Genomic DNA, 144179 nt, shown 5'->3' on the forward strand with positions numbered 1-144179 from the left:
GGTAGCGAGAGGACTGATGATCATGACTGCATGGAAGACTAGCCCGCTTCTCCTTCAGAATTAAAGTTGTCTTAATCTGGACTTTTCTTTACTTGTCTTGAATCGAATGTTGTTGGAAATCTTTTCTTTTAACTTTCCTTTATTTTTTTTTTTTTATCAGCTGGTTTGGGAAGTTTGGTAATGGTGGTTGTGGATATTCTGAGTTAGGAAGGATACAATTACCTCCAAGGGAGGAATCTAAACAATTTGACAGTTGGATTTGGTTATATATATATATGTTTATATATTTACCTATTTCCCTTAAGTTTTGGGTTTTTTACTTAGATCATTATTGATTATTGTGCGTTGTTATTGCAATTGCCCATATATTACTCTCTTAGGGCCTAACAAAGCAGTATCATAGTTATCACTCAACATGTGCTCCAAGTCCTAGATTCCATATATGCCTATTATCTTCTAGGTTCCCAATTGCACCACAATCAGTCTTCTCCTATGTCTGCATACACTTATTTATGCTCTTGAGACTTTTAAATTAGAGTCCTAATTGTTGAGAGTAAATCAAGAGGTTACGCCAAACTGTGGTCGGTGCAGAGCATCACGCTCTGATACCACTCTGTCACGCCCCCATCCCAATAAAGGATATTTTACAAGAAAAGGGGTGACTGGGATGACAGGTGTCATTCCAATACTACCAAGATCACAGATACAGTGTCCCGAGCCACAGTCTATCCAATTATTAATGCATGATAATGTCAGAGGATATATCCAAATGGAATAAATCGTTCCAATTACAGAGTTAGCGGAAGCGTAAATCATTTTAAATCATACAAATACCGAGCATCGGTTCTCTAATGATAACATATGTTATAGTTACAATATCCCGTGTCAATCTGGTACATTTCGTATATTATACATAAAGTTTATACACGAATGAAGCTGAATACAGAAATAAATAATTAAATCATGCCACAAGGGCACCATTCTTGGGTGTACATCGTCATCTAAGTCCAAGTCACTGGCTCCACTTGATTCGCATCCATAGGTGCTCATCAAGAGATTACATGCATATCAACTAAAAAGAGGTTGCGCAACGGAGTTAGCTCCACAAGCTAATCAGAGAGCAAAGGAGAATGCATATACACGCAAACATGCAATTTCAAACAGTTCATGATGCATGCTAATGTTAGATTCATTTTTCACGTAGCACACAAATTCTAAGTCAAGTGTATGCTACTGTGATAACTTAGGAGACACTCTGGGCCACTTAACTTATCGCCACAATGAAACCTCAGTTTTCACGAGGGAGCCTACACTGGTAGAAGCCATTAGACCACCCAGTGGTAGACCTCGATAGCCATCACTACCCCTGACTTGGCCTCTCTCCCCCACAGGCAACAGGTGCTTAGACTATCCAACACATAAATCGCCGTTGGTAAGAGTCGTAGCATAAGGGAGCAAGAATCTTAGTCACAGATATACTACATGCAAATCCTCTCATCCCGAGAGGTATTCCTGGTGCATCAATGTCCTATTCCATCTAGTAGCCAGGTACCAACATGACACGACGCATGCAGATCAGGATGATAGTTAACAGTTTTATAATTAATTTTGGGGTTTCGGTACCGGTACACCCAACACCGTGACCCGATACCATAAAGAGAACATTATCACATCACATTAATAACCGTTCACAATCAAGATCGATAATGCAATGCACAAGATGCTTAATAGATATTCAAGCCCAAATAAATCACCCAAAACCCACTCACCAAACTCGGGTATCACCCGGCGTGGTTGATATGAATCTCACCGGTGCACTTTCTATCTATTGAGATGGGTAGCCTAAGAATACAAGATAAAATATTAAAAGACGTATAGAGGGGTCCCATGTCATGCCCCCAAAGTTAAAGTTGAGTTGCAACCAAGACAGCACGGGCGAACTCACGGACGGAAGCAACAGGGTGAGTCCGTCCCTGACTCTGTTCAAGCCAATAGGTCAAAACACGAGGGACGGATCCACGGATGGAACTTTCACCTGGATCCGTTCAAACCCTGAGCCATACCCAAGAGTGAATGGAACCACGGATGGAGGCAACAGAGTAAATCCGTCCCTGCATCCGCTCGATCCCAGTTACTAGGATATACTAGACGGACTTAAGGACGGAACCACGATGGTGACTCCATTCGTGCGTCTGTCAGAGTTCTTTCAGAGATTTCTTAAGGTTTTCTCCTCAATCTTGGAACCTGGAGTTCACATGGCACTCACGGTCATGGAGGGGTGTCTTAGGCCCTTCTAGGGTCTCTTGAACCTAGGCCTACCTCATGGATCCGAGATCACACAAGGATCCAACTCCATTTGGTCCAATGTAGGGTTTGGTGGTTTCAAACCAGGTAATTTGCAACAAGGCTATAAGGTGGCTGATAGAAGCCTACATTAGAGCTTGGTCTTCATCAATAGGGCCTCATTTAAGGGTTAAACCTCACCTTGAGTCCCAAATGGAACCCTAGGTTAGCTTAAAATCAATAAACCTATTCAAATCAAGAATGTAAATGGAGAAGAGGGAGGTACCAAGAGTTAGAGCATACCTTGGTGAGTGGAGCTCCAATCCCAGCCCTAGCCAGCCTTGAAGATCCACCTCCTCCATTCTCCTTCTCCCCTTTTTCTTCTTTTCTTCAATCCTTGTCCGGACAACAAGAGGAGGGGAGGTAGAGCAGCCAAACCCCTTTGGCATGCCTTCCATCTTCTTCCTCTCCCCTCCCATTCCCCTTCCTTACTTCTTCTTCTTCTTTCTTTCCTCTCCTCCTCCACGGTTTTGGTTTGGAGGGGGAGAGATGAGAGAATATGGGGCTAAGCCCTATCTTTTAAGGACCAAAAGAGGCCTTAGGTCTTGTTTGCCCAAGTGTCCCTAAGACTAAGGATAATCTTTTAGGTTTAAATGGGCCTTAGGGCCTGTTTGGCTAGGGTCACAAACCCTAATTAGTCTATTTAGTTAGGACATGTTTGGGTCAGCCTAAGGTCCTATAAAGGGCACATTAGTTCTAGGGCTTGTTTGGCAAGGAACTCATTATTTATTTAAGTTAAGTCTTGTGGGTCCACCTTCATGGCCCAACTAACCAATTAAAGGTAAGGGTGGGAGTCCATCTTGTCCGAAGGTCTAGTTATGGTGTCCGAAACACGGGGACGTGGGTCCCACAAGATAATACATTAAAAGGGCAAGAAACAATACGGACGGATCCATGAACGAAACCAGTATAGTGAGTCCGTTCGTGACTTCGTTGTTGCTGTCAGGGCCCAAACCTCAAGGAAAGTTGCGGGGCTTTGACCCGTACTTTCAGGTCTTCGAGGGGATACGTATAATGGAAATTTAAAGTTCAAGGTAACAGGTGTTGGCCATTACCATCGTGGCAATACCAATTGGTAAAAGCCTAATTTGACCCAGGGTATTAGGATGTATTTCGGGTGCGGGTGTAACATCAACAATATGACTGGTAATGTTGCCAACAATGACAATTCAACTCCAGAATGCTCCAATTTCCCAACACAGTAGTCGTCGGGGTGAAGCCTTTCTTCTTCAGTTGTTGCCGGAGTGTATCATAGCAGCGGAGGTAAATTTGCAGGTTAGTGGTTCTTCGTCTGAGAAGGGTTTTTTGATTGGGGAGGGAGAAGAGAACGATAATTAGGGTTAAAGTGTACAAGGATAGAATAGGTACTTAACTACATAAAAAAGGTAGTTTCAAGTTTCAATAAAATTTACTCCTTCCACGTCACCACTTCACAGTAATTCACTAATGGTGTTAATTAATTTTTGAAAGTAGGGGAGGTAGGGTTAATTTTTGAAACAGTAAGGGAGGTTCTTAATATTACGTTAAACCTTAGTGGAGGTTAGCATAATTTTCCCTAAAATTTTTTTAATATTTTTTTTATAAAAATATATATATATATTAGAACACTTTCTGTGGGATAACCTAGAGGGAGGTGAATAGGTTATCACTAGTGAAATAATGTACTTTTTAAAATTTTCTTGAATTAAGACAAGATAGAGAAAGATAAATTGCGCAAATAGAGGACACACAGGATTTATAGTGGTTCAGCTAAACCAGCCTACGTCTACTCCTCTCAATCTTGAGAGAATTTCACTAGTTTCTTTCTTTCAGTATTGTAGGTGAGAAGAACACCTTTACAATCTTTTTATCAGGATAAGAGGATCCCAATCTTTAAAGGATGAGAGAATCCTTGCAATACTTAAGTACAGTCTAGGCTAATGCAACAATGCTTTGTAAACTCAAAAGCATAAACAAATACAAAAGAGAAAATGTAAGGATTGCCTAGGCAAGGAGTGTGATGTGTACTCTTTGCAAGTGTCAAATAATGCAAAATGAATGCTTATAATGATGACCTTCTTTAAGACTTCTCTTTAGAGTGCAAGCAAGTGAAGGTCTTTGAGCATTGGAGTCAACCTTTGAATGATCTTGATGTGGACAAGAAGACTTCAATGATTAGAGCATGAATTAACTTTTCACCTTTCACAAAAGTTGTATTTTGGACTATAGTGGATAGGTGAAAAGGTCTGACATATTCTCTATTTATAGACTCATTAATGGCCTTTAGAACATGAGCAAAATGTGCTCTAACGGATCTATTTTTATCCCATCCGGTCGACCTGAACATTGATCTGGTTGACTGGATCATAGTCGTTGGAGAAACTAGCCGTTGGAGGGTAAAATTGGCATTCGGTCGATCGGATAATTTTTGGGAACGTACCAGTGAAGCCACTGTTTCACCCGGTCAATGCATACGATCGGATCACAGTCTGGATCCCTGTCTTGGTTGTTTCACACAGTTTTGACTGTGGGGACTTTTCCGGGGTTTTCTCCAATATATTCTAAGGTCAAACGGGGTTCAATTATAACCTCCTAAGGTCTTTAAATGATGCATATGCTTCATTTATTTTATGCAAATACAATTACAAGTATGCGGTGTGTGTATCTATGTATTTGCACATGAACATCTTGATGAGTGTCTTGATTTCTCTCTTCATATGATGTTCTTCAATCTTCAAAAGATCTTTTAAGACCTTCTTTTCTTGAAAAGCTTTGCATACCTTCGAGATCTTGATCTTCAAGGCTTTGTCCTGAACATCTTTACTTTATGCTTTATGTCTTCTAATTCTTTGACTTATTAGCCCTGTTGACATATTGGCACATATAAAATCTTGTCCAATATGTTTGTTATCATCAAAACACTTATAGTGATAGGGTAGAATTCCCCAACAATCTCCCCCTTGTTGATGATGACAAACATATGATTTGGTAACAACATATAGCAACCAAATATAATGCAGCAAGATATAATTCAATGTATATTGCTTAAAACAGTCATGTGCATTCATAAGAAATTCACAAGTCATGCATGATCCAAATCATCTAAATAATATTTTCTCCCCCTTTGTCAACAATAAAAAGGAGTAGAGAAGTCTTCCCCTGCAATGTAGAATCATATGCAGAAAATATCTAATAAAGAAAGTAATACACCCAATAGTCAAAACAAATCAACCACATAGTTTTAAAACTTTAAATTCATATAGTCAAAAGAACTCTCCCCCTAGAGAAGTGCATCACTTAAAAGTCACACTAAAAGTAAAGCAACTATTTTAAAGATTACAACCCAAATTGTCTTTAAAAAAAAGAGCATAAACAACATAAACTAATCATCTGCAGGAGGTGTAGAGATATGAAAATGCTGAGTAAGCATCCGAAGCTGAGCCATGATCTCCTTGTTGTCTCCACAAAGTGCAGCAAACTGATCATCAAACTCCTGGAGGCGAGAGTCAAGCTTCTCCTTATAAGCAGCAAATTCAGTCCTTATCACATATTCTTCATCTTCACTAGCATCATCATCATCACTAGCATCATCATCATCACTCTCAACTATGGATGAAGAGGCTTGCTTGCCCCTAGCTTGACGGGGAGGAGGAGGAGGAGGATCGGATGTACCAGTAGGAATTTCCATCTTCTTCAAAGTGGAGGTATCAATGGCACTAGGATTGGTGAAGTGAACTTCATCAATGAGATCAACTTCAAAATGCTTGAAGATTATAGTCAAGAGACGACTATAGGGGAGGCCAGCCTTGGAATCCTTTTCAGCAGCCAATTCCATGGTTTTCATGATAACATAGGGAAGGCAGATTGAGTTGGTTAACACTTACTAATCTTTTCCTTATGAGTTTCTTGAGTTGAAATTGCTTCCACCAATCGAAGCTTCCTTGGATATGAGCATGTTTCCATCAAAGGAATCCTTCTTTGAAGCAAGTGTCTTCCTCTTCTTTGAAGATTCTCCTTTGGAAGCCATAGAGAGCAAGGGTTTTAGAGAAGGAGGGTTTGGAAAGGGTTTTTGGAATAGAAGAGGGAAAAACTTGAGTATTTGATGATGAAATAGAGATTTGATCACCAATAGAGTGATAATCTTTAAGGGTTTTGGATGATTTTACCCTAGAAACTCAAGAGAGGGTTTTGGAGAGAGGAGGGGAAAGGTTTTGGGCAAAAATGAAAAGAGCCAAATGACCCACGGAATGGTTTAGTGGTTTAAAACCATTACATCTGCGATCCGTCGATCGGTTTTGACCATCCGGTTGACCGGATGACCTAAAACTGAGTTTTAAGCTCGGTCCGGCCCAAAATTGATCGAAAGACCTATTTGGGCTTGCTCAAGGAATTTGACTCTATCAAAGGATTACACATACTTAATTTAGAATCAACAGAGTTTCATTCTCCTTTTGAAAGACTTATTGAGGTACCCATGGGAGTGTTAGAGGCCTTTTGGAATTGATTTGTAAATTTCTTTAATGTTCTTTTGATATATTTTGATTGATTTATAAAAATTCCATTTTCTTGGCTTTGTTTTATTTGAAGGCTAAAAGAAGTTGAGTTCACCCCATAAACTTATTTCAAACTCATTTTTCTTACATTAAACAGCAATTCAATACATAAGATTCAACAATAGCACCAAAGATAATATCGTCTACATATATTTGTACAATGATCAATTTTGAACCTTTATGTTTAATAAATAATGCTAAGTGTCTATCTTATCAATGGTATATGCATTTTCAATCGAGAAATGTCTTTAACTCTGTCATATCAAGCTCTTGGTGCTTGTTTGAGTTCATACAAAGCTTCTTTAATCACAAAGACATGATCGTGGTGAGAAAGAGTTTTCAAAACCTGGAGGTTGGCCATACACTTCTTCTGAAACCATTTAAAAGTACTTTTCACATCCATTTGATAAAGTTTGAAAATTTTGATAACAAGCAAATGCCAGGAGCATTCTAATGGCTTCTAATATAGCAATAGGAGCATATGGTTCATCAAAATCGATTCCCTCTTGCTGATTGTATCCTTGTGCCACCAATCTTGCCTTATTTCTGACGACAATACCATTTTCATCAAGTTTATTTCTGAAAACTCATTTTGTTCCTATGATGGATTTATTTTTGGGTTTTGGCGCAAGCTCTCATACATCATTTCTTTCAAACTGATGGAGTTCTTCTTGCATGGCCAAAATCCAATCATTATCCAATAGAGCTTCTTTTATGTTTTTGGGTTCTATCATGGATAGGAAGGCAACAAAATTATAAGTGTTTTGAAGTTTAGACCTTATTTGAACACCTAATTCTAAGTCACCAATAACTTGTTCTAATGGATGGTTTCTTACAGGTCTAATTTCCTTAAGTAGCTCTAATGAGTTTTCTTTAGATGTTTCAAGAGGAGAATTATCTTCATTGAATGAAGAGGTCTCAACTCTTTCTGAGATTTCAGATATAACATCCTCATCATCATCAATTAATGGTTTGTACTTTTTTTTTGGAGGAGAAATATCAAATCTAATGTTCATGGACTCGTCTACTACTAAAGTGTTTTTGTTGAATACCCTATAAGCACGGCTATTGCTAGAGTATCCAAGAAAAATACCCTTATCTGATTTTTCATCAAATTTTCCTTTGGAGTCTTTAGTATTCAAAATGAAGCATTTACATCCAAAAATTTAAAAGTAGTCAACTTTAGGTTTCTTTTCAAAATATAACTCATAAGGTGTTTTAGATAGAATTTTTTGAATCAAAACACGATTTAAGACATAACATGTAGTATTTACAGCTTCAGCCCAAAAATATTTAGGTAGAGAATATTCATTAAGCAGAGTTTGGGCAGTCTCTTGAAGAGATCTATTTTTCCTTTCAACAACCCCATTGCATTGAGGAGTTCTAGGAGCAGAGAAATTGTGAGTGATGCCTTCATCATCACAGTATTTTCCAAATTGGTTTGACTTATCAAACTCACCACCATGATCACTTCTTATTGTAGTGACCAAATAGCCTTTTTGGTTTTGGATTTTCTTACAAAGTTTTGAAAATTCATTAAAGGCCTCATATTTATGTCTAAGGAAAGAGGTCCAAGTGTATCTAGAGTAATCGTCTACAATGACAAAAGTGTATACTTTACTATTCAGGGAGTAGGGATAGGACCAAAAAGATCTAAATGGAGAAGTTCAAGTGGTCTAGTAGTTGAAACTGTATTCTTTGATTTGTGAGAAACTTTAACTTGTTTACCTTTTTGGTATGCATCACAAAAATGATTCTTATCAAATTTTAGTATGGGTAAGTTTCGGACAAGTTCTTTGGAAGCTATTGATTGAATTAATTTAATATTTATATGTCCAAGTTTTTTATGCCAAACATTTGAATCTTCATAGGAAACTGGGCAAGTATTGCTAGAACAAGCTTCATCAATAATACAAGTGTATATATTGTTATTCCTAGTTCCTTTCAATACTACTTTGTTGTTAGCATCCATAACGAAGCAATGTGAAACATCAAAGTTTACTTTATATGTAATATTACATAGTTGACTTACGCTAAGTAGGTTGTAGGCAAGTTTGTTTACCAAATAGACATTTGATATAGTGGTATCTCCCATGTTGATGTTTCCAATGTCGATTATCTTTCCTTTGTCATTGTCTCCGAAAGTCACCCATCCTCCATCATACTTTCTCAACTTTGTAAATTGTTAGGAAAATACTCCCTCATACATGTTTTGATGATAACAAATAAAGCCTATCTTGGACTAACATTTGTGTAAGATGTTTTGGATGAGAGCGTAACACCAAGTGAGGGAGAGCGTATATAAGAGCGTATATAAATGCATACAAGAGTACGGCTTGAGATGTTTCTAAAGACATTGAAGTTAAAAGTCCAAACTTGAGGATTGGAGATTGAAGATTGAAGACAAAATTGAAGACTTTGTAAGCAAGTAGTTGTAATAATCAAATCACAAATTGATGTAACGCACACACGCATGTATACATCCATTTAGAATGACCTTAGGAGGTGATTTGACCCCTTAGACATGTAACTATTGAGTTTTGGAACCCCCCCCAAACCAACCCCTTAATGGAATTGGACTATTTCCACTGAAATTGCCCAATCCGGCATACCGGTTCCCAATCCGGCATACCAGATCAATGGGAATCTCAGGAAAATGCTCACAGTAGCCCTCTGGTGTACGCTAGATAATGATCCAGCATACCAGATTATATATGGCTTTTGGAATCCGATCCTAACTTGGATTCCTAATTAATTCAAGTCATCTAGCCTATAAATACCCACTTATTTAAGGCTCTAAACACCATTGCTAATCATATTCAAGAGCCTCCAAGAATAAGTCACTCTCAAGTGAGAATTCAAGCACTCATTCAATGTAGTCATTCTCACTTAGCTTCCTTCATTCACTTACATTAAGTGTCATAGTTTGAAAGGTAGCAAAGCATCATTAAGGTTGAGGTAACTTTAATCTTAGCATCCTTTTACATTTTATATGTTTGTTTGAGTCCTCTTGCTCAGAATCAAGAGTAGATTGAGTCCTCTTGCTCATTAAATCAAGATTAATTGGTGTTGAGTCCTATTGCTCATTTCTCAAGAGTTGTACGAGTCCTCTTGCTCTTACTCAAGATTTGACATAGTGAAATTCTCTCTAAGGTGAGAGGAGTGGACGTAGGCAAGCTTTGGCCGAATCACTATAAATTTTTGGTGTTGTTTATTGTTGCTTGTTTGCATTACTAAGATAATTTTTAATTCCGCATTATTTAGCATATTCCACTATCTTCACCTATTCACCCCCCTCTAGGTGAATTCACATAAATAACTTTGTATTTGCTGTCATATGCATAGAGCATCCATTGTCGATATACCACTCTACTTGGCCTTTGCTCTTCAAGCATACCTACAAAACAAAGTTTACACATGCATTGGTCCCTATAATCTCATGGATCCATCGTTGTTAGACTTGAGAGGTTCCTTAGGTACCCAAACTTTCTTATATTTATGGTTCTTGTTTGGACTATAGTTTGTGTTTGGAACATAGTTCTTGGGTTGTTGGTACCTAAGGTCACAACTATCAAATGAAGATGGTGCCCTTTTCTGTCTTTGTGATCTTTGCGAGTCAAAGGAGTTTTGAGTCCTTCTACCTCTTTAGAATTGTTTATGGTCATAAGGTCTATATGAGTTATACTTCATATATGGCCTATGATTTGGTTGAGGTCTATAGCTTCTTTCCATTGTATATAGAACTTATGGTCTATGAAATTGTCTTTGGGGTCTTTGAGGTCTTTGAGGAATACATTCCCTTTGAGGTCTATTCCTTCTTTGAGAGGTATATTGAAATGCATAATGACGTTGATTTCCATACCTTTGATTTTTGTACCCTTGATTTCTTGAAGAGGGTGGATGAGAGATTGATGCTTGACCTTAATTTGTTCTTCCCTCTTCTATGTATACCATTCTCTCTTTATCTTTGGCATGATATGAGATTCTCCCATTATAGCCTAGTCCTTTCTTATCTTGTGGTGCTTTTTGAGGTGTACCAAGAAGAGGGTCTAATGATTTTTGTCCCTTGATAAAGGTAAGTAAGGCCGACGTCAATTTCTCCTTTTCTCCTTCAAGTTGGGCAATGTAGGTATATAGCTCATCTACTTTATTATGCAATTCTATTACTTCATTTTCTAAAAAGGAGTTTGAGGCTTCAAGTTTGCGACTTGCTTCATAGAGAGCTTCAAATCCCTTTCCAATATCGTTTTCATCTATGTCATCTATATCTATATCTTCAATTGAGTCACTATATTTAGAGTTAGAAGTAAGATATGCTAAACTTACTTCTGTGTCATCTTCTATTGCCAAAAGAGCGAGATTTGTGACTTCTTCATCAGATTCTCCTACTTCTTCTTCTTCACTTGAGTCCCATAAAATTTTAGCGGCATACGCTTTCTTTTTATCTTGGCCTTTTGGACACTCAATTCTGAAGTGGCCAGGCTTTCTACACTCATAGCAAACAATATCTTTCTTAGAAGGAAGAGTTTTATCTTTGGATAGATTATTACATTTGTTTGCTTATCCCTTGTTGAAATATTTTCTACCTTTCTTTTTGAGAAATTTTTTAAATTTGTTGGTAATAAGAGACATTTCTTTTTCTGGGAAGGTGAGGTCCTCTTCTTCATTGCTCTCTTCATCAGATGAATTAGTAGTCTTGAGAGCTATGGTCTTCTTCTTCAGTTCTTTTGTTTCTGATCATCTTTCATTTTCATTTAATTCGACTTCATGAGTAAGTAGAGATCCAAGCAGTTTCTCCAGGCTCACTTTGTCAAGATCCTTTGCTTCCTTTATAGCTATTACTTTCGGTCTCCACTTGGGAGGAAGTGACCTGAGAATTTTTCTTACATTTGCGGACTTGGTATATGTTTTACCTAAGCCTTTCAATTTATTTTTGATGTTAGTAAATTGCTAAAACATATTAAAAATATTTTTATTTTCTAACATCTCAAACAATTCATACTCATGCACAAGTTTATCAATTTTAGATTCTTTCACTTGTGAGGTTCCTTTTGAAACCACAAGTGTATCCCAAATTTCTTTTACCGTTTCATATATGACTATTTTGTTAAATTCGAAATCACTTAAGGTGTATTGTAGGAAGGTGATAGTCTTAAAATTGTATTGAATTTTCTCCTTTTCAGCAGGAGTTAATTCAAAGGTTTCCTTAGGAATACTTTCACCTTCTACAACTTTAGTGAAGGAGTATGGTCCATGTTCAATTACATTCCATACTTTAAGATTATGAGCATAAGTAAAGTTTCTGAATCTAATCTTCTAATATGGAAAATTATCTCCATTGAACAGAGGAGGTCTAGAGACATTTAGTCCCTCAAGATGATTAGTGTAATGCAATCCCATAGATCTTTAAGTCTAAAACATGAGCTCCCGATACCAAATGTGGGATAACCTAGAGGGGGGGTGAATAGGTTATCACTAGTGCAATAATATCCTTTTTAAAATTTTCTTGAATTAAGACAAAATAGAAAAAGATAAATTCCGCAAATAGAGGACACACAAGATTTATAGTGGTTCGGCTAAACCAGCATACATCCACTCCTCTCAACCTTGAGAGAATTTCACTAGTTTCTTCCTTTCAGTACAATAGGTGGGAAGAACACCTTTACAATTTTTTTCTCGGGATAAGAGGATCCCAATCTTTTAAAGAAAAGAGAATCCTTGCAATATCTAAGTACAGCCTAGACTAATGCAACAATGCTTTGTAAACTCAAAAGCATAAACAAATACAAAAGAGAAAAGATAAGGATTACCTAGGCAAGGAGTGTGATGTGTACTCCTTGCAAGTGTCAAATGATACAAAATGAATGCTTATAATGATGACCTTCTTTAAGACTTCTCTTTAGAGTGCAAACAAGTGAAGGTCTTTGAGCTTTGAAGTCAACCTTTGAACGATCTTGATGTGGACAAGAAGACTTTAATTATTAGAGCATGAATTGACTTTTCACCTTTCACAAAAGTTGTATTTTGGACTGTAGTGGATAGGTGAAAAGGTCTGACATATTCTCTATTTATAGGCTCATTAATGGCCTTTAGAACATGTGTAAAATGTGCTCTAATGGATCTATTTTTATCCTATCCGGTCGACCTGAACATTGATCCAGTCGATCGGATCATTGTCGTTGGAGAAACTAGCCGTTGGAGGGCAAAATTGGCATTCGATCAGAGTCTGATCGACCGGATCATCGTCCCACTTAATCCGGTCGACCAGATCATTTTTGGGAACTTACCAGTGAAGCCACTATTTCACCCGATCGATGCATACCCTATGCTTCGGTCGACCGGATCACAGTCCGGATCACTGTCTTGGCTGTTTTAGACAGTTTTGACTGTGGGGACTTCTCCAAGGTTTTTTCCAACATATTCTAAGGTCAAAGGGGGTTCAATTATAACCTCCTAAGGTCTCTAAATGATGCATATGCTTTTTCATTTATTTTATGCAAATGCAATTACAAGTATGCAGTGTCTATATTTATGTATGTGCACATGAGCATCTTGATGAGGGTCTTGATTTCTCTCTTCAAATGATGTTCTTGAATCTTCAAAAGATCTTTTAAGACCTTCTTTTCTTGAAAAGTTTTGCATGCCTTCGAGATCTTGATCTTCAAGGCTTTGTCCTGAATATCTTTACTTTGTGTTTTATGTCTTCTAATTCTTTGACTTATTAGCCCTGTTGACATATTGACACATACAAGACCTTGTCTAATATGTTTGTTATCATCAAAATACTTATGGAGATAGGGTGGAATTCCCCAACATTTTCAACAAATAAATTTTATATGTTAAATTTTTTGAAGCTCTTGAAAATTTTCCAGGTAAAATTTATGTTGAAACTAATAGAGCCTTTTAGTAGAAAATATTTGTGGAAAAAAGACACACACACACACACACATTTTCCTTGCAACTTAACTAATCCATAAAAAGAGAGAAGGAAACTCCCTCTTTCGCTCTGTCCGGGTGTGTAGCTCTTGTGCCCAGACACATCATGGCACGAAATAATCCCCCCACCCTCATGAAAGGTAGAAATTTCACTCTTGTTAATACTTTCTCACACACTCCCATTGGCCCTCGTACTGGCCGGCGTAGAGCCACCCACTCAAAAAACTCTTCCCCCTAAAATATTAGGCAATAGAACGCTAACCGGTCGTATAATGCAAGGCCAATGAGAGTGCTAGTAGAAGCATTGTTTTGGATGGGATATCCAATTTCACTGGGGTTTGAACGGTCTTTTCGTGTGTTTTTGTGTCTGGGTGTGTAAATCACGCAATCGGTTAGCTTTTTTTTTCCCAAAAATATTAAATTGGACCAAGTGTTCCTTCACCCTTGGAATCCATTCACCATGGTGAAATCATATGCGCATGGGGCGTATCAGAGGGTATTTTGGAAAACATGCTAAAATTCTATATGGGTTAGTGAACCCTAGAATGGTGGTAAATATTCACCGCACGATGGTGAAAAACTTAGTCCTTAGAGAATCCATCTTCTCTCTTATTTCTTTCTCATCCAATCCCATCAATTCTTAGAGTGTTATTTTCTCCTCCCTATGAGTGTAGCTTTTTGTGTAAGGTGGTCTTTCATCTATGGATAAGTTACTGATTGGGGCGCCTTCAAAAACTCCACCCACTTTCTACCCCTCTTCAATAGAACCTCCTGCTCCACCCCCACCCCCTCCTTCTAGGGTTGATGATGCAATTTTCTCCTTCCTATGGATAGGTTTTCTAATTGGGGCACCTTTTGTTACACCCGCACCCCAGATATACCCCTATACCCCGGGGCAATTTAGACCTTACCCAATGGGTAATGCCTTATGGCCATGGTCAACACTAATGACTTTGAACTGGCAATACCGTAGAAAGAATCCCCTCGAAGACTTGGAAGTGTGGGTCAAAGCCTCACAATTTTCCTTAAAGTTAGGGCCATGACAGCAGCACCGGAGTTACGAACGGACTCACTTTTGCTGAATTCGGTCAAGGATCCGCTCGTGCTGTCATCAGCCTTTTTGGATTATTTTCCTGTGGGACCCACACCCCCGTGTTCAGGACCCCCTAATTTAACCTTTGGACCATATGGACCCCTGCCCTCACCATTGATTGGTTGAGTGGGCCATGAAGTGGGGCCCACAAGGCTTAACTAGGTAATTAATGGGTTTTATACACCCTAGCCCAGGCTAAACAGACCCTAGTGGACAATTGAGTCCTATGGACTTAGGGTGCACCCCAAACGTGACCTAATGGACCTAATGGGTATGGCTAAAGCCATACAAGCCCTAAGACCCAAACCAAAACCCATTTAAAGACCTAGGGCCACTAAGTGATTGGGGTACCTAAACCAAACACACCCTAAGGCCCATCTAACCCCTTAAAGGATACCTAAACCCCTCTCATTCACTTATCTCTCCCCTCCCCCATAAACTGTGGAGGAGAAGAGACAAGAGAAAAGAGAAGGAGGAAGAGGAAGGAAGAAGAAGGAGAAGTAGAAGAGGAATAGGAGGGGAAGGCAAGAGGATGGAAGCCATGGCAAGGTGGTTGGCATCCCCACACCTCCTCCCTAGCTGGCCGGATCCAAGGGAGAAGAGAAAGAGGAGGAGAAGAGATGGAGAGAGTGGCTGGAAGAAGGAAGCTCACCAAGGTAAGCTCCCTCAACCTAGCTCTCCCTCATTTCCCTTTTTATTTTGTTGGTTTCTTGAGCTAGGGCTAACCTAGGGTTCCATTTGGGACTCAAGGTGAAGCTCAGCCCTACTTGGGAGCTCTAATGGATACCTAAGCCTCTAAGTGCTGCAATTGCAGCCATGGCCAATGAATCCTTGGTTTGAACCTTTAAACCCCAATCCTTGGACCAATTGAGACCCAAACCTTGTAGGATCTTGGATCCTTAAGGTGAGCCTAGGACCTAGTGACCCTAGGAAGGCTTAGACACCCTCTCCATGACCCTGAGGTGCTAAGGAGCTCCAAGCTTCAAGCTGGAGCTGAAGCCCTCTGCAATCTCAGAAGAGACTGTCGACGGATGAACGACCGGATCCATCTGTCGTGGTACCGCCCATCAGGCCACCCAGTATAAACCTTGTGTGCTGGCCTGAGCGGACGAAGGCACAGATTCACTCTATTTACCTCCGCCCGGGACCTGTTGCTCTCGGGTCTGTCTCAGGAAATCGAATGGATGCGGGGGCGGACCCAAGAAGCACATCCGCCCGTGGATCCGTTCCCTTTTAAGTGTGTCTCAGGTGTTGAACAGATCAACGATCGGACTCAACCAAGAAGTTCCGCTCGTGGGTTCGCTCGCTCTATTTTTACCTTTTGGCCTGAACGGTGTCAGGGGTGGATTCACCTCTGCTGAGACCCCCCGTGAGTCCGCTCGTGCTGTCTTGGTAGAAACTTGGTTTTAACCTTATGGGCCTAGCATGGGACCCACCTATACATGCTTTAATGATTGTTTTTGTATTACTAGGCTACCCAACTCGATGGAGAGCGGGAAGCCCAGGTGAGATTCATGTCAACCACACGCGGTGGCGCCTGTGTTAGGTGAGTGGGTTCTGGTTGATTTGTTGGGCTTAAATATATATTAATATGAAATCTTAAGCATGCTAGTATATATTTATAAGCATGGTGCGCATTGCATTTTATTCATTTGTAAACGGTTGTGAATGTGATAACATGCTCACCATTGTATCGGGCTACGGTGCTGGGTGTGCCGGTACCGAAACCCCAACTTATTTAATTATGAAAACTGCTGTATGTCATCCTGATCTGTATGTGCCGTGCCGTGCTGGTACCCGGGTACTAGATGGAATGGGATGTTGATGCACCCGGAATACCTCTCGGGAAGATAGGACCCTGCATATAGTATATCTGCGGCTAGGATGCTTGTTCCCTTATGCTACGACCCTTGCCAACAGGGGTTTATGTGTTGGATAGTCTGAGCACCTGCGGTCTGTGGAGGTGGGAGAGGCCAGGGCAGGGGTAGTGATGGCTATCGGGGTTTGCCACTGGGTGGTCATGATGGCTTCTACCGGCGCAGGTCCCGTTGTGATAATTGAGGTCTCACTGGGGCGATAGGATAAGTGACCCTCAGTGTTTCCCGAGTTATCACAGTAGCATATATTTGACCGATAGAATTGTGTGTTAGGTGAAAAATGAATCTAACATTAGCATGCATCATTCTGATTGACATTGATTGTATGGTGTATGTGCATTACCCTTAGCTCCCTCACTAGCTAGTGTAGCTAACCCCGTTGTGCAACCCCTTTTTTGTTGTTATGCAGGAGGTACTACTTGGATGAGCACCGTTGGATGCGAATCAAATGGGACCAGCGACTGTGACTTGGATGTAGATGTACACCCAAGATTGGTGCCCTTGGGGCGATTATTTGTTATTTTATTATTTTCTATCTTCATTCCACATTTATGTATAAACTGTATGTTTATTTATAGGGAGAGTAATGAACGGTTACTTATGTTAGAATTGTAATATGTGTTATGATTAGAGAATCGATACTCTATAATTTCACATGATTTAATTTAATTACGCTTCCGCTAACTCTGTATCTAGAACGGTTTATTTCTTTTGTATGTTCCTTTCTGTTATCAAGACGTGATGACAGGGTGGACTATGACTCGGGACACTATATCTGCGATCTTGATAGGTGTTGGGATGATGTGTAATTGTCCCAGTCATACCCCTATGTGGCAAAATATCTTACATCGGGATAGGGGCGTGACATCTTTCTTCTATGGATATGCTTTGGTTTGTTTTGTAGCAGTCTATCAAGAGGGTGTTCATGATTCTGCACCACCTAGAAGGTATGGAGGGGAGACACGAGGGATGAACCTAAACATTCATATGGTTGCGAATGCACCATCTCTTTATTATGGATTTTCTAATTTCTATTGTTTTCTTTCCATGACATCTTAGAGAACATGTTGGATTCTGCTGCTACTTGTGAGTCCTTTGTTAAAGTTCAGATGTCCATCCCACCGCCAGCCATATCCAACCATTTCTCATCATCGAAGAGGAAGAAGAAACTTTATTGGAAAAGTTCAAAATCGGTAGGTGAGGCAGCAAGGACGATCAATGGAAATTATCGTGGCCGGAGAAGAAGAATCTCAACTAACCCAACCATTTGAAGAGACATGTAGTAGGTTAGGGGCAAAGCGCGTTTCATCTCAGCCCACCCAATCGATTGTTTCGAGTAATATTCTATCAATTCAACGACCATTAATTCCATTTACTTGCCAAGCTATTACACAATTCAACGCCCATCAATTTTTCTCCTCATTTCATGCAACTCAACTTGGGAATGAAGGAATTCAGTTTCATACAGCTACCTCTTCTCCTTATCTTTTGTTGGTTATGGCTTTTAAAGCTACTCAAATGTCTATTAATTATGGCTTTTAAAGCTACCTCTTCTCCCAACTCTACTATTTCTGTAACTTCGCATGACAATGAAGAGTCTATGTTGGAACTGCAACTAAATGTTGGATCTTCTACCCTCAATTCTCCCCATCTTCGTGGGTTGGAGGTTAGAACGAACACTAGCCAAGTTCCTAGAATTGAAAACAGAGTTGAAATGGAAGGCCAGAGAATCTCTAAGCCATACTCAATTACTAGTTTGGTAGAAATGACACGTATGTAGTTGGGAACTTTACGACCAGACAAGATGTCAGACATCAAGTGGGCACATATAGAACTTTGTTTGCTACACCTCCATTGGTGGTTTCTTGTCCACCCGAGGATATATTTAATTTATCCATTTGTCTTGTAAATTACACAACTTTATCTCTAGGGTTAGCAGTAGACACAGCTTTATCTCTAGGGAATCCATTGGTTTTGCCCATCCCCTAGTCCAGAAGACCCTGTCATTGGCATGTAAGACAGTATGGTCATATTCCACTCTTTGGTTTCTGGTAATTTGTATCCAAACTTTGTGTATCAGATGCCTTTTATCTGAATGAATTTCTGTTTATCAAAAAAAAAAATCAATTTCTACCTATTTGTGATTGCTGGAATAAAAATCAAATTAGAATCAATGGAGACAAATTGATGGCCATGATGCTATTCACATGTGTTACAAATGGGACTTCTAGGCAGTTGGGTCAGTCAATTTATCCAAACTTATTCGAACTAATGGTTGGTGAATCCAATCCAATCAAAGGGTCCCTTTGATCGAGGGTTGAAAACATCCATGGAAGGATTTGTTTATGGATAGATAAAATTCAATCAAGAATGCAAGGAAAAAAAACCACCATTCTACTTTATAAAAAGAAAAAAACACCATTCAATTTTTATTATTATTATTTTTTTTTGGTGAAAAAAGAAAACCACCATTCAAGGGCCATGTTCTCTGCCCGGGAGCGGCGCAAGCTGCACCTAGACACATGGGGCAGGAAGTGGTAGACATTTCAGTTATTCAAGGGGGTGGGGCGGTCATTTCGCCCACTTCCATGTATCTGGGCACATTTGCCCCAAGGGCAGATTGGAGAGAACATTTTCCCCTAAAAGTAAATAAGCGAACCTACCCACAGCCATTTTAGCCAACTCTTTTAAGGTCAAGGCACAAGCCTCAATGTATCAAGAGTGATTTATTAAAGATCCAAGGAGATTCTTACCAAAAAAGAAAGGGTAAAATACACGTACCCGTATAATGCACCCAATATTCCTCATGCCCTCCTAAGGTTCTGACAAGTCCACATGCACCCCCTCAAAATTCCACGTACCACCCCTACTTGACCTCACTAAGCCATTTAAGTCCACATTGTTAATTTTAGGCGTTAAATGCTAACGTGAAGAAGGTAATATATAATTATACATTTTTAAAGGCGTAATTATAAAAAAGCCCTTAAGTAGTTAAAACAAAAAACAAGAAAGGTGAAAAAGAGCCCGCTTGATAACCTTACGAGAAACAGTTTCTGGTGTTTTTCCGTTCTGAGAAACGAAAAAACATCTAAAAATCGCTTGATAACGAAGTGTTTTTTGTGACTATTTTTGGAAACATAAATCAAAATTTATGCTCCCTGGAAGACTTTTGACAGAACATGTTGGACATGTTCTGTCGTTTCTTGGCTGAAAATTGGAAAAGTGGCCCGATAAAAACTCCTATATTCGTTCACTATGCTTTTTTGTAAAATTGGAAAAGTGTGCCAGACATATCCTTTTGTTAATTTAAAAAAAAAAAAAAAAAAAGGGTTTTGCTTGTTTCCAAGAACAGGTTTACCAAGCAGGTCAAAAACGGTTTCTCAACACAGAAAATGAAAAAAACTGTTTTGTTGTTTCTCAGCACATAACCAGAACAGAAACACCCGTAAGGTTATCAGTGCCCGCTTGATAACCGTACCAGAAACAGTTTCTAGTGTTTTTCCATTCTGAGAAACGGAAAAACACCTAAAAAGTGCTTGATAAACAGTGTTCCGTAGATTATGCTCTTGGGTGGATAAATCAAAATTTATGAGCTGTGGAAGAGTTTTGACAGAACATGTTGTCATTTTTGGGCTCAAAATTGGAAAAGTGTGCCCGATAAAATTGAGTGAAAAACCCTATCGAAGACTTCTCGCCTCCACCTCTCAAAGCCCTCAACAATGGCACACAAGGTAAGCTTGTTCTCTATCTCTCTCTCTCTGTTGTCTCTCCGGTAGAATCGTCGGTACGTCAAGGCTGATGGCGTGAGGCAAACGACGGAAGGGGCCTTGGACTCCAGTAGAATCGTCGGAGCTCCAAAAGGGGCGATAATCTGCTATTGTTTTCGGATAAGTAATAGTATCAAAAAATGGAGTTCAAAATGCATTAGCGAAGAAAGGAAGTGGCAGAAAAAAAGATGAATTTGATGAGCGAGAAGAGGGAAAGAGAGAGAATTAGATAAGAACGGACGAACTTGCTATAGTGAGTGACAGAGGAGCAAGAGCCACCGCCGGTAGAGCGGAATCCAACTGCTAAGGCTGAATCCATCATCGTCATCATCTATCTGTTTAAACTCAGAGATGCGCGAGTACTTCTTTTCAGTGAAGCGGTGAATTGAACCGTGAGTCCTACTTCTTCCCTTCATTAGCTTTTGCCTGGAGGAAGATTGGCCCGTGGTCCAGATTCCGAGCCAACGCTTGAACCACTTCCCCAAGCGCCACCTGAGCCAGAACCCACTCCATAACAGGTTTATCAAGCGGGTGGTTTCTCAGCACAGAAAATGGAAAAACTGTTTTGCTGTTTCTCAGCACATAACCAGAATAGAAACACCCGTACGGTTATCAAGCGGGCACTAAAATACCCAAATTGCCCTCCCTTCTCCTTTGCCCTTTCTCCCTTTATCTTTCTCACTTTCCCTTTTGCGATCGATGAACAGGGTAGAACACTCCCTCAAAAGCATTGAACTTGAGTCGTGTTCTGTAACCTATTTTCATCTACCCATGGAAGATCAGAGGTTTGTTTCTAAACCAGCTGAAATCGATTCTTCATATTCCTTTTTAAACCAGCGATAATAAATTTTGAAATCGGATCTGCCAAGTTTAACGATTTTTTCCTAAACCAGCTGAAATAGAATCTTCATATTCCTTTTTAAATCGATTTCTAATGACTTGGTTGGATCCAGCAGCCCTAGGCGACTTTAAGTTTGAAGTTTCAGAGCTATTTGAGTCAGCACTGGGCTCAGATTTTTCTAATTTTCTCAAATAACTTCTGATGATACGAAGGCTTGACGGTTGAGAGCTCCACAGATTTCAGTATTTCATAGAAAAAACCTCACCGGATTGGCATGGGAAACCTAGCCATCATCAATTCGATTGATTATTCTCAGCTGCAACATTTGTTGCAACCTTGCCATGAACACCATGATATCCGATCCAAATTAAGAACAAGAAACCCTTATTTCTTCATCGTTAGGAAACTTCATATTCATACTCTGCAATTGTGGACCATGTAGACCATGATAGCAGATCCAAAGAATAAGGAGCGCTCCTATCCTTATCGTTTAGGAAACTATAGATTCTAATTAGTAATTAGTATATATATAGATACCTGAAGATTGGTCGAGGACCAATTGGATGGCTCTGCCAGCATTGATTTGCTTGATATGGGATCTAATGGTTGTCTCATGTTCCCTGATATATTTCAGGGAAAACTTCTAATGGTTTTTAGAGGGAACTAAGTTGCGCACAGATGGTGGTGGAATTGGAAAGGTTGGCGGGCGCTGGAGGTGGGTTTGGAAAGGGTGGTGGAGCTGGGGGTGGATTTGGTAAGGGCGGTGGTGTTGGTGTTGGAGTAGGCAAGGGAGGTGGACTCGATGGTGGAATTGGTAGAGGTGGAGGAGTTGGAGGTGGTGCTAGAGGTGGGGGTTCACGGTGGTGACGGTGGTGGTGGTATTGGATATCTACATTGTAAAAGAAGATGATGATTTTGGGAAGATGAGGGCATTTTGGTCTTTTCAAATTTTAGAAATTGTTAGAAGTAAGGGTAGTTTGGTCAATAAATTTCTTTTTATAGCATTTAACGCCTAAAATTAACGATATAGACTTAAATGATACGTGAAATTTTGAGGGGGTGTGTGTGGACTTGTCAAAACCTTAGGGGCCATGAGGAATATTGGGTGCATTATAGGGGTACATGTATTTAACCCAAAAAAAAAGATCCAAGGAGATTGTCGGTTCTAGAAACTGGTATTGTGGTGTGTGTCCAGGGTTTTAGTACACGGTATCGAAATGGATATCGGTCAACTTGAAAACCATACAGTACAAATCGATATGGATTGGCCGTTTCAAACAAATTTGCCCCTGGTTCTCCTTTAAATATGATTTTTTTGACCATTTTACCACTTGTCCATACCATCATCAATACAATATCGGGATCAATCACTTGCAAAACCAGTACATATCGCCCGATACACGCAATACAATACCAATACCTCAAACAATATTGTGTGTATCGTCGAAATTAAAGATTTGGAAAGGACAACTTCTCCAAACATGCCCTCTTTGTTTGGTGACCAATAGGCTTGTATTGGTAATCAATCTTTGTTGATACTATCATGTATCAGTTGGATTAGTTCGTATACCAATATTGGAAACCATGGACATGATAGAAGTGCCAGTGTGTGCCTAGTAGTATACGTTGTATCCAGACTAATGAATCAGATACTTACCAACCCGTATTAAATGGTTTTCCATGTTTAGACAAAATTTACCTTACAAGAACTTATTACCTTAAAAAGAGCTAACTGTATGCTAAATATATATCCTCTACTCTATGCTTATTGTTGGGTCATCTTTGGCTTTCTAATGGCTTCACCCAAATCCAAGCTTGCTTTCTATTCTCTTCTTGCACTACTTCTCTCCACCATTTTCATGGGTTTGTATCTCTATCTTGTCTTCCAATTAGTCTGATCTGAATTTTAGATTGGGTTTTCTTATGTTAAACTTTTTTTATTAAGGTCATCCATGGCTTTTAATTCTATGAATGGTTCTTCTTCTTCTTCTTCTTATAGGAATTCAAGGTGAAAATGATTCATGTGTGGGAGACTGTAAAAATCTCCATGAATGTGTGAAGAAATGTGATGCATGGGGTTATGATCCAAGTCTTGCTGAATGCTTTCCTAGGTGGGAAGCACCTATTGGTGACTGTTGTTGTAAGAGGACCTACTTTTGATCTTCTATGTAACAAATCTAATGAAGGTAAATTTGGGATTGAAATTTGTTATCTAATATGATAGAAAAATTAATTAAAAAATAATAATAGGGTTCTTTTATTTTTAATGAAAAAATAGGAGTTTCCCTCTAATTGGCTACAATTTTCTGTTTATTGTGTTTAAATCCCTAGAGCTATAGGATTAAGTCTTTGAAGGAAAATGGATTACTCTTATATCTCATACTGTATTTTTAAAGTTCATTTCCAACAAGAGGAAATTTTTAGTGATTGATAATTAAAATGGTTAAGATTCACAGGCAATGGATGCCAAGAAGGTTTTATGTTTCACTTCTAATTTTAATTTTGGGGAACATATCTGAAAATTCAGCACAAATTAATCCTATCTTCATTCAGATAATCTATCAAGTAATTTATGTATCCATCAAACTAAAAGAGTAAAATCGCTGCTTGGTCATGTAGTCCTTGAACCACCACGGGCCAATGAAAGCATACACAAGGGTATCAACATAGATGGGTTTTTTTTTTTTTTTCATTTCATAGGGTGGTGGAAGGTAAATTTGCATACTCCTATGTCTAATTGCAGGAACAATGAGACCAAGCAGCGTTCTTTTTCGGGATTTGACTCCTCTCCAGTGCACCACCGAGCTGAACATCATCTGGCGTAGCAGCAGATGTCAACATGTGGATTTAGGTGAACAATCCAACTGTACCCACGCACTGGAAATGAGGATTTCAAAATTAAGAAATCCTTCTCTCCATCGCATGTGCCCCACGCTCAAATGTGCTTCATCTGTCCTCGCCGTTTGAACAACACTTTGACCACGTGTTAACATCTGTTGCTGAGTCAAACGATGTCTAGCTCAGGGGTGCGTTGGAGAGGAGCCGAATCCCTTTTTCTCCCATAAAAAAATAGAGTTTAGTTTCCTAAACCTTCCAAAAGATAATTTATGGGTCAAGGGTACGAATGAAACTAAAATTCACAATTAAGTTTTACTGTTTTTGTGATCCTATGAGACACCACTATGATAAAAAGGTTTAAAAAAATAGGTTTATGCCTTCTAATATGTTGAACAATATGTGTTTTTCTATTGGAGCTTTTAAAGCCCCAGGTCCTAATGGTTTTCAAGCTTGCTTTTATCACCAATTCGGGATGTTCTTTGGAGGGACATCAGCTCCCTTGTTACCTCTTTCTTTGCTTCATCTTCTCTCCCCCCAAGGTGCAACCATACACTCCTGTGCATGATTCCCAAAAAAGATTATGCTTCTTTGGCCACTGACTTTAGACCCATTAGTCTATGTAATGTTTCTTATAAAATTGTGGCCAAGATTTTAACAAATAGGCTGAGACCCATTCTCAACTCTTTTATCTCCCCCTTTCAAACAGCGTTTACTCCTGACCGTCAAATTGTCGATAACATTGCAGTAGCCCAGGAAATTTTTTATTACCTCAATCGGACCAAAGGGAAAATGGGCTATGCAACAATTAAAATTGGCATGTCCAAAGCATATGATAGAGTGAAATGAAAACTTCTCTCTAACCTTCTTAGATTTTTGGGGTTCTCTGAGCACTGGATATCTTTGATTAATACCCTAATCTCCTCTAATTCCTTTTCTTTTAAAATTGATGGCAGTCCATTTGGTTTTATCAAACACTCTAGAGGACTCAGACAGGGATTCCCCATTAGCCCCTACCTCTTTCTTCTAGTTATGGAGGTCCTTTCCCGTATCTTCGACGCATATAGAGATATAGGCCTCTTTAAAGGTATAAGAATTGCTAGGACTGCCCCTGAAATCTACCATCTTTTGTTTGCTGATGATACATTCATTTTCTGCAGAGCTAGTGAAGAGGATTTTCTAATAGTCAAATCTATTCTTGATTTATTATTAGATATCACTGGTCAGGAAATCAATTTTTCAAAAAATGAGATTTTTTTTAGCAAAAAAGTGAATGGGATGAACAAGAAACATCTTTGTTCTGTCCTTCAAATGAGGTAGATGTCTCATGATTCGATTTATCTGGGAGCCAAACTATGGCATTCCCGATCTAAATGCAAAGATTTGAACTTCATTGTCAATAGGGTAAAATCTAAACTCTCTAACTGGAAAGCTAACTTCCTTTCTTTTGCAGGGCGTAAAATCTTAATCCAAGCTGTTTTAGCTTCCACCCCTTCTTATCTTATGTCTTGTTTTTTATTTCCAATAAAAGCCTGTAACTCTTCTATCTTAGATTTTGGAATAATGACAAAAAAAAATAAGAAGAGTTGCCATCTAATTGGGTGGGACAAGATATGTCAACCTACACAGGTGGGAGGCTTAGGTCTTAGAAAATCTCATATACATAACAAAGCCTTGATTCTAAAATTGGGATGGAGATTGATTAATGAAAATTTCTCTATCTGGGCCAAAGTTCTTAAAGCAAAATACTTTCCCAAAAACTATGTCAAAGAGAGGATCTTGGACTTGGAATAGCATTGCCGCTATCCTCCCAAACTTTAAAAAAAATGGTGAAAAGGCATGTGGGAAATGGAATATCCACTTTCTGTTGGTATGACCCTTGGATACCATCTTCAACAGGTAACTTCCCACCTTGTAGCTCTAATCGTAATTTGAGTTTCAATTTTGTTAGTGATTTTATTCTTAATGGCAATTGGAACTCTGCTACTCTTAGATCTTGCTTTGCTTCTCCAATCATCAAAGATATTCTTAGAACTAATATTTCAGATTTTGATGATCATTAGAGATGCTCATTATCCAGTAATGGGTTGCTCTCAACAAAGATTGCGGCCAAATTCATATCACCATCAAGTTTTCCCAACCCCATAATATCCAAATGGTGGAAATTTTTTTGAAAAAGTAATATTCATTTTAGGTTTAAAATATTCTTTTGGCGTGTTTTAAATGCAGGACTTCCTGTCAGAGCAACTTTATCGAAATGGATGCCCGTCGAGCCTACATGTCTTTTCTGTGGCTATAATGATGAGTCAGTTTGGCATCTTTTCTTATCATGTGATTGGACTAAGCATGTCTGGGCTTCTAGGCCCATCGGATTGAGAACTGAGCATCTCTCCGCCCCTTCATTCACTCATCTTTGTGCTTCAATTCTTGGCTCTACCAACCTTGATAAACAATCATCAATTTGGTTTTTCTTTGTTTTCATTACTACTTGCTATTTTATTTGGCCTGTAAGAAACAAATTTATGCATGGCACTTCCAAGGCTGATCCTATGTTAGTCATTCGGAATGTGCTTAAGTGGATTACTGATATGAATATTCATCCTCCATCTAGTAGTTTAACTGGTTTCTCTACTCCACAAAACACACATACTCACTTTTCAAACCTTTGTATTATCTACTAATCTTAAAATGCTCTTTCCTGGTTTAATTGGCGTAGGAATACATGAACCAGCAGCCCTTAGAATAACAAAGTGGACTTTTTACATTTTGCTAGATGGTCAGAATATGATAACTGATGCAGGTAGCCTATCTACCCAGGACACAATGGAGGTGGAGCTTTTTGGGCTAATCCAAGGATGGAAATATACTATGAAGTCAAACATTAGAATCAAACAAATATGGTTTTGTAACAAAAGCTTTTGTGACCTTTTTCACCCAAACTCTACTTCACTTCCATGGAACCTTGTAAAAAGCTATCTAGAACTAGCCGGGCTCACTGACAATTTTACTGCTATAGACTTTAAGGTGTAATCTTGAGGATAATAATCCTCATATATCATTGTATCCTTCCTTTGCTTAAGTTTATATATACTTTTTATTCCCATAAAAAAAAATATAAGTGTCTTTCGCAGGATTCATTTTATAAGGGGTTTTTGGGATATTTATCTTATTATGGTCAGGTGTCTATCCACGTAACAATAGAAGGTGATGTTTTTGATAATCACAAGATAAATCTGAGCCATCAATTTTTATTATTTATTTAATCTAATTCATTTATTCCCACTCAAAATTGGGAGAGTACACAGTATTGTCTAGAGTATTGGTAGACATGCATGGACATACACGAGGTGTGTGCCAATACATAAGGGGGAATTTGATTGAATTAGACTTTGAAATTTGACAAGTGGCTAATTTAGATGACCTCTCTATCCAATGGTTGGATTGGGCATATCCTCTACCCACATGGGAGAATAGATGCCTTGTGACATTTGGAAAAATAACAAACAATTGTTATAATAATGATAATGGGAAGCAGTTTTCTATTTGGGAGTGTGGCCTATGCCAGCACTCCCATGTGTCTATCTCTCTCCTCCTTAAAACAAGGGGGCAAAGGTGTTTTTTCACATGGCGAGGAGAGAGATAGACTCATGGGAGTGCTAGCATAGGGCCATAGGCCACACTCTCGGGCAGAGAACTCTGATGCATGTTTATAGTTTCGCACATAGTAGCCCATAAATTCAACCGTAATTTAATGACGTTCCGTGAGGGTCTGTACCATATCCTTAACTCGGATTTGGGGCATTACAGATACTTTGCTGTTAGAACACGCAAGGGTTTTGTCAAACCCGAATCCGTCCCCATACAGATTTCTAGAATATGATTGAATCAAATAACGCAAGGAAAGCAAAGTGTACCTGGCACCCACATGTGTTGATGAAGAACAGATAAGATCGCCTCCAATAGCTGCAATAATCCGTCAGATAATGAATGCAATCCGCGATGGGGATCTTCTGCCGCCTCCTAGATTCTCCCACAGCTCCCTTTCTTGTGGAGAAAAGGGAAAAGATAATAGTAACTGCAGGGACCCCTCATCAGTAGTATTTATAATACTCCCCAAACCCTAACCCACTTCCACAATGGGCCAGGCCGGTCCTGTCCATCTCAATAAAACAGTAGCTGGCCACGTCAGCCCTTGTATTTCTTAATCCCCATCAATGATTGACCCGATAATTAATTAAGCCCACACTTGTCGCATTTTGGAAACATCCTAACAATCTCCCACTTTGGCTTGATTAATTATAAGGTCATCATTATCAGATGTGGCCATGGGATTTCAATACAATAATAATGCTACTAAACCTTGATCCAGTTAGCAAATATACTAATGTCGAGCAACAGCAGAAAATACACCTCAACATACGGCATATCACTTTCTGTTAGCTACAAACAAAGATCTACTTACTAACATGAATCGCCTTGAGATGATTTTGTACAAGGAATGTCGTACACGTCTGTGATCACATAAATATCGTCATCATTCCTTGTGGGTCCTCGAATGTATCATGAGCATCGTACGACTCATGGATTACCTTTGAACATCGTCATGATTCGTTGGTAATCGAACGACTTGGTTTATCACCAATCGAACATCCGTGGCTAGAAATAGCCAAACGACTTGGCTCGTCGTCAATCGAATATTCTTAGACCAAAAGGCCTACAACACATCAATCATATGCATGCATGCAAATGTTATTCATCACATCGAGCAAAAGCATCATAATCAGAACGAAACATATATTAAGTCCTCCCACTCAACAAGCATATCAACGTAATAAGAAGGACTCTCAATCCACAAACAAATCAATCATGTAAAGAAGTACTCCCACTGATCAAGAGAATCGAGCAAGCTAAATCGATCAAGTTTGAAATAAAGATCCAAACCACACATCTCGGAACAAAGCAATCAAAAACCCCCAAACCCTAACCCACTTCCACAATGGGCCAGGCTGGTCCGGTCCATCTCAATAAAATAGTAGCATGCCACATCAGCCCTTGTATTTCTTGATCCCTATCAATGATCGACCCGATAATTAATTAAGCCCACACTCGTCGCATTTTGGAAAAATCCTAACATTTGAACATATTCAACAAGGAAAAACAATAGGAGAAAGAGAGAGAATTAGAATATCAATCTTGAAAATATAGACTTTCTGATTTGAACAATCACAATCTTCCATGTCCAAATCTGGTTCTTAGATTGTTTGGCCACATGATCTTACAGTCTAGATTAAGTGATTGTTATCAAACAGTTATCTACTTCTACAACTGATTTTAGTAATTGTTTATAACAGTTACATTCCAGAATTAATTGATTTTAGTAACAGTTAGTTTCCCAATTAAATTCAAACTAAACCATTTGTAATCTGATGATTTAAATCTCACTACACCGCGTTTGGTTGCATAAATCTGTGGGATGTAAATCTTTCAACACATGAATCTGATTTAAATAAATCGTTTGGTTGAAAAAATGAATTTACCTTCGACAGATTTACAAATCTAGAGATTCAGCATTTTAAGCTAAAAAGTGAAATCTAAATCGATACAAAAATTTTAGGCTTGGGTATAAAATGTCATAAATCTTAAGATTCATATAATCAGAAACCCTATCACGAGATCTTCGAGGCTTCTTCATCTTCGCGAGAATGGCAAAAAACTGGAGTTGCAACCAGGTACCTCCTTCTTCTCTCTCTCTTGCGTGCGCATGCTCTCACTCTCTCTTAGCTTTACGCACTGCTCTCTCTCTCTTTTTTGCCGTCTCTCTATCTCTTTGCTCGATGTCTCTCAATCTCTCTCACGCTCTCGCTCTCACTTTGTCTCGAGTTACACGATGCTCTCTCTCTCTCTCTCTCTCTCTCTCTCTCTCTCTCTCTCTTCCAAGCTCTCGCTTTGAAGATTTATTTGATTAAATAAAAAATGTAATTTTCAATTTCATTTTTGCAGGGAAATAGAAAGAAAAAAAAAAAAGTTGGATCTTCGTCTAGCAACTAGGGTTTTTAGGGGTTGCAATTCAGATATGAGGTATCGAGGGTAAGATTTCCCAAAGTCTAACTTTAATTTCATTTTTTTGAAACCTTCTTGGAGTGTATTGTGAAATCCTAGATGCATTTTAATAAAAGAGAAGGGTTTCACATAACGATCCCAACTGAAGTTCTGGAAAGAGATTCATGTTATTCTTTGGTTTGAGAGTCTCAATATGGGGAAATGTACAACATTTGTAGCTGTTTCTAATATACAAGCACCTAGTCCTTTCTCTAAAACCTCTATTTTTTTTTTTGGGTAGAATAAAACCTCTGTTTATTCTTAGTGTATTTGATTTTCATATTCCATGGAATCTTTTTTCTTGTTTTATTTTTTTAGTTGGAAAAATGACAGATATGGATGATTTTTTAGTCATTTTCTAACATTCTTTGGAAGGTTAGAAAGTAATAATCTGCCATACAGGAGTAGTGTATTTGCAAATGTTTGAAAACTGGCTTGAAAATTTTGATGTATAGCTAGATTAGGATCTCCTTGAAATTATGTTGATGAATTTCTTAGGTTGACTTCATTTCCTTTTTAGTACCTCAAATATTCCTAAATAGTTAGTTTGGAAAGATGATTGTGCCTTTTTCTTCTTTAATGTTCATAATTGGTAGCTAATTTGTCCATTACACGAACTTCTTGAAGATTCTAGTTGTAGGTAGCAATACTTAGGTGAATTCTCCTTGTATATTAGTTACAACATATACTTTTGTTGCCTGCTGGTTTTCTCTCTAAATCAAATATTTTTGCATTTTGGTTAAAGCATGACAGAGCTCGCCCAAACCAATCTAATTTTCCATTCAATTGGCCCATCAAATCCTACTTCATTTAGAAAACCTGGCATTGGTCCTGCTCAGCTTGTGAAATGTGAATTGAGATTTCCAATTTAACCCAGCTCAGTTCTACCTTTAACTGGTGCAAATTTTAAAATGGAAAGACTTAGCAGATTGTATGACCGAAATGGATCATAAAAGCTCCTTTTTTTCGATTTTAAATTGAAAAATCATAGTGAATGACATGCATTGATTTCCAAAATGTTTAGCCAATTTTTTTTACGTTTAAACTTTGTACAGCTACATTTTGAGGGCCTTGTATGATATACATATTCTATTTTTTGGGGGTATCTTGTCCCTGTGACAAACTTTGCTTATTAAAAAAATAAATATAATTGAAGTAGTAATAAGAAGATGTTGACTCATTTTGTCATTCTGAGGATGAAAAAGTGGCTGATGTCTTATCTGTAGAAAATTCATGGGAATGCTAAATAGTTAGAGTTCTCTATATCAATTGAAGAGTGAAAATACTAAAGTTTGTAGTTGTGCACCTTCAGAGTTTCATTAAGAAAATGAACTAAGAAGAGAAGGTTTTAGAAACATTTTTGGGAAGCTGCTTGTTGAACAGGTATTTATTGTTCAATGGGATGAATTCTTCTACCACCTATCTAACCCCAAATGGAGGACAAAGAATCAAGTGAATAGTTATTGGCGAATGATCTCTCCAAAAGTCATTTATTTCAATGTATTCCCAAAGCATTTGGGATATTTGTGAAAGGAGTTGTGTATTAGTCATTCAATTGTTTGATTCTACACACAGAATAGTATGAAATAGTAGAAACAATTAAGGTGATTATTTTAGTAGGAAAATCCTATTATGTTTACAAGAGATCATCATGGATAGGAAATCTGAATTGATGGGTTGAATGGAGGAAACAAGCTAGGTAGAGATTGAATGATGAGCTCTGGTAGAATGATCGTTGAGTGATTGGGTAGCCAAGATGAGACAAACCATTGGTAACAGAAGTCCTAATGCCAAACCTGATGGCGAAATAAGGATTGATACAAATTTGAATGGATACTCAAAAACTTTTTTATGGAGGATTTATATTTGTAAGAATGAAGTGGACAATAGAATGGGTGTTTCAGAAGTATAGCCACATAACAGTGCTTGAACTAGCAACCAGACCTGACAATTAACTTTTCTCATTGATTCTTCTATACAACTCATGTAAGAAAAATTATGGAAGAATCAGCAAACAAAATGTATCAGGCCAAGTTCATGCACAACTGAAACCATTCCTTCGCTATATATATTCGGATGCATTTTTAAAGGTGAATCCTTAGCTCAAAATGGAAGAGCACCTGAAATTTAGCCAGGGTATGATGGTTTGAGTCCATCAGGATTCATACATTGTTCCATGTTGTGACAGATGATGACATTTTTTTTTTATTTCTTTTTCCTTCTTAGAGTGGCTGCATTTCCCTTTTATTTTAAAGGATAAAAGTCCATTTGAAGAGAGGTATGCAAATTAACACATTGTTTGGATGCAAAGATGCAAATTAACACATTGTTTCTCTTCCAGGTCTTGCACCATATCTAAGAAAGATTGAGTACTTGTTTGAGAAGTAGTACTTGCTGAACTCCTACATTCTCTTCCAACAAAGTATATTTTGAAACTATGCACTTGAGCAGTCTAGTTAATTAGAGGAAAAAGTTAATAAATAACTAAATTTAAATCTTCTTGGATTTGTGTGTATAAGATTAAATATCAGGGACAACATGGTGTTTGGTTCAACGAAGGAAATAAGACAGAAATCAGTGTTTTTATGATGCGCCTTCCCAACCTTTTTCGCCATGGTTGAAACCCTTGTTTAGAAATTACAAAGATGATGCATTTTAGAAAACTCCTTAAAATTGTTGGGATTCAAGGGTTTGATGAGGAATATGAATGTTATTTAGAGACCATGAAATTGTTATTTCTTTATATTAAGCCCAAGGATAGACATCTGGGCTTATCAGAAATAATCAACACCGGGTGAGTTGCTAGCTTGCTGCAAATGCTGGCGAGGCCCTTAGTGCAGGCTCTCTAGATGAACGACCTAATTTTTGGGAGGGTTTGAATTGCCCAAATTCTTTTCCAAACCTAGTTTGGAATTTGAGACTATTGGTGAGTGTGGGAGGAAGATGGATGGAGAGCTTCTACTGCTTGGTTTTTTTATTGAAGATTTGATGGTAAGCTTATTTTACTGAAAATTCACCATTGATGACACTCCTCATATCCTACAATTAAGAGGAAAGATGCTTAGACTGATTTGAAGGATAGCCTCTTTATCAGCCGGGTGGAAGTAGAGATCAAGGATATAATTTTTCCATTTGCAATTTGGATGATCAATGATGTTTGAGACTTCGCTAATGAGACAGCTAACAAGTATTGGATATTGTGGTTTGAAGTTTTAGAGGGAGGGGATCCAACTGCTTGACCAAATATTAATATTTTCCCCCGTTTCCCACCTGCCATAAGAGGCCAAATATAAGAGGATATAAGAGATTTCCTCCCTTCTATGAGGCTACGCTAGGCCCAGGAAGGGTGGCTTCCCAACTTTGCATCTTAGAAATCAGTTGAAGGGAAGTAAATGGATTTGATGAAGCTTCTTGAGGAGGAATCAGGAGAGGAACATAATCTCCAGGCTCCCTTGGCAAGAAGAGCCTGGTTTTGCATTTGAGGGTCTCGAAGGCCAAGGGCTCCCTTTTGTTTTAATCGGCATAGTCTAGACCATGATATCAAGTGGACTTTGGAGTCACCCCAAAAAAAGTTTTCAGCTGCTTTCTTAATATCGTTATGATGAGAGAAATAGAGAGCTTATAGTGTGAACCCACAAAATTTGCCATAGGAAATGCAGTAGGCTTGAGCATAATCTCCTTACCAATGTGAGAGAGGAGATTTTGTTTCCAGTAGGGATGTAAGTTTGGTCCTGTTGGCTTGAACCCACCTTGAGCCCGAACAGGGCTTGGGCTAAGATAACTAGCCCTAAGGGCGGGTCAGGGTTGAAAATTTCTGGCCCTAAGTCAGGGTTGGGTCAGGCTAAGGTTGAGGCCTCGCCTGACCTTGTTTTCAGTTATACTATAAAATATATAGATATTGTCACACCCCAAAACCATCCATGGGAGGATCCGACAGTTGACCCGAATACCCGATGTATTCAAATACCTCTAGGATCGAAATGCAGTATTTACATAACACAAGCACAACACAACATCAAAGATAAAAATGATTCATTGATCAGAGTGACGAAAGGTTAAGAATTTACAAAAGTTATTTTCACTTTATTTACATTGTTGATCTCCCAATATTTTGGGTTTACTATATTCTAACCCATCTGCAGGCCACAAACTAACTATTTAGAAGTATTTACAATGGATCACATCCACCAAAAGAATAGTATAAAAACATCCAAAAGAAAAGAAGTTCCTCATCATCAAGCCCTGTCATCCAGAGATACCCTAATCGCATGTGTAAGAAGGGTCACACACCTCGGGGTCCAAACCAGAATGCTCAGAATAACCATCAACCTCTGCCGCGAAATAATCCTCCCCGACGCCATGATATCCACCTGCAAAATCATCTAAAATAAGAAATTCCACGGGGATGAGCTCCACTGAGCCCAATGAATGAAGATAAACCATACAAGCAGTCGTAAACAAATGATCCTAAATGCATAAGATTCAATTTTTAACTTTTAATTTCACCTAGCAACAATGCCTAAGTCCCTAAGCTTATGCTACGAAAACAACTGGAGAAACATTCACGACTTCTTCTGCACCTCACCGCACCGAGTCCTCAGCCATTACCTTGAGAGCCCACATAGGTCATGGCATTGCATACCACCCATTGGTAGACCCCGATAACCATAGCCTACCCTAACCTAGGCATAAGACAACTCCTCAAACATTAGGGAGCTATGATCACCCAACACTTGTACCATGTTGGTAAAGATTGTAGCATCAGGGTTTGATATTTCTAACCTTATGCATACTAAATGACACAATACGAGGTATACAGTGCTCCCGCATCTCATATTATGGCACACCATACCCCTCGTTTCTAAGCCGACTACGACATCTAGACTAGGTACCCTGTTGATAAAGATTGTAGCATCAGGGTTTGATATTCCTAACCTTATGCATACTAAATGACACAATACGAGGTATACAGTGCTCCCGCATCCCATATTACGGCACACCATACCCCTCGTTTCCAAGCCGACTACGACATCTAGACTAGCATGATAATGATTCACATTCCAATACATCCCAACATCTCAACAATATCCATTCATAGTTCCATCATCCATATGCAGTAAATAAGATGAAATAATAAATCAAATTCTAACAATTAAAAAAAAAAAAAAGATGAGTTGCATATGCATGCATGGCGCTCAACAATAAGTTATTTTAAATAAACATTCCCAAAAGAGTCAATGTCTATCCCCACTCACCTTGTTATGTGTGTGATCGTGTAATCAAATTGGTCCTTGAGCCGATTGCTGATAGGTCTTGTCGATCGATTGGTTCTATCCTATAATTGTCAAGCCATTCACGTGTCAAAACATGTTTGAGTGTAGGTGGGGCCTTAGAGTAGCCCTAGGGTTAGGTTAGATTAGGTTTAAAAGTCAAAACTGCCCGGACAACAACTCTGGTCGGTAGGAGTGGTTGGTTCCACATCGACCAGAGGCTAGTAGTAGCTAAGCCTAAAAGTTTCCCTGAGACTGCATTCTCTAGTCGATAGGAGTGGTCAACCGGAGATTTTGCAGCAAGATTTCTAAGAACGAAAATAGGGGTTTGGGGGGGGGGGGGTTGGATTACAACCAAATGTTCACCAGGATGGTATCCACGCATGGAATTGAGTCTTTATAACTTAAATTGGGCTAGGAAAATGGGTAATTTAATGTTTTGATATAGTGATTGGGGGCATGCATGGGGTTTGTGTCCCAAGTACAAGGATTCAACCATGCATGGCTGGAATTTGAATCCAATGCTACAATTCAAGCATTCCAGGTAAGGAAGGTTAGAAATTGGGTTATAGACAGGGTTAGGCTTAGGTTTATGGGTTAGGATTAGACATGCATAGGGGTAATTGAGTTCACATAACCATAATTAATCAAGCCAGATGGTAGATAGCCCAATTCAAGCCTTAAAATCATGAATTGTAGCATTGGATTCAAATTCCAGCCATGCATGGCTGAATCCATGTACTTGGGACACAAACCTCATGCAAGCCCCAATCCAGGTAAGGAAGGTTAGAAATTGGGTTATAGACAGGGTTAGGATTAGACATGCATAGGGGTAATTGAGTTCACATAACCTTAATTAATCAAGCAAGATGTTAGATAGCCCAATTCAAGTCTTAAAATCAGAATTGATACATGATCCTCAATCAAAGAAGAGAAATCATAATAAGAGTTTAGGGTTAGATTGGAGATTAGCTTGCCCAATAGAGTTTGGTAAAAAGGGCTATTGATTTTCACTACACAAGTTCTCTTTTTTTAACAGAATTTTGAAAGCAAGCATGGGTTCGATAGGGTTTTCTTATGGGAAACCAATCAGGTTGAAGAGAAGGTGAGGAGGTGAAGATCCTTACCTCAGGTTAGCAAACCAAGCAGTCCAATTCCCCTTCTCTTCTTCTTCCCAACGATTGTAATAGTGAAAAGGGTTTTGGAAATAGATTGGCTTATATAGTAATGGGCCATAGGGTTTGTTTGGTTAAAGACCAAATGCCCAAAATCAAGTTATTTATCTGAATTCGCGAACACGGGTCAATACATAGGTCCTGCTTACTTACATTGCCGAGGAAAACACTTCTACTAGATAATTGGGACACGACGAAGAGATCCCCGACTCGCGACACCGGGTCCCACACTCCCGGGACAGAGATTTGCCATGACAACAACTCTGATTGATGGGAGTGGTCGATCCAGCATCGACCTAAGCCATCGACCAGTATGTGGTTTCCTTGTTGTTTTTGTGCTGGGACTCCCCGAGTGTCAGTGTCGACGCGTACTAACATCCCAAACATAATTCCTGAGCTTATATTACTTTATATATAGATAGGGTTAGCCATTTAGGGTTACTTACCATGAATGGTACATTTGATTGTGAACCTTGCAGTTGCACGAGAGAGGTATCTGTCTGTTTGTCGGCAAGTGGAATGTTACAACTGGGGTTCCTTCTTCTCAATCAATCACCCTGTTAATATTCCATAATGTACCAATAGCTATGAATTCGGGTTCCGGACCTATAGTCAGGGTTCGGGTTAGGATTTGAGTTGGAATTTGAGCCAAACTGTAACAGATATACTATTTATATATTATAAGCTTTAAATGTCACACATATTTTGTTATATAATATATTATCTATGAAAATAATGAGTGATAATATATTTTATTAGAATGTTAATTTATGTAACAGTGAAAACCTTGAGAACTCTGTAGTGTTGTAACCATGGAAGAAAAACTCAACCGAAACTTGTTGAAACCACCGAGTTAACTCGGTTTCCCAATTTTCGAGACGAGTTGAAGGGGGATTTTATGAAATCCCTGGATTCGATTGGGTTTCGATGGTTTTGATTGGTTTCGTCCATATTTCGGTGGTTTCGACACATATACCCATTGAAATTAGGGAAAACTTGGCTCGAAACTAGGCGACAGTACTTATGCCGTAAACCGCGTAAACTAGGAAAAACACTTTTAGTTATGTCTAATATCATTTAAGTAAATGTTTTTGTATTTGTATTTCATTTACTTAAGATATTATTCATAAAAAAGAAAATAACCCATATTTGAATCCAATAAAAATAGTTAAAAAATCAAATTCCAAAAGGGAAAAAAAATCAATCCCCTAGTTCAAGAATAAAAACTAGATTTTCAATGGCAGGTGCAATTTGCAACTTTCTAATACTGGGGTTTTCTCAAATCTAAAAATTCCATAAATCTTAATTTGGTAAAACATTGCTAAAACCCAAAGTGCGGTAAAATATTCATTTGCTCTGATGTCCAAAAAAATATTTTCATTCGGAGCGATTTTGACAACATTTGGCAGCACCGAATTAAATTTGACGAGTACATACCTTCTTTCAATATAAATTAGATTTAAGCAATCTTGGACTTGTTGGAAAGCTATCAAAACAAAGCTTTCTAACAAATCCAATATTGTTTAAATCTCATTTATATTGAAAGAGTTATGTTCCGGTCAAACCTTATTCGATACGAATAATTATCACCTCCAATTCGCTGCTCGCTCCAATTTCCTCCAATTCCTCACATAGGAGCGGAAATGACCACCCTACCTTACCTTGGGTAGCGTGTTCAGGGGTAAGGTGGTCATTTTTGCTCATAAGTGCGAAATTGGAGGAATAGGAGCGGGCAACGAATTGGAGGGGATGATTCATTCGATACCATGTCCAAGAACAATATACAATATCAAACTTGGATCAAAACCACAAGTAATATTTTTACTATTTTCTATGTGAAACTAATGCATGGATTGAGTTTAAAATGTCAAAAATAGGCAAACACAATATGAATCAGGGCAAAATAACAACTTCTGGGCCTTGAAACCAAGATTCGAGTTAGCTTGGAGAGAAGTCCCAGGTTTTGATCGAGATATGATCGAAACCGAGATGAACTCGTTTTCTGGCTGATCGAAACCTAGTCGAAACCCGAGTTTTAGAACCTTGATTGTAACTTGAAACGGGTTGGTTACGAACATATTTACCCCTTTATTTAATAAAATAATTTAAAAAATGATTTAATAAACAATATTTTAAAGTACTAAAATATCCTTTGTGCATATTACGTGGAGTTGAACAATGTTTTCAAATTTTTATCAAAAAAAAAACAATGTTTTCAAATAGAAACTATTCTCATAAAAAAAAAAAAAAAAAAAAAAAAAACAAACTATAAAACCCTTCTCCTCACAGATGACCATACTTCGCCGACCGGTATCCAATTCTTCATTTTTTTTCGGTGCTTCTGGCTGAGTGGGACCATCTTCTTTCCGTAGCGGAAACTCGTCAGCCAAGAGATTATTTCCTCTGCATTCAGTCATCCGCGACTTACAATCATCCTTCCTTCGGGCTGCGGGGTTCTTCCTTTTGCTGAAAAGGAAACTCATCACTTGGGAGTTGCTGAAACGGTGCTTCGGTCGATACTCGATAGTATCAAAGGTTTTCTTTCTTCTCTAAATCGATTTTTTACGATGAATTGTAAAGGATTTCAATACATGATGATGCGTTTCAGTTACCAATTTCTTCTTTCCTTCTGAAAATAGTATTATTGCATAGTACCATACGTGTCTCACCTTCGCTTCTCGGCGTTATCTCTCTTTTATGAAATCAAACAAAAGGAAGCAATTTTCCTGTGTCTACGAAAATACATTTCTGAGTTAGTTGGTTCTTCAACAGCCAACGTATTGCAAGGATCTTTCCTCATCTCTGCCCCTCAAATCTTTAGGTTTATCAGTCCCCTCTTCCTTCCCATCTTTCTGGTTTGGATTCTTTTGGACGATTGTTTCGTTTCCACATAGTTTTCTTTGTTTTACGGGATGGGTTTTCTTCAGATTTCGGTTCTGTTGAATTAGGGCCCTTTTCTTTGATTGGAGCATTTGGATTATGAACTATGAGCTTATTGTTTACCTTTCTTGATTGTTTCTGGAGGAACGGATTTCGGGCGATTGTTTTTTCTTGCTGTTTTACTCAAGATGTTGTTCGTAATATGTAAACCACATGCTATTCCAGTAGGTCTGAATATCTGGTTGTGTTTCTTTCTTTCTTTCTGTTATGTGGAATCTGGAACGTGGTAGTAGGTGGCTACTGTTTAGGTCTTTAGAAAGCAACGCGTTATTATTTTTCTTTGATCTTGCTCTTTTAAGTGTAAAACATACTTACAAATAGGTTTTCTTTTCTTTGTGTTAAATTTTTTTTTTGTCTGTGATTTAGAATAACAAAATTCCCTCTAAGATTCTTGGATTTTAATAACTTTGTATTAGTTATTAGAAAATTAAATAGCTCATACAAATTATAAATAATTTATAGATCAGACATTTGAAATTTCTAATAAAATCAAACTTTGTATGAAGTTACAAGAAATTCTAATTATATGCGAAATCTTAATAAATTTTTTTTAAAAAAATTTTCCTCAGATTTTTCCATTTCTTTTACTGATTATGCAAATTCTGTCCTGTTACCATCAATAAATGTGACTTCTGATACTCATTGATGTCATTTTTCAGTTTCAGTATTTCTGTCTCATCTGTGGTAATGGCGGATTCTGGTGAACCTCAACCTCAACCCTCTGAACAAGTCTGCAGTTTCTTCAGAAAACCCTCGAAAAACAAAAACATCAGAAAGAGAACGATAAATGATGATGACGATGAAGAAGAAAATTTGAAAGGTGAGAGTTTGATCAACAACAAAAAGAAGATTCCAAAGGTTGACAATAAACTCCACTTCTCGACTGAGTCTTCAAAGCGATCGCTATCTGGTGAATCAAAAAAAGGGCATGATGCTCCTATCTTCCAGTTCGAATCTTCAAAGGAAATTCAAGTTCAAAACGATAGTCGGGCTACAGCAACCTTAGAAACTGAGACTGAGTTCTCAAAAGATGCTCGAGCACTCCGAGAGAAAGTTCTTAAGCAAGCAGAAGAAGCTCTTAAAGGGAAATCCAAATCTTCTGGGGATGAGAAGTTATATAAAGGTATTCATGGATATACTGATTACAAGGCTGGCTTCCGAAGAGAACACACTGTCTCTGGAGAGAAGGCTAGCGGAGCTCATGGCCCTCTTAGGGCGTCAGCTCATATTAGGTCTTCAGCAAGGTTTGATTATCAACCAGATATTTGTAAGGATTACAAGGAGACTGGCTACTGTGGCTTTGGGGATGCATGTAAGTTTATGCATGATAGAGGAGATTATAAGTCTGGATGGCAGATGGAGAAAGAATGGGAAGAAGCTGAGAAAGAAAGGAAAAGGAATTTAGCTATGAAAGGGGATGGCACAGATGATGAAGGAGGAGGGGATTTGAGTGAAGATGAGGACGATGCATTGCCATTTGCATGTTTCATTTGTAGGCAGCCATTCGTGGATGCTGTAGTCACCAAGTGCAAGCATTATTTCTGTGAGCATTGTGCTTTGAAGGCAAGTTTTATTCTTCTCATTTCCTAATTTTCTTTTACTTTCTATTTTTTTAATTCAATTAATGCTTTCAATTGGTAGATATGGTGACTGGATTCCTCGTACACAGACAAATTTGATCACCTGAACTGTTTCATTATTGTCAGGAAATTAGTTCATTGCAAGAATGTGAATCAAGCTGAACCAGTCTTCAACTACTTGTTAGAATTAGGGGTTCAGTATCTGCCTTTAACGGTTATGGGTTAATGATTTAAACAAGAAAATTTGTTGAAATTTTCTGTTCTAAACTTCAAGGTGGTTTCTTCATCCATCGATCTAGGTACAACAAACTAATTCTTCAATGATTGGGCCAGCAGCACATGTTCCAGTTTCCATAGAGAAGTGGCATATTTGCTCCGTTGCATGATCTGGAGGTTCCTTACTTTAATCTGTTACAAAATTGTGATCCTAACATTTCAATCAAGTGGGAGATGAATTCTAAATTGTAGTTGCCAGTTTAAATCAAATTCCAAATTGGAATTTGGGGTTCTACAGTAGTTGTATTTGTTTTTGAAAATGCTCACCCATTGAATAACAGAAAGCTAATGAATAAGGGCTGTTGACACTTATGTAACCAGTAACCACAGGTCTGATACAAGTTACACTCATTAAATACTCAGCCACAGGGAACAAACTGCAAGTTAAATCTCTGCTGTCTGCAGAACAGAAAGAGACTTCAAAAACCAGAAAATATGATGGTAAACAAAATAGCAATTAGCTAACTTAAATGGGGAAACCCTTCCAGTCGAGGGTAGGGACTTTGGAATTATTAATGTTTCAAAGTTTCAGTCAATTCTGATGGCTGGATCATGAGATATGAAAGAAGTTTAAAATTAGAAAGTAAGAGTTCAAACTTAGAAAGTTATTACCTCAGGATGTTGCAACCACTAGATCGGCAAGAAATTATAGTCGAAGGTTGCTTAAGACTAGGGAAATGACATACCAAAAGCTGCACTCAATCTACTGGTTGGATGTGATGAAAATCACCATGGAAGATTGCTGTCTAGAAAACCAGAACAGAGGAGCCGCAGGAAAATATCCTCTCCCCAATAGCAAGCTTTGTTGGTGGATTGATGGAATCTTCTCACATATACAACAACAGCAATAACTGGGGAAGGAGATAGCCACGATATCCTTATACTCAGCAGAAGTTATAGTAAGTGGAGACTTAGTCAGATGGTCCATCTTCTGTTTTGCGGTGGTATAAACTCTAACTGCTTGTGCCCAAAGAAGATAGTTAGATGCATCATTAAACTTGATAGAAGTAATCTGGACATTGAGGGAGTACATTGGAGGTTTTTGAATCACCCATTATGTATATACAAGAGTAAACAACTGCAATATCTCAATGAAGGCACAACACATCAACAGTCACAGGAGCCCAAAGGTCAATAAATATATAAGGATGAATGATCAGCAGCAGTTCCAACATTAATCACTTCAACTCGGATCAGAATATCAGATACAGAATCCCAATTGAACAAACAGTTAACTCCTTGGATGTGGCTACAATTCTGCTTGGAGATTGTAGGTCAATAGAATACCCAAACCCCACAATCTAATAATGGTCCAATGGCAAGATGAGAAATCAGGAACAAAAAACCAGAATCCGAAAACATAAACCCAGTTTTTGGGAGAATTTTAATCACAACAAATCAGAGGCTAAGATCAGCCTCAAACCTAGGTCAAAGGACCTGACCAGAGGGCCTTCAGATCCCCAAAATATCAGGAAAATCTAATGGACAGATCTTCAGTAATTGCAGATTCGATTCTGCCCAGAAAACCCAAAAACAGGGTACCTCCAGTTTGTGTGATCAGCAATAATCTTCAGAAAAAAATCAAACCTAGTCAAGAGGAAACACCAAGGACATACTGTTGCAAGTAATAGTCTTCATATGGTTGGTTAATTTGATTTAGATCCATCTTCCATGGTGATCCAGGCAAGGGGGAAACAAGTTGGTAACATATGTGGAGTAACCCTTGTTTATTTTCATGTTGTTACAAACTTGGGTTACATAGAACAGATATGGCAGCATATGTTGCTGCAAACCACAAAGGAAAACCTTAAAGGATTTTCAAAACCGAGAATAAAGGAGTAGGAACTGGGTAGGCAGGCTTTGATACCATGTCATAATATAAAAACATGTAAACCGGTATCTACAAGAGAAAGAGGTGGAAGAAGAAGAAGGGAGGATGAAGAAAAAGAGAGAAGAGAAGAGAAGATAAGAGAGGCAATACGATGGAGGGAAGAGGGAGAACCCTAGAGCCACGTTAGAATTCAGAATGAATCCTATCATGGCCTAGGCCCACACTTATAATTTATTAAGAATCCTGTTACAAGTCAAATTACAAATAAAGGCACGTTAAAGCTAATTACAACTACTGAACACAACTCTCAACTTAAGCAGAAACTCTCCTCCTCACGGTACACTGTTCAACAATTTGCATCTGCACACAATATAAATTTTAAACTCTGCACTTGTGTTATTTAAGTTTTTGTTGTTGTTTTTGGATATAAATAATGAATGCATCTAGGCTATCAACCTGCTTTGCTTACTTGGAAATTGAATATATTTAGTCTGTATGATATTTTCATGTACCCAAACCTAATTTTTAGTCCCATTTAGTTAAGTCCCCTTATTCTAATATTAAATGGTTGAGCTGATCGGATCTGTAGAACCGGACTTGCACCTGTAACCATGTAACTTAGCGTAGGAATTTTGTTGTTCCTATGAAACAATTTTATTTTCAAAGAAAAGCTGACTCAAATGTTTAACTCATGCTAAAATTTAACTCTAGTTTACAATTCTCTGGCCCACAGCATCATTCAAGGAACAAGAAGTGCTTTGTGTGCAACACACCTACTCTTGGGATCTTCAACACGGCTCATGAGATCCGGAAAAAGATGGCAGCTGAGGGGAAATGATGGGTCAGTATTTTTTTTTTGGGTTCCCTTCCATTGAATATTTAATCTTATTGATATAAATATCTTTGTTTTTATGTGTGAACTGGAGAGAAATTATTTGGATGTTCTCTGACCATGTGTTCTATGAGATTAAATAGCTTTGAGAGATAGAAAATTCTGACTTTCTTATCCAGAAAAGAAAAAAACTCTGATTTTTCTGATATCATATTATTATTATTATTATTATAAGCTTATGACGTTACTGCACTCTCAATATAGTGCACATGTTCATATATGATCATATTCGTTACTGTTCCTTGTTTCTTTTTCAAAAACAATGTGCTTAAGTTTTGTATTGGTAGAGACAAACGATGGAGTTACTTTTCCTTGTACTTTTTTGTGCATTCATTTATTTTCTAATCAGAGTTTCATTATAAATCAATAATAAAATATAATACAACCAGGGGGCCATATGAAAACAATTTTAATCAACAACGACAACAAAAGGCACCATCTCATCAACTGAACTGCATGACTAGGTGGGGTCCCCATATGTAATTGAATAACTGAACCGGAGGAGCCCTCTCTAGCAAGCTCGTCTGCTATGAATTGCTTGATCTTGTCCTCCCCTTGATATCTGTTCTGGTCTTGAATTGAAAGATTAGCTGCAGGTCTGGGTTGACGTATCTTTATCTAATCACTGGTCGGCCATGATCAGTTTCCGACAATTGATGGTAAGCAATAGTTGATCCCTGACAGTCAGTGATTGATGATTGATGGTAAGCTGCGGTTGGGCTCCCACAGTCATGGTAAGTCACGGTCAATCTTTGACGACTGTCAGTTCCGTACAATCAACTTGAAGTCATTCAAACATTTTGATCAATTGATCAGATCGGCCAAATTTTGGTGCCAACAAGAAGTCAAGTTAAAGGCCTGACTAGGGGACTTGCCGACTTGGGTAATATCCACTGCTTTGTTTTGGTATATCAAGATAAAATAACTAATTGACCATTGGAATTCTTTATGTTTTTTTACTTAGCATGATTATTCTTCGCTTCACCTGAACAATAAGGTAAGCTGGATTAATGGAGGTCGCATTATCCTTGCACAAGCTACATACTAATCAAAATTAAGCCAACATTATTTGGGAAAATATTTTGAGGATAAACCACTGATGACCAAGAAAGCAAGATTAGAAGCTAAAAAGCCGAGTTAAAAAAAAAAAAAAATTGGAAAACAAAGTCTCCTAGATAAGGAAGCTTGTCAAACACAAATCATGGAAGTTTGTGAAAGACAAGAAACTTCAAATAAAGGAAGGAAAATGTGTATGACATCTTCCCTCCACTATTGTGATAACCTAGGTAGTAATCCTAGAGGGTGTGAATTGGGTTCAAATATTAGTGATGGGTTTCTTTTCGAGGATGAAATAATCACAAGCAAAGATAGAGAGAAAGAGGAAATGGCAATGATTTTTAGAATGGTTCCACCCCATCAATGTTACGTCCATTACCAAAGAAGACTCTTTGTCTTTAGGCTTTCTACCATCTCTTGATTGCCTTTTGGTGGCAATTAGACCTCAGAATCACCACTTGTGATTACACTATGAAGACACCTAATCTCCCACAACTTACAAGATGGGAATGAATAAAAATAAGCACAAGGGAAGCCTCTTAAAAGGCAGATATACAAATTTAAAACTCTTAATAATACTTTAAATTCTAATGCCCCAAGTAGATGTTTTCCAAGTGTTTTCTGTCTAGGCTTGCGGGGATGCTCCCGTCCTTGGTGGCAGAGGAGCAAGGTGCTTTTGTGCAGGGCAGATGTATTCATGACAACATATCCATTGTCCAAGAGGTTGCTCAAGACTTGAACAGGAAGACCAGGGGGGCAATTAATTCTTAAGCTGGACATGGCGAAGGCTTATGACCGCTTGGAATGGAAGTTCCATTTGTTAGTCCTCTCCAGGTTTGGTTTTTGTGAGGATTGGATTTCTTTGATCAGGAAGACTGTGGAGAATTATTGGTTCTAGTGGTGTTGGGAGGCAACCAATTTGGCTTTTTCAAGTCTTCCAGGGGAGTGAGGTAGGGGGATCCCCTATCCCCTGCTCTTTTTATCCTGGCGGAGGAAGTGCTTAGCAGGGGCATCAAAAATCTTTTTGTAGAGGGGCATGCGCCTTTTTTCAAGCTCCCGAGAGGTTGCCCTGGGATCTCTCACTGCCTCTTTGCAGACGCCACCATTATCTTTGCCATGGGTTAGAAGAGCTCGGTTAGACAAATAATGGGGTTCATTGGCAGATATGAAGGCTTTTCAGGGCAGCTGGTTAACAGGCAGAAAAGCTGCTTTGTATTGGGAGACAAGATGTCGTTGGCTAGAGCCCGTATGGTGGGGGTGGTTACTGGTTTCACCAGGAAGTCTCTACCTATCACCTATCTGGGGGCCCCGTTCCACTCTGGAAGGCTCAGGATTTGTTTCTTTGATGATCTAGTTGACAAAATAAGGAATAAGGTTGCAGGTTGTAAGGGCCGGCTCTTATCCTCAGGGGGTCGGTTTACGCTTTTAAAACATGTTACTCTCTTTGATCCTCATTCATGTTCTCTCAGTAGGAGGTTATACAGGATTTTTGCTGATTTCCTTTGGGGAAGCTCGGAATGGGGAAAATGCAGGCACTGGGTGTGTTGGAGGAAGGTTTGCAGGCCGATTGATGAAGGGGGCTTGGGGGTTAGGCTTCTGGAGGATGTTGGCCTCTCTCTCAAGCTTAAGGGCCTTTGGAGAGTTTTTTCGGATCACTCCCTTTGGAGTGGTGGACTCGAATTCACCATTACCAGTACGTTGGGATGGCGACAAAGAGAACACTTCTTCCAGCCGTACCAAATCTGACACCTCCGACCGGCCTCCTGCTATACGTTCCAGGAACCTTCGGTCATCACTGATGAAGATGAAGCTGCTACCATCGCCAATCACTTCATCCTTTACCTTTGTCCGGAGGGCGTTGAGGATTCATCTCTGCTAAGATAGTCAACCAAGAAATTATTAGTTCCTTTAATATGAACAATTTCAAAATTATATTGATTAATGGTGTTGTACCAATTAATCCTTCTAGAATTTTCTTCTCGCTTATTGGAGTTTAAAAATCTCTTACGGCCTGGTTGTCAGTGCGTATAAGGAATTTTTCAGGAATAAGGTAAATCCTAAATCACTGCAGGGCATTAACGATGGCAAGAATTTCCTTTTCATAGATAAGGTAATTAATTTGAGGGGGAGTAAATTTTCCGGAATTGTATCCGCACACTTGTTCCTCAGTGGGATTTTTGAGAGGGCGTGCTTTAAGGACACATCCCCAGTGTTCATTACTTGCATTTGTTTCTAAGATGAGTAGATTACCGGCAACGAGAAAGTAAACAGTTGGACAAGATTGTTGTATCTCATCTTTAATGGATATTTTTTTTTGCTGATAAACCGTTTTTTGGTAAACGTTTTATCCTTCTTCTGTGATGAAAAGTCTTTTGGTGTAAAGGTTTTCCATTTGTATCTCCTGTTAGAAAACCATTTGGTCTTCACAGGTTTTTTCTTAAAATAATTTGGTTTTGTGCCAAATTCAAATTCATTTTTGAGCATATCTTTACACAGACCGGGTGAGATCTTGTGCTTGATAGCTTTAGCTGCCCTTGCTTTAAGGCAGTGGTCAAGAATATGTCGGAAAACAAAATTTATCCGATTTCCCAATGTATCACTACTTTTGGTAGTATTGATATATTCAGGATAGGTAGTGTAACAAAGTTCGTCCCAAGGTGGGGGTAACTTAGGGAAGAATTGATCGCGCCAGTACTCAGACTTGGCAGAATCAAGTAACTGATAGAGGCTCATTTATTTTTTGGAAAAAGCCTTGAACTCATCAAGATTGTTTAACTTAATTTTGGTTAAATTAAATGTGACATCTTCGATAAGTTTGAAAACCACAAAATTCTGTTTTAATGATTTTCGCAAATTCGACTAAAATTTTTTCAAAATTAGTCTGTAAAATAACAAGGTTGGTTTTGGCGAGTCTGCCTTCCTCAGTTTGGTCAAATTTTTTGATGAATTGCAAAACATCTCCCTGTAAGGAACCACTGAGGTATTCAATGAATTTCTCAGGCTTCCAAGTAGCCTTGTTATTGGCTATGAGAACGGCAAAGGTTTGTGCCCATTCGTTTATAGCCTTATCAAAATACTTGAAGGGTATATGGGTCAAGTCTAGGTAGGTGCCTCCAGTGGCTAACCCATACTTATGTAAGTCATCTTTTCTGGTGTAAAAACCCTCTGTTTCTGTTGTGTAAACAGATTCACCAAAAGATGTACGCACACCCTCTTGGGGACGGAAGTCTGATGAATTGCAAAACATCTCCCTGTAAGGAACCACTGAGGTATTCAATGAATTTCTCAGGCTTCCAAGTAGCCTTGTTATTGGCTATGAGAACGGCAAAGGTTTGTGCCCATTCGTTTATAGCCTTATCAAAATCCTTGAAGGGTATATGGGTCAAGTCTAGGTAGGTGCCTCTAGTGGCTAACCCATACTTATGTAGATATTGGTGATCTTGGTCGGCAGAACAGGGGGGTTTTGAAGCTGCCATATAACTGTTTTCAGCGTAAAACACTAAACGATTTCCTGGGGGCTAAACCCGTCCAATAGTATGGGCAGACAAGGGTCCAAAACACTGTCGCGGCACCTAGCCTTAGTGTACACAGGACATCCACCACTATAGGATATATGGCCTGGGAATCGTTAATGAAATAAACCGAAAATAAAGCAGAATAAGGTACTTCACACCTCGTTAGCGGTAGAACTGACCTTGAGGAAACAGTACAAATACTAAAATAAAGCTGCAGTAAAGAAAGATTTCATATACTTCTTACCATACAAGTAGTCGGAGATAAGTTCTCCTCTTTCACTTTGCTGCAGATCCAAAGAATAGGAGCGACGATTTGTTGTAGATCCTCGATTCTATTCCTAGAACATTAGTTTGACTATTTTCTGGGTAGAAATAGGGACTGAAAGGTTGATAAAGAGAAGGAGTGAATTCTGCTGGGGTGGCAGGAATTCGCATACATAATCGACCTTTGGGTAGGGCTGTATGCTCCAAATGCGACCTTGGGTAGGAACTGCCATCGCGACTGGGATCTCGGATGAGTATTCCGCCAGACGAGGGGGAAAGGGAAGTATTCTCGAGAGGAAGTTTTCTTCTTTTTCCCTTCGTTGGGCAATTTACCTTTACCTTTGTCCGGAGGGCGTCGAGGATTCATATCTGCTAAGATAGTCAGCCAAGAAATTATTAGTTCCTTTAATATGAACAATTTCAAAATTATATTGATTAATGGTGTTGTACCAATTAATCCTTCTAGAATTTTCTTCTCGCTTTTTGGATTTAAAAAAATCTCTTACGGCCTGGTTGTCAGTGCGTAAAAGGAATTTTTCAGGAATAAAGTAAATTCTAAATCGCTGCAGGGCAATAACGATGGCAAGAATTTCCTTTTCATAGATAAGATAATTAATTTGAGGGGGAGTAAATTTTCCGGAATTGTATCCGCACACTTGTTCCTCAGTGGGATTTTTGAGAGGGCGCGCTTTAAGGACACATCCCTAGTGTTCATTACTTGCATCTGTTTCTAAGATGAGTAGATCACCGGCAACGGGAAAGTAAACAGTTGGACAAGATTGTAATCAGCAACAGGATGAACAGGATGAAGAATATGGTGTTCTTACCATATTTAAACACTGCATCACTGACGGTTCTGATATGATTTTTTCGACTTCCCAAAGTCCAAAGAATTATACTTATGTTAAAGGACAATTTATCTTCCCAGGATATAAGTCCTATACCTCTTGATTTGGTCAGGGTTAAAAAGGTTGATTTCAAGGCTGGCATCGTCTGTTGACTGGGCCGTAGTGTTTCCGCTAGCTTGGTCAAAGAAACGATTGTTCCAGAGGTTCAGCTTAGATAGCTTGTAAACCTCATTATGGTTAATCTCCTTTATTTTGTTAAAGAGATTTAAATCAAAAGAGACGTCTTCTTGAACAAGGTCGTTAAGAGAGACTAAAGCTGTTTCAGCCTCGGATATTTTGGTAATCTCTATGGCTAGGGAAGAGGTAGACTCATTGGTCATGAAAACGAAGTCCTCGGTATCAGAATCGATATCCGACTCAGAGAGGAGTTCATAAAGAAGGTCTGTTGGGTCAGTAACCTCCGAGAAGTACAAAACCTCATAGTTAAATTCATCTAGAAATTTAATCATTTTTCTGGCATTTTTATACAGTCTTCCGGGAATAATCTCTACATCAAAAGGAGAAATTCCATTTCAGGCCCCCCTCCTTCTTCCTAATTGGTATCAAAGCCTTAGTACGCTCACAATACAGCTCACCACAGAGCCTTTTGTAATTTGCTAATGTTCTAGGAATAGAATCGAGGATCTACAACAGATCGTCGCTCCTATTCTTTGGATCTGCAGCAGAGTGAAAGAGGAGAACTTATCTCCGACTACTTGTATGGTAAGAAGTATATGAAATCTTTCTTTACTGCAGCTTTATTTTAGTATTTGTACTGTTTCCTCAAGGTCGGTTCTACCGCTAACGAGGTGTGAAGTACCTTATTCTGCTTTATTTTCGGTTTATTTCATTAACGATTCCCAGGCCATATATCCTGTAGTGGTGGATGTCCTGTGTACACTAAGGCTAGGTGCCGCGACGGTGTTTTGGACCCTTGTCTGCCCATACTATTGGACGGGTTTAGCCCCCAGGAAATCTTTTAGTGTTTTACGCTGAAAACAGAGTTATATGGTAGCTTCAAAACCCCCCTGTTTTGCCGACCAGGATCACCCATATCTACATAGTATACATGCAACTTCCAATACAACCCTTAGCAATACCTTAAATTTTCTTGTTGATCTAAATATTTTATAGCATGAAAAAATTAGATAACATAGAAAAATTACTTTCTGAATCAGTTGACACACCACCTGTCCCTAATATTCCTCCACGGGCCACATTCTTGTGATTACTTCAGGGCAAAGTTCTTTAAAAATTTACATGTGGCTCTAGCTAGGTCGAATGGGATTGGATCCAAATCTTGGCGTAACACTCTGGCTTACAAGGGGCTTTTGATGGAAAATTCTAGATGGTTGCTTGGCTCTGGCAATATTTCCTTCTGGCTTGATAATTGGACTGGGAGGGGACCTCTGCTTGACTATGTTGATAATGGTCTCCTGGTTGATACAGACCTACGTGTCAAAGACGCTTTGGAGGAAGATGGTACTTGGAGGTAAGACATTCTTAATCACATTGATTCAGCCGTGATTAGAGATAGCATTTCTCTGGGTAACTTTACCCTTGCTGACAGAGAAGATGTGTTAGTTTGGGCCCCTTCTAGTGATGGTTGCTTCACTACTAGATCAGCTTGGAATGCAGTGCGGGATGGCTCCGATGTGGTATCCTATGCTAAGTTGATTTGGAACCAGTCGGTGCCGCTGAAGGTAGCCTTTTTTTCGTGGCAGTTCCTCAATGGGAGAATCCCCCCCCACCAATGACTCTTTGATGGCGGCTGGCATCCCCCTGGCCTCCAAATGCAGCTACTGTGGGAATCCAAGGAGGGAGACTACTGACTACTGCCTGGTCTCTGGCGGTACAGCTTCCAAGGTCTGGGACTACTTCACTCGCATTTTTGATGTGTTTTATATTCCCTCACAGGATGTCAAAGGCTGAATAACTCTCTGGCAGGAATCGGCTAGCTGGAACAGCTTAAGTGCCTACATCACATGGATCCTACCCTCTTTGATCGTTTGGAAGCTGTGGAAGGAGAGAAACAATAGAAGGCATGGGGAAGCCAGGCGTACTGCCATGTCAATAGTTGAGCGCATTAAAGTCTGGGTGAAAGAGGCCCCCTTGCCAACCAAGGTGGGTCGGAAGGAGTCCTCTAGAGAAAGCCTAATACTACAGTGTTTTGGCATTGTGGCTCCAGCTTCCAAGCCAGCTCAGCCTGTTCCAGTGTATTGGTGTCCTCCTTTCGCCACTGTAAAGCTTAATGTGGATGGGGCGTGTAGGGGTAACCCGGGCTATGGAGGTGGTGGAGGGGTCATTAGGGACTCGAATGGTGTGGCCCTGGTGGCCTTTGCTAACTTTTATGGTGTTTGCACCACCTCGATTGCAGAGCTAAGGGCTTTGAGGGATGGTTTGCATCTTTACCAGGAATTAGGTTTCCTTGACTTAGTGGTTAACTCGGACTCCGTTGCCACTGTCGGAATGGTTAACCACAAGAGGTGTAACCTTTGGAAGGGTTGATATTGGTTTCGGGAGGTCCTGGACTTAGTCTCATCCACTCGGGCTTATGTGTCCTTTGCTTTTCGTGAAAGTAACAGGGCGGCTGATTGGTTGGCAAATCTTGCTTGCTACTCTGGATCCTCTAATACTTTCCAGCAGGACTGTCTGCCCAGGGGTGCGATTCAGGGTATCCTTCGGGAGGACAAGGCTGGTCTGCCTATGCTGAGGAGATAGTTTTTATGCATTCTCTCATGTTCTCTTGGGTCGGGAATGGTCTGTTCTTGTGAGGCCTAGAGTGGCTGAGCTCCGTGGGTTGGGGTAAGGTGGTATGTCCCCCCCTTGTATTCTTTGATTTTTCCTGGATATTAATAAAATTCTAGGGGCTGGCCCGGGTCCCAGGTAATGTTCGGGTTAAAAAAAAGTATTTTCTGTCTTTTTGAGAGCTTGCCAAAGTTCTCCTTAAATAGAGAAATTTCTAGAGAGTTAAAAATAGGATTAATTTCTATCACTCCACTATACTTGCTATTTATTTACTTAAACTCCCCTACCCCAAGCTTCTATTCTGATTACCCCAAGAAAAGGAAACTTCCTCAGTTCCTCCTCTCTTTCTCCCCTATAATTCAAAATCCTTGAATGCCCCTGGTTCCCTCCCCCTACACAACCCCCCTCCTCAGCCCACTCTGCCCCCACCTCCTCTACCTTCCCTGCCCGCATCTCCCCTCCCCTTGACCCCGTCCCCCTCTGCAACTCCCTATCCCCCATCCCTACAACTCCCCAACATTCCCAACTCCCACTTACCCACCCGCTTTTCCCCGCGGTCCTCACCCTGCACCCCCTGTTTCCCCTCTACTGTGAGCCACCCCTCTGCAAATCCCATCCCCACCCCCACCCCCACCCCCTCTCGCAACCCCAGCCCCTTTCCACAACCTCACCCCCTCTTGTAAAATCCAGTGTTTGCTCATCTCTTCTTCCCACTCACACTGCTAGGGCACCAAGAAATTCCTTCCACCCCAAATCTGATGCTTCTAAAAGCAGTCAAACCAGATGGCCAGATAAAAGAACATAAGCAGAGAAAATTCATTTGAAGAGACACATAAACTAAAGCTAATTAATTGATTAGTCTGTCACCTCATCTCAATGTCGTGACATTTTTTTAATTCGTGGAAGGATCGTATACAGAGACAACCAACAGGCCGTTGCTCCTCCTCTTAGACAGCTTCGCCGATGTCCATAGTAGACCCGTCTAGGGTTCTGATTTCAGGGGTGTAGAGCTGAAAACTAATGATCGACTGGGACTGGCCTCCAGTACTCCGAAAGAGAAATAGACAGGTAAATGGTTTCTAGGTTGTAGAAAATGAGGATAGTTCTGCAATTCCGGTAACTGGTTCTCCTCTGTCAATGGGGATTTGAAAGGTGGGGAGAGCATTAGAGAAGCACCATTTTTTATCACCCGCCCTTCATATTGGATCGCATCTGTCTGGACTGACTTCTGTTTTAGGGTTGGGGCAGGAGTTGCAGAGGGTGGTGGGATGGGGTTTGCAGGCCGGGGGAGGGTTTGGGCCAGAGGTTGCGGAAAGGGGATGGGGTGGGGTTGCAAGAGGTGTTGGGATTGCGGAGGGGAGCAGGAATAGGAATGGGAGTTGCAGAGGGGGGTGGCTCAGTTGGAATTTAGGAGATGAAAGTAACCAAGGAAGAGGAAGCCATATGAGTACAAAAACATTTAGCTTTACAAGCAGCAATGGGAAGATCAGAATCCACTGGTAAGGCAGGTGGAGCCGTATGAGTTGGAATGGGAGGAGAATCAGCATAGTTGTCAAGACGGCAAGGTGACCTAAGGCGGTGGAGGGGTGCCTAAGCGCTTAGGCGGCATTGCCTAGGCGCCCAAGTGTTGTTTTTTATTTACCCTCTTTTCTAACATTATTTAGTATGCTACAATATGTACCTTATATCATAAAAAATCGACATTAAGCCACATCAAGTCATAAAAAATCAATATTAAGCACATCAAGTCATAAAAAATCAACATTAAGTCACATCAAGTAATAAAAAATCAATATTAAGCCAAATAAAGTCATCAAAAATCAATATAGAACTAGAAGACAGCAGAACTGATGAAGCAAGCTATTTGAAGTTTGAAACAATCAAAACATACATTTGGTTTTGTAAACAGCCTTGAGAATGAATGATTGAATGATCAAAATCGATCATCCAGGCCCTTTATTTATAATAAACTGAATTACAACTAGTCAAAGTAGAAGTAGGAATGCCACCTCAGCCTAATCCTATTAGGAATTCCTATTCCCACTAGGAATGCCAAAACAGAGATCGGCTGAGGGGAAAAACCAGAAAAAAGAGAAATTAAAAAAGGATAAAACATAATATAACTAGGACTAATTACCCCTATCTGGTAAATTAGCCTATTTCAACACTCCCCCTCAAGTGGGAGCATAAATATCAACTATGCCCAACTTGACCAGAATAGGATGAAAAACCTTTCCACTTAAGCCTTTAGTGAACACATCAGCAAGCTGGTCAGCTGATTGCACAAAAGGAACACACACCAGCCCTCCTTCCAACTTTTCTTTAATAAAATGCCTGTCAACCTCCACATGCTTGGTACGATCATGCTGAACAGGGTTGTGGGCAATGCTAATAGCAGCCTTCTTGTCACAATATAACATCATGGGAAGATGAACCGGATTACCAATATCTTGTAATAAACCTTTGAGCCATAACATCTCATAAATACCTTGTGCCATAGCACGAAACTCAGCTTCAGCACTAGACCTTGCCACAATGTTCTGCTTTTTACTACGCCATGTAACAAGGTTGCCACCAACAAACGAGCAATAGCCAGAAATGGACTTTCTATCAGAGGAACCAGCCTAATCTGCATTAGTATATGCTTCAACACGAAGATAACCATTCAGAGACAAAAGAATTCCTTTTCTCGGTACTGACTTTAAATATCGAAGGATCTGGATAACAACATCCATGTGAGAGGAATGCGGATCATGCATGAACTGATTGACCATACTCACAGATACTGCTATGTCAGGTCTAGTATGAGACAGATAAATGAGCTTACCAACCAATCTTTGATAACGACCTTTGTCGACAGGAGTTCCCTCCTTTTCTTTAAGTCTGGTAGTAGCATCCATAGGTGTATAAGAAGGATGACACCCTAGCATCCCAGTCTCGGTCAATAAATCTAGGATGTACTTTCTTTGAGAAAGAAAGATGCCTTTAGAAGACCGAGCAACTTTTATCCCTAGAAAGTACTTTAGTTTTCCCAGATCCTTTATTTCAAATTCTCACCCAAGGTAAGTCTTCAACTGGGTGATTTCATGATTGTCATTCCCGGTCACCACAATATCATCCACATAAACTATGAGGAGGGTTACCTTTTCACCATTTTTCTTGATAAACAAGGTATGATCAGCATTGCTCTACTTATAACCCGTAAAGATCATTGTCTTGTGAAATCGTCCAAACCAAGCACGGGGGGACTGTTTCAGCTCATATAAAGCACGCTTCAATTTACGAACTTTCCCGCTGGTTTTATCACTAGAGAAACTTGGTGGAATGTCTATATACACTTCCTCGTCAAGTTCTCCATGGAGGAAGGCATTCTTCACATCTATTTGTTGCAACTCCCACCCCAGATTCACTACACAAGAAAGTAGCACTTTGACGGTGTTTAATTTCGCAATTGGTGCAAAAGTCTCCTGATAATCGATCCCATAAGTCTGAGTAAATCCCTTTGCAACCAAACGTGCATTGTATCGATCCATAGTGCCATCTATCTTCTGTTTCACCACAAACACCCACTTACATCCAACTGGTTTCTTTCCTGGAGGAAGAACCACAAGTTCCCATGTATCATTCTTTTTTAAGGCTTGCATTTCTTCCATCATTGCTGCTTTCCACTTTCCATCTGTAAAAGCTTCCTGCCAATTTTGGGGAATACAAACAGAAGAAAGAGAAGAGACAAATGTACGAAATGATGGAGAAAGGGAGTCATAAGAGACTACATGAGAAATGGGATGTTGGGTACAAGCTCGAATACCTTTATGATGAGCAATAGGTAAATCAGGAGAAGAAGGAGAAGATATGTTACCTGGAGATTGATCTGGTTCCAGGTCCGACAACTGTGGTGGTGCTGGTGCTGCAGTGGATGGGAGCTGCTTGTATTTGGAATGTCCCCTGTGATAGGTTTAGAGATTAGAGTCGTTAATTTTCTTCTAAAATTCCCTAATGGTTTATTGGACTGGAGTCATCTCCCCCTGAAGGGAATTGTCACCAATAGGATTTTCAGCATCTTCTAAGTTCTCCCCCTGGGGAAAATCCTGTTGGGGACCAGCAGAGGCATCGTCTAAGTGCTCCCCCTGGGGAAAATCCGGTTGGGCACCAGCAGAGGGAAGAGGGGCGGCCCGGGTCTGGGTCTGTACGGGAAGGTCAACCATCACATCTTCACTGAAAGTCTCCCCCTGAAGAGGTGTGGATTGATAATAGGACTATAGGAGAGAGTTTTATGAAAGACAACATCCATATTGGTGAAGGTACAACCTGTAGGAGGATGGTAACACTTATATCCCTTTTGGGATGGAGAGTATCCCAAAAAAACACAACGGACCCCACGGGGTTTGAGCTTGTCCGGAGATCGGGTATCACGAACATAACAAACACAGCCAAAAACTTTAGGTGGGATGACAAAGGAGGAAGAACCCTGCAGTAAAGAAGCAGGGGTGTCAGAGTCAAGGACTCGGGTAGGGAGCCTATTGATGAGATAGGCAGCAGTCAGGACAGCATCCCCCCAATATTGGGAAGGGACAGAATGGGCAAACATAAGAGCCCGAGTCACCTCAAGGAGGTGACGGTTTTTTCTTTCAGCCACACCATTTTGAGCTGGGGTATCGACACAACTGGTTTGATGGAGTATACCATGGGCAACAAGGTAGTGTTGGAACTGACCATCCATGTATTCTTTACCATTGTCACTACGCAATATCTTGAGAGTGGCAGTGTATTGGGTTTGAATCATCTTATGAAAATTTTAAAAACAAGAAAAAACTTCACTTTTATTGTGTATTAAATAGACCCATGTACTCCTAGAATAACAATTAATAAAAGAAACAAACCAACGATAGCCTTTGGGAGATGGTTTCCGGCTAGGACTCCAAACATCAGAATGAATAAGAGTAAAAGGAGGACTTCTTTTATTAGAAATGGAATAAGTAGAACGATGTTGTTTAGCCAAAACATAGGCTTCACAAAAAAATTCGTTTTTATGACATTCTTTAGCTAATGCTGGAAATAAAAGAGATAATGTTCCTAAAGGGGGGTGTCCTAGTCTGTTATGCCATTGTTGAAGTTCAGAAGAAACTAACGCGCTTTGATGTATGGGAGAATCCAAAGGTGGTGGTGAAGTAGGATTCCGGATTCCCATTATCAAGCAGGTACAATCCACCGTGCATCTTACCACATCCAATCGTCGCCTCCATTGCCAGATCCTGAAACACACAGTGAGAAGGAAAAAAAGTCACTTTACAATTTAAATCACGGGTAAGAGTGTAAGACTACTGATTGAAAAAAGATTAGTGGTAAATTTAGGAATATGTAAAACAGAGGATAAATGTAAGGAAGGAGTGCAGCTGATAGAGCCCTTCCCAGAGATAGAAGAGAGAGAGCCATCAGCCACCCCCGTACTTTATCTTTACCAAATGTAGGAGAGTAACGAGTAAAGTGGCTGGAGGCATAGTTCGAAAACTCGTTTTGTTCGGTGTTTCGGGCTCACCGAAATATTCGAAATTTCGGATATTTCGGTCGAAATTTTGTATTCTTTCTGGTATGTTTCGGTAGGTCAAGTTAAGGCTTGAAACTTCATGGAAACCCTATGTTAGGCTATATAAACACATTTAAATGTTCAAATTGCAAAAATAGTCACCCAAAATGGTGTTTTGGATTTGCACCATTGATTGGCAATGTACGGTCGAACCCTAATGTATAACTTAGTTAATTACATATACACATTGTACATTAAACAAGTAAATTGACTTGGAAGTTGGAAGCATAAAGGGAATGGCTCATAACAGTCATAACTCATAAGCCATAACTTAAGCCATAATATTAAGTACATAAGACATTAAGTCAATAACAATTAACAAGTTAACAACTTAAGAGTTAAGAAGATGATATAAAAAATGCAAAATAATAATATCCCCAATAGTCCAATACAAGTCAAGTGACTTAAATGTTCACAAATTTGCTAATAATAACTACTCCGCCGTCCAGGATCAACTCCACTCATAGTCCGATGGAGCCGACGTGTATTGCTCTCCGACTGTAGGATAAATGTATGCCACATCATAGTCTGGGAGAAGAAACGAGAGTAGTCATCCACAGTGGCCATGAAAACTGCATCATCAACATGCTGAAGGTAACCTATCTTAGGATATAGGTCACCAAACTGTGAAGAAGTACTACCCACTGATCCACTATGATATGAGTCATATGACGGCTCTGGGAGCATGTACGGGTACGGGTTGTACGGCTTATGGGTTGGGTAGGAAAAGATGTCATCCACAAAAGACGATCCACTATGTCCCTGTGAGTGGGAGTCATACTCAAAACTGGGAATGGATGGAGAAGATATAGGCTCCCGCCCCCAAGGGTACTGCCCAGCCTGCCCTGCGCCATATGGATGTGAATGAGATGAACTATACTTTGACTGTGCTGAAGATGAACTGCTCTCTATGTGAAAAAGATGGGGCACGGAAATGCCCACTCGATCTGCTGTCTCTATCGCCAATACTCAGTCCACCAATAGAGCCAGATAGGGTATCAATGTCTATAAGCTCAGCCTGCCTACTAGTACCACTACCACGGCCACCAGGACGGGATTGGCCACGATGCTTTCTCGAGTAGGTCGAGGTGGACGGTGTGGTCCGTGTGGCCGGTGTGGGGGCATAGATTGCCTCTTGCTGCTCTTCTACCACATACGGGACTCGAGTTCCCTCATATGCTTGACCACCATCACCATCATCATCACGTCCATCATTACCTCCATCATCACCTCCATCATCACCATCTCCACCATCACCATCTCCACCACCACCGCCACCACCGCCACCAGAGGACACTGACCAATCTTCTTCCTCATCAACATTGCCACCGGTAGGTTGGAACGGTATGGGTGACGTGTCCCGTGCGTGTACCTCACCCTCTGCAGCCATAAAGTCATTCACATCAGCTTCTATATGTTCGGCTATTATGGGGTCAGGTCTACCTTCAGGCTGATCTAACACTGGCTCACTCTATCCCTCACCCAATCCACAATAGGATCTTCATCATCTAACTCCACCTGGAATATGTCGGCGAGATCGATATTTTCCCCGATACCCTCTTGTCCCATGCGTATGTGTTGCATCTTCAAACTCAAATTGTAATGCACATACACCAAGTTAGATAGACGTTCAGAACCCAATCTATTTGTCATCTTGGAGTGGATGAGAGAAAATGTACTCCAATTCCGTTCATAGCCAGATGTTGAACATGTCTGGGAGAGAACCTTGATTGCTATTTTTCTTAAATTGTCTACCGAACCCCCATACAATACTCACCATTCAGCTGCATTACAACAAAAGAGATATGTCATCTTCATTTCAAAAGTTTCAATACATACATAATTTAAAGAATAAGATATTGAATTGAGTAATGACTAATGAGTACCGGCATCATCGCGTGTCCGGCCTTGCTTTGCAGCATCGGTTCCAAAACCTCCCAATGCATCCCAAAAAGTCTTCAACTATAATCATTTGGAAAATATTTACAATTAGTAATGACTCATTACTATTTAGTATTGAATTGAGTAATTCCAAATGAATTATAACTTATAAGACTCACCTCATTGTTGCATATAGCTTGTAATTTACTATTCGGCTCCAACTTGGCAACTACTTCTTTTACTACGTCAATAAGACTACTATTTAACCCACGCCTATGACTGTATTGGTACTTGGGATTTAAATAATATGCTGAAATTGACATTACATATTGACTAGTTAGTAATATATCTTTCAAATTAACTTTAAAAGATGTAATCGCATAAAAAACAAACTACACTCACCGGCCTTATGCAGTGGATGCATAAGTTGATTTTCGCAGCGCTCCTTGATAATTTTGAGAAAGTGTTTGCTACCTCGTGAATTTGCATTGTAAACTCCTTCATTCATCAAGTCTATGACAACATATAGATGTGGCATGGTTGGTCCCTTGAGAGCAGAATCAACTATATGCAAAACCTTGACCATTGGGTCCAGAAGTTGTACCACTTTATGCAACTTTGACCAAAAGTCATCTGATGAAATGGTAGCTTGTGCTTCCCTACTACCATGGGTATTGGACCCATTCCAGTTGAACCAGTCTTCAGAGGCAAATATAGATCTAAGTCCGGACTTCTTGGTCTCTATACTCTTGAGTGCAATGTAGTTGGTGGCGAATCTAGTTATGCATGGCCTCACTAAGTCAACCCCACACTTCTCCCTCAAAAGGTTCAATGCAAACCCATGGTTGTAGACAAAGTTGGTCATTTGCCTTGCCTTTTCTACAACATGTTGTACCAATTTGATCTTTCCCATGTCCTTCAACATGAGGTCTATACAATGGGCAACACATGGAGTCCAAAACAACCGGTACTTACTGTTTTGCATCAACTTCTCACCGACACTTTTGTAGTTGCTTCCGTTGTCCGTTACAATTTGGACAACGTTCCCCACTCCTACATCTTCTACCACTTCCTTCAACAATTTATAGATATACTTTGCATCCTTTTTCTCCTTGGATGCATCAACAGACTTTAGAAAAATTGTCCTTCCATCACAATACACCGTAAAGTTGATGATGGACTTTCTTGTAGGACCAGTCTAACCATCACACATTATGGTCACCCCATAGCTCTCCCACATCCCCCTCATTTCATTGATGTAGTCTTCAAGCTCTCTCTTCTGCTGGGGCAAATACACATTCATAATCTCATGTGGGGTGGGCCCCTTATACCCTGGGCCAGCCTTAGCAATGGAATCTATTATAGTCTGATAAAAGGGGCCTTGTGCTATGTTTGCTGGGATGGTATTGTATAACATCCACTTAGCTATAGATTCCTTCACCATCCCCTTCAGATTTTTCCATGTTCCCTTGATTTTTGGTTGTTTGTTGCCTTTCTTTCTATAAACACCAGGTGCTTGGTGAAGTGCTGGGTCATCTCGTGGTGGTGGAGGCGGATTTGCCCTCGTACTCTGTGATCTCCTAAAGGGATTAGGCAACCCACTTGCTCTAGATGCACCTACTCCTCCACTACCACTAGTACCAGCTCTAGAGGTACCAGCTCCTCCACTACCACCTACTCTCTGTCTCTCCTGATCCTCATGATAATTGGCTCTGCTCATCATCTGTGCTCGTCTCCAATCCCTAGCCTCTCGCTCAGTCTCTATATCATTAGGAACATAGACAGGATCATCACTGTCATCATCATCATCACCATGATGAACATCATCATGATAGCCTCCCGCTGTACACCTCACTGCTTCCTCAAGTTCTATTCTTGCCTTCTCCCTCTGAGCCTTCCTCTTACTCCCTCCCTTCATGTACTCAATGACATCCCTAGATATCTCAACAGGGACCATATGACATGCGACCGCTTCAGGAGAATTCCCAGCTAGATGTTGTTTGAGTCTAGTGGCACCACCTCCCAAAAACTGCATGTGACAATAGTTACATTGGGATTTTCTTTTATCCTCATCAATTGGAGTGCTGTGCAACCATGCAATATCACCCTTAGTGTGCCCGGGTGTTCTCTCCTCCCCCTGGGTCCGGGCCGGCTGCCTCTGCCCCTCTTGCCTCTTGCTCTGTCGTTTTCCACGGTCCGCCATAATCGGACTAGTTTACTGTTGCATGAATAAAAGACAATTCATTAATCACTGAAGCACATCAATTCTTTTAGTTTAACTGTTTAAGAGCACTAACACAAGTATATAACTATTTAGTATTTTTCCCCTAACCCTCATATTTTTCTCATACTTAAAAACAAATTTTTAAAATATTTTTCAAATAAATATTGGCCTAGCACAACAAAACCGAAATTATATGCAAATGGGCAGCAATAAAACAACATGTAGAATATACTTATAGCTATTTTGTATTTTTCCCCTAACCTTCATATTTTTCTCATATTTAAAAATAAAATTTTTAAATATTTTTCAAATAATTATTGACCTAGCACAACAAAATCGAAAAGATATGTAAATGGGCAGCAATTAAAAAGTATGTACAATTTATTTTTATATTTTTCAGTAATTTTAAAACAAAAACCTCATATTTTTTCTTATTTTTTGCTATTTTTTTGAAAATTTTAAATATTTTTCGAAAAATAAAATAATTAATTATTGGCAGAAAAATATTTTCGACACCGTGAGGCCGTTGATCGGCCAATGGTGTCTAACATATATTTAATTGATCACCATACAATATACATAACCCCTATTATTTTTTTATTTTTGTTGTAAAAAAATCAAAATTTTGAAGCAGAAAAATAAAAAAATAATATATATACCAAAAAACAATTTCGACACCGTGAAGTTGTAGATCGGCTTCCAGTGTCTAACATATATTAATTTCATCACAAACAAACATATTGATCATGCATTTCCCTAAAGAAAACAAATTTTGAGAATATAGTTTTACCTGGAATAGTGGAAAGGCTTCATAGATGTGCTAAGAAGTTTGAATCTTGTGTTCTCCAAGTGGTTCAGGCGTAGATGCGGCAAAGATTCGAATGAGAAGTGAAAGAATGAAGAAGAAATGAGTAAAAAGCCAAAAACCACAAAATTTCAGAGCTCTTGTGTAGTCTCAGTCAAAATTTCGACCGAGACTGACGTGTTCTGGTAATTTATATGAAGTGGTTTTGAGGAATATTTCAATATCTCGCGAGATATAGAATTTATCTCAAGATATCGCGAAATGCTTGAAATCTCGCTCGAGATTTTGTATTTTTTTTATTCGAACTCATGTTTCGTCTCGACCACCTCGAGATTTTCGAAATTTCCGAAATCTCGATCGAGATTTTGCGAGTTTTAGTACATTGGCTGGAGGATCCAGTCATATGATCAGTGGCACCGGAGTCTATGATCCAGGGAGAGGAGACTACCAATGCACAATGACCAACAAAAGAAATACTTGAGTGGGCTAAATGTGAACCTGGAGGACTGGAAGAATTGGTAGGTGGTGTTGTAGTAGAAGCGCGGAAGCTTTGTAACATACGTCGGAAAGCAAGTTCATCCTTGGATAGTCCGAGTGCAAGCGTCCTGGCTGGAGAGGTTCATGCGACCTACGCCATGGCGTCCCTCTTTGATTTCTTCTTCTTGTCTCTCTTTCCCTCTTGATTTCTTCTTCCTATCTTCGATTTCTTCTTCCCTCTTCGATTTCTTCTTTCCCTCTTCAATTTCTTTCGATTTCTTCTTTCCCTCTTCAATTTCTTCTTCGATTTCTTCTTCATGTCTTCTTTCCCTCTTCGATTTCTTCTTCCTGTCTTCTTTCCCTCTTCGATTTCTTTCGATTTCTTCTTTCCCTCTTCGATTTCTTCTTCGATTTCTGATTTTTCTTCTTAAAACTTGAGAAATAATAGAGAAAAAATAAAATATGGCTCGAGTATACATCTATTAACACATTAAAAATAGAGAAAATAAAAAATAAAACATGGTCGACATGCTCGCCATAGCAACGCCATGGCGGGCGACATGTCGATATATCGACGTGACACCCCTCCACCGACTTGGATCGCCGTGACGCCATGACAACTATGGTCCAGTGTTAGTAGGAGGAGCAGGAGTGACAGCCTCAGTATGATTAGCTTTGTTTTTCGATTTTCGAGCAGCACGTTTAGCATCAAAGTCGGTTGGTTTGCCATGTATCTTCCAACAGGTGGCCTTAGTGTGCCACAACTTGCCACAATGCTCGCATTTAACTGCTGTTTTCTCAGATTTAGAAGTATCAGCCACCGAAGGAGTAGAACCAGCCCCAGTGTGCAAGGCTGATCAATCAGGAAGTGTAGTGTTAAGCATAGTAGTTCTTCGGCGATCTTCACTATTAACCAAGCCATAGGACTGTTCCAGTGTAGGGAAAGGATCTTTGCCTAGAATCTGAACTCTAATTGGGTCGTATTCCACATTAAGGCCAGCCAAAAAGTCATAAACCCTAATTTTATCGACATGCTTTCTGTAGGCAGCAATGTCAGTGGCATTAGTGGGCTGATTATCAGAGTAATGATCAATTTCTTGCCAACACTTGCGAAGTTCAGCATAGTATTGAGGGATGGATAAATCATTCTGCTTGGTGTCATGGATTTTTTTCCTTAATTCATAGACCTGAGCATCATTCCCTACCTGTGAATAGGTGTCTCTGGCAGCCTTCCATATCTGGGCAGCAGTGTCTAGGAGAAGATAGCCCGGTGCAATTGAAGGATGCATAGAATGAATAAGATATGACATGACCATGGAGTCAGTAGATAACCATTTAGTTTGGGCAGCTCCTTCTTCAGTAGGGATAGGAGTAGTGCCTGTAAGGTGTCCTGTGCAGCCACTGCCAGCAATGGTAAGGTAAGTGGATCTGGACCACATTAAATAATTGGTCCCATCTAGTTTGGTGGGAGAAGCAAAAGGAAGATACTCTGGTCGAGAAGATCCATCAGAGTCAGCTGAAGTGATGTCAGACATGATGTAAGTGTAGAAGATACGGGTTTTAAGATTCCCACAAATTTAGCTGTAAAAAATAGCTCAAACTAGGATCGAATTCTCTGCAGGTGGTAGGGAATAAGTCTTCAAAAAATCAGAACCTTCTGATGATGGAATAAGAAACCCTAAATTTGAAAAATTTAGGAAAAGCTGAATGCAAATCAATTGCAGGTTTGAATCTGATGTAGTTGGATCCAAATCTGCAATCTGAAAGTAAAGGAGGTGTAGATCAACAGGGGCAGGGATCAATCTCCAAAAAAACACAGAAATCAGCTTGAGAAGGAAGCAGCTCGATCTGTTGGAGGAAACCTGCGGCAGATCTGATCACACCCAAGGTAGTATAGTCTTTAGTGAGGTGTCATTGAGGGCAGCAGCTAAATCTTCATTGGATCACCTCAAAGTTGCTGCCCTGAGTGAGATAGAGAGTCCGAGAGAGGTGGAGATGCAGAAAACCAGAGGCCGAGAGAGTTTAGAGAGAGAAAACCAGAAAAAATCTTGGGGCTGCTCTTTAGATCAGAGGAGGCTTTGATACCATGTAAACAGCCTTGAGAATGAATGCTTGAATGATCAAAATCGATCATCCAGGCCCTTTATTTATAATAAACTGAATTACAACTAGTCAAAGTAGAAGTAGGAATGCCACCTCAGCCTAATCCTATTAGGAATTCCTATTCCCACTAGGAATGCCAAAACAGAGATCGGCTGAGGGGAAAAACCAGAAAAAAAGAGAAAATAAAAAAGGATAAAACATAATACAACTAGGACTAATTACCCCTATTGGGTAAATTAGCCTTTTTCAACAGGTTTATACTATTCTTAGAAAATATGATCTTATCAATAAGTAATTAAGCTGCTCTCGATTTAGAGAAATGTCCTTGTTCTCTAAGAAGTTTGACTGATCAAATGATTTTATTTTTACATGTGACTTTTTGTATTAGGTAGAACACAAAACCAGCTTTCCAACAAATCCAAGATTGCTTAAATCTGATTTATATTGAAGGAGTTATGTTCCGATCAAACCTTATTTTGTGTGCGCGAATGCTGTCAAAATCGCTTTGAATGAAAATATTTTTTAAAATATCAAAACAAATGAATATTTAACCGCACTTTGGGTTTTTAGCAATGTTTTATTTATATTGAGATTTATGGAATTTTTAGATTTAAGAAAAAACTCAGCATTAGAAAGTTGAAAATTTCACCTACTGCTAAAAATCCAGTTTTTGTTCTTGAACTGGGGGTTTGACTTTTTTTCATTTTTTCATTTGATTTTTTAACTATTTTTATTGGATTCAAATACAGGGGTATTTGCTTATTTATGAATGATATCTTAAGTAAATGTAGATATTTGGCATAAATAAGTGCCAGAACCTGGTCCGATACCAATTAGTCCAGCGTAAGGCGGCGACAATCGCCTAGGCCCCTAGAGATCCGCCTGGATGCCGCCGCCGCCTTGACAACCATGAGAATCAGGAACCACAGAGTAGAAGCTGATGGGATGACAGGTGGAGCAGGGGTCGAACTAGTAGGAGGCACAGTCCTCTCGCGTTGTTGATACACCTGCAGGGGTTTACTAGGAGGAACATCAAAAGGAATGAGTTCAGGAAGTGGAGTAGGATTTGGTGAACCTGCAGAATAAGATAGTACACAAGGAGAGAAGTAGGATGTATTCTCGAAAAAAGTTACATCAACACTAACGTATTGTTTATGTGAAATAGGATCGTAGCATTTATAGCCCTTTTGAGTTCGAGAATAGCAAAGACAAACACATTTAACAGCTCGAGGAGAGTTTATCAATATGAGGATATAAAATTTGAACAAAACAAACACAACCAAATACGCATGGACGTAAGGAGAAAAGAGAACTAGTTGGATAAATTACAGAGAAGAGGGATTTGTTATCCAACACACAAGAAGGCATGACTAATGAGAAAACAAGCAGCAAGAATAGCATCACACCAGTAATGTCCCTTTTCGTTTGTCTCGAGAAAGATATCGATCAATTCCGATTCTTTCTTTTTCTATTGATTCTTAGGTACATACGTGTGGATCACAACAGATCGAGTAACTTCTAATAAATGTTGATTCTTATGTTTAGCCACCCCATTTTGTTGAGGGGCATATGAACAACTAGTGTGATGAGTCATACCATTAGCTAAAAAAACTGAGAAATATCATTTTGAACATACTCAAGGGCATTATCAGATCTAAAAATTTTAATAGATGTATCAAATTGAGTCTTTATTTCAAGGTAAACTTTTAAAAATAGTAAGAAAGTCGGACCAATCTTTTAACAAGTAAACCCATGTTGATCGGGAGTAATCATCCACAAGTGACAAAGTAATAAAAATCAAATCTATTTCGGGCTCGATTGTTAGAGTTGTTAGAATATTTTGTATAAGGGTAATTCTGTCATTGTCTTATTATAAGACATGACTAAGTTGTATTTTTGCATTTATTTTCTTATTTCCCTTTACCTCCCTAGGGAGGTCTGTGTAATTCATAAGAGTTAATTAATAAAGCTAATATGTGTGTTGAGAATCATTCAACACACATAACCTATTCTCTCAATCTTTCTTCTTCTTCTTCCTCTCTTCTCTTCTCTCCTTCTTGTCCTTCTTGTTTGCTGTAAATCTCTTCTCTCTTACTAGAATCGATCCATCTTCAAGTTCTAACTTGGTACTAGAGCTGAGTCGTGTGGTTTGAGAGTCGGCTAAGCTCAGTTTTGTTGTTTTCCACCTCTCTTCGGAACCTTAAAAGGATAGAGGGTTCCACTAGGGGCTGTACAATGTGATGTATTACATGCCTTGGAGTTCCATTTTTTGAACCAACAAACAATGGAGGGACTATAGACGCTGTTGAAGAAGATTGAAGCTATAGCAGCTGCACCCAAAGTTACCGCCAGCCTCTACAACATTTTTTTTTCCGTTTCTTCCTCATCTCTCCACCTTTTGGGGTGAGGTTTGATGCTTTTGGATCCCCTACGGGTATCCTTTCACCCCCCCCGACACTCGGTTGAAGAGAGGAGCAGTTTGAGGAGTACAGCTCAACTCTTTGCTGCTCCAAAGGTACCGCTAGCTCTGTTTCTGCTCCGTGTTTGATCTTTTTTTGGAAGCCGATGCATTGGATGGTTATTAGTTGATGAGAATGGAAGATTTGCATCTTGTTACACTTGTTGGGTGTTATAAACTGAAGTTCTTTGGGTGTTAGAAGGATTTGGTTTGTGCTATGCAAGTTTTTGCTCTCTGTATGCCTGCTGTTTTTTAGGCTTTGCCCCTGCCTAGATGATTTGGTTGATTTGGAACCATTTGTGTACTGGTTTGCCTCCTTTGTTTGGGTTGAGGTTACTCCCCATTTGGGCAGAACACTATATTGACTGTTGAAGTGTCAGCCTTTTTTGTCTACTATGTCTGGGAATGATTCTGAGGTCAATGGACCAACTATAGCTAGCAACGTGAGTAATGGTTTCCTAACCATGGCTTCCTTTGACAACCCCAACACCCAAATCTTTGTTGTGAAGTTGGACAATACCAACTACTTGGACTGGTCTCGTTCTGTGAAGATGTCCCTGCGCGGTAGGGGAAAGTTGGGGTATATTACTGGCTCTAATAAGGAGCTTGCCATTACTGATCCAGGGTATCTGAAGTGGGAGACTGAGAATTCCACAGTTATGACATGGTTGGTCTTCTCCATGAAGCCTGAGATTAGTAGGAGGTTTATGGACAAGAAAACTACAAAGGATATGTGGGATAGTATCACCAGGACCTTTGATCGAGTTGGTGGCTATACAAAGGTGTACTAAATCCACCAATCATCAATATGAAACAGGATGATAGAAGCATCTCTGACTACTACAACATAGTTATTAGTCTGTGGTAGGAATATGATCAATATAGGTACCTTCGACTGCCCAACTCTGAAGATGAAGTCAAGGTCTACAAGAACCAGGAAGTCGAAAGGATCTTCTCTCTACTTGGTGGGCTCAATCCAGAGTATGAGCCTATCCGTCTGTAGATCTTAGGGAGGTCTCCCTTTCCATCCTTGGATGAAGTGTGTAGTTACTTGCAAAGTGAGGTAACCAGGAGAACCACCATGGATACGGCACCATCAATGGTGTAATTTGCTTTTGTTTCTAGTTCTCACCTAGAATAGAAAAGTGGGGGGAAAGGGCCAAGGGCCAACTCGTGGAGACTGCCAATAACCCTCTTTGTCTCCAAATCTTGAAAAAGACAATAGGAAGGAAAGAAAATGACAACAATTTAAGGATTTGGTTAGATGATTCTCACTAACAATAGGTTAATAGTCAAAATTGGGACATGAAGAATAGACTAGCCTCCCGAGATGAAATTATGATTCCTAAGGTGTAAGGTTGTGATGGTTCATTACCCTTGTAAGGGTAATGTGAGGAACATTCTATTTCTCTCGAGTCTATTCTTCTTGTCCCCGATTTTGCTATTAACCTAATAGTGAGTCATCTAAGGAATCTTTAAATTGTTGTGTCATTTTCTTTCCTTCCTATTGTCTTTTTCAATTGGAGACAAAGAGGGTTATTCGGAGGCTCAGAAAGGAGGACTCTATCTTCTTGAACCACGATTACCTGGTTCATCTACTGCTGCCGCTTATGTTTGTGGTCGGAGTGATCGTAGTACCTTGGAGTCTGTAATGCTTTGGCATCAACATTTGGGTCATCCCTCTTTTGTTGTTATGAGGAGACAATTACCCCATTTGTTTACTTCTTTTCCTTCTTCTGTTTTTCAGTGTGAATAATGTATTTTTGCTAAACATTGTCGAACAGCTTATCCTTATCATGGTCATAGATCTAATGTATCTTTTTCTCTGATTCATTTTGATGTTTGGGGGCCTTCTCCCACTACTTCCTTGTCTGGATTTCGTTACTTTGTTTCGTTTGTTGATGACTATTCTAGGTCCACTTGGACTCTTTTTGTCACACCCCAACCCCCACCCTAGGGTTTTAGTATGACTAGGATGCTTGCCAACATCCTAAACTACCGCCAAGATCTCGATGCAGTGGCTCGAATCACAGTCAACTCAATAGAACTCATATGTACATTAGAGTGCGGGAAGAAATACATTTACAATAAAAACAAAGGTAGATGCAAAAGTACGGAAGCGTTTACAATAATAAAAGAGTTCAAAAGTCTAAGTGATAGACAATTACTATATTACATCCTTTCTCAAGAGGTTAACTAAAATTAAGAACAACAATAATATTAAAGAGTTTATACCATACAAATAAGGAAACTTAAAAGGAACAAAAGAAATAAGTGTCTCCATCCAAGTGCCTCATTGACACAGTCATCAACATCTAATCAACATCATAGATCGAAGTCACCGACTGCACGTCAGCAACACCGAGCAAAACATATCCAAGAGAAAGAGCCACAAAGATTTCCACCAAAACATCACCTGCAACGCATCTAAAAAGGTTGCGCAAAGAGGGTTAAGCTCCACTGAGCCCAGTGAGGGGATGGGGAACACACAAGCAATAACATATAGTCCATGATGCATGAAATCATTAACCAATTAACCACCTAGCAGGCACGTCTAAGTCACTAGGTACTTGCTACTGCAACAACTCGGGTAACATCGCGGATCACTTATCTTATCACCGAAATGTGACCTCAATTGTTACAATGGGGCTTGCGCCGGTAGAAGCCACTCGCCACCCGGAGGCAAACCCCGATAACCAATGGTCATCCCTGACCTGGCCTCGAATCACTCCTAGGCACACAGGGAGCCTTGATTACCCAACACCTAAACCCCTGTTGGTAAGGGTCGTAGCAAGGGGAACATAACCTTAACCATATTATATGAACTATCGGGTCGAGAGGTATTCCGGGTGCATCAATGTCCCATACCATCTAGTACCTGGGTACTAGCACGACATGGTGCATGACAAACCATATAATAGCACTAACCGTATGATGCAATATGTTACTATCGTATCGAGAGGTATTCCGGGTGCATTAACGTCCCATACCATTTATCACCCAGGTACCAGCACGACACGGCGCATGACAGACCAATTATAAACATGATGAAGACATTAACAAGCCACATTCATAATGCATACATTCGCAATTTCCACAAACATGGTTATAATAATGCAAGAATGAGTATGCATGAGAAATGGCACACAAACATAACATAATGCAAAACACTCCCAAATTAAATCAAATCCACACCCACTCACCTATTAGTTCGCGATTCGATTACTAGGGTTTCTCGTCGATCAACGTATGATAAGCCTCATCGTAAGAGTAATGTTGCCTAAAGAAGCGTGACAAAGCAAGTTAGGTAAGGTAGGAGGGTCCCAAAGGGTCTCCAAAGGTTAAGTCTTAAGGAAGGATAACAGAGTCTAGGTGGACTCTTGAGTGGAGGCACAATGCCTGGGTCCAACCGGGGCAAAATGCTAAAAAAACCAGGACTGGACTCTTGGGTGGATTCTGGTCTGAGTCCACCACGGGGTCCACCCGAAAACAGAATAGGTGTGGACTCATATTGCAGATTCTAGCCTGAGTCCACCTTTGGGTCCACCTGCAAACAGAGAAGGGGTGGACTCATATTGCGGTTTCTGGCCTGGGTCCATTACTCGGTTCACCTCTCTGCTGAATCCAAAATTCCTAAGGTTTGAGCTCCCCAACTCGATTTCACTCGGGTTTTAGTCCGCGAGGACTTAGGGAAGGAGTCTTTAAACCACCAAGGGTCATAATACCCTACCCCAATCAAGGGGTTGTTGGGTTCAAAGAGTAAATTATTTCAAATGATCCAAATCTAGGGTTTCTCCATCAAGAACCCTAGATCCAAGAAATAGATTCCAATATAAGGTAAAGAGAGGTCTTGGAGGTGAGCTTCAAGCCCCCAATAAGGTAAAATACCTAAACCATAAACATCTTTGGGTTCCACGTTCCTAGGTTAAAACCCCCAACCTCAACGGTTCTTCCCTAAACCCAAAAGAAATAAAGAAGATAGAGGGAGAGAGGCTGTTCAAGAACTCACCTAAATCGAGTGGCCAGATGTTATAAAGGCTGAGCTCCACGGCCTAAATCTTCTTCCAATCTCCCTCCTTGCTTTCCTTCTCTTCTTTCTTCTTTCCCTTCTTTTGCTTCCACGGCTCTAGGTAGGTTGCTGAAGTTATGACCATTTAATTGGTCATGACTTCTATTTTTAGAAGGGTTTAAATGAAGGATTGTTTGGTTTGGCCTCTAAAACCCATTTTTGAGTTTAAGTTGGGTCTTTAGGGCCTACTTTTAAGGCCCAACACAAATAGAACAGAAGAAGGTGGGGTCCACCATGTCCAGGGACACCACGATAAAATTTAAGACATGAGACAAGTGGGTCCCACAAGACTTTACCCAAAATTAAGTCTTACAACAGTGGTGGATTCACCCCTGTGAGTCCGGTCCAGGGTCCAGCCCTGCTGTAAAAGGGTAAACCAAGGGCTATAATCCCCGGGCTTTGGCCCACCTTTCTAGGGTTACAAAGGGAGCACGTACACATGATATTTAAGGATTAAATGCTTACCTTCAAGCGGTAACATCGCCCATCAGATCGAAATTCCACCCTTTTATTCCAGTTATCCCCTTGACTGCCACGGCCCAAGGGCACAGGTGTTGACCGTTGACAGCGTCGCAACATTTACCAATGAAAGTCCAACTTGGCCCAGAGAATTAGGGTGTAGTTTGGGTACGGGTATAACATTCCCCCAACTTTACAAGAAATTTCGTCCCCGAAATTTGGCGTACCTTGTAACTCGAAAAGAGAGGGGTACTTCGTCCGCAAATGTACATGACGAGTCATAAAAGGTGGGGGGACAATAGGAGAACAAGTTGGCCCCATAAAATGGGCGAAAACACAGGTGTTGGCCTAATCAGATTCTTGATCGAATCTTCCTGGGAGATGATCCGATTGAAGATCCGACGGATTTTTTGGCTAAAACCCTAATCCTGAATTTTAAGTTCACTTCCCAACCCAATTTCCAACCTTATAAATTTCTAGATTTTACTATTTTTGGGTTCATTTCCAATTCTCTTTGTTCATACATGTAATGGACTAGGTTTGTGTTTTTTTTTCTTTCTTTTAAATCCATCTGCATCTAACATGTTAATGTATACTTTATATTTGATTTAGAAAAGTCCAAGTTATTACATCAAGTTTGAGATCGGAAATTTATAATCCAAAGTTGTGGAAAATTCTGCTGTCATGCTTTGTTTATTTATCAAGGCATTGTTTGTAGTTATGTGCCAACTTATTTGTATTGTGGAGGCCTGGTTTAGCACTTCACTTACGGACTTTGCCCTTCCAAACCATCAATCTAAGTCAAGTTTGGGATACCCCCAACCTTACATGGATTCTCGTTCTCTACTCGAATTGGACATGGTCTTGTGTTTTGTTTTCAATTTCTTTATCAATTATAGCCATTGTGAGCATTCCATTTGATTTTTAAGCATTTCAAGCTATGGTCTCAACTTGAGATCGAGAACTAAAATCCATTTGCTTTGTGTGGTTTGTATAGCATTAACTCCATGTTCCTTGGCATGCTCACCAAGGGTTCCAAGCAATTTTGGGAAAAAGCCCCCTACTCTAGGTCAAATCTTTCATAATCTTTGCCTTTTATTAAATAATCAAACACAAAGGACATCAATCCTGTCATTGGAGATTGGTGTATACTGCCTAGATCATCCATTCATTGATTTCAGAATTTTTTTATACTTAAGTTGTAATGTATTGATACTTTTCCCTTTTTCTCATATCTCTACATGAATGAGGCTTGAGTTTTTTTTCTTGTATTGCCCCTTTCCTTTAGTTTGCATTGATTATTCTTTGTGCAAGTGTTTGTTTAATTCCAAGTCTTTAGAGCTATGCCCTCAAGCTTGGGGTCGAAATTGATAAACCTAAGTTCTTTCTCAAAACCTGCTATTGTGATTTTGTTTCTATTAGGAATTTGTTTGCAGCATAACATCAACCTATTTACACTATTTAAGGTTTATATAATACTACTTTCATGGACTTTACATTTCCAAACCAAGGATCTAGATAAGGTTTTGAGAAAGAAAACCCAACCCAAGGTTGAATTCCCAATTTCCTTTGTTATATACGGATTGGATTGTCAATGTAGGATTTTAATGTGTCTCTACCACTTGATACAAGTTGTATATGTTACACCTCCCCTGTTTCACCAATCAAAACTAGATTTTTTTTTTAATAGTATATATTAAAGTTGCTAGCATGCTCTAGGTTGGATTTTTATTTCCTTTATATGGCATACCATGTCCTAAGCATATGTTAGCATTATAGTTTCAGGTTAGTGGTGACATTTGACCACCACCTAAACAAATCTCATATTCCTTAACTTTAAGTGTTCTCTACTTATGAATCAAGGATTTTCACCTCTAAATTTACTTTTTATTTTTCAAATGGACTTAAAGATTTTGCACATGGGATTAAACATGCAAGTTCCATTTGTTCTCTCTATTTACTCCCTTCTTACTTGTTATAATAGTGTGCCATGTTCGATAAATAGATTAACATTAGAACTTCATATTTATGATCCCATTTGGTCATAGTATAAATATTTATATTTCTAACAAAATTTTCTAGTTCTTACCCCTTTGTAGTTTAAGGATTAAATCCTCGACTTTGCTGTATTTTGTGAAAAGACAGAGGAATTAGGCACTTGGGCTTGTATGGCATAGGTCTGTACTACATTTCTTACAAGGCTTTTACTCTGAAGACTTTCACTTCTGATTCTCCAATACCTAACTCAACTTTAGAATGAATTGGAATATTGATGGAATCCCTGATGTTCGCTCCCAATAACGGAGGGGACAATTGGTGACCCATTACTCCACTCATATCCATTGTTGAGTAAAGTTTTGTCAAATCCTTCAGTTCCAGTTTCCTTACTCTTACCCACACAAGACTACAAAACCAACACCCGACGTAATACCATACATCAATTAAGCTTCCGAATCAAAAGGTTTTATCCATCGGTTTGCGGGTGCATAACTTATCGAAACTTAACTATGTGCCTACATGGCACGGAAGAGAAAGGTAAAACCTCCTCTCCAACCACTAGACTAAGTAACAAGCCCTTGGGTGAGTCCCTCACCGACAGTCAAACTGAGTATCAAGTGATTCTTAGCAATCTCAGCCGGTGGCTAAAAAAAATGCAGCCCCAAAAAGACAATGCATGCACAGGTCATAGGTATAGATAAGGTACTTGTTACGGTGCCCGGTGTTGACTCTGTCTTCTCTATAGTCAAGGTGAAAAGCTGCCTTGGGACCTACCGTCCTATTGTGGCTGCTCGGGATATGTGACATGTGGATCCGACACATACTTGGCTCCACGATATGAGCAACCCTGGCTAAATGCCGCAACTGATTGCAGTCGTAACACCAGAAATTTGGCCTAAACGACTGAGGTGTAACTGTGAATTGTGCCTTTTGGCCAGGTTGGTTTGCATCCCTTCTACCAGAGCTTGTTGGAGTTGAAACAGGATAGGGTCCTCTGGGAGCCTTACTAGGTGTCTCAAACTCTTGTGAGGCCATAGGTTTCTTCTTAAATCCTTGTGTTCGAGGTGGTGGTACAAGTTGATCCTGAGGTGCAATGCTTGCAGATGGTGCAAAAGCTGCGGAGGAATCCATTGGCACGGTCTACGTCTATTGTGCCGATTGGATTTGTGCGTTCATACTGGCCATGAACTCTTGTTGTTGCCTTCTCTGGCCCCCAACATATCCTCCACATACTTGCCTTGTTGTTGTTGAAAACTTCTCAGCAGATCATTCACTATGAAGTTAACCTCATCACTAGTGAGGGAGGTTGAGCAGCAGGTGTAGGAGGTGGTACTTATGCAGGAGGCACGGGTTGTCTTTCTCCTTCCCGCATTACCACTTGGAATTGGACATTCATGGTTTGTATGAAGGTCCGATGTTCCAGTTTCATGACTTGCAACATTCTCCCCAGTATTGCCGTCACGTCTGCGTTGTTTTGGGCAAGAAGGGCGAGTGGTACAGCCGTATCCGAGGCGTCTGAGGCCTCATCACGGGGAGGGGAGAAATTCTCATCTGAACGGGTGTGAACCATAGTAAATACCTATTCAAAATTCTGAACCCATCACACACATTTAGTAGTTTTTTTTTTATTTTTTTATAGCGTGAAAGAGAAATCCAAGTCTAGAGAATCCTCACATATATACATATGCGACAAATTAAAAGTAGTGAGGGAGGTCATAAGGAAAGAGTATTAAAATCTAGAGATGATTTGGCAGTGACAGTGATATGAAGCTAGGCTTAGGGTCCATAGCCCACCTTTCTTATGTTTTATGCTCTTTACATTATTAGTTTAAGTTGTAGTAGCTGATTTACTTTCTTCTATGTAAGAGTAACAAGAAACCCAACTGAATTTTTAATTCAATCTTTATGAACGCCTCAAGGGGAGGTCTATGTAATCAAAACTGAATCTAAGAATGGAACGCTAATTCATCACTACTGTGTCATATTATTCTTGTTTTATTATTGATGTTATCGGCTTTCACGCCTATCTAGTCTTCTGCCTAGGTTTTGTTATACAATATCGTTGTCTTGGAAGTCTTTTAATTAAAACCTACTTCAACAACAACAACAACAACCATAACCTTATCCCAATTAAAACCTACTTATGTAGAGTAAATCGATATTCCGCTCAACTATAATTCCAAGTGCAGAGCATCACGCTCTGATACCATATTGTCACACCCCAAACCCCACCCTAGGGTTTTGGTATGATTAGGATGCTTGCCAACATCCTAAACTACCGCCAAGATCTCGATGCAGTGGCTCGAATCACAGTCAACTCAATACAACTCATATGTACATCAGAGTGCGGGAAGAAATACATTTACAATAAAAGTAAATGCAGATGCAAAAGTGCGGAAGCGTTTACAACAATAAAAGAGTTCAAAAGTCTAAGTGATAGACAATTAATATATTACATCCTTTCTCAAGAGGTTAACTAAAATTAAGAACAACAATAATATTAAAGAGTTTATACCATACAAATGAGGAAACTTAAAAGGAACAAAAGAAATAAGTGTCTCGATCCAAGTGCCTCATTGACATAGTCATTAACATCTAATCAACATCATAGATCGAAGTCACCGACCGCACGCAAAAGAACACCGAGCAAAACATATCCAAGAGAAAGAGCCACAAAGATTCCACCAAAACATCACCGCAACGCATCTAAAAAGGTTCATGCGCAAAGAGGGGTAAGCAACACCGAGCAAAACATATCCAAGAGAAAGAGCCACAAATATTCCATCAAAACATCACCGCAACGCATCTAAAAAGGTATGCGCAAAGAGGGGTAAGCAACACCGAGCAAAACATATCCAAGAGAAAGAGCCACAAATATTCCAGAGAGAAGACTCATCACCATGTACAACTGATGAATGAAGAACAAGTGAATTGAACTATATTCAGTTTGAATCAATAGCAGAGAGTTTAAAACTGTAAATGGATAGAGATGGTTTCACTTTAGGATTTTCAGGTGATAGACATAATAATCATTTCTTTCATTTGAATTGATATTTCTCGATCCATTCAGTTCAATGAATCTTCTTGGGGCTTCTAATTAAGCCCTACCAACAAAACAAAAACAACAACAACTCAGCACAGCTTTTCAAGCAATGGATGGATCGATCAATCTTGAAGGTCTCAATCGAGAAGATTTTGAGAATTAGACAAGTCTTGGATGCATTCCTTATTTGGTATATTACCTTTACTTCCATATGATATAATACCCTTAATTTGTGGTGACCTTAATTGTCATTTTGGGTACTGATATGGGTTGATAATTTAAGAGATGGCATGGAGTGTTAAACAAATAATCCAAGGAAGTCACACGAATCTCCAGTGGAGATTCTCCACAGCCAAAACTATCAATAAATATACTAACCACAAAGGGGGATTGGAGATTTTAAGGAAAATAAGCCCAAATGTTCACAGCAACATATACCTAAAATTTTGGAGTATGAAAATAAGCCCTTGCCGACTCCAAATTGTACACTGGGACTGGAGGAGCGCTTCAAAGAGCTTTCAGACAGAGTTTGAAAGATTGCAGAGGCTCCCATCTGAAACTGACAAGGAAGGAATAATTAGATGAAGAGGAATTTGGAAGAGTGAGCAGCAGAGTAGAGGTTCTAGTTCTTAGAAGAGACCCAATCATGGAGAAGAAGAGAACCGTTGAGAAGAGAAGCCATCGCCGTGCCGTCGAGGATTTGATGATCGCGGTGGCTGTTCAACGGAGAAGTGAGGATGATGAAGATTAGCAGCTGCTAGGTTCGAGTTCGCAGTTCATAACGCATAGAATGGATGGAGAAAGGGAAAGTGAAACGCTTGATTTTTTTTTTTAAAAAACATTAGGTTAAAAAGTATAAAACCGTATAATACCGAATTATACGCCGCTTAATACTATCGCACATTTAAAAACGCCGTTTTTTGTAAAAATACGGGACGGAAGTTTTTTCATCTAAACGCTCGGCACGCCGATATACGCCGCACTTACTAAGCGATACGGCGCATGACAGACCAATTATAAACATAATGAAGACATTAACAAGCCACATTCATAACGAATACATTCGCAATTTCCACAAACATGGTTATAATAATGCAAGAATGAGTATGCATGAGAAATGACACACAAGCATAACATAATGCTAAACACTCCCAAATTAAATCAAATCCACACCTACTCACCTATTAGTTCGCGATTCGATTACTGGGGTTCGTCGTCGATCAACGTATGATAAGCCTCACCGTAACAGCAATGTTGCCTAAAGAATCGTGACAAAGCGAGTTAGGTAAGGTAGGAGGCAAGGTTTAAAGTATCAGTATCGGGTATCGTATTGGTCGGGTGATTTTAAGAGACGCACCGTATCGTATCATATCGTTTCGGAAATACGTATCGAACAATACAAATACGCATAGAAATGGTCAAGATACACATGGAAATATACTTTTGGAACAAAAAATAATATAAATAAGCAATATATAATAAATGTCATGCATAAAACCTAAAATGGTCAATGATGTATAACCAAACAAGTGCATTAAATTGAAATTGTTATAAAAGATGAAGTTTGTCACATGTTGTAATCGTATATAGCCCTGAAGAGTATTGGATGATACAAAGGATGATGTTGTAGTACTCCTTGATTCGTTTTTTAGTTTAAAAGTGTGAAAAACCAAGATTGAATGCAAGATTTTAGACTCTTGGTTGAGAGTTTTCCTTCATTTTTTCGTTAGATTAGGAATTGTAACGAGTCTGTGAGTGAAAATGGCTTTTTTATGGAATGTATCGATGGTATCAGTATGTATCGGTACATATCGGTATGTATCGGTACGTATCGGTGATGTATCGGTATGTATCGAGCCGTATCGGCCGATACGTATTAAACCACCCACTGAACCCTTTACTGGACGTATCTATGGTATCGATACGTATCGGTCGTATCATATCGGCCTGTATCGGTCAATACATTTCGAGACAGAAAAGAGACGTATCGGTATGTATCGTATCAGTATCGATCGATACCGATACGTATCGGTCGATACTTTAAACCATGGTAGGAGGGTCCGAAAGGGTCTCCAAAGGTTAAGTCTTAAGGAAGGATAACAGAGTCCAGGTGGACTCTTGAGTGGAGGCACAATGCCTGGGTCCAACCGGGGCAAAATGCTCCAAAAACCAGGACTGGACTCTTGGGTGGATTCTGGTCTGAGTCCACCACGGGGTCCACCCGAAAACAGAATAGGTGTGGACTCATATTGCGGATTCTAGCCTGAGTCCACCTCTGGGTCCACCTGCAAACAGAGAAGGGGTGGACTCATATTGCGGTTTCTGGCCTGGGTCCACCACTGGGTCCACCTCTCTGCTGAATCCGAAATTCCTAAGGTTTGAGCTCCTCAACTCGATTTCACTCGGGTTTTAGTTCGCAAGGACTTAGGGAAGGAGTCTTTAAACCACCAAGGGTCATAATACCCTACCCCAATCAAGGGGTTGTTGGGTTCAAAGAGTAAATCATTTCAAATGATCCAAATCTAGGTTTTCTCCATCAAGAACCTTAGATCCAAGAAATAGATTCCAATATAAGGTAAAGAATGGTCTTGGAGGTGAGCGTCAAGCCGCCAATATGGTAAGATACCTAAACCATAAACATCCTTGGGTTCCAAGTGGAACCCTAGGTCAAAACCCCCAACCTCAACGGTTCTTCCCCAAACCCAAAAGAAATAAAGAAGATAGAGGGAGAGAGGCTGTTCAAGAACTCACCTAAATCGAGTAGCCAGATGTTCTAAAGGCTGAGCTCCACGGCCTAAATCTTCTTCCAATCTCCCTCCTTGCTTATCTTCTCTTCTTTCTTCTTTTCCTTCTTTTGCTTCCACAACTCTAGGTAGGTTGCTGAAGTTATGACCATTTAATTGGTCATGACTTCTATTTATAGAAGGGTTTAAACGAAGATTGTTTGGTTTGGCCTCTAAAACTCCAAAACCCATTTTTGAGTTTAAGTTGGGTCTTTAGGGCCCACTTTTAAGGCCTAACACAAATAGAACAGAAGAGGGTGGGGTCCACCATGTCCGGGGACACCACGACAAAATCTAAGACATGGGACAAGTGGGTCCCACAAGACTTTACCCAAATGTGAGTTTTACAACATGGGTGGATTCACCCCTGTGAGTCCAGTCCAGGGTCCAGCCTTGTTGTAAAAGGGTAAACCAAGGGCTATAATCCCCAGGTTTTGGCCCACCTTTCTAGGCTTACGAAGGGAGCATGTACACATGATATTTAAGGATTAAATGCTTATCTTCAAGCGGTCACATCGCCCATCAGATCGAAATTCCACCCTTTTATTCCAGTTATCCCCTTGACTGCCTCGGCCCAAGGTCACAGGTGTTGACCATTGGCAGCGTCGCAACATCTACCAATGAAAGTCCAACTTGGCCCAGAGAATTAGGGTGTAGTTTGGGTGCGGGTATAACACTTTTGTTGAAACAAAAGAGTGATGTTTATGATGCTTTCAAATTTTTTTACCAATTTATCAGTACCCAGTTTGGTACTCGAATACAAATTGTTAGGTCTGATAAGGGGGTGAATACATGCATGGGGGGCTTCAACAATTCTTTACTGATAATGGCATCATCCATCAGCTGGCATGTGTTGATACCCCTCAACAAAATAGGGTGGTTGAGAGAAAAAACCGCCACTTATTGGAAATCATTAGGAGTCTTCTCTTTGGTATGCATGTGCCTAAGACTTTTTGGTCTGATGCACTTCTTACTTCTGCCTTTCTTATTAACTGGATGCCATCTCCACTTCTCGGCTCCAAATTTTCCCTGGTACATCGTTCTCCTCAATCCTCAGTCTTCTCCTTGCCTCCAAAAATCTTTGGTTGTGTTTGTTATGTTCATGTCAACAAATCATCCCGTACCAAGCTTGACCCCAAAGCTCTTAAGTGCATCATCTTAGCCTACTCTGATTCAACAAAAGGGTATAAATGCTACCATCCTCCTTCCCGACAATGACTTCTCTCGAAAGATGTCACCTTCTTTGAGTTTCTTCCCTTTTCTCTTCTTAAGCATCCTCTTCAGGGGGAGAGCAGTACTGGAAGTGAACAAGTTGCTGATGTCTTTCCTTTTCTATCTCCCTTGCCTACCTCCACTTCCCCATTCCTATTTGATATTGGAAAATACAAAGAAGTGGATGTTGTTGATGTTGATGTTGATGCTAGTAGTGGTGGTGATGCTAACAAGGAAAGATTCAAAGATGTTGTGTACAAAAGAGGTGAATACTTGAAGGGAAAAAGAAAGCAGCCCTGACAAAAACCTTCTTTGGATCCACATCCTCAGTCTCATCCTCCCCAGTCAGGTAACACTTCTTCTCCTGAGTTAGACCTTCCCATTGCTATGAGAAAGGGGAAAAGAGCCTGTACTAATCTTATAGCCCAGTTTGTCTCCTATGACTCCATATCTTGTATAAGTATTGCCTTCTCCACTGCCCTTGAGTCTTCTTGCATTCCCAAAAATGTCACAGAGACCTCATCCGATCCAAAAGGGATGCAAGCAATGTTTGAGGAATTGGTGGCTCTGGAGAAGAATAGTACTTGGACACTGGTTGATCTTCCCAAGTGGAGAATTCCAGTTGGGTGCAGATGGGTTTGTACCATTAAGTATAAATTGGATGGTACAGTGGAAAGATATAAAGCTTGGCTGGTTGCAGAAGGGTACAGTCAAGTGTATAGCATACCAAGAGACTTTTGCCCCTATAGCCAAGCATAACTCAATCAAGGTTCTTCTTTCAGTGGCAGCTAATAAAGATTGGCCAATGTACCAATTAGATGTGAAGAATGTGTTTTTTCATGGTGATTTAGTAGAAGAAGTGTACATGCAGCCCCTACCTGGTTTTAAGTGTCCCTCAGCTGAAGGGAAAGTGTCTCTTGAAGAAAGCTCTCTATGATCTCAAGTAGTCTCCCAAGCCTGGTTTGAGAGATTTAGACAAGCCATCTTGAAGAATGGGTATGACCAGAGTCAAACTGCCCACACCTTGTTTATCGGGAGAGGAAATGGTACAATCACAATTTTCATTGTCTATGTTGATGACATTATAGTAACTGAAAATGATTTTGCTGAGATAAACAGATTGAAGTCTTATCTGGCTAAACAGTTTGAGATCCAAGACCTTGGACTCTTGAAATACTTCTTGGGTATTGAAGTATCTAGATCAAGGAAAAGAATCAATATCTGCCAGGGGAAATTTGTCTTGGACCTTTTGAAAGAGACAGGAATGTTGGGGTGTAAACCAACAACCTCTCCAATTGATCCAAATCATAAGCTTGGTGATGAATGTGGCTCTCCTCTTATAGACGCAGACAAGTATCAAACATAGTTGTCACGGCGTCATGGCGATCCAAGTCGGTGGAGGGGTGTCTGATCGATATATCGACACGTCGCCCGCCACCATGGCGATCATGTCGACCATGGTAGAATTGTAATTAAATCCAAAGTTGAATGGCAAAGTTGAATGGCAAACTAATAGATAAATCAAGATTTATAAGAGCAATGGCAGAATTGTAATTAAATCCAAAGTTGAATGGCAAAGTTGAATGGCAAACTAGTAGATCAATCAAGATTTATAAGAGCAATGGCAGAATTGTAATTAATCTGAAGTTGTAAAGGAGTGGCAGAACTGTAATTTAATGGAGTTAAAGAGAAAACTGAATGGGTTAAACGGAATAGCAATAGAGAATATAAGGGGTTTTATATAAATAATATAAGTTGTCCTTACTTGCAATTTTAAAGACTTAATGTCTTCTTCAACCTTGCAATAACACGATAGAAAGAGAGGCAGAGAGGCGGTGAACTGGAGTAGTTCCAGTAGAGGAAACTCCTTATGAAGACGATTCTCCTTGCAATTTTTGGAACAAAATTGCAGCACCAAGGTCTGCCGATCCCAACGAGAAATAGCCCCAAAATTCTACTGGCACCCGAATGACGAGATCTGAAATCAGATCTGGCGGATGTCTTAGTTGCAGGTTACTAAACCAAGGCTAAAATAGGAGATTTTGGGAAGCAGGGAGTGGGTCTAAGGTTGGGGAAGAAACAAAAAATTAAAGAGGAAGAAATTGAAGAGGGAAAGAGAGGCAGGGAGAAGAAATCGAAGAGGGAAAGAGAGACAGGACGCCATGGCGTAGATCGATATGCATAGACCTCCAGTGCTAGGACGCCATGGCGGTGCGATGGCGACGATATGGCGACGCCATGACAAATATGGTATCAAAGATTAGTTGGTAAACTAATCTCTCTCTCCTTGACTTGACCTGACATCACTTATGCAGTTAGAGTGGTGAGTCAGTTCGTGCATGCTCCTAGGAGTGGACATCTGGATGCGGTGTATTACATCATTAGGTACTTCAAATCCTGCCCAGGAAAGGGTCTTCTATTTGCCAGGCATGACCATTTGCAGATCGAAGGCTACACAGATGCTGATTGGGCTGGTTTAGTCTCTAACAGGAGATCTACTTCTGGGTACTACACTTTTATGGGTGGTAATCTAGTTACCTGGAGGAGCAAGAAGCAACTAGTTGTAGCTAGATCCAGTGTGGAGGCAGAGTTTAGAGCCATGACTCATGGAGTGTGTGAACTCATATGGCTAAAGAGACTACTTCAAGACTTGAGTTTTGACACTGAAGGACCAATGAGACTTTATTGTGACAACAAAGCTGTTATAAGTATCGCCCATAATCCGGTTCAACATGATCGAACCAAACATATCGAGGTTGATCGATACTTCATTAAAGAGAAGCTGGATTTTGGTTGTATTTGTACTCCTTTTGTGAAGATAGGTGATCAAGTAGCAGATATCTTCACCAAGGGTCTCATTCCTGGTCTATTTAGTACCTTATTGTGCAAGCTGGGAATGTACGACATTTATTCTCCAGCTTGAGGGGGAGTGTTAGAGTTGTTAGAATATTTTGTTTAAAGGTAGTTCTATCATTGTCTTATTATAAGACATGATTAAGTTGTATTTTTTCCTTTCTTTTCTTATTACCCTTTACCTTCCTAGGGAGGTCTGTGTAATTCATAAGAGCTAATTAATGAAGCTAATATGTGTGTTGAGAATCACTCAACACACATAACCTATTCTCTCAACCTTTCTTCGTCTTCTTCCTCTCTTCTCGTCTCTCCTTGTCCTTCTTGTTTGCTGTAAATCTCTTCTCTCTTGCTAGAGTCAATCCATCTTCAAGTTCTAAATATGGTCCTTAAATATCTGAATGAACTAAATGAAACAAAGACGGACTCCTAGACACACTTCTAGAGGGAAAAGACGAACGGTGATGTTTTCCCAATTCATAGGCGTCACACTCGAGATGGGTAATGGATTTGCAACTGAGAACCATAAGCTGAAGCTTGGAAAAGGATAGATGGCCTAGGCGATGATGCCACTGAAGAGGAGGTGAACCACCAGTAAATGTAGTAGTTGTCGTAGAAGGTCCCGTGCCGTCCAGATAGTAAAGACCGCCTGTTCAACCTCGCCACCAATCGTCCTCTTTGTATGATGGTCCTAAAAAACATAGTATGAAGGATAAAAGGTAACAAAATAGTTTATAGAGACGAGACTTATGGTAAACGAGGAACATGGAGAACATATGACAGTGTCATGGAAGAGGTTGGAGAAACAACACCATGACCTATCACCCGTGTAGAGGAGCTATCAGCAAGAATAACAGGAGATGATTGGTGAAGTTTAGTAATGGAAGAGAATAGATTAGCCTTACCAGTCATGTGAGAAGAAGCTCTGAATTCAGCACGTTGTTGTTTTAACTGTGAGAAGAAGTCCTGAATTCAGCACGTGTTGCAATGAAATTCAGCACGTTGTTGTTTTAACTGCTCTAGATCAGTGGTAAGAGGTTGGTGTACCTTGGACTTTTTATCAAAGGTTTGTCCACTGGTTCAAAGACCACCAGTTCCACTTCCACGGCCTCCTAGGCCACTACCTCGTCCATATACTTTACCAGAGTAAAGGCAATTTTGTAGGTGGTTTACATTGAAGACTAGAGAAATTTTCATTTAGAGAGGGTAGTTTCTCACATGCTAGAAGTTGGTTTTTAATAGACCGATAATCAGGGTAAAGACCAGCAAGAAACTTGGCAACATGAAATTCAGCACGTTGTTGTTTTAACTGTTCTAGATCAGTGGTAAGAGGTTGGTGTACCTGGAGTTCTTCAATCAGGCCCTTGTAACTGCTGAAATATTCATTCAAAGATCTGTCACCCTGCTTACACTTGAATAATTTCTCATACAACTCGTACGTGCGGGAAAAAAATTTCCTTCTAGTCATTCGAAACACCTTTTGCAGTTGTATGGAACATTACATTGGCAGCAATAGTATGGTCAATACAATTACCCAACCATATCTTGAGTATGGAATTCTCCCGCATCCAATCTTCATGAGCAGTGTGTGTAGTAGAATCCTTAGGATCAACAGGAGGGTTATCAGTGAAGTATTTCATCTTACTTTTAGCGTGATTGTACATTAGAACAGCCTGAGACAATAACATGTAATTGGATGCACCATTCAATTTGGTGTTGGTGATTTGAGCATGAACATTGTTTGTTGGAGTCTTTGGATCAGCCATCATGCAGGTAGGCAGAATAGGAATCAAAGGAAGCATTAACAGCCGCAAAACTTCAATTCAGGAGCAATAGAATGATTCCAGCACAGAACAGTAATAGTAGACAGCAGCTGGCAGTAGAGAACAGTCAAGTTTAGTCACCTTGATACCCAAATATAGGGTTGAATCAGTGGTAGATAAATTCCAGATCTGATGGACCTGAATTTTTAATCAAAGAAGCCTCGTATCCTCAAGAAATAATTCCCAAAAGATAGAGAAAATTAGATGGCTGATACAGTAACTAATGCAAATCTTGATGGTAGAAGATCTGCCAAGAAAACAGAGTAGCCGCCAGCCACAAGAAAAACCTTAATCACAGGGAATCAGGAGCCCAGAATTGGCTCAATAGTTCTATTGAGTTTAGCTTGTAACATTAGTAAGTAGTCCTTTGAATCTTAGAGGACGCAGGTAACTGCAGAAAAATAATCGAAGATTGAAAATCTTCAAGAATCCAGGCTTGCGATAGAGTAGTTCTTCATATTCTTCGATGAACCAGAATTAGGTCTACATCAACCAGTAGTGCAGATATAAGAGCCCTAGTTTATCTTCATTCCATTATAAACTAGGACAGATAATGAAAGATCGGCAGCAAGGGCTGTTGCAACCAGAAACCGAGAAAACCTTTGAAAACTCTCAAACCACCAGTGTGATTGGATTGATTTTCAACTTCTAATGCTCTGATACCATGTAAAAATATCAGAACTAAAACCAGCAATCAAAAGAGAGAAGAAGAAGATAATGTAGGAGAGAATGGGTAATTTAGCTCTAGATAGGAGAAGGATCCTACTAGAGGCCAAGTGGGGCTGCTGGTTCGAATGGACAGAATTGGGTAATTTAGGGCAGAATTAGGGTTAGGTTTATGAGAATGGAGCTAAATCTTATATGGTTTTAATAGGCAGGTTTGAACAAACTATCAAATTTCAGAAATTAGGATTAGGGTTTTGGGTTTTGGAAATTAGGAAAAACAGTCAAAACTAGGGTTTAAGGTAGGATTTCTGGTCGAGTGTTTAGGGCAAGGAGAAGGAGGTTCGGCTGTTGTATGAAGGACTTCTGATGGCTGGTTAGGTCTAGACAGAAATTTAGGGTTTTTTGGGTTTTACAAAGACAATGTAAATTAGGGTTGGAGTGGGAGAATGGGGCTGCAAGTTGGATCGAGTGGAGGGGATGTAGTATGGAGGCTGTGGTTTGAATTTGAAATAATTCTGATGATCAAATATGGCTGGGCAGCAAGATCTGGGGTTTAATGGAATTCAAACAAAAATAAAGGGGATCGATTGGGGGAGGGATTAGAGGATTAGGAGAAGAACTTGATATCTAATCTGTAGTAGAATCCACTGGCAGCAGCTTAAATATTGAGAAGGATGGAACCACCTTCAATGGAGATCCTCCCGGCCGTCCCGGCATAAGGAGTCGTAGGAGATCCACCTACCCTTCTTCCTTGATAGAACCACCAGGCAAACACTTTCAAGGGAGCAGCAGCAGCAACAAAGGCAGCAAACACAATTTTTAAACTCGGCAATTTTTAAAAGGCTATAGGACAAAACCTATTACAAACTAAACTCTTCCCTCACTTAAATCGTGGAGGGGAGGGACCTAATTAAAACACTTAAAAACTTAAAAAGGTCAAAAGACCTATCTACCCCTAATAAGTAATAACTGAAAATAAAGGACTTACCACTAGTTCAATTAAAAAACATAAAAATAACTAAGTGTTGGACTAATCCCGTATGCAACCTATGTACCCCTAGTTTAGGCCCATTAAAGTGGCTTATTACATAGAAACCCTTGGAATCAAAGACTCAATATATATATATATATCCCAAAAGAAATAAGCCCATTTTGATGATGAATCTGCATCAATGGGAGACTGCCAGAGAGATCAACAACCGATAGCTGCCTCCCCCTCTCTGATATGATATATAGGTACAAGCCACTTTCCTATTCAGACTAGGAAAGAAAAAACAAACCAAAGCCTCAACTGCTAAAGTCCTATCACAACTAGGAAAAGAAAGAGATGAGATAACAGAGACTCCATGATAGAGGGACTCCCTCAATCGTGGTTACAATAACCACCACTTTAACAACATGCATACAAACAAGCGTAACCTTTAAGCACACACAAGTATAGGCATATTCAAGCATTCGAGCATATATACAATGCTTTGGAGAGAGAGAGAGAGAGAGAGATGTGGATTTTTTTAACAGGTCCTTGATCGGAAGGCTTTGGTCCTTGACCATCCTAATTGGATTTTTAACCAGTCCTTGATCCTGTTGGTTTTGGTCCTTGACCATCCTAATTGGTCTTAGTAGGCTTTTAATTGGGTTGGACCGAGATTAAGCTATTACTCAAAAAAGTTGGGCAACCCGGAAACGAAACCAGACTGTTTAGTAAAATTCGTTTATATTTCGGGCTTAGTTGGTCAGGTTCGTTTGGCCTTGTCGGTCTGGGCCTGATTTTGACATCTCTACTAGTAGGAATTTTTTGATACGGAATAATGCAACACAGTTAAAAAAAAAAACTGTCCAAAAGCCAAGAGTACGATACGGATGGTAACCACTTCAGGGCTTGACAAAGGAGCTTTTTTTTTTTTTTTTTTTTTTTTCTTGGGGGGTGGGTCGTAATTATCGTTTAGTTGTGGTTCTGAAAGTTCACAGGGCAACCTGTTGATAATAAGGGATAAAATTTGAATCAGCTATTCTTTAAGAGCTAGATGATACAACTGTTTGAATACACACAAGTTGCTGTCAAACATATGACAAAAAGTTCTTAGATTAAGAAATAAAATATTAATTTCTTGTAATACTCTGCCAGTGTTTTTATGCTGTCAGTCCCAAGCCTGGATAAAAGAAGAGGATTGGTGTGTCAGGTCAGTGGCCCAACATTGTAAAAATAGCCAAACCTTTCAGCATGTTCATCAAATGTTTGAAAAATTTATAGATACACATAATACCAAGATTATTATAGTGATCAGATAACACGAACTGTAAATAAATGACTGCATCTGCATTATCTTTTTTTTTTCCCTGTATTTTCTAGTTCGCAAACATGAACTGCATTATCAAATGTGTGATTGCCTTTAATTGATGAGATGTTGAAACATATTTTATAGGAATTTTCTTCTGTAGTTCCTAGAACCAAAACACATTCTAATGGCCTCACATGAAAATCTCAGAAATCATTAAGTCCAGATAATAGTGGAAAAAACGGAATGATTTCATTTCACGACTGAAATGTTATTCATGTAATGTATCTCTTCCTAGCGGTTATCAATTCATCTCACAATATCCACATATATACTTTGATTTGCCAAATGTGAGGAAGAAACCAACCAAGATCAGTAGAATGATAAAGCCAGAAAACTCTCAAATACATGATTTCTGCATTACTTGGAATCATCATGTTCATGAAACTCGGTTCAAAATAAGGTAGCTTCCGTTCTCTCACATAGAATGTGGAAACAGATTATCAGACAAAGGGACAACAATACAATGAGGATTGCTACCTTAATGAATATTTGTACAAAGATTTGCTGAAGGACCAAAGGCCCAAAGCCATGCTTGCAAGGGAATACCATTTAAAACAGATCTAGATCAACAATATGTTTTATCTACGCAAAATTAGAGTCCACCCACAAGAGGATTTCACATATTCAAACCGATATAGTAGATGAAACAATTGATATTGAAAACAATTTATGGGAGCTCCATCCATATATTATCAGGTGAGTTAATTACAACACAGATTCTAATACAGAATATTATCTTGAACCACTCATTATCAATGGTACGTTTGGTAACATTTTTTTTTTATATAGATACGTTATGTAAAGATCATTACTAAAACATCCATGAAAGCACATGTGCACCCTCCTCCCCCAATAGATAAAATATATGAAGGGAACCTTCTCTAGATGGGAGCATTCCATTTCCAGCATGTAGACAGTTGAGTTGCTAAATCCTACTGCTGGACAGAACACCCTTTGACCATCTCAACCACATTGCCTGTGACCTTGTTACCAAGTAGATTCAACTCCTGCTGTATTTTCAGCTATCAAATCAGTGGAAGATTGATGTGGATATTGTGACTGTTGGAGGCACCACATCTCTTAACCATCTATCAAATTCCGAAGTCAAACTCAATTATTTTGCCTACAATGTTATGGATAAGTCAAACTCAATTATTTTGCCTACAATGTTATGGATATTTTCCCAGGTGTTTAAATCTTAACCAAAAGTGATCTGTTAATTATGCTTTTGGCACAGGTGCAAGATGATGTAGACAATTTTCCCACAAAACACCAACTGAGCTGTTATAGTAGGTGAAAGCATCACAAGGGATGCCAGTCTAGAGGCCTATTTGGATGTGCTCAGCTAGAGACACTGTTCATTCTCTGAATGCCTTCTGCCTTTTAGCATCCTTGCGATCTTGTCCTAATCTCTGGTGAGTCTCCGTATTGCGATCCATGTTCCACCGTGAGCTCCTTTCTGTCTTTTTGTGCTGAAGAAATTGTTGATCGAAATCCATTCCAATTGATCGCAGCGCCGTCTGAATCTTTCCATCAAAAGCTCTATTTTCTTTTCCTTAGTTCTATTCTTATTTACTATATGAGAAGGAATTGGGTTAGGTTGTTTTTGTCCTAGCAAACAAGTTTGTAACCTTTACCTCCTCCCAATTCTCAATTCTCATTGTTATATCCATGCAAAATGCCGAGGAAAGGTCTCCTTTAGTCCACATTTACAGCACAATTATCATTTACTGTCTATTTACCATTTTCTAACCTCAAGTCCTTGCTGTTCACCTGTCTTTGGAAGATATGAGTGAGAATTATCATTTAGCTGCCTCATCTTTGCCCTAATAAAAAGGAAAGAATTAATGTACATTAGGTTCTAGATACTTTTGAACAGTTGAAAACACCTATAAAAAATATTCAGGTTATTCTGTGGTTTCTTTTAATTCTTGGAAATCAGCTGAGCAGGTCAGATGTACATGTACCTACCTTTTTTTCCCCCTTTTTCAGAGGACTTGGTCATTTAATTTTGTGCCAATTTAAGTCTGGTTTTTGAAGGTAGCAAAAGTGAAATCAGACCCACCATGTTGGTCCAGTGGTGTAATGTAGGGGGAGAATATTTAAAGCCATTGAACAATCTCAAACTATATTATGCACAAAAAGACTAGGAGTTGGTCGTATCAATTGTCCAGAAATGATCTTTGGTTGTTTTTCCATTGTGGTTGGCTTGATTATTGTCCCAAATTCCAAAGGACCAAATGGAGCTGATTACAGCTAGAAGTATGCACTTTCATTTGAATGGCGATTATTCACAAACTGTATTTTGAGGCTTCTTAATCGCCTTAGTAAAATATAACTTGGGATGGACCTTAGCTTAGATTTGAGTTGGTACCTTGAAAAATTTGGGATGCTAAACAGTGTTTTGTAATAAGCAGATATACCTTCTCTCAAACAACTAAAAGCAAAAAAATATGCAAACCCTAGTATAACTAAATAAATAAACAAGACAAGCAATGTAATCATGTCATATAGTACAGTTAATAAATGGAGAGCAACGGATACGGTTTCAAGAGGTATGATGCAGAGATGGAGATCTTGAGTTAATTTTACATGGTGGGATACCCTGATAATTGCTATTGTTACTTCATAAAATTATGTTATTACTGAGCAACTCTGTTGGAGCTTCCGAGACCATCTTATATGGAACAGGACTCTCCAAATCATTGTAGGACAAATCCATATCCATTCAATAGAAATTGAACCCCTTAGCTTGTTGAGCCTGAGATTTTAAGTTGTGCCAACTGTTTCATATCTTCAAGTCCCATAGGGATTGAGCCAGTCATTAGCATGTTATTGTTTAATTTCAATTGGTTTCAGATTTTTCATTTGGATACTCCTGCAGGTATTGGACCAGTGAGCATGTTGTTACTTGGGTCCAGCTGGTTCGGGTTTTCATGTTCCCTACGCCTCTCAAGTATTAAACCAGTGAGCATGTTGTAACTCAGTTCCAACAGAACTTTCCATGTTCTCCATTTCTGAAGGTATTGGACTGGTGAACATTTTGTAGATTTACACATTCAGAGTTTTCATATTCCTTATTCCTGCAGGTAATGAACTAGAGAGCCTATTTAGTGCTAGGCACAACCGATTGAGATTTTCAGGTTTCCAATTTCTTTAGAGTATTGAGTCATTGATACTATTGTCAAAGGGAGAGATTGTACCTATAGCAGGAGGGATTTCCCCCTTGAGCAGATTGTAATCAAAGCTCAAAGGAAGAGATGTTGGTCCAGCTGGATAATAGAGGCTCATGAAGTTTCACTTATATTATCATTAGAAATGTCAAGGTCAGCTAATCAAGCAAAATTAGCTAGTGAAGAAGCAGTTTGCCATAAAGATCATTATGCGATAGGTCGAGAGGAGCGAGGTTGGAGATTGTAGATGCTACCACTATCGATGAAAGGCTAGTACTAGTTGTGAAAGATACCAAGATGACCCTCTGATCAAACAAGTATTTCTATACAAAGGCAATGGAGGATGCTATGGAAAATTTGGTACTGTTCTGGTTTTAATTGTATGCTCTCTTACTAATAGCAATGGCACTCCTGAGCTTCTTTGACTTTCTTCTTATCTAAACCAATGCATCAGAATTAAATTTCTGATTCCAATTATTCACCCAAACAAAAAATTCTGATTCCAAAGTTGCAGTTAATTTCAAATTTCAAGTGTCTTTAATTTCTTGCACCCTTGGCCAGGAAAATTGGAAGCTATGAAAATTCAAGTTCTTGCCGTGTAACTTTAAAAGATACTACCAATTGTAACTTAGAAAATTCAAGCATGCGATGCGATGGTCAACATAAGACTGATCTTTGGTCAGCCATCCTCCCAACAGTTAATAATCTTTGATTCGTCCAACATATTTCTATGTATAGTCAAGGTATTGAACATGTAAACGGATGGGTACCTAATTACAATTTGGAGTTTAAATACTTTTCTTATAATAAGGATGGGGGAAAGTTACCTGCATGGGATGTAGGGCGACGACCTTTATCCCCTGAGGTTCGCTAACTGGTACGGTTGTGCGGTTCCTCTCATAGGGGGGGGGGCTGAAATGACAATTTCACCTCATAATCGAACACACTGCTTGGGTGGGATCTACCCCTTTTATTAGAGGCACTAGGGAACCGTACCAGGCAGGGGAACCGCAGGTGATAAAAATTCTATAGGGCCATGCCCATAGTTAGTTCACGTATTAATTGTCGTACCCGATCGCATAATTCAAGTTCTCGACTCTTATTGTATTCTATGAGATAGCTTAATTTCGTACGCAATTAATCGGTTCACACGACAACTGTTCTCTGTATAAGAACGCAGGGGCCACACACACATGGCAGCCATTGAGAGCGGAAATTTCACCATTTATGGAGGTGGGGCGGTCATTTCCACCTCCAAATGGGTCTGGGCGTGGGAATTAAGCTGTCTCATTGAATACGGTAATAATACGGGAACGGATAGTTAGGTAGCTCTTTCTTCAATAAATCAAAATTTTGAGATTGTTATTAGAAGGTAACAATGAACCAAATCCTATGGCCATGAGTCTTTTGTTGATTCTCATTCTCGAGGTCTATTTTGTTAGGGAACTTGGGTAGAACTCTCCTTAAAAGCAAGCCATTAAGGAGAGGGTGCCCAAGTACTTAGAAACCCTCCATGATACTCATTCATATTTGATGTAAGACTATTTTTTTCCTTTTTCACGTGAAACTAGGGATGTAAAAGGATCGAATTCGGTCGGATAGTGGCATTATCATATTCGTATCCGATTATATTCGAACGGATTCGGATAATTTCTGGATAGTGATTTTTTGAATACAAGATCTCCTAAATGGATATGAATACGGATCAAATACGATTTTTCGATTATCCATTGACATATTTACCGTTTTTATGATGAGGGTTAGGGTTGAGACTTGATAGTTCAGTAACTACCATTTCTTCTACTCTTCTTAGTCTTTTATTCTCTTATGTTTTTTATTTTTGATTTTTTAATAGATATGTAATTTCCTGTATCACATTGCATAAAGCAATATATATAATCCTCATAGAAAAAGAATCACATTATCTTAACTTATAAATTTATAAAAATAAGATAACAAAATCCAATAAGATAACTTAAAAGGATAGACAAACATAGAGTTATATTTCAGATATTTTATTACCGTCGAACTGCTAAACAAATCGGATAATAATCGATCAGATAGGGGGATTATCATATTCGTATCCGATTAGTTTCGGACGGATTCGGATTCTCCTAAACGGATACGAACGCGGATCGAATACGGATTTATGAATATCCATTTACATCTCTACGTGAAACCCCACCATATTTTTCACCCATGCTTCATTTGATTGATAGGAAAAGAAAAGGAAGGAAAGTGAAATCAAAACAATACTAAAGTAAAAATTCTTGGTGTAATTAATTCCAAAACATACAAAATTTGGTTACTGGATTTCACTTTCCTTCACCATTCAGTGAAGGATCACCCTGCTCCCATCAATAGCCATAAAAATCTGCCCCTTATTTCTTGGATTCAATTCGGGTTGGGATTCGGTAACACAAACCCGAATTAGGTATGACCCAATTCGGATATGGGTTATTGAGATGGACATGTGGGCTTATGGGTGTTGGATCTCAATACGGGTTGGACCGGTTTTGAATTGGATTGGACCCTAATGAACCAAAATTAGTTTTAAACTATGACATGTCAATTTTAGATTTAAAATCCAATTCTACCCTCCCTACGGTGCACAATCCCCTATGAACCAAAATTAGTTTTAAACTATGACATGTCAATTTTAGATTTAAATTCTAATTACCTCCACAAATCGTTCCCAGGTGATCGGCGTCCCTGCCAATACTCTTTTCGTGGTCCCCCACCAATGATACGCTTCGCCTTGAAGCATAAATGCTACACACATGTCCTTCTGGTCATATGTGCTTCCCAAAGCTTCAAAAATCTTCTCCATTTCCATCACCCACGACTCGGTGACGAAAGGATCTGTAGAAGTTCCATTGAATGATGACAGATGCAGCTTCCTAAAGTCTGCCAAGACCTTTGCTTATCCCCCATTATAGCCACCATGGAAGTTGTTTCCCATATAGCGATACCCTTGTTGTCCAATAGGGTATCCCAGTTCCCCATTTGGCCCGACTAGAATTGGTGGTACTTGGTCAGTCCCCGAGATTGGTTGTGAAGTAGATGCACCAGCCACGATGGGTGCGGGTGCAGCAGTTGCCTCCATGTGCCCATGTGGTATATACTCCGCCTGGTGCATAGGATTCAAAACTTCATCTCGTTCCTGCTCCTGCTCGGTCCCTCTTAGGCCACTTCGTGTATTGGGCGCCATCACCTAACATTGGCAGTCAATAACATGAAATTATTCAAGGAATTCCAATGCATCAATTGCCATATCGTTCAATTTATAATGCATCCACAATATCATGCTTTTCAAGTTGTAGGACAAACTCGAGTGCATGACGAGTTAAAACAACTAATCCAACGAAAAGTCTATCTACTTGCACTCATCAATATTGTTCCTGTCCTATGCCATCAGGTACTATGTTCTTCCATTATCCTAGGTCAAACCTCTCTGATACCATCTGTAACAGCCTAATCCCGGGATAATGAAAAGTGCAGCCCTCACGGACGCTGACTGTAAGGTCAAGAAATATCCCCCCACATGGGAACTACCATATCGCCAAGATCTCATTTCAAAGGCATAAGTCTTTCATAAAAACATAAATAAAATCAGAGTTTACTAAACAAGTCGCAACAAAAATAGAGTAAAAATGTCACATCATAGGGTCTCCCCCTAATGGCACAACAGTATGATAAACATCCCGATCCCAAATTATACAAATATCTCTTGAGTTTGACAAGCACATCCCCACTTGTGACAAAATAAAACTAGAAGAAAGACAGCAACATCCATTGTTTAATCACCGAGGTCTCCACTTTCCAGTGCGCTAAAGGCTGTATAAAAGAAGGTGAGGCTTGACGAAGTTTTCCACTATAAATCTTCAAGCTTCCATGACTTTGCTCATGAGAGGTACTTACTGAACAAATGATGAATCTTTTTTAGGCTCCTTCATCGTTTGGGATTGATTAGACACTACAAGGTTCATACACATTAGAAATCCCATGAACCATCATCCAACTTTTTTCATCCCAAAACAAGAGGCATGAACCTATAGTTCAACAATATGTATACATATAGCTGATAATTTTTGTGTACATGTAGCCTACATCCAAATAATGTATATTGAAGGAGGTGGAATAGAAGAAAGAACCAGCCAACCCAAGTCTTTGGGCCCAGCTGTTAGTCCATTCTCGTGAGCCAGATTTAGGCCCAACACTACATGTTAAACAGTCCATGCATAGGGGGTTTTTATGGTCTCTATGGTTTTTTAGATTCTCTTTATGTTAGTAGTTCCTAATTTAGCGAGAATGTTTATATTTTGAGTTGTATCTAGTAATCTAGAAGTTAGATTTTGTACTAGGACTAGTTTCTATTTTATTTAGTTACTATTTTGTAGAGAGATATCCCTCTCCACGCAAGGGGGGGTATTGGTTATTATCAATAAAAGCGTGGCTGAGTACACCCCCCCCACGATTTTGAAGTTAATAAAAGATTGGCTTTTGTTTGCCTTTGCTATGAGAGATAGTATGGACGGTGAGATTCCGTACAACAGTGCTGTGATGCCATTAATGTTAGTGAAAGACTGAGGTAGGCCATAGGTGAGAGGCCTTGGTCATATCCTTTCTTCTTCTTTCACATTTCCTGCAATTCCAGCAAGGATTGAAGTTGTTCAAGACCTTTAATCAGAGATTAGTTGTTGCCTAATTGTGCTATTGAAGATGAGTATTGATTACAAAGGGGGAGATCGATTGGACTCCTCATGTTGGTAATACCCTGCAGCTCCTGTTTCTGGCACTGCTGGACTGCGACAATAAGGTAATACTATTTCTTCATCTGGCCACTAAAATGAGGAGATATTTTGAAGTTTACAAGTATCTACCCTAGCCTTCCAGTGATTAAGGTTAGACTTGATCTACCTTGTAGATAGGAATTACTGTTGGTTTCTAAATTCTGTTCCGAGTTTTTATTTTGGCAGACTAATTGATCTGAAACATCTAGTTCACAGGAATGAACTGATTTTTACATATGATGGTCTATTCATGGAGTATTGATTTTGTCCATGTTCTTGTGTTATTTTGCCTTGGGGATTTGAAGATACATTACAGAGCATCCCAGTGCATGAAGCTCACACGCTACTGCAGTGTCTTGGAGGGGCAAATGTATGCATCCTTACCCCTTCGTAGGAGAGGCTGTTTCCAAGTTTTGAACCCGCGACCAACTGGTTGCAATAGTGCAACAGTTGAATCAGATCGGACCCTCAACCATCGATTTGAATTGATGGGTATGTTCGACCATCAATTCAACCCACAAGTAACACATTCATCCATCTAGTGTACTCAGGACCAATACTCAGAATCTCCATGTGGCTCCCATGGAAACCTGGGCCAAACATTGAGGCCACGAAAAGAAGAAAAAAGAACAACCCCCCTCTAATCGCTAGATTACGAACTAAGTCCTTCGGTGAGTCTCTCACCGACAGTTAGACTATGCACTATGGAATTCCTACTAACGACGATCAACGACTAAATTGAGTGCAATCTTCTAATCAACAATGCGTGTGCATGTGGTAGATATGGACATAATGTACCTGACACAATGAATTTTATCTTAAATTCATGCTAGCAATGTGAGGAAAACAATGCATGCCAGGCATTAGGAAGTTATATAAGGTACCTATCATTGCGCTCGTAAGTGATTCTGCCTCCTCTATAATCATGGTGAAACACCGCCTTGGGACCTACTGTCTTGCGGTGGCTGCTCGAGTTATATGACATGTAGATACGACACGTACTTGGGCCTATGATATGGGCAAACCTTGACTTTATGCCCCAACTGACTATGACTATAGGCATAACAATGAATGTTCGGCTTAGATGACTGAGGTGCAATTATTAACCGTGCCGATTGGCTAGGTTATACATCTCACATGACACGAATGGATGGTACTCCAAGTGACAACTAGTGCATGTCTCCATGTAACAGGACCCCCAAGCAAATGGCTCGCCAGTCGTCCCAGGATCTGCCACTCGATAAATTGAAGGACAGTCGGGGGACGGGCAAAATCTATAGGTACCACCACTAGCTGCCACATATGCCCCTAAAGAAGCCCTGAATAGATCCTCTAACTTCTCAATTGACAACAAATCCTTCAAGTCCGCAAACAAAATGAGTGTTTCACACCCCTCGTGGGTGCAACACAGAGGAAACCCATCATGGCTTTTAATTGTAGACTCACATTGCTCTACCAAGCATGGCCGGCAAAACAAGTGTGCACAACCCTAAAGCTGGTAACAGTCCTCCACCTCACACAAGCAAATGGGGCAGGTATCTTCACCTTTTGGCTGCTCAGTCGGTGAACTACCACTTAGAGACTTCAAAAATTCATAAACAATCTGCTCTACTGTTTGCTTCGACTCCTTGTTAGCCCGTACCAATATGACATGACAACGAATATTAAGCATAAACTCAGCCCTAGGTACTTTCTCCTTGAGCCCCTGTAGGTCTGGCCCAAACTTCTTAACCACCGCTTTCATCAGGTTGGGTGGCAGCTCTGCACCATGTAGGTGAATTTCTAGTTGCTTATCTTCATGGAGACTCAAAAGGGATTGAACCAGTCTCTTCTCAGCAACAACAACTTTCTCCAACAAATCAAAGACTTTAATGTTCATGTTCTGCCTATCATAAAGGATATATGTACCTGTCTCTTGTTGAATTGACTTAATGAGTGGCATGCCATCTTTTGTAAAGAGAAGTTGCAGTATGTTTGGAGTTAGGCTAGCATTGTTTATGGTTGTCCCTTTCATTAGCTTCTCCAGTGGCTTTCTCAACTCTTCTTCTTGCGAATCTCATACAACTGAGCATCATTCCCGATCTGGCCATAAGTCTCATTGGCAGCACTCCAGATTTGATGGGCTGTTTCAAGAAGCAAATAGTTGTTGGAGAGGTCCGGTTGCATGAAGTGGAGCAAATTGCACATGACCATAGCATCATGAGACATCTACTTGTCTGGTAGAGAACTAGGGTCCACTGGCATGGTGTTAGTCCCAAGAATATGGCCAATAAGCTCTCGACCAGCAATGATCAAATATGTTGATCGAGACCACATGGGTTAGATTCATCTCATGCTTGGCTCATAAGACCATGCATGCATGATTTGGAGTACCCAAGGGGTTGAATTATACCATTAATCAAGGAATTCAAGAAGAAAATTGAGTTCTTAGAGTCCTTACCTAAGTTGGGCTTGAGAGAGTTAGCTAGGCAGCAACAATCTAGCAAGGTTTCCTCCTATCTTTCCTTCTCTTCTCTTTCACTTCTCCAAGAGTAGAATCGGTTCTAAGAGTTAAATGAGAGAATGAATTTAAGAATTGAGAGAGGTCTTATTTATATGTTTAGGCCATTGAGGCTTGTTTGGCTGGCCATATGAGAATCAAACTCATTTTTATGAGTTTAGTCCTCTAAGGCTTGTTTATTTGTCCTTCTTAGAATTAAAATGGATTAAATGGCCGATAGGCTCATGTGGGGTCCACGGACATGACTCGGGTGATCATATCGGAATGTAGGTGGTATCTTGATCAAAATGATATAATGACAACCGAAATATAGCGGGTACGCAGGTCCCATAGAAATAAAATATTATTAAATGAGGCAACGGTCCTGCAACCTTACTAGATTTGGGTTACAAAGCACGGCTGGAGGAAAATGAAACTTACTATTGGTTGTACATCAGGGAGTGTATGGAGCAACTACTTGGAGGGGGTACTCGTCTCTTCACTGGAGTTCAAGCCCTCACCCTTGGAGTACCTTCTTTACATTCGATCACTTGATCAATACACCACAAGGCACCGACAACTGTGACTTTCGGTTTAGGGCCTACGACCAAAGTTCGAATGAGCTCGGATTTTTGGGCATGGGTGTAACATACCTCCCACCTTACAAAATTTTTGTCCTCGAAATTTGACGTGTTCGGGGATCCGTATAGGTGAGGATACTTCGACCGCTTTTCATTTTCTCGTTTTCCAGACACTCCATGATTGGGGTGATTACTCCACAGTACCCTTTACAATGAGATAATACGGTTGTGAGTCGAGACATGTGTCGAGTCTGGGAGTTACTTCCTCAACGTCGACACATGGGATATGTCATAGACTTCTGCCAATGATGGGATAGTGCAAATCTGTACGCCACTGGTCAATGATTCTCGGACTCACCGCTTTTGTTTGGTGATACCCAATGAAATACCTGATTGCCCACGACGAACTTCATTCCTTTCGCCTCCCATCGACATAACACTTTTGTTTTGATTGGGCTGCCTAGATTCGGTTTTCAATAATATCCACTTCTCAATTAAAAGGTCTAAATCACATCCGAAGGAAATCAAACCTCACACATATACTTCAAGAAGTCGGACGATTCTAATTACCTCCACGTATTTCGCCCAATAGTTTATACATCTAGAGTTTTTGGGTTGAAATGTATAGTCCTATACTACCTTGCTTACATGGCTTTCAATAATATCCACTTCTCAATTAAAAGGTCTAAATCACCGTAGGTAGTAATTGTTATTGGTGAAGCCTGATTTTGGTCCAGAAATGCAGTTGGGATCTTCGGAGGGCTGTTTTGGCCTCGAAACAAGCTCAGATGGTCTAAAAAGGGCGTACATCACTGCCAAAGGCTGTGTGTTGTGTTGGGCTTGTCGAGATCTTTGAATCGATATGTTTTGAGACATATGTTATGTTTTGGTCCGACCCTGTCCGGTTTGGCATTTTTGGGTGTAGGGGCATTTTTGTACTTTCTCGGGTTAGGGTTTCTCTATATAATGTTCTTATCTCTGGGAGGGCTGTAAGAGAGGTTTTGTAACATTTCTAAAAGATAGTGAAATCTGTTCTATTGCTCGGTCGTGGACGTAGCTTCCCATCTTGGGGGTGAACCATGTAAATCTCTGGTTTTGTGTGTTGTGTGTCTTCTCTATTTTTCGTTTTCTTCTGCAAATCGCCATTCCGGGCATTATTTTCTTAATAGTAATAGTCGAACATACCCTCCCTATGGTGCACAATCCCCTATAGACACCAATTGAAGGCCTTGGTCAATAGAGATCCTATTGACCATGGCTAAAGGAAAACTCAGTCCAAATTATTTTGATTTGAAAAAGAAAATAAATTTTAAATTGAAAAATATATTTACCAATTATGATAAGAGTTTTAGGTAGATTAGACAATCATGATTACAAAACTTTTCTTTTTCTTTTTTAAAATGATTTCACTTCCTTTTATTTGCAACAAAGTGGATCCCAATGTTGGGTAAGAAGGAAAACAAGAAATTTTTCTCTGACTAGAGGTCATAAATTATTATTGCTATGGCTTTGAATTTGATTACTTCTTGTAGTGTCAAAAGGAATTTGGTATTTAACTAATTGTTTTGAGATTCTAACATTGAGGGTTTTGAGATTCTAACATTGATTGGAGCTCATTTTCATATGGGTACTTAATTTTAAACGCTAATAAAATGTTATGTTCGAGAGAAGGAAAGGCTTCAAAACAGTGAAAGAGACCGAAGCATGTTCCATATTGAAGGGAAATATAAAAAACTAAAGTAGTGGGGTTAGACATTTTTTCATTGGGAGGAAGAACGCTAACTGGTGCTATGTCTGGGCGTCTGCACCCAGACATAGCCCAGCGTGAAAAGACTGGTGCACCTTTGGACCTTTCTGCCTTTCCAGGGGGTGTGCCAGTGTTTTTGCACTGGGCTATGTCTGGGAGCAGGTACACACCCAGGCACAATACCGGTTAGTGTTCCTTTTCCCTTTTCGATTTTAGGGTGGTGAGGGATCATTTTCTATTGTTTCTCTTATTTTTGCTTGAGTGTCAGGTTGTTTCTTTAATTCATTTTGCAGCTGTTTTTGCTCTACATTTTTCTTCTTTGATTTGTTTGGTTTTATTCTTTTCTTTTGGGTTTATGGATGCCTATTAAGTGTTCTATAGCTATTGTGTCTTTTGTCTAAGAATAAAATGAAGGAGAAGGTTTTCCTCTTTCCCAAAAGAATATCATCAGCTGCACGCTTCGTTTTACATTAAGAGGAAAAGATTCCTACCAGTTTATGTGGTCCTTGCGCCCAGACATAGGACTATGTGAAATGATGCCCCCACCCCTGGAATGAAAAAACTCCACCCCTATTGATGCCCTTACATGCGCTCTCATTGGCCCCACATTTGCTTGACAATAATCTTCTGCGAAAATGTAATTACAAGAATCCTTAGAATTATTTATAGACATGACTTCAATTGGACTTTGAGACTCCTTACTAGGGAGATGTCAAGGTCTCTTGGCCCTACTTAATGAATGTAGGTGGTTCTTAGATGAGCTGGGCAACTCTGTATGGTTAGGGGCCAATGGGTTTTATGGGTGTGTAGGGCTTCTCTTGGGTTCCTAGGAAGGCACCATTTAGGCCTTTAATTTGGCTTATCTGAGAGGGATGGGTTTCTACTTTCTAGGGTTGAGAGATGTATGAAGAGGTGAAACAACTCCATCGAGCATGAGACAATAATTTGTTTCTACTCAGGGTTTTGGGTTGGTTTAGTACGTTGCTTTGTAATCTATGTACTGGTTTGCTTTCTCTCTTGTTATGGTGGATTTCCTTTATCTCATCCTGTGGACATATGTTTTTTGCAGAACCATGTAAAATCTTGTTTTCTCTGTGTTGATTCAGTAGGCCCTTAATTAGGGGTGCAAGTTTGGCCTTGTCGGCCCGAACCCGCCCTGAGCCTGAACAGGGCCTGGGCTGAGATATCTTGGTCCTGAGGACTGGTTAAGGCTAGAAATTTCTAACCCTGAGTCAGGGTCGGGTCGAGTTAGGGTTGAGGCCTCAGGCCGAGCCTGGCCCTGTCCGGCCCTACCCTGTTTTAAGTTATACTATAAAATATATATAGATATAGTATATATTATTATAAACTTTAAATGTCACCCACATTTTGTTATATAATATAATATATATGAAGATAATAAGTGATATATATATATATATTATAGTGTTATTTTAAGTAAAATTGATAATTTTCTCCCAGGTCTAGTCCAGCCCATGCATCTCCCTTCCCCCGCCCAATGATGAGGGGCAATCAGGGTCAGCCGGCTTGACCCTGAGGGGGGGTCAGGGTTGGATTTTTCAGGCCCTGAGTCAGGGTCAGGTCGGGCCTGGGCTCAGCTAAGGACACTCAGGGTTGGGCTAGGGTTTTATAAAGCCCGGCCCAACCCGACCCTGTTGCACCCCTACCCTTAATGTTTCTTGATTCGATCGTACGTTATGGGTGTGATCCCAGGTACAATAGAGAGAAGTTTTATGTGTGAGTATATTGTTTCAACAATCATGCATCCATGGTTTTGCATGAAATTTAAATTTCCATTATAAAAGTAGGGAGAAGTTTCTCAAAGAGCCAATGTACTATATTCCCACTCAAAATGTGTGTTTTATTAACTTTCTCTCTACTCTCCTGACCATATAGGCCCCATGTAGATGATATCGTTCCTGCATAACCATTGGTGTGGGGTGGGAGATTCTCCACGTTGGCAGCATGGGGAATCTTCTCCTGTAAAATTAATTGTATTAAAAGAAATCAAAGGAAAGCAATTTGATTTGTTGCTTTTTAATTTTGATTTGCGCCTTACTTGGCGTTGCTGCTATTAGAAATTGGTCTCTCCATTAGCTCGACGTCCAAAACGCCTTTCTATATGGCGTCTTGACGAAGAAGTGTATATGACCCTCCCCCCTGGATATCAAGGAAAGGGGGAGAATGTCGTGTGTCGTCTCAATAAATCTCTCTATGGACTCAAGCAAGCATCACTGAACTGGTTTGCTAACTTCTCTAATGTTCTCGTCCAACTTGGTTTCACCCAATCCAAGGCCGATTATTCCCTATTTTTCAAAGGGCATCAAGCTTCTTCTATCTTTGTAATGGTGTATGTCGACGACATGTTGATTGCCGGTCTCAATACCACACCCATTTCAGAGTTGAAAGCCATGTTATACCAACAATTTGAGATCAAGGATCTTGGTCCCATGAAGTATTTCCTGGGTCTAGCAGTGCCCTGCTCTATAAAGGGATTTTTTTTTTATCAAGGGCAATGCACTCTGGACATTCTTTCTGATGTCAATTTCCCTGCGGTTTGCTTGTTGCATTTCCCATGGAACAATATCTTAAATTGACAACAACAGATGGTGAATTACTTGTCGATGCAGCATCCAATCGTCGATTGGTCGGTCATTTGATTTACCTAACAATCACATAACCCGACATTGTGCACACGGTTACCTTACTGAGCTAATTTATGCACCAGCCTCAACAACCACACTTGGATGTAGCTAGTCATTTCCTATGATATTTACATGGTTATGTTGACCAGGGCCTCTTATTATCCGCCTTTAGCTCATTACCTCTTTGGGCTTATTATAACTTGGATTGGGCCAGTTAACCGATGTCTCGACGTTCAACTACAGGGTACTACATTTTCCTTGGTTCTAGTCTAATCTCCTAAAAATCTAAGAAATAGCAAACGATATCTCGTTCTTCGGCTGAGGCTGAGTATCGCACAATGTCCATGTTCACCTACGAGCTCCTCTGGTTGACTGCTTTGTATCGTGATTTGGGTGTTTCAACCACTCAACCCATTTTTCTCTTTTGTGACAACCAGGCAACACTTCACATTGCCGCCAATCCACGTCTTTTATAAGTGTACCAAACACATCGAGATTGACTGTCACGTTGTACATGACAATATTCAGAATGGGCTTCTTCGTATAGAATATGTCCCTAGTAATGCACAACTAGCGGATATCTTCACCAAATCGCTTGGCACAGAACTATCCTTACACACAAGACTAAGTTGGGTGTTCTTGACATTCATAGCCCAACTTGAGGGGGAGTATTGGAGATAAATCACGATTGTGATTTAGCTTGGCTATATAGATAAGATTTGATCTCCAAAGCTGTAGATAAGCTTACCTTCTTTAGCATTCCTTGATTATTTCATGTGATTAGCATTGGTTGATTCCTTGAATCTTTCTTGTAGATAAGATTGCCTTATTGGCTTTCCTTATTTTCTTCTCCATTAATTTGTATAAGTATATCTCAAACTAATAGAATATTCAACCTTTCTCCAAATATTTGAATATCTTCTTAACAAAGAGGGTATCGAGAAGGTATTTTGGAGAACATACTAAAACCCTATAGGGGTTTGTGAACCCTAAGATGGTGAATGAAAACTTTCTCCTTTGGACTTTGTGGAGACACCACCTTTGTCCTTGAAGCATACTTGTCTATAAACCAGGTGAAACTTCCATTAAGTGAATAGTTTTATGCTTTAATTTGCTCCTTCCCTTGTCTTGATGTTCCTATCTAAGATTAACCTTCTTGGGTTAATTTTTTTTTTTGGGGGTGGGGGGAGCGATAATCAACATTGTAGAGTTTAATATCTAGAAACGATACTTCAACTACTTTTGGAATCATCCCTAGGTCCATATACAACCTTAGATCTTGTTTGTTTAAACATGGATCCACATGTATAAATTGGGATTATTAATTAATGATCATGACTAACTAATAATTTAAAATTTGATTAAAATCCCAATTCATGATACACAAATTTGACATGGTTCATGCTCTATATCCAAGAGCATTTCACAAAGCCAATCATAATCTAAAAATAGATGATTGATGCCAACCTCATTGTCACAAATGAGGTAGCTTGTCATCTTCATCTAGGCTTTCATCACTCCATTCTTCGGTATCTACTTTTATGCAAAAAAATATTTTTTTTTGAGGTTTTACATTAAGCACAAGTGTTAGCAGAACCGTGGTCCAGAAAGAGAGAATAAGAGAATGGAATAGCTTATCTCATTGATAGGTAAGGCCCTCTATTATAATAGAGGAGAAAGTTACAAAGGACTGAACTAGGCGATGTGGGACTAAAACCCACATAGCCAACTGTAGACATAATTACCCCTAACTAGCTGACTCTATAAGAGTAGCCACTTAAACCTAATAACATAAGAATAAAACTACCCCAACAGGACCAGAATACCCCCACGGTATTCTGGATTACATATTCCAACAACAAGTCATGCAAATCGTTCCAGACTTTTCTCATGCAACTTGGTGCCCAAAACCAGAGCCTCCAAGTCCTCCAAGACCCCCTAGAAAGGCTAGCCCTGACCCAGACCCCTTGGAACTAGCCTGACCCAGCAAAAAACCTGGTCAAATAGCTCAAATCCTCCCTGTAGACACTGAAGTCCAGGTCGACGCATAGAGACCCTGTGTCGACATTGACCCAACCTTCCATCGACATCTACATATCACCACTCACTTTCGAGCAGAGCATTCCTACTGTCTAACTTACCTCGACATTCAGAACATTCATACCGATAAAAATACCCACCTCGAAGTTAAGTACTGTTCATCGACAGGCACTCGATGTCAACCTAAGCCCTTCTCGATGTTAACTCGACCTCAGTTTAATGTCGACCCTGTGAAAATCCAAAAAGCTCAAACTTGCCATGTTTAGCTCATATTTCGATTCCTTTCGCGACTAAGCCCAATTTTAGCAACTTGGACGCTTATATTGGCTTCCTTGGCCCCAAGGAACATCCTTTTTAGCAATAAATCACATGCCCACACCCCATTGGCCATTATCTTGACCAAATACTCACCGTCGATGTAAAGACAACTCTTTTTCGATGATCTAGATCAGACTCAACATCCTTAGATGAATTTGGGAGTGCACACACCCCTATACATCTATAAATACACCCCCTCTCACATTGAGGAGGTTCCCTGGCAAGACCTTTGATCCGTGGAAGTCTAAAATCCTTGGACAACTCTCTCTAAGTCCTCCCCATGGCAAGTTCTACTCATATTGAGTGATCGCCGAGTATGGGCGACGAAGTGCTTTTCGAATGAGTGACAAAGAAGCTTGAACAAGTGGCGATATTGTCTCCATAAACTAAGCCCCGATTCACAAAAGGAAAACCTCTACATCTCTGATCTTTGATCTGCTTCTAACTAGGTAAGAGTCTCGTTTCCTTCGTGTTTTAATTGAGTTTTATTATTTACCATTATTCTATTTTTTTTGCATCTCCGGTGGAATATAATCTCATCTCTCTAGATGGTGATCACATGTTCCCCCTCTCTCATTGTATTTCTCTTGCATGCATGCATTAACTCATGATCCCTAGCCCTTGTAGTCTAAGACTCCCCTTACTTTCATTCATGTTGCAAGTTTACATGCCTGGATGTGTTTTGCATACTTCACCCATGCATCCTTAGTTTTCAGTCTAGCATGTTCATTGTTATACCATGTATGTTCATTCTTCATGTTTCCATGCCTTTGCTATGTCATGTATATGAATTGAGCCTTAGATTTCCTTTTATACTTTATTATTCTTTAGTTTTATGCACCCATAGCCGCTCACATGCATAGGTAGAGTCAATTATGCGTAGGTCATATATGCTTTAAAATCTTTATTTTACTTTCATGTATTATAACCATTACCATGCAACCAAACTTCCAGGTATGTCCTATAGCCCACCCTTTACATTACCCTTTATTTCTACTCCTTCTTGTACCTTACATTCTCTCCCAAAAGCATGTTATAACCCCACCTAGCCAAGCAATAGAAAGACCAGCAAGTTTGGGCGGACTGGGGTGCCTAATACCTTCCCCGTGTAGGTCGATGCTACGGTCCATGGGATCATAATGGCTCACCATGGTAAACCAATATATGATATTTATCGAGTTCCCTATTTTAGGGAACTCCAAGGTTGTCCCTAGGGAACCCTAGGGTTGCCCTAGGGCACCCTAATCTGGCTTGGGCATTCAATTTTCAATTTTAGGGTTTTCCATGGTTACCCATGGTGCCCTACTGGAACCCTATTAGGGTTTGGTATGACAAACCAATGGCCAGTCCGTCTCTTTGACATCCCATAAAATTATTGGGATCCATGTCATAGAGAAAAATCATCCCTATTCCATCTCATAGATAGAGGGATCCATCCCACACCCGAATGTGCAGCAGAAAATAATCGATTCGGGTCACTTTCACATCTCATGAATAATCAATACAATTAAATCAACAGGAATTAAAATAGAATTGCTAACTTGATGAGCCTCAAGTGTTGCTCCTCCAATAGACAATGGTTCTTCCTCCGATGAGCACTCCAAGCAAATAGATCTAAACCTCCAATGGTGTAGCCAAGGTTCTTCAAGCCAATCCTAGATGCTCTTCAGTTCTTCAAACATAAATCTGGGTTTCCAAAACCCTAACTCTCAAACAAAGTAGAGAGCAAGAAGGTGAAGAAGAGATCCCAAGAGAGAGAGGGGAACCAAAAATCGTCCAAGAGGGGGGGCAGCCAAAAACATGGAGCACTGTCCCCCTTCTGCATTTTTGGGGTGTTTTATAATGCTAGGGTTTCTAAAACCTTAGATGGGAAAAATCCCAGTGAGAGTCTAACTCTCTCTCTCCTTGTTGGCTTTCCTGTTTAAACTCAAAGTGCTTCTAATTGGTGAAGAAGCAGAATCTAATAGGGAATGATATAATTCATTAATTATTTTAATTTATGGATAATTATAATTTGCACCATATCCATTAATCAAATAAATAACCAATTATTTTAGCAAATTCCAAGTAACTCCCTACATGATAATAAATTATCATGTACAATCCCCCACTAATCAACACCATCATTATGGAATCTAGGGCCTGTACACTTGTACTGCCAAACCCCATTCCATAGTACATGTCCATATAAGAGTGTTTGTGTATCTGATTGGGTCCCGCAAAACTCGATAAAACACTATAATCAAATAACTATACATAATTTATCATTTTATGTAAAATAGATTTTGCAAAAACCATTTCCAAAACGACATTGGATCCAGATTCCGATCCTACCATTCACAGACAATCTCAATCTTGGTGTTCCCCAATAGGGCAGTGGTGACCATGTTGAGTAACTCCTTCACTCACAAAGCTCCATTCACTTTTGTCCTCTTATTACTTGAAAGAAAATTCTTGTAGTAGTTGAAATTGGAGAAAAAGAAATGAATAAAGTTTTCCTCCATCCATAGAGGACGGGTCACCCACCATCCTAGGATTCAAAAACCCTTTCCTAGGGTTTTAATATGTTCCAAAATACCCTCCTGATATTCATTCTCACCTTCTCCCACCCTTAGTGAATGCGATCCCATTCACCGTGGATGGAGGGAAACTAGACCTAAAAGAAATTATAACCTTAACTTTTAACCTTTTTAGTATAACACCATTCTGTTTTTTTACCAGATGTTGTCTCATCAAAGGGGTTTGTCATTCACGGGATATCTAGAGCTTTTGAGATGGTTTGGGGGTAGATTTGGGTTAAGTGCTTCATGTTCTTTGTTCCATTGGAATTGATTTATGTGGCATCACCTTTGCCTTTGCTGGAAAGGATTGTGAGGCTCGAAGAACTGATTTCACTACCTGAGAAAGCTGGTCCATGGTAAAGATCTTGATATCACTAATCAGTGCGCTCTTCTTCCAGAAAGGCTTGTTGCCTTAGCGACATTGACTGAAATCCAGCTTAATCAAAGGGATTTCAAAAAATAAAATATAGCAATGTAAGAAATCAAAAGCTACTATTGATGAAACTTTATAACAGAAGAGAGCGAGGGAAGCAGAGAGAGTGGGGGAGGGGGAGAGAGAGAGAGAGAGGGAAAATACTCGTGTTGTAAAATGCCAAGAGAGGAAGGTGCTGTCAAGAGTGCTCCATTTTCAAACAACTGAATTTGACTAGCTATGCTGCCATTAATGGAGTTTTCCAGTCATCGTTACCCAGTTGATGCTGGAATTTCTCCCTCCCATGTCGGATCTCCCCACCCCTCAGCTCCTCTCGTCCATCTCACGATGAGGCCTTCTGTCTTGTGAAATTACAACAATAGTCTTTCTATTATATTGACAAGTCATTGTGTAAAGGGTAAAAAATTCTGGTTATGAATTCTGTTTGAAACGAGATAGAGAGAAGCACCTAGCCAGTACGACTTCCGGTAGTCTTGCAAGTTTCTAGAACAAAAATCTGGGTTCAATGAGTTGTGCAAACAGTTAAACTATTAAGCATTATCATTAGCCTTTTTTTTAGGGGAAAAGCTGATGTCAAAGGGTATTTTAGTAAGTTTAATTATATTTTCTTGTTGGGCAGGACGAAAACTAACTAATTTGAAGATTATGTAAATCTTTTCAAAATCTAAATTTGTAAATGTAAAACAAATTTAAAATATATTTATCTTGTGATTCTTTTTTTAATCTCGTGGATCTAAGAAATTTCCCCTAAATTTAAAATGAAAATTATTTTTAAAATATTTATGCTGCATTTAGGGAAAATGTCTTTGTAGAGCAGTACAATTTCTTTTTTTCCAAAATAATTCTAATAAAGTATTTTCCATTGAGACCAATTCAGGTAGGAGAAGAAAAGAAATGAAAAATAAATAATTTGAATCTAAACATTTTGTTATGTATTATTAAAGCTTTATTACAACATCTCCTAGGGGTTCTTAGAAGAACTCTCCACTAGAAGAGAACTCATTCATCCATAAATTTGAGGAAAGCAAAACTCTAAAACAAAAAAAAAAATGAAAAAAAAAAACAAAGCAAAAGAAGAATACAAAGCACCTCATCTACACTCACAAACTCTCTTCCTCTGTCACTTGCTAAATAATTACTATAAGACATGCCAGAGAGAAAATCCGCTCTACTTCTTATCCTTGAGAGAAAAGGTTAAAAAAAAAAAAAAAACCCTTAAAACCAGAGTCAAAAAAGGGACGGAGGGGAGAGATTTTTCTGCATTGCATTCTTGTTTGCCATGCTTTCACTTCCTGGTGTTGGTGTTGGTGTTGGTGGTGGTGATGTTGTTGTCAGCCACTCCAAGTGTGTTCTTCACGGTGTCCACGGCACCGTGTGCCATATTCATCATTTGCTCTCCTGTCTAAAACACAACAACAACAACAACTGTGCCATTACCAAAACAAAAAAAGGAGAGAGAGAGAGAGAGCAATGACAACAATCTGAAATGTTGGGAGTTTAGTTTCATATCGGCTACTAATTAGCCTATAAACCCCCTTATACACGAGTTCAGTTTCTCTGCACGTACGTGCAAGTGCACGCATATGTGAGAGGTAACCACTTGTTTGATTTTTATCATTTACAAGGGGAACGTTATTTATGGAAACAAAAGGGACATATGGTCACCTCTCAGATGTACGTTCACTTGCACGGATATGTAGACGATCCATTCTCCTTATACACCTCCACGGGTTTGAACTTGGGAACATAAACTTTATATGGTATTAGACTATTAGAGTAGAGAGGTAAAGTGTTCAACTTCTGAGAAATGCATTAGAAGAGTTTTCCCGATATTTCTTATCCCTTGGTTCCACGTAATAATTCAAACTTCGATTTTTTTTTCTATAAAGTTATAAGGTCTTCAATCGAGCCGGGGTTTACCCGGTCTACCCAATAAAATTAGGGTGGCCCATAGGTTCATCGTTAAAAAAAACAAAAATCCATCAAAACCGTTGGTTTCTTGGGCTGATGAAACTATTGTGGGGTCCAAGAGAGAGAGAGAGAGAACCTGCTGGAAGAAGTTGGCAGTCTCGTCCTGACGTTGTTGGGCAGTGTCCATGGTGGTCTGAGCTGCATTGGCCACATTGTCACGTGCACCGGTTGTGGTATCTTTAGCAGATTGAAGCCAATCTTCAGTCAAGGCCTAACAAACAAAGAGGATGTAAAATTGTCCAAATTACAGGGGCAAAAACGTCATACTAAAGAGAAATTTAAATTGAATTAAGCTTTTCTTTAATTTTACCTGGCCTTGGGCGTGGCCTTCACCTGCACGGAATTGTTGCTTAGATGAATCCATCTTTTTCTTTCTTTTCCTGTCCTTTTTGGTTATCTCGTGAAGCTTTGATCGTGAGAATGTGTCTTGAGAGTTTCATGGAGAATATTGCAATATATATAGAGTTCAGGTAGATCGAGCTATTAATGACACGTGGATTTTTTGTGGCTTTTTACTTATTGACACGTGGCATGTGATGGTTGATGATGGAACGGGTATTGCTGCATTTTGACCATGGATTGGGAGACAAACTCGGTCAATGTAACACGTTCTCTCGAATCTGACTCTAAAAGGTTATGTTTGGATGTCAAGGGAAAAAAACAAGAAGACAAAAATCATGATAATTCAATTATTGATTTATGTATCTATTTTTTTTTTGAATTTTTTCTTTTCTTTTCTTCGCTTCCAAACATAGCCTAAGATTAGACAAAAATACTCTAGGGTGGAAATTTCTAGCCTAGATCCCAGGTTGGCCTAATCTTGTTCCTAGTCTTGGTCCTGGTCCAACCGAGGCTAGTTATATATCTGCTTGATTTATGCAGTTGTCTCACGTACATTAATAGTACATATGTATGCATGTTTGACGTGCATGCTAGTATACATGTTACAAGATAGACTCTACCTTTTGATTTAGGGTTTGGGCCTTTTTCTTCTTTTCGTCTTCTTCAATTTCGCTGATTACGTTTCTACGGCTTTACTGGAACGGTCTATCGATTAATCCCTAATTCAGACACTGTCTGTTAATGTTCATGCAAAATGTCTGATTTAGTGATCAAGGGTTTCTGAGAAAGCAGAGGCGCACCAGTCCGAGATTGCAGAAGACGAAGAAGACGAGCCATCATTTATGATATTTGATAACTGAACGAAGAAGATGAAGAAGAAGAGGCATCAAAGAAGCAACGTAGAGTCGATGTTGGGGGTCCTCAACCATGATGTTTAAGATAAGAGACATCAAAGATTTAATCTTTCTTTGTGTCTACTCTGTTTGAAGACCTAACCGAAGAAGGCGAAGAAGAAGGGACATCAAAGAAGCAACACAGAGTCTCTCAGAGAGTGCATGAGTTTCTTTTCTGCTGTGCATGCTTGTTAGTTCTCCGCCGCAGTGCGTGTTTCGTTCTCCGCCATAGTGCGTGTTTAACTCTCCGCCTTAGTGCGTGTTCCGTTTTCACACCATGCTCATCGGATCCCCCAGCGAAGAAGACGCCGAAGCTGACGACGACTCCAACGACGGGCTCAGGTCTAAACGCAACCTGTCTCTCAAGCATCACTACCCTCCGACAACAGATCTCTTCAATCTGGACAAGGAATGCCAGAAGCTTGCCCTGCCGACCAACGCCGGAATCTTCCTCTGCATCTGGTTCGTTTGGAATGATAATGAACCCCAGTGCATAGACAATACAAGCTTTCCTCCTTCCGGCGGTGTTACCTTCTGTTTTCTTTGGCTCTTCAAGCACAAGCTCATGGTTCCCCTGCTCACTGCCCACGTCAGGGTGCTGTTTGACTTCCACCAAGGCGATGTCGGCGTCTTCGTCTTCATCTCTGTCGATGGTTTCGGGTGGGCGCTTGACTTGCGCGATAAGGATGGCGGAAGCCTCATAGGTAGGGGGACGTGGCTGATGTTGATGGAGTTTCAGTCCCTGTAGTTATTGGAAGTATCGTCGCTACTAGCTGTGCACAAAGCCGAGGTGTTTGTTGTGGAAGGTTTTTCTTTTTTATTAGGGTGGTGCCGAGTTCCACCACCTTCTTTTTCATTTTTAGGTTCTGGTTTTGCAGGTTACGCCGGTTCTGGCGTTGGTGTCGCTATGGAAATGGTTGGCTCCATTATCCCTCTCACCATTCAGATCTTGTAGTCTGGTCACCTTTCACCGAAGCTCCTCTCGGCGAGGCAGCGTGCTGGCTCGCGTGGGCATGATGGCGCAGATCTTTTTGGCACTTTTGGGGTCCTTTCTTTTGGCACGAAAGTGCATGAGCTTATCAGTTGCTGTGTTGACAGCGCTTTATCTGGGGCAATTGCTTTCACCCATCCCCTTCTTTGGATGACTCAGTCTTTGGCATGCGAGACTAGGTCGCTTTCCGATTCGTCGGTCTGGGTTCTGTCTACCCAAACCTTCTGTTGGTCATGCTACCTATCTTTTTTTAGTATCTTTTTATGTATCCTGTTTTTCTGTTGGCGTTGGGCGCGCGTGAATGAATAGCCCTGTTATCTACCCAAAAAAAAAAAATTGTTACAAGATACACCCATTAAGGAGCTATTTGGGCTTTTATAGGACAAAAAAAAGGAAGGAGCTAAATATTTGGACTTTGGTCGAGTTTTCTTTAAGCCACGACAAAGCTCATTCAGATGGGCAAGAGTATTGGAGATAAATCACAAATGTGACTTAGCTTGTCTGTATAGATAAGATTTGGTCTCCACAACTGTAAATAAGCTTACCCTCATTAGCATTCTTTGATTTAATACATTGTTACATTTGGGGACCATACTTTATGCCCATTCTCTATGGTGCTCGTTATTTCCTCACTATAGTAGATGACTTTTCCCGATGCCCTTGGATTTATTTGTCAAATCATAAATCTGATGCTTGGACACATCTACGCAATTTTTTTTTTCCATTGGAAAAACCCAGTTTGGTTGTCAAATCAAGCAATTACGCATCAATAACGGTCATGAATTTTTTTTAACCATGCTTCCAAGGATTTTGTTTAGCACCCATGGGATTGTTCACCAACATAGCTGCATGGACACCCTACAACAAAATGGGGTGGTCGAGCACAAACACCGCCACCTCCTCAATGTGGCATGGGCCCTCTCATTTCAAGTCCTTCTACCATAAGAATTTGGGGTGAGTACATACTTACTGTAGCCCACCTCATCAATCGTCTTCCCTCCCATGTGTTACATGGCCGGTCCTCTTCACATTCTCACCAACAAACTTGTTTCGTTTAAGTACTTACACACCTTTGGGTGTCTTTGTTATCGTCACAATCATCATAGCATTAAACATAAGTTTGATCACCGTGCTTCCCCTAGGGTTTTTATTGGTTACCCGTATGCTCAAAAGGGTTACAAAGTCTTTGATCTTGAGTCACAAACCATTTACATTAGTCGTGAAGGCACATTTGTAGAGGACTCTTTTTCTTTTTCTACCCACAACACTTTCATCACCCCTAACCCTATTCTACCCCTTCCCATCTAGGATACGTCTGTCCCCTCTCTACCTACTGCCATACCAAACCCACCACCCACCCCCACACCAAACCCGCTACCCGCCGCCCCACCAACCCCACCGCTTGCTGCCCCACTACTGTCACCGTTTGCCTCACCACCAGCACCGTCTACATCCCCAATCCCTCCTCCCATGATGAATCCCCATCCCGTCGTGAATAGCACCCCCCAAGACGTCTTCAAGATTATCAGTGCTATGCGTCTCAATCTCTTTCCTCTCCTTCCGATGCAGGTACTCTTTCCCTCATTACTTCTTCCATATCTTATCATAAGCTCTCACCCTCTCATTTTAAGTTTATCAGGTCTCTCTCTGCAATCAAAGAACCCACCAGCTTTGCCAAAGCATCTTTATCCCCGGATTGGAAGGAGGCTATGCACGTTGAAATGCAGGCTCTTGAGCTTAATAATAATTGGACTCTCATGCCATTACCGCCTAACACAAAACCAATTGGATGCAAATGGGTGTACAAAATCATGCGGAAAGCTAATGAAACCATCGAGCGATCAGAGCCTGTTTGGTCGCCAAGGGTTACACACAAACTAAGGGCATCGATTACCATGAAACTTTTGCCCCATTGCCAAGCTCGTCACTGTTCGTGCCTTACTTGGCATTGTTGCTATTAGAAATTGGTCTCTCCATTAGCTCAACGTCCAAAACGCCTTTCTACATGGCGATCTTGACGAAGAAGTGTATATGATCCTACCCCCTGGATATCAAGGAAAGGGGGGAGAATATCGTGTGTCGTCTCAATAAATCTCTCTATAGCCTCAAACAAGCATCACAAAACTAGTTTGCTAAATTCTCTAAAGTTCTCGTCCAACTTGGTCTCACCCAATCCAAGGCCAATTATTCCCTATTTTTCAAAGGGCATCAAGCTTCCGCTACCTTTGTATTGGTGTACGTCAACGACATATTGATTGTCGGTCCCAATACCACAACCATTTCAGAGTTGAAAGCCATGTTATACCAATGATTTCGGATCAAGGATCTTGGTCCCATGTAGTATTTCCTGGGTTTAGAAGTGGCCCGCTCTAAAAAGGGAATTTTTTTGAATCAACAACAATACACTTCGGACATTCTTTCTGTTGTCGATTTCACTGCAGTTCGCTTGACTGCATTTCCCATGGAACAAAATCTTAAATTAACAACAACATATGGTGAATTACTTGTCGATGCAGCATCCTATCATCGATTGATCAATCATTTGATTTACCTAACAATCACACAACCCGACATTATGCACATGGTTACCTTACTGAGCCAATTTATGCACCAGCCTTGGTTAAGGGTGTCAATATCTAACCGAAACCGAAAACCGAATCCGAAATCGAGCTGAGTCGAACCGAATTAATTCGGTTTGGTTTCGATTCAAATATTGGAAATATTAATTCGGTTCGGTTTGGTTCGGTTTCGGTTCCATGTCCAAAACCGTCGGTTTGAACCGAAACCGAACCGAATACCCATTTAATCCCCAAACCCTATTTCTTTTAATTGGGTAAAAGATATTTAATAAGATAATTAAGTAATTAAAGATTTAAAGTAAGTAAGTAATCAAAACCGTATTTGTTTTTTGGTAACTGTTTATCACTATAACCCTAATTCTCTAACCGATTGGCTTTTCATATTCCCTTTCCTATTTTATTGCTTTTATTTTAGTCTTACTCTTTTACTTCTAGTTAATCTTACAAAATTCAAACGTTCCATTTTCTCTTAAGTCCGAACGATCCAAATATCTAATCGGCAAGGCATTTTGAAATTTACTAAAAACAAAGCAATATTGTCAATTTGAAGGTTTGATGGTGTTGTCATTCCATAAAAAAAAAAGGAACCATATACAAGAACTGAATTATATTGTTGTAAAAACCAAATGAGACCCGAATGAAAACCGTTTTATGAAATAGAAATAGAACCGAGACCGAACCGAACCGAACCGAGGGGGGTTCGGATTCGGTTGCAAGTACAAAATCGAGTCGGGTATCGATTCGATTTTGGGTCACACCTACAATGCATGGAACCAAACCGAAACTGGACCGAATACCCGAAACCGAACCGATTGACACCCTTAGCCTTGGTAACCACCCTTGGATGTAGCTAATCATTTTCTACGATATTTACATGGTTTTGCTAGCCAAGGCATCTTATTATCCGCCTGTAGCTCATTACCACTTCGGACTTATTGTGTTTAGATTGGGCCAGTTGCCCAATGACTCGACGTTCAACTATAGGGTACTGCATTTTCCTTGGTTCTAGTCCAATCTCCTAAACATCTAAGAAACAATAAATAATTTCTCGTCCTTCGATTGAGGCCGATAATAGTGCAATGGCCATGTCCACCTGCGAGCTCCTCTGGTTAACTGCTTTGTTTCGTGATTTGGGTGTTCTAACTACTCAACTCATTCCTCTCTTTTGTGACAACCAAGCAACACTTCACATTGCTGCCAATCCAGTCCTTCATGAGCGTACCATACACATTGAGATTGACTGTCACGTTGTATGGGACAATATTCAGAATGGGCTTCTTCGTACAGAATATGTCCCTAGTAACGCGCAACTAGCAGATATCTTCATCAAATCGCTTGGCATAGAATTATTCCTTACATACAAGACTAAGTTGGGTGTTCTTGACATTCACGGCTCAACTTGAGGGGGAGTATTGGAGATAAATCACGAATGTGATTTAGCTTGGCTGTATAGATAAGATTTGATCTCCACACCTGGCATAAGCTTACCTTCTTTAGCATTCCTTGATTCTTTCTCGTGATTAGCATTCCTTGATTCCTTGATTCTTTCTTGTAGATAAGATTGCCTTATTGGGTTTCCTTATTTTCTTCTCCATTAATTTGTATAAGTATATCTCAAGCTAATAGAATATTCAACCTTTCTTCCATTTTTTGAGTATCTTCTTGATAAAGAGGGTATCGAGAAGGTATTTTAGAGAACATATTAAAACCCTATAGGGGTTTGTGAACCCTAAGATGGTGAATGAAAATTTTCTCCTTTGGACTTTGTGGAGACACCACTTTTGTCCTTAAAGCATACTTACTTGTCTATAAACCAAGTGAAACTTCCATTATGAGGATAATTTTATGCTATAATTTGATCCTTCCCCTATCTTGATGCTCCTATCTAAGGCTAACCTTATCGGGTTTTTTTTTTTTTTTGGGGGGGGGGGGGAGGGTAGGGAGGAGCGATAATCGACATTTTAGAGTTTAATATCTAGAAACGATACTTCAACTACTTTTGGAATCATCCCTAGATCCATATATAACCTTAGATCTTGTTCACTTAAACGTGGATCGACATGTATGAATTGGGATTATTAATTAATGATCATGACTAACTAATAATTTAAATTTTGATTAAAACCCCAATTCATAATACACAAATTTGACATGGTTCATGCTCTATATCAAAGGTGGTTTTCCAAAGCCAATCATAATCTCAAAATAGATGATTGATGCCAACCTCATTATCACAAATGAGGTGGCTAGTCATCTACATCTAGACTTTCATCACTCCATTCTTCGGTATCTACTTTCATGCAAAAAAATATCTTTTTTTTTTTTTTGTTGAGGTTTTATATTAAGCACAAGTCATATAAATCGTTCCAGACTTTTCCCATGCAACAAGGTGCCCAAAACCAGAGCCTCCAAGCCCTCCAAGACAAGACCCCCTGGGAAGGCTATTCCTGACCCAAACCCCTTGGAATCAGCCTGGCCCAGCACAGAACTTGGCCCAAATAGCCTAAATCCTCCCTGTCGACACTTAGAGACCCCGAGTCGACATCGACCCATTCGACATCTACATATCTCCACTCACTATTGAGTAGAGCATTCCTATTGTCTAACTTACCTCGACATTCAGAACATTCTATCGACACCCAAAAATACCCCTCTCGATGTCGAGCACTGTTCATTGACAACCACTTGATGTCAACCTAAGCCTTCCTCGATGTCGACTCGACCCCAGTTCAATGTTGACCCTGAGAAAATTCAAGAAGCCCAAACTTGCCATGTTTAGTTTTGATTTCGATTCCTTTTGTGACCAAGCCCAATTTTGGCAATTTGGATGCTTATATTGACTTCCTTAGGCCCCAAGAAACATCCCTTCTGGCAATAAATCACATGCCCACACCCCATTGCCATTACCTTGATCAAATACTCACTGTTGATGCAAAAACAGCTCTTTCGACAATCCAGATCAAACTCAGCATCCTTACACGAATTTGGGAGTGCACACACCCCTCTATACCTATAAATACACCCTCTCTCACATTGAGGAGGATCCTTGGCAAGACTTTGGATCCTTAGAAGTCTAAAATCCTTGGACAACTCTCTCTAACTCCTTCCCTTGGCAAGTTCTACTCATATTGAGTGATCCCCGAGTACTGATGACGAAGTATTGCCCGAATGAGTGACAAAGAAGCTTGAACAAGCGGTGACATTGTACTATAAACTACGTCCTGAGTCATAAAAGGGAAACCTCCACATAAAATTTTCATTTATTTATCTGAAATAGAATAAATGTGATTAGAGTTGTTAATATCTTGAAGAATATGATTCATTCATGTTGTGATTAGAGTTTTTAACTTTCTTTTTATATTTTCCCTATTTTCTTTGTTTCCTTTCTGTGTGCTGTTTCAGAGTATAAGAAATGAGTACACCACAGTGGACAAGGTTGATATATTATTATGAAGGGATAATAAGTGAAAAGTTAGTAGACCCAGACAAGTATGGGTACTTGGATATGGTGTCAGATATATACAACATGGTTGTCAGGGATGATGCACCGGTTGGGTATGACGTCAATTTCTCTATTAAATGTATATTATTGGACCCCTCAGAAGATATGGACATTGCCTCTGACCGAAATATCTTGACAATGTTTAGATTGTGTAAGGATGTGGATGTGGTCAAATTCTTTGTATATGATATGGAAGTTAGCCCAAGCCCCACAGAAATGTATAAGGTCAATGGTTTTTCGGGTGAAGTGGTTCCAAGAACAAGAGATCCAAGGGGTACAGCTGGATCTGGTAGGACTGGAAAATGCCCTATTAGAAGGGGTGGTGGTAATTCTAGTAGTAGGGCGTGTGCTAGTGATATTGATGAGAGGATTATATCAGACTCATTTATGCCAGCTACTATCACTGTTGAAGAAGAATTTGATTTTGGATATGATGATGAGGATATGGATTCTGAATATAGTGGAGAGTTAAAAATTGACAATTTAGGTGATGATACATCAAATGACAATGATGAGGCATTTACTGATGAAGGGAATGAAGGAATTGAAGGTTTGAATATAGATGAGGAGTTGGATGACAACTTGGATGAGTGGGACATGGCAGATGATAACGTAGGTATTGTTGATGGAGGTAAAGATTTTAACTTATATTCAGTGTTTGTTGATATCAAACAATTCAGATCTGCCCTTCAAGAATTTGCAATAAAAGGTGGATTCTTTGTCTTGCGGATGTCTTCCTTGATACTTTGTAAGTTTAGAATTCTTTCAATTACATCTGTTTGTGGGTTGTCACTGGGCACAGTCATTGCTCTTGGTCCTTGTATGGGTTCACATCAAGAGAAACCTCCTCCAGGATACTCTGTGCAGCATTGGTATAGCCTGCTCGGGTTCTCTTAAGACTGTGAAATTCTTACTGCTGCTCTTCTTCTACAAAAACACCTCTAGTTCACATACATCAAGTAACCCTCATTGTTGTTATTCACACTTGTATTTGACATTGTTTATCTGCAAAATAAACAAAATAAACATCAATATAATTGGAAATATCAATATAAATGATATCAATTTATTTGAGTAATGGGGCCTTTAAAGTTGGACAACAATAGTATTCTTTTCATAGTATTCTTTAAAGTTAGACAACAATAAAGTTGGACAGTAATGGGGTCTTTAAATTAATTTTTTCAAATAAGAGATCATTGTCATCAAGTAAAGAAGCTTCCTGCCTATTCCATGCAATCCTCTCTGTAATGCACTTAAAATTAAGATGATTAAGAATAATGTAAGAGGGAAGAGATACAGATATGGAAGAAGTCTATCTGCCTCAGAAACACCTCTTTAATTTGACATTTTAAGCTGAATTATAGCCATTGAAGCTGCTTGATCCTTTCACTTCACAACATTGAGGTTTAAGCCATGGAATGGCTAGGATTTCTCAATGCATGTTTGGTGTGTTGAAGTTGATCTAAAGAACATTGATTTTTTCATTTTATTCATTCAACTCTCAACAAAAGAAAGTGCTGGAGAATCAGAATTGTTGCAGTTAGAGAAGGGTTAGAGAGCTGTGAAAGGTGCCTATGTTGCTGAAAATCTAGTGTTTTAGAATAGATTTTACATGGTTGAAGGTACAAGATGGAGTGAATATGCTTCATAGCATGAGCTAGACTCATTTTGATCCAAGATTCATTACTGATTTGAGTTTTAAAGAGAAAGACTTGGGAATGCTATTGTTGCAACTGAAGAGTTTTTAACCCAAGTTCTCAAGTTATGCATAGAAGTGAAATTTTATGGTTTTTGCACCATGATTCTATTTTCCTAATTCATATCGTATCTGACTATAGGATTCCTAATCTCTACAGTAGTCCTATAATTTCTTTAAGTTTAGTCCTACTATATTTCGTGTATCCTTAGTTGATGATAGAGTTCTACCTTGTATAGGAATCAGATTAGGAATCAAACCTTTGTAACTATAAATACCTCTCTACTGGTAGAGTTACGAATCAACAAAAATCAAATCAATATCCTTGTGTAAGTATATATACCTTTCTACTTGTAGATCAAAGGTTCTTCACCCCATCCCCTCCCCCCACCTTTTTACAGATATGCCCCCTTGTTTCAGTTGCTTAGGAACCATGTTATTCAGTGACAGTTCATAAGTTCATACTTGTGTGAACCTTTTGATAATTTATTTCACTACAAAAGAACAAGTGTGACCACAGTCATAGTAAGCTTTTTTCACTCTGTGGTTGAGGTTCTCACGGTTCTCCTCTCATCACATATTCTCACTTCACAAGTTTCTCATGACCTTCACCATGACCTAGAAGGATTCATCTTTACACTTTTTAGGTAAACAAAAATGATCCCTCACTATACAAGAGCCAGCCAATAAATATTGATACTGTGAACTAAATTCCTATTACATTCAGATGAGGTGAACCAAGCCTTTAGCCACCAAAACTATGTTAACAGTGTTGTGAAACCTTGCTAGAATGAATGAAACATAATATACAGTTTAGAAAAAATTATCCGGTCACTTGGAAGTAAGGTGAAAAAGAGAAGGAGAATCTACAGAGCAGGGAAATCTACAGTTATGGCTTCTTGTGTATGTTTAACACTAAACATCAAAATGATTAGAGTATTATGCAATACAAATGGACGTACAATAATCCAGAACACAAAAACCTTGATTGAACAGTTTAATGGAACTCTAGGTCAATAGTTCACTTACAATTTCTTGTTTTCCCTTTCTGCAAATGGATGATGATTAGTTGCTGCAAGTAATGGTCGCCGAAGAAGAAATCGCAGGACTTTATTCTCGACAAAGCTGGAAGAAATCGCCGGAGATGAAATCACCCACGGTGGTTCTGTTCTTCGCGCTCCAACGGGAAGAATCTGGTCTTGCCCTAGTAAATTTTCCCTAAAAATTACTAAGAGGGTAAAATCAATATTTTCTACTTTGGGTGATACTAAGACCGTAAAATCAGCATTTTATCTTGGCGGGGTAACCCTGGTTAACGTCAGGGGGAAGTTTGCCATTTTGACCAAGTTTGGTAAGTTTATGACATATTGGATACTTCCAAGGGGTGTCCGTGAAATTTTCCCTTATTATTATTATTAGGGGCAATTATTATTATTATTATTTAAAAACATGAGGTTAGAAGGAGATGTAAAAGTTTAAAAGCAGCGTAGTTTCAGAAAAGAAGTTTAAGATAGGGTAAATCTATTTTTAAATACCCAGATTGCCCTTCCTTTTCACCTAGTAACATGCTAATCTTTTAACCTACTATTCTTCTTCTATTTTTTACTATTTTTGTCATTAAAATAGTAAAAAATGAAAGCAACCACCCGCTTCTTCTCTCTCCTATTTTTTACTCCATTCATTTTTTTTTTTGTTTTTTCTTCAATCTTTCTATTTAATTATTTTTTTATTCAACATTTCATCGTCATCGTTCTTCTTCAAATAGATTATGGTTCTAAGTATCAATACGTACCGGTTTTGCTAGTCACTGATACCGTGCCGATATCGTATCGATAGCACGGTATGGACAAGGGGTAAAATGGTCTGAAAACTCATTTTTTTAAGGAGATTCAAGGGTAATTCTATCTGATACAACCGATCCAATTCGATGCTGTATCAGTTTTGCAGGTTATTGATACCCGTTCTGATATCGTACACCAAAACCATGGAACAAATTGATTGTCTTCAAAGCGCCCCACTTCTCTCTCTTTCTCTTTTTATTCAATATACCTTTCCGTGTGTTTTATTTTTTTTTATTAACCTACAACGCGATTCTCGAGCCTTCACTCTTCTTCTCCCTCTCCATATTCGCAGAAGTAGAAGGCAACCCTCCCTCTCCATTACAATTGATCTCTACACGACCATCTGCATGTCTCCTCAACTTCACAGCATGGGATAGAACGGCACAAAATCAATCATCAGATTCTCTGCCTCCTTGGTGATTTTAGTTGAGAATCCATGAAAGATTGATTGGTTTTAGAGAAGGGGACGCACTTATAATGGAGACGAAGGAGAAGAACTGTATACGATGAGGATCAAGTCGATCTATTCGAAGAAGAACGAGGAGGATGAAATGTTGAATAAAAAATTAATTAAATAAAAAAAATTTTAAAAAAACAAAAAAAATAAAACGAATGGAGTAAAAAATGGGAGAGAGAAGAAGCAGGTGGGTGCTTTCATTTTTTACTATATTAATGACAAAAATAGTAATAAATAGAAGAATAATGATAGGTTAAATAGATTAGCAGGTTGCTAGGTGAAAAGGAAGGATAATCTGGGTATTTAAAAATATGAGGGTAGAAGGAGATGTAAAAGTTTAAAAGTAGGATAGTTTCGAAAAAGAAGTTTAAGGTAGGATATTTTTAGTAAATATAGGCTAAGTGTGGGATAGTAATAGTAATTGCCCTTTATTATTATTACTTTTTTTTGGGTGGGTGGGGGGGGGGGTGGATCTTTATCCCCTCAATTTTCCTGCTCCTTAATTTCCTCAATTCCATCTAATAGAGGGTAAGGGTGTCAAAACCAAACCGAAACTGTTTATCGAAATCGAACCGAACCGTTTAAACCGAAATCGATAGACCGTTTAGTTAAATGGTCCGATTATGGTTTTAGAAATGACACCGTTTATTTAATTGGTTTGGTTCGGTTTAGATCGATTAATCCAACGATTTCAAACCGTATAATCCAATTAAAATCGATTATAACCAAACCGTCTAACTGTTTAAAAACCTAACAACTTTTTTTTTTTAATAAACAAAAAATCAAAACCTAACAAGTAATCACGTTTCTTCATTAATAATTTCCTTTCTCAAAAAAAAAAAAAAAAGAACTAATAACTTAGTAAGTAATAAGTAATAACTAGTATTAGTAAATAGAGTAGTAAATGTGTATAGAACCGTCCAACTGAAACCGTGTAAAACCGTATAGAACCATTTAACCGAAACCATTTAAAAACCGTTTACTCAACTGTTCAGGCTTTGATTATGAGACCGTTTAGTTAAACAGGCTGGTTACGGTTTCTACCCTCAAGCAGTCAAAATCGAATTAAACCAAATCGTTTAACCGAAATCGGACTGTTTAACACCCTTAATAGAGGGAAAAAATGACCGCCCTATCCCTTGCCCAAACACACTGCCCGTGGTGGGATCCACCTCTCTCGATTAGAGGGAATTGAGGAAATTGATGGGCAGACAAATTGAGGTGATATTTTTCCGGGGTGGGGGGAGAGGAGGGGAGAGGGGGGGGGGGGGCATGGGTGATAATTCATACATTGTAGAGTTTAATATCTAGGAACGATACTTCAACTACTTTTGGAATCATCCTTGGGTCCATATATTTACCAAAAAAATATAAAATCCTTGGATCCATATATAACCTTAGATCTCGTTCGCTTAGACATGGATACACATGTATGAATTGGGATTATTAATTAATGATCATGATTAATTAATTATTTTAATTTTGATTAAAACCCCAATTCATAATACACCAATTTGACATGGTTCATGCCCTATATTCAAGTGGGTTTGTCAAAGTCAATCATAATCTCAAAATAGTTGATTGATACCAACTTCATCGTCACAAATGAGGTAGCTAGTCATCTTCATCTAGGCTCTCATCACTCCATTCTCCTGTATCTACTTTCATGCAAATTTTTATTTTAGGCACAAGTCATGCAATTCATTCCAGATTTTTCCCGTGCAACAAAGGTGGGAAAAGGGAAAGGGTATCACATACCCTGTTACCCAAAAAAAATCACTTAACCATCACTAAAATTTTGAGTTCCACCTAACCTTCCTTGTGGTAGAATGGTAGATAATGTTGTTGGCATTGTAAATAGATATAATATGCATAATGGATTTTTCCCCCTTTACTGTATAAAGATACTCTTATATTAAACAATATTATTACGAGGGAGAAACTTGTCTATGGATAAAATAAGTTAATTGTTTTGATTAAATGGTGCTAATTATAAATTTGAACCCATAGGATAAGTTCGGGATCATTTTGGTTGCAGGTTCTTCTAGGTGTCATTATCCCTAGTGAAGTATTCTTTTTGGGGGAGCCAAGTGAAGTATAACACTTCATTATTTGTCACATGGTAATAAATGTGTTAGTTGTTCGATTCAAAGTTTTAGTAAAATTATTAAAATACCATCAAATGGAGATGAATATAAAATGCAAAATGACATCTTTTTGTAATTTTAACTATTTTACTCATTTTAAGCTGAAATTGTATTAATGAGATGCTTACCTAGTCCTCTATCACATAGACTAACTTATCTACTGTCATGTGGCAAATAGTGACCGGAAGAAAACCCTTTGTTGTTTTTTTGGGGGGATCGGAGGGGGGAGGAAGCGGGTGGGGGTGGGGAGTTAGGTTTGGTGCAAAAAGGTATAAAATGAGATTAATCTCTTTGGTGGGGTCGATTAACTCTACAGCACACCCCAATGTTCTAATCATATCAACTGAGTCTGATCTTGATTTCAGCCGCTTCCTGTAATCCTCTTTCTGAATCGCCCATTATTAATATTTAATCTTCAATTTTAGTCATTGTTTCCTTCTTTTAGTCAATAAAATTGCCTTTGTAGTAATATCCCTAAATTTATTGAATAAAAATTTCTAAAAATCACAGATTTTAGGAAAATCTTTGCTTCTTTTTCTTGATTTTAATTTCTAAGGTTTCGGCCAATATCAACCAATTCCAAACCGATTCGGAACAAATTCGGATCAAAATTGAAGAAGGCCAATCCATGTCCGATTCGGTATACTTGAACCTTGTTTGACAATGGCCTAATTGAAAAAGCCAAAAATGATTTGATGGCTTATTAGGCAATGGCCATTTTGTTTAGAAAGTTTGTGCGTTTACAGCTAAGGTTTCTTTCTTAAAATACAAGAGGTGTTAGATATAGTTTGACACCATACAAGAAAGAAGGCCAAATGACTGATTGCGTTTATGCCATTTTGCAATCATTAAGCAGATTTGGTATCTATCACTTGTATGGTGATAAGGTCCAAACAAAACCATCTTAATTACTTGAGAGATGGGAGCAAGAAACTTCATCGTTGACAATCCCACAAGCCAATAATACATCTTCACAATAATTGACATTTAAATTAAGAGAAGCAGCTTACGACAATATTCCATGTGTTTGTCTCTCTTAGAAGTGTTTTTTCATATGAGGAGGAGAGAGATAGACTCATGGGAGTGCTGGCATAGGTCACACTCCCGGATAGAGATCTTTTTCCCTTAAATTATTTAGGCAAATAAAAATTTCTGATTAGTCATCCTCAAATTTTCCATCAAATGATAATGAACAAGATAGAAATTTGGATGAATTCAAAAACATTACCAGTTGTATATAAATATGAAAATAACAATTCTTTAATATCACACTAAACTTGAATCCAAGGTTTCGGTATCAATCATTGGCGATTTTGATACCAATACATATCGACCCTATCATTCTGTATTAAGCCGATTCTAGTACAAAAAAAATCATTTTTTACCATATCAACTGATGCGTATTGGCCGATACAACCAACACGATATTAATACCTAAATCCATGCTTGAATCCCCTCCCAAAGGGATCTGATGTAGAGAAGATTTGTACCTAAAGCAATACGATATTAATACCTAAAGTGCAACATATTACAAGTGATCTTTTGATCTAATGTAGAAAAGATTTGTGAAGAATATTTTTGTCGGTTAGACCAACATAAGCCCATCCAAACATGTTGAAAGTACTAATTTTCCAGTGCAATTTCTGAAAGCCATTACTTTTGACTCGAGTGGAATTATAGGTATAATACATTTTTAGAAACATCAGCCAATGCTCTATAGGCTATCATTTATTGGACTGCAAGTTTCAAGGTCAAAGTCATACGCTTAAGGGGTTTATCGGGCCTTTGAAGTTTTGCACGCGATTTAGGAATTTTGTTTCCTATTTTATTTTTCTATTTTAGTAAGTTTCATGTTTCATTTAGGTTTCCTTTTCTTTTGTAATTCAACCTTCTTATATAAGGGTTGTTTTGGACCAAATAAAATCATCTTGAAGTTTTGAATCAAATCATTTTGTTTGCTTTTCTTCCTCGTTGGAATTAGGGTTTTCATTACCTTGAGGATTCGAGGGTCGTGAGCGTTAGAGTGAGATCTAGCTCCCATACTTCCTACTGCGTCAAGTGGCCGGTCCAACCGATGTCAAAATTCTTCAGAAATCTTCTCCACATCAAGATTTATCAAAAATTGAAAAACTTTGAGCATGTGTTAAATTGATCAACTTTGGCAGTTAACCAACCTTGAATCTAATATGAACCATGATAGCCTATCACATAGTTAGTTGGTTAAGGTATTGGAAAAATATAATAACGGCAAAAATATACTAAATGAAGTTTATGAATAGTTTGTGTTTCCCTGTTTTCTCTCGGTCACTACTGACCACTTGATTGTTGGGAAAAAGCAAAGTACTAGGCGACGAGGATTTCCCTCCGGCCTTGGTTCTCCAAGGACTTCAAATTCAAACAAACACAGTTGAGAAAGTTATTGACACAAAGGAATATTGGACAAAACCTTCTTTACTTCGTCAAGTAGAACGTAATACATAACAAATCTCACAGGAGGCTGTTTTGCAAAACAAGAGAAAAACTTAAATTAAGTTAACTTACTCCTACTCCTAGAAAGATAAAATTTGTAGAGTTTGATCGTTTGTTGGATCCCTATCACTTCGCCAGCCTCCCTTTTATGTTGGGACAAACAGTTACAACCTCCTGGAATCATGGGTATGCCAAACCCTCTCAACTGCCAATCGTCAAACCTAAGTAGACCAATCCAGTTAAGATCCACTTGGGCCGGATAGACCAAACCGAACCAGGACTTACCCAACCCGTAAAATGGGGAATAAACAGTATGACCAAGATATAAGAAAATACAATCATTTTCTTAGTCTCTTTGAAAGATATGCAATTACTTTTCATACAAAATTATACAAATAACACCCAAATTTACCATGACCAAAAGAAATTATGAATATGTATAGTATTATGATACACTTTGTTCTACCAAAAATAAAAAAATGATACACTTTGTGGTTTGGAAGGACACAAAAAAGGATACAATTATAAATCAAATGTGGCGGACAATGCATTTATAATCCAAGGGCAGGAGATGTACACGCTTGGTGTGGGTTGAAATCTCCCACACCAGGCCAATGAGGAAAATTATCACCTCCAGTTTGCGACGGCCCAGTTCCCCAGTTCCTCTAATAGGGGATGGTGGACTCCACCGGGCGGGTGTTTGGGCATGGGTAGAGAGGTCATTTCAGCCCCCCTTTGTTAGAGGAACTAGGGAACTGAGCCGGTCAGCAAACTGGAGGTGATAAAGATCCGCCAATGAGAGCACGAGAGAGGATGCTACACGATTCTTATACGAGGACTACATTTCAATTAAAAAAGATTGACAAGAGAAAGGAGAGTGTGAGAGGGCCCTACACATTTGGCAGCGTATACAATATTTTTCTATAATAAAAAAGGAAAAAGATGATTGTTAGGCTTAAAATCTTGTTTTAAATCTTGGACTTAGTTAAGTGAATTATTCTAGTTCGAGGTTGTATCAATTCCATAAATAAGGATACTTAGAATTTTCGCCTAATAATATGAACCTCTCCGGCCCCGGTTCTATTGGCTCTTAATTGGTCTATAGGTTTTGGAACCATTGAGAGAGCAATAACTTAATTGGTAAATCTATAATCATATCAATAACTTATCATTAGATCCAGAACCGGTCCAATAAATTATTTGGTGGGTCAGCTCCGGTTTTTTGTGGATCGGTTTCGATTCTGGTGCCCAATTGACACTCTTATCTTATAATGTATCCCCATAGTTTTAGTGCATGGTATTAGATCGGGTATCAATCACTTTCAAAACCAGTATTAGGGACGCTAATCAGTCAGTTTGGACCGATTTCAATGTGAGAATTAGTGAGCCCAACACATGATCCTAAGGGTGCAACAGTTTCGGTTTCAGATTCTTATGGGTTTCTCTTATTGATTTACTATCAGTTTGGTTTTCGATTTACCATGTAAATGTATCCATAAGTATGAAAACAAAAGATGTTTTTTCATGAATTTAGGGTTGTTATCGGGTTATGTCGGTTTCAATTTGATTTTTTAAGTGTCTTATCGGCTTTGGTACGATCTGGTTTGATTTTTGGTGTAACAAAACCCCGGCCCCAAACATGATACAATAAGCTTATATTGGTTTCGGTTAGTTTAGTTCGGTTTTGTCGGTCCGAGCTAAGTTTTGACATCCCTAACCGATACATCACCGATACGGATAGACACACCAAACAACGGGTACAACCTCAAAATGTAACATCGGCTGGATCTGGACCTATCACCACTGGCCCCATCATGATCCAGTTGATTACGTTCCACAACTTGCCCATAACTGCCACGTGTCCTCTTCAATTTAAAAAAAAAAATTCACTCCACCTCACCCAATTTCAGCCGCAAGTGTCACCAATTTAGAAGTCGCCAAAAGGCATCCAACACCCTTCGTCTCAACCGTTCGACACGTGAACCTTCGCCACGTGTATTCATCTCAATGACCAACAAGTTCTCTGTTAAATATATTTTAAGAGAAACGAGGTAGCGTGGAAATTGGAACCTTCAAGGATCCGTCACCGTCAGGAGAAAAATCCGTATCAAATGCAAGTCATGCTTTTCCACCACGTTTGACATGACACGGGTCAACCATATTAGCAGTTAAAACGTAAAAAATATAACTTTAAATCTTATCCGGTCTCTTTTTCTATAAATAGCAGAGCTCCTCCCAATAAGAACGACGCCCCAAAGCTTGACCTGCAACAAACAAAGAAAAAACACAAATAGAAGAAAAAGGAAACCCAAAGCCCCTCTCTTACGAATTCTTCTTCATCTTTCTCTTCTCTATCTTCGACTCCTGAAATTCTCCTCCTTCAATTAGCACCAAAGTATGGCATCGTTTAGTATAACCCATCAGATCGGCTCCCTCTCTGGGATGCCAATCCAATCGGAATCCGTCACATCCGGCAGCGACACCACGGGAGCCGTGTCAGCAGCGGCGGTCTGGAAGACTCAGCCATCGAACCTCCGGTGCATAATCAAGAAGCAAGGAGGGGATACTGACGCGATATCACAGCCGGTGAGTCCTTTGAGCCCGTGCAGATCTCCATCGCCGGTTTTGGGAGCGATGAGGCCGGAAATGTCGATGGCGTGCCAGGCGCTGGTGGCAGAGGCTAAGGCGGAGGCGTCGGCGTCGGTGAGTGAGTTTCAGTATAGAGAAGGGGGAGATGCGCAGGTGGTGAAGGGTAAGGGTAAGGGGGTGCCGGTTTACGTGATGATGCCGTTGGATAGTGTGACGATGAAGAACGGGATTAACAGGAAGAAGGCCATGAATGCGAGCATGCAAGCGCTAAAAAGCGCCGGGGTTGAAGGGGTGATGATGGACGTGTGGTGGGGATTGGTGGAGAGGGAATCACCTGGGTCTTACAACTGGGGTGGATACACCGAACTGCTCGAGATGGCTAAGAAGCACGGCCTCAAGGTTCAGGCTGTTATGTCCTTCCACCAGTGCGGTGGCAACGTTGGTGATTCTGTCACGTGCGTATCTTAGCTCCCACACTTCTTATCCTACGCCATTTTTGGTTTTTTTTTTTTATATTTTAATATTTTTTAGATTACTAGAATGCCCTTGTTCATTTTTGGAATTGCCTTTGGGGTGGTGTTGCAGGATACCGTTACCGAAGTGGGTGGTGGAGGAAATAAACAAAGATCAGGACCTGGCGTACACCGATCAGTGGGGGAAGAGGAATTACGAGTACGTCTCTCTTGGCTGCGACACCCTTCCGGTGCTTAAGGGCCGTTCGCCCGTCCGGTGCTACTCCGATTTCATGCGTTCTTTCAGGGATAACTTCAAACACCTCATCGGCGACACCATTGTCGTAAGTTTCCTACTTCTTTCTATCATGAAATGAAATGGGTTAAGTCGCTTTGTTTTTCATCTACTTTCTTGAAGGCTGTGAATCTCATGCGTGACTCTACTTTGTATGATTGCAGGAAATACAAGTTGGAATGGGCCCAGCTGGGGAGCTTCGATACCCATCTTACCCAGAGCTTAACGGGACATGGAAATTCCCCGGAATTGGAGCTTTCCAATGCTTCGACAAGGTATACGTTTGGTTAGACGAGTAATGCTTATGGGTTCGCTAATTTGTTTCAAATGATTAATTTTTGAAGGGGTTCTTACATGATTTGTTATATATGCAGTACATGGTCAGTAGCTTGAAAGCTGCGGCTGAAGCTGCCGGCAAACCAGAGTGGGGGTCCTCCGGTCCTACAGATGCAGGCCATTACAATAATTGGCCAGAGGACACCCAGTTCTTCCGTAAAGAAGGAGGAGGTTGGAACAGCACCTACGGAGAATTCTTCCTGTCTTGGTACTCTGAGATGCTTTTGAACCACGGAGAGCGGATACTGTCATCAGCCCAATCCATCTTCGAAGGTACTGGCGTCAAAATCTCTGTGAAGGTCGCAGGTATCCATTGGCACTACGGAACCAGGTCCCACGCACCGGAGCTCACTGCAGGGTACTACAACACCCGCTTCAGAGACGGCTACATACCCATTGCACGAATGCTCGCACGTCACGGCGCAGTCTTCAACTTCACCTGCATCGAGATGCGAGATCACGAGCAGCCCCAAGACGCTCAGTGTGCGCCGGAAAAGCTAGTTCGACAAGTTGCTCTGGCTACCAGAGAGGCCCAAGTGCCTCTCGCCGGGGAGAACGCATTGCCACGATACGACGATTACGCACACGAGCAGATACTGCACGCGTCGTCGCTGAACCTTGGAGGCGAGGATGGAAGCAGGAAGGGAGAAGAGCAAGAGATGTGTGCTTTCACGTACTTGAGAATGAATCCGCAGTTGTTCCAAGAGGATAATTGGAGGAGGTTCGTTGGGTTTGTGAAGAAGATGAGGGAAGGAAAGAGTGGAAACCAATGTTGGGAGCAAGTGGAGAGGGAAGCGGAGCATTTCGTCCATGTCACGCAGCCATTGGTGCAAGAGGCTGTGGTTGCTCTGAGTCATTAGTCCCCATGAACAACACTGGTCTTCTTAAGTTGTTTCTAAGAGAGATACTTATTTAATCTCTCGGAACTGCTCGCTCTTTTTGCCTTTTTGGGTTTTGACAAGTTGTGGTCCTATATTGTTTTGCATAGCTGGTTTTCTTAATTTAGTTTCTAAGAGATACGTCTCACCAGATGTAGGACCTCTTATGAGATACCAAGAACACTCAGCTCATACTTGGACACTTTGACTACTGGTGATAGTATTGTTGATGCAGTCATGGATCATTTCCATGTTGCCCATGGGAAACCTAAAACTTTAATGCATGAAAATAAACATCAAGACCTACTTGATTCAGTAAAGATCCACAAGCCAAACTAGAACTTCTTCTCCAAGAATAGAATCCAATCTAAGGATTTCTAAAACCCTACCAGCTTCACTACTCAAGAGAGAAAAAAGGAAATTTTCGGCCAAGCTATGCTGGTCGTCCCCCCCCTTGGTGTGTTTAAATAGATGGGGCTTTAAAGAGGGAAAAGGCTCCTATCCTGCAGTGGCGGGAGCTGGAGCGTCCAGCCCAGCAAAACCACAACAAAAATAGGGGTAGGGTGGTCATTTCACAGGTGGGTCCCACCTGGGCCCCACATGTGAGATGACTACCCCACCCCCTATTTTTGGGTGGTTTTGCTGGGTTGGATGCTCCAGCTCCCGCCACTGCAGGACAGGAGCCAAATCCTCTAAAGAGCCCCCTCCTGTTTATCTTGTCTCTCATGTTTGACTTAAACCCTATTGGGCTTCCTTGATGGGCTTATAATTAATGAAAAAGAAGAATCTAAAAAAAAAATAAATAATTATAATTTTTAATTTTTAATAGACCTTTAATTATTATTTGCATCAAGCCCATTTGAGATTAAATAAATTAATTATTAATTAGCAAATCCTAGAAATACCCTTGCATAACAATTATGCACCAACCCTCTACTAATCAACTCGTTATGGAATCTAGGGCATGTACACAAGTACTGCCAAACCCCATTCAATAGTATATCTCTATATCAGAGCGTCTGTGTATGTGATCGTAATTCGTAAAACACGATTAAACTCTTTAACCAAAAATATAAATATAATATAACATTTTATGTGAAAATATGTTTTGTAAAATCATTTACAAAATGGTACAGGATCCTGATTCTGATTCGATCATCCACAGACTAACTCTCCTTGATGTTCCTCATTCGAGCAGTGGAGACCATGTTAAGTGACTCTTTCACTTACATAATTTTTGTGCATTCTCAAAACACTGGCTTTAGTACTGTTCAACCATAGTCAATGGTGAACCAAAGAATACGTTCACATTATGCAGTGACAAGGCCCTCTTAGGTATTGAGTCTCGGTGACGCATGTCTATCCCAAACCTACATCTGGCAGTAATACATGAGTGAATCGATAAAATAAGATTCTTCACCAATACATACCCATGTATGTACTTGCATTTGTACCTTGACATCAACATATCTAGGCTTACCTAATGCGATGACCATATGGTAAGGGTGTCCAGCCCAAACCCTAGTCGTGACTACCAATTTAAAGTATAAATTAAGGACATACTGTCATGCCCCCATCCCGATGTAAGATATTTTACCACATAGGGGGTGACTGAGACAATACACATCATCCCAATACCTACCAGGATGACAGATACAGTGTCTCGAACCACAATCCACCTTGTCATCACATTATGATAACAGAAAGGAATGTGGACCAAAATGGAATATATCGTTCCAATTACAGAGTTAGCAGAAGCAAAAATTAAATTAAATTATGTGAAATTATAGAGCATCGGTTCTCTAATGATAACACATAGTACACTGTTCATAAATGTAACTATTCAATCTCTCCTTATAAATAAACATACAGTTTATACATGATTGTGGAATTAATGCAGAAATTAAATAATAAATAATTACTAATTGCCCCAAGGGCACCATTCTTGGGTGTACATCTACATCCAAGCTACAGCCTCCGGCTCCACTTAATTTGCATCTAACAGTGCTCATCAAGAGTAGTACCTCCTGCATATCAACTAAAAAGGGTTGCACAACGGGGTTAGCTACACTAGCTAGTGAGGGAGCAAAGGGGAATGCACACGCATACATACAAACAATATCAATATCAGAATGGTGCATGCTAATGTTAGATTCATTTTCCACTTAGCACACAATTCTATCGGTCAAATGTATGCTACTATGATAACTTGGGAGACACTAAGGGTCACTTATCCTATCGCCCCAGTGAAACCTCAATTATCACGAGGGGACCTACATCTGTAGAAGCCAGCAAACCACCCAGTGGCAGACCCTGATAGCCATCATTACCCCTGACTTGGCCTCTCCCGCCGCCACAGACATCAGGTGCTCAGGCTATCCAACACATAAACCCCTGTTGGCAAGGGTCATAGCATAAGGGAACAAGCATCCTAGCCATAGATATACTATATGCAGGTCCTATCGTCCTAAGAGGTATTCCGGGTGCATCAACATCCCATTCCATCCAGTACCCGGGTACCAGCACGGTAGAGCACATACAAATCAAGATGGCATATAACATTTTTCATAATTAAATAAATTAGGGTTCCGGTACTGGCATGTCCGGCACCGTAGCCCGATACAATGGTGAGAATATTATCACATTCAACAGAGTTCACATTTGAATAACAATGCAATGCGCACAATGCTTATAATTATATAAAGACATGCTTACGATTGCATATTATATATATATATTCAAACCCAACAAAGTCAACCAGAACCCACTCACCGAACACGAGTGTCACCCGGCATGATTGACATGAATCTCCCTGAACATCGGTTGTCATCCAGCGTGGTTTACATGAATCTCACCTGTGCACCAGCCTAGACATACAAAAGAAATCATTAAAGCATGTATAAAAGGGTCCCATGCTAGGCCCCCAAAGTAAAAATCAAGTTTCAACCCAAACAGCACGAGCGGACTCACGAACGATTGCAGCAGAGGTGAATCCGTCCCAGCTCTGTTCAGGCCAAAAGGTAAAAACAGAGCGAGAGGACCCATGGATGAAACTTCTCACTTGGATCCGGTCGTGCATCCGTTCAAGTTCTGAGACATACCCGAGAGCGAGCGGACCCACGGGCGGATATGCTTCCTTAGTCCGCCCCTGCATCCGGTCGATCCCTGAGACATGCCCGAGAGTGAACTACCCTCGGGCGGATGCAACAGACTTGAGTCCTTTCCTTCATCCGTCTAGGCCAATTCACAGGGATTACATTGGGCGGACTCGCGGGTGGTACCACGATTGGTGGATCCGATCGTACGTCCTTCGGCAGTCTCTTCTGAGATTTCAAAGGGCTTCTTCTCCAACTTGAAGCTTGGAGTACCCCAAGCTCTCAGGGTCATGGAGGGGGTGTCTAAGCCTCCCTAAGGTCAATAGAACCTAGGTTCACCTCATGGATCCAAGATCCTACAAGGGTTAGTCTTAATTGGGTCCAAGGGTTGGGTTTCAAGTCCAAGACCAAGCTTAACAGCCATGGCTGCAAATGCAACACTTAGGAACCATTTCTAGAGCTAGGTTAGCACCATTAGAGCTCCCAATTAGGGCCAAGCTTCACCTTGAGTCCCAAGTGGAACCCTAGGTTAGCCCTAGTTCAAGGGATCTACCAAAATCAAAAAGGAAAAGGAGAAGAACCAAGCTTGCGGTCTTACCTTGGTGAGATTCTCCTTCCAACCATCCTCTCCATCTCTTCTCCTTCACCTTCTTCTCCTCCCTTAGTCTGGTCAGCAAGAGAAGGAGATGTGGGGCAGCCAGCCATCTTGGCATAGCTCCCATCTTCTTCCCTTCCCCTCCTATTCCTCTCCTACTTTCACTTCTTCTTCTTCCTCCTCCTCCTCCTTCTTCTCTTGTCTCTTCTCCTCCACGGTTTGCTTGGGAGGGGGAGAGATAAGAGAATAAGGATTCTCTTATCCTTTTAAGGGTTAAATGGGCCTTAGGCCATGTTTGGTTTAGGTACCCCCAAAGCACTTAGTGGTCTTTAGGTCTAAATGGATTTTAGTTTAGGTCTTAGGGCATGTTTGGTCCAAGTCATAGACCAATAGGTCCATTTAGTTAGTTAGGGTCTGTTTGGGGTGCACCCTAAGTCCATAGGACTTAATTGTTCTTTGGAACTTGTTTGGTTTAGGTTTAGGGTACAAAATTCATTATTCATTTAAGTTATGCTTTGAGGGCCCACATTCATGGCCCACTTAGCCAATCGTTGGTAAGGGTAGGGGTCCATATGGTCCAAAGGTCCAATTAGGGTGTTCGGGGCACGGGGATGTGGGTCCTATAAGAAAAAATTACCAAAAGGACAGGTAATATCATAAGCGGACCCTCAAGCGGATTCAGTTCAAGTGAGTCCATGCGTAAATCCGGTGCTGCTGTCAAGGCCCAAACTTCAAGGAAAATTACAGGGCTTTGACCCTCACTTCCAGGACTTCGAGGGGGTACTTATAATAATATTTTAAGTTTGTGGTCATAGGTGTTGGCCAATGCCACCATGGTATTGCCCTTGGTAAAGGTCTAAATTATCCCGGGGTTTAAGGGTATATTTTGAGTGTGGGTGTAACACATACATTGCTCAAAAAATTAATATCGCATGTGATCATATTAAACCAAAATGTATAAAAGGTTCAATAAATAATAAACTAGGTTGAACAAGAATGAACCGGGTTTGATGGACATAAATATCTAACAATATCCCACTTGTACATCATAGTTAACTCCCCATATATGTTAAACCAATGCCCTCCATGTGTTTTTTCAAACACTCCAGGGGATAAATGCTTTGTTATGGCATCCGACACATTTTCAGTAGTGTCTACTTTGGAGATACTCACGTCGCCCTACTGGATAATCTCCCTGATAAGGTGATACTTCCGCTGCACGTGCTTGTTCCACTGATGAGACCTATGCTCCTTGGCTTATGCAATTGCCCCTCTATTGTCACATAACAGGGGAATAAGGCATTTGACAAGGTTATGGACCACCTCCAGATCTGATAGACATTTCCTCAACCAAACACCTTCCTTTTCTGCATCATAGGCTGTAAGGGATTCTACTTCGGTAGGGAATCGATTGTAGACTTCTGTTTTGCACTCCTCCATACAATGACATCACCTCCTATTAGATAAACCATCCAAGACGTGGATTTTTTGTCATCTTTGTCAGCTTGAAAATTTGAGTCAGTATACCCTAGAACCAACAACTGATCACATCTATAAACTAAGAAATAATCCTTAGTCCTCCTCAGGTAATTGAGGATGTTTTTCACATCAGTCCAATGCTCTCGTCCATGATTTGATTGGTAACAGCTTACAATACCTACTACATAACAAATATCTAGCAACATACATAACATAGCGTACATAAGACTCCCTACCGCAGAGGCATAGGGAATCCTCTTCCTCTCTTCAGTGCCCGTCTGAGTCTGAGGACATTGAGATTTGGAAAGACTAATTCCATGCCGAAAAGGAACACTTCCTTACTTGAAGTTCTCCATACTGAATCTAGCCAAAACTTTGTCTTTATAGGTTGCTTGTGACAAGCCCCCGTCTTTGGCATTCTGTTACGAGTTTAATCCTTAGGGTGTTGCTAGCTTCTCCTAGATCTTTCATTGAAAAAGTAGTTGATAACCAATGCTTAACTGATGAAAGAAATCCCACATCGTTTTCGATGAGTAACATGTCATCTACGTATAAAACAAGAAAACATACTGTACTCCTCCCATTGATCGCCATGTAAACACATGGCTCATGAGCGACTCTACTTTGTATGCTTGCAGGAGATCCAAGATGGAATGGGCCCAGCTAGGGAGCTTCGATACCTATCTTACCCAGAGCTTAACGAGACATAGAAATTCCTCGAAATTGGACCTTTCCAATGCTTCAACAAGGTATATGCTTGGTTAGACGAGTAATTCTTATGGGTTCACTAATTTGTTTCAAATGATTAATTTTTGTAAGGGTTCTTACATGATTTGTTATATATGCAGTACATGGTCAGTAGCTTGAAAGCTGCGGCTGAAGCTGCCGGCAAACCAGAGTGGGGGTCCTCCGATCCTACAGATGCAGGCCATTACAACAATTGGCCAGAGGACAGCCAGTTCTTCCATAAAAAAGGAGGAGGTTGGAACAACACCTACGGAGAATTCTTCCTGTCTTGGTACTCTGAGATGCTTTTGAACCACGGAGAGCGAATACTATCATCAGCCTAATCCATCTTCCAAGCTCCATTGGCACTATGGAACCAGGTCTCACGCACCAGAGCTCACTGCAGGGTACTACAACACCCGCTTGAGAGACGGCTACATACCCATTGCACGAATGCTCGCACGCCACTGCAAAGTCTTCAACTTCACCTGCATCGAGATGCGCAACCAAGAGCAGCCCCAGGACGCTCAGTGTGCGTCGGAAAAGCTAGTTCAACAAGTTGCTCTGGCTACCATGGACGCCCAAGTGCCTCTCACAGGGGAGAATACATTGCCACGATACGATGATTACGCACACGAGCAGATACTGCACTTGTCGTCGCTGAACCTGGGCGGCGAGGATGGAAGCTGGAAGGGAGAAGAGCAAGAGATGTGTGCTTTCACGTATTTGAGAATGAATCCACAGTTGTTCCAGGAGGATAATTGGAGTAGGTTTGTTGGGTTTGTGAAGAAGATGAGGGAAGGAAAGAGTGGGAACCAATGTTGGAAGCAAGTGGAGAGGGAAGCGAAGCATTTCGTCCATGTCACGGAGCAATTGGTGTAAGAGGTTGTGCTTGCACTGAGTCACTAGTCCCCATGAACAGCACTGGTATTCTTAAGTTGTTTCTAAGAGAGATACTTTTTTGATCTCTCTAAACTGCTCTCATTTTTCCTTTTTGGGTTTTGCTTTCTTCAAGTTGTGGTCGTATATTGTTGTGCATAGCTGGTTTTCTTAATTTAGTTTCTAAGAGATACGTCTCACCAAATGTAGGACGTCTTATGAGATACCACGAACACTCAGCTCATACTATGACACTTTTAAGATTTTCTAGCTGAATTCATGGTGGAAGAAGTATCTTGATTGACTAGTGGTGATAGTACTGTTGGTGCAGTCATGGGATCATCTCCATGGTTGTCCATGGAAAACCAATAAGAAGCCTATCATGGGGGATTAGTACAATTTTTGTTTTGTTAAAACCATCTCTTTGTTTGTCCAATAAAAATGAGGGTTTCATAAGAACAGAAGAAATCACCTCTTTTCCATCACATGGAAAGAGAAAACCATCCCATATCTGAATGTGAAATGGAAAGTGATCAATTCGGGTTTTCTTTCACATCCCATGGTTACCAAATAATTAAAACCTAAATGTATGAAAATAAACATCAAGATCTCCTTGATGCAGTAGAAGATTCACAAGCCAAACTAGAACTTCTTCTCCAAGAACAAGATCCAACCCAGTTATAACTAGGATGTCCAAAACCCTAACCAGCTTCACCACTCAAAAGAGCAAGAGAGAAGAGAAAGGAGAGAGAGACAATTTCCAGGGGGAGGAATTTTTGGCCGGGCTAATGTTGGTCAAGCCCCCTCCTATATTCCCAGTGAGAGTCTGACACTCTCTCTCCTATTTGACTTAAGCCCTATTGGGCTTCCTTGATGGGCTTCTAACTAATGAAAAAACAGAATCTAAAAGGGAAATAAAATAATTAAAAAAATTTAATCTTTAATGGGCCTTTCATTATTATTTGCATCAAGCCCATTTGAGATTAAAGAAATTAATTATTAATTAGCAAATCCCAGAAATACTCTTACATAATAATTATGCACCAACCCTCCACTAATCAACATCATCGTTATGGAATCTAGGGCATGTACACAAGTACTGTCAAACCCCATTCCATAGTACATGTCCATATTAGAGCGTCTGTGTACGTGATCGTAATCTGCAAAACATGATAAACACTTTAACCAAAAATATAAATATAATATATCATTTTATGTGAAAATATGCAAAACCATTTACAAAATGGTACAGGATCTTTATTCTGATCCGACCATCCACGGACTAACTCCCCTTAATGTTCCTCAATCGAGCAGTGAAGACCATGTTGAGTGACTCTTTCACTCACATAATAGTTGCGCATTCTCAAAACACCAGCTTTAGTACTCTTCAACCACAGTCATTGGAGAACTAAAGAATACATTCACATTATGCAGTAACAATGCCCTCTCAGGTACTAGGTCTCGATGACGTATGTCTATCCCAAACCTACATCTGGCAGTAATACACGAGGGAATCGACAAAATAAGATTCTTCGCCAATACACATCCATGTGTGTATTCACATTCGTACCCAGACATCAACATGTCTAGGCATACCCAATGTGACAACCATATGGTAAGGGTGCCCAGCCCAAACCCTAATCATGATTACCAATTTAAAGTATAACTAAGAACATACATTGCTCAAAAAGTTTGTATCGCATGTGATCATATTAAACTAAAACGTATAAAAGGTACAATAAACAATAAACCGGGTTGAAATAGAATGAACCGCGTTTGATGGACATACATATCTAACAATCTCCTACTTGTACATCAAAGCCAACTCCTCATACATGTTAAACTCATGCCTCCATGTGTTTTTCCAAACACTCCAAGGATAAATCCTTCGTTATGGCATCCGACACATTTTTAGTAGTGTCCACTTTGGAGATACTCACATCGCCCTACTGGATAATCTCCCTGATAAGGTGATGCTTTTGTTGAACGTACTTGTTCCTCTGATGAACCCTAGGCTCCTTAGCTTGTGCAATTGCCCCTCTGTTGTCACATAACAGGGGAATAGGGCATTTGACAAGGTTAGGGACCACCTCTAGATCGGTTAGAAATTTCCTTAGCCAAACACCTTCCTTTGTCGCATCACAAGCTGCAAGGTATTTCGCTTCGGTAATGGAATCACCTGTGGACTTCTATTTTACACTCCCCATACAATAGAACCTCCTCCCATTAGATAAACCATCCCAAACGTGGATTTTCTATCATCTTTGTCGGTTTGGAAATCTAAGTCAACATACCTTGGAACCGACAACTGATCATGTAAAGCCCGTGCCAAAAATCTGGGCCTAGTTGAAATCGAACCAAATTGAACCTATTTGTAACACCCACACCTTACCTAGGAATACCCTTAACCATTGGTGAGTGACCCAAAACTTGTGGTACAACCACTTTGGGGGAAGTCCTAGACCTATCTTGGCAACCTCTACATGTGTTAGGATGGGGACACAACAAAGGCTAAGGTCCAAGACCTTACAAGGCCTAAACTGGACTCACTGTGTAACACTCACCCCCTCCACTTAGACCTACCCTTTATTATTGGTATGACTCAAGCCATTGGTCCAACCATTAGGAGAGGTGCTTGACCTTTTTGGGCAGCCCATTTCATGTTTTTGGAAGTGCCACAACCTTGTTTGGAACTCACGACCTCATTGGGCTAAAGCTGGGTTCACTGGCAGCCCTTTGGACCCTTTTGAGTCCCTTGCAGATCCATTAACCGCCTAAATAAGTGGCAGATCCCCATCATCTGCCTACCCCTGAGCCCCTTGTTGCTGTATCTGCTGCCTGGGTGGCGGTAGATCAATCCATAAACCACCCATCTGTCTCCTCAACCCAGAAATCGATAAGATAACATTTTATTGTTGTGGGACCCACATGTCCCTAATGCAACCTAAACTAAGGCAAGCCTAAGGACCGTAGAACCCTTATAAACCCCATCATACATTGTGGGAGCATGGTGAGGGATATGCTTGATCAATATGGTGGAATAATGTAGTTTTAAAATGGGTTTTCCATTGACCAACCAAATGGGCCTTAGTTTAAGCTGTCTATTTAAGGAAATGAGCTTCTAAAACTCCTAATTGCTCAATCTTTTTCCAAATTCATGGAGAGCAGCTAAGGGAGGAGAAAAAAGGAGAGAAAGGAGGAGAAGAAGGGAGGATAACCTTGGGAACAAAGATGGACCATCCCCTCTTGACCTAGATCTCCAAGGTTTGCTAGATTTAACCTACTCTTTCAATTCTTCCATTAATTAGCTCTTGATTTAGGGTTTTTAATTGGAGATTTGATGAAGATTACTTTGATTACTCCCATAGTTGAACTTCTTAGTAATCTAATTGAATATTTAGGCTCTATTATACTTCTTCTAGCTATAGGTATGCCTCATCTATAAACCAATTGAGATTCTCTACCCATTTGGGGCTTCTAAGCTTTAAATCCTTCACTTGAACCCTTTCCCATCAATTAGTTTAGTTCTCAGGTGTACATAGACCAAATAGAAGGTGTAGGAAACATTATCAGAGCTTTTATGAAGCTTGGAATGGCCTACAACCAGGCTAAGCAGAAAATACAGCAAAGCTGGCCCATGGTTCTTTGATTTTGGAGGCAGATGGC

The 144179-nt window shown here is 39.8% G+C and overlaps 3 protein-coding genes, 1 long non-coding RNA gene and 1 pseudogene across 6 annotated transcripts; 4 read left to right on the top strand and 1 right to left on the bottom strand.

Annotated features, from left to right (window-relative positions):
• Window positions 1-23155: 23155 nt before the first annotated feature.
• On the top strand, window positions 23156-23812 carry LOC122672784. Of its 2 annotated transcripts, XR_006334477.1 has the most exons (3): window positions 23156-23252; window positions 23389-23575; window positions 23801-23812. It is a non-coding gene; the product is annotated as an uncharacterized LOC122672784 (long non-coding RNA). The 2 variants fall into 2 exon arrangements; XR_006334478.1 differs by lacking the exon at window positions 23801-23812 and having other exon boundaries at window positions 23389-23612.
• A 15433-nt stretch (window positions 23813-39245) lies between these two features.
• On the top strand, window positions 39246-102311 carry LOC122638287 (zinc finger CCCH domain-containing protein 1-like). Of its 2 annotated transcripts, XM_043831175.1 has the most exons (5): window positions 39246-39303; window positions 40368-41271; window positions 44129-44236; window positions 54017-54020; window positions 102226-102311. In XM_043831175.1, the coding sequence occupies exons 2-3, from the start codon at window positions 40396-40398 to the stop codon at window positions 44231-44233; spliced, it is 981 nt and encodes a 326-aa protein (XP_043687110.1). In that variant the 5' UTR covers window positions 39246-39303; window positions 40368-40395; the 3' UTR covers window positions 44234-44236; window positions 54017-54020; window positions 102226-102311. The 2 variants fall into 2 exon arrangements, with proteins under 2 accessions (XP_043687110.1, XP_043687109.1); XM_043831174.1 differs by lacking the exons at window positions 54017-54020; window positions 102226-102311 and adding an exon at window positions 92416-92574.
• Window positions 102312-111586: 9275 nt separating this feature from the next.
• On the bottom strand, window positions 111587-112669 carry LOC122672370 (late embryogenesis abundant protein 7-like). The gene is made up of 3 exons (XM_043869857.1): window positions 112595-112669; window positions 112349-112483; window positions 111587-111703 (listed from the first exon to the last, which is right to left on the bottom strand). The coding sequence occupies exons 1-3, from the start codon at window positions 112634-112636 to the stop codon at window positions 111587-111589; spliced, it is 294 nt and encodes a 97-aa protein (XP_043725792.1). The 5' UTR covers window positions 112637-112669.
• An 18860-nt stretch (window positions 112670-131529) lies between these two features.
• On the top strand, window positions 131530-133775 carry LOC122671377 (beta-amylase 1, chloroplastic-like). The gene is made up of 4 exons (XM_043868550.1): window positions 131530-132233; window positions 132364-132574; window positions 132690-132800; window positions 132900-133775. The coding sequence occupies exons 1-4, from the start codon at window positions 131587-131589 to the stop codon at window positions 133719-133721; spliced, it is 1791 nt and encodes a 596-aa protein (XP_043724485.1). The 5' UTR covers window positions 131530-131586; the 3' UTR covers window positions 133722-133775.
• Window positions 133776-139510: 5735 nt separating this feature from the next.
• LOC122672371 lies at window positions 139511-140576 on the top strand (annotated as a pseudogene).
• Window positions 140577-144179: the final 3603 nt, after the last annotated feature.

The sequence above is a fragment of the Telopea speciosissima genome, chromosome 8 (genome assembly GCF_018873765.1).
Source record: "Telopea speciosissima isolate NSW1024214 ecotype Mountain lineage chromosome 8, Tspe_v1, whole genome shotgun sequence".
NCBI lineage: Eukaryota > Viridiplantae > Streptophyta > Magnoliopsida > Proteales > Proteaceae > Telopea > Telopea speciosissima.

Coding starts and splice junctions, on each gene's coding strand:
- LOC122672370 (XM_043869857.1), bottom strand. CDS start 112,636: ATGGATTCATCTAAGCAACAATTCCGTGCAGGTGAAGGCCAC. Junction 112,484..112,594: donor TCCGTGCAGGTGAAGGCCAC/GCCCAAGGCCAG, acceptor TTTGTTTGTTAG/GCCTTGACTGAAGATTGGCT. Junction 111,704..112,348: donor CTGCCAACTTCTTCCAGCAG/GTTCTCTCTCTC, acceptor GTTGTGTTTTAG/ACAGGAGAGCAAATGATGAA.
- LOC122638287 (XM_043831175.1), top strand. CDS start 40,396: ATGGCGGATTCTGGTGAACCTCAACCTCAACCCTCTGAACAAGTCTGC. Junction 41,272..44,128: donor GTGAGCATTGTGCTTTGAAG/GCAAGTTTTATT, acceptor TCTGGCCCACAG/CATCATTCAAGGAACAAGAA.
- LOC122671377 (XM_043868550.1), top strand. CDS start 131,587: ATGGCATCGTTTAGTATAACCCATCAGATCGGCTCCCTCTCTGGGATG. Junction 132,575..132,689: donor TCATCGGCGACACCATTGTC/GTAAGTTTCCTA, acceptor GTATGATTGCAG/GAAATACAAGTTGGAATGGG. Junction 132,801..132,899: donor CTTTCCAATGCTTCGACAAG/GTATACGTTTGG, acceptor TTATATATGCAG/TACATGGTCAGTAGCTTGAA.